At 43.2% G+C, this 144,179-nt stretch overlaps 1 long non-coding RNA gene across 1 annotated transcript; it reads left to right on the top strand.

Annotated features, from left to right (window-relative positions):
* Positions 1–34,355: 34,355 nt before the first annotated feature.
* Positions 34,356–115,701, top strand: LOC143975005 (uncharacterized). Its single transcript, XR_013272313.1, has 3 exons — positions 34,356–34,906; positions 112,252–112,366; positions 112,878–115,701. It is a non-coding gene; the product is annotated as an uncharacterized LOC143975005 (long non-coding RNA).
* The last annotated feature ends 28,478 nt before the right edge of the window (positions 115,702–144,179 follow it).

Below are 144,179 nucleotides of genomic sequence, written 5' to 3'. Positions count from 1 at the left end.
AAAAAAGAAAAAAAAAAAAGAAAAAAAAAAATTCCCCCCAAAAAAAACAAAAAAAAACAAACAATTAAAAAAAAAAAAAAAAACACCAAAAAAATATCTAAAACAGAGGCACTAGTTGGCATGTGCACTATTAAAAAATCAAAAAAAAAGATGTGTGTGTGTGTGTGTCTACTTCTTTCAATACTCAATACCAGTTTGGGAAGTCATTTTGTGTTTTCTGTCACAAAGGGCCTTATTTCCTATTGTCAAAAACCACTTTGCAATACAAATGCACTAGGACAGGAATATGCAATTAGTGGAAATCCAGCTGTTGCAGAACTACAAGTCCCATGAAGCATAGCAAGACTGACAGCCACAAGCATGAGACCCAGAGGCATGATTGACTTGTAGTTTTGCACCAGCTGGAGGTTGGCCAATTGCATATCCCTGAATTAGGACAATGTAGGAGACAAGCAACGTGAAAAGCAAACAAGAACCAAACTTAAAAATTTGAACAGACAAGACATATTTCAAGAAAAATACATTTTTATTGCTCAGCTGGCATTGGAATAGCCCCCCTACCATTAAAATAGCTGACATAGCGGTCACACACCTCACGTGCTGTTTGGGGGGCTAAGCCAGGAAGGGCATGATCCAGCCCTGTCAGTTCTGGAAATATGAGTCCGGCCTCAGGCCCAATAGGCTGCAGGTACTGGTTACCTGAAAATTTACGTAGAAAATTGTGCAGAATGCAGCAGCACAGAATCACATAGTTCAGTTTATATTCTGCAAGGTTGATCGCTGTCAGTAACAGACGGAACCGGCTGGCCATAATGCCAAAGGCACTCTCCACAACCCTTCTTGCTCTGGCCAGCCGGTAATTAAAAACCCTCCTCTCCGGGGTGAGGGTCCTTTGGGGGAAGGGTTTCATAAGATGTTCACTCAGACCGAGCGCTTCATCAGCCAGAAACACAAACGGTAGACCCTCCACATTCTCGGCATCTGGTGGCAAGTCCAGCCCACCAGTGATGAGACGGTGGCAGAACTCGGTCTGCCTAAAGACTCCTCCGTCAGACATCCGGCCGTTCTTCCCCACATCCACATAAAGAAAGTCACATTGTGCCGACACCACCGCCATTAGCACCACACTATGGAACCCCTTATAATTCCAATAGTAGGACCCTGAATGTGGTGGGGGCACAATCCTCACGTTTCCCGCCGATCGCCCCTCCGCAGTTGGGGAAGTCCCAACGGGCAGCGAATTGGGAAGCCACAGTCTGCCATTCCTGTGGCGTGGAAGGACACTGGGGAGTCAAACACAGGGGAAAAAAAAAAAATAGTCATTAAATAAAAACAATTCATAACAACTAAAACACCAAGCCCCAATATAGCACGAACTCGTTCCCGAGTACGTCCACTCTCCATGGCTTTGAAACGGTCGGCTGGACAGACAAGCTCAACTGAATGCACTGAAGAACAGCCAGACCTATGAAGAACGACCTGAAACACAGAAACGAGCGGACCAGAAGCGCCTAATAACAGGTACAACTGATCCACGCGTACCGAAAGGCAGATATAAACCTCACAGGTAGACTGCGCCGCAGTGAACGGACAAATTAAGCTGAAGTCTAAAAATCGCGAATCGTCTCTAACCAAACTTCTACTAACGCAAAGTCAGCAGAAGGAGCCCAAAGGGTGCTTTGCTGTGTCTTGTACTTCCTGTTTCTAGTCCCGTCGTACGTGACGTACGTCATCGCGCACGGTTTCAGCGGACTGTTTGTTCGTCGTGTGTGGCCATGTCCGTCCATGCTAATTTTGAGCGGACTGTTTGCCGAAACTGTTTGACGGACAAAGTTGGGCGAACAGTCCCCGCGTGTGTACGCGGCCTGAGACTTTTACACAGCGTGGCCACATACAGAGGCCCAACATGCAGGGAGCGCCATCAGGCGTTCTGGAGCACCCAGGCCAATTCTGACATTTCTCTCCTACATGTAAAAATCATCATTTATTTGCTAGAAAATTACAGAGAACCCCAAAACATTATATATATATATTTTTTTTTAGCAAAGACCCTGGAGAATACAATGGTGGTCGTTGCAAATTTTTATCTCACACGGTATTTGCACAGCAATTTTTCAAACGCGTTTTTTGGGGGGAAAAAACAGTTTTGTGCTTAAAAAACAAACAAAAAAAACAGTAAAGTTAGCCCAATGTTTGCATAAAGTGAAAGATGAAGTTATGCTGAGTAAATAGATATCAAACATGTCACTCTTCAAAATTGCACATGGCCGTGGAATGGCGCCAAACGTCGCTACTTAAAAAATCCCCATAGGCGACGCTTTAAATTTTTTTTTTCTGGTTACATGTTTTGAGTTGCAGAGGAGGTCTAGGACTAGAATTATTGCTCTCGCTCTAACATTCTCGGCGATACCTCACATGTGTGGCACATGCGAGCACATGGGGACATGGGCGCTTTAATTTTTATTTTATTTTTTTATTGTTCATTTTACTTTATTTATTTTAGTTTGACATTTTTTTCCCCAAAAATATATTTTTGATCACTTTTATTCCTATTACAAGAAATGTAAACATCCCTTGTAATAGGAATATGGGGTGACAGGTCCTCTTTACAGTGAAATCTGGGGGGTCAATATGACCCCACATCTCACCTCTAGGCTGGGAAGCCTGAAATAAAAAATAAAAAAAAGATTCTGGCTTTGATCGTACTGGCGAGTTGGTAGAAGCACCGGAGGGCGGTGAGGGGTGGGGGGCGTCTATGGCTGGGTATTTCAGGGTATCACCGAGTATGGCTGGGTATCTCTGAGTATGGCTGGGTATGGCAATTTATGGCAGGGTATTACAGAGTATTGGTGGGGTATTGGCGGGGTACTACAGAGTAATAGCAGGGTACTGCAGAGTATTGGGGGGTACTACAGAGTAATGGCAGGGTACTGCAGAGTATTGGGGGTACTGCAGAGTAATGGCGGGTACTGCAGAGTAATGGCGGGTACTGCAGAGTATTGGGGGGTACTGCAGAGTAATGGGGGTTACTGCAGAGTAATGGGGGTTACTGCAGAGTAATGGGGGGTACTGCAGAGTAATGGCAGGGTACTGCAGAGTAATGGGGGGTACTGCACTGCAGAGTAATGGCAGGGTACTGCAGAGTAATGGCGGGGTACTGCACTGCAGTGTAATGGCGGGGTACTGCAGAGTAATGGCGGGGTACTGCAGAGTAATGGCAGGGTACTGCAGAGTATGCACTGGTATTGCAGAGTATTGGCAGGGAATTGAGGGGTTAAATTCGGTGAGCAGCGATGTGGGCACTGCAGATGCAGCCCACATCGCTGCTGACACCGATCTCTTTCCCCTCCGCTGTACCGATCGGTACAGAGAGGGGAGGGAGGAACCGGCGTCATAACATGACGCCAGTTTGTTTCCAAGTGATCACTCCGTCATTTGACGGAGCAATCACGTGGTAAACGGCCGCTATGAGCGGCCGTTTACCGTGATCCGTGATGCGCCGGGTCCTGTGGACCCGGCGGTCACGGATGGTCTCGAGTGCGCGCACCTTGGGGCACGCGAGTGCAGAATTCTGGGAGGCCGTTAATTAACGGCCTCTCAGAGTTAAACAACCGCCCTGAAGCCGTTAATCGGCAATGGGCAGTTGTTAAGTGGTTAAAGCTAGATACTAGAAAACTAGCTATATAGGTGAGGTGAATATAGTGGTGTATACTGCAGTCAGGGCACAGACAACAACCACTACACAGCAGCAAGATAGGAAATCAGCCAAAAACGATCGGTGTGTACTGTGTTGAAGGTACACAGAACACCCACTGCTTCAGATGCTAAGTAACACACTACACGAGGCCGCCTCAAAGGCGGCCTTATATAGTGTGGGGCGTGCACTACACAGCCTGAGCTATGATTGCCGGCGCTGCGATTGGCGCTGCGATTGGCCAAGCATGCGGGGTCACAGTGCATGCTTGGCCAATCATGGGGCAGCAATGCACTGCGCCACCGCAGTGCATTGTGGTCCGCGCGCGCGTCACTCGAATTTTGACGCGAACGGCCCAAACGTTCGGAATTCGCCGAACGGCCGAACAGCCAATGTTCGAGTCGAACGTACGTTCGACTCGAACACGAAGCTCATCCCTATTAGTGGATATTATTTAGTCTCTGTGAGAGTCTACAAGCTATGGTGCAAATCATTGAAAATTGATCACACCTGACTACACCTGATGCACTGATGGCCTATCTCATTTCGCTCTGAAATGTCAGGAAAGTACAAATAGACAGTCAAAGGTATTTAGTAAGAGGCATGGTGAGTTTTTTGATGTTGACATTTTTTTATTGTCATAATAACAAGTTATTTCTCACACATAGCATAGGCATACTTCCAATTACACCCCAAAATACATTCTGCTACTTCTGCCGAGTATGGCAATACCACATGTATGTGACTTTTACACAGCCTGGCCACACGGAGTGGTCCAACATGCAGGGAGCACCATCAGGGGTTCTAGGAGCATAAATGACACCTCTAAACAACCTATTAGGCCTCTTTCACACCGACGTCCCGTTCAGGCCCGCCTGTCAGTTTTTTAGGCGGACCTGAACGGGTGCTCCATAGAGGTCTATGGAGCGTCGGATGTCAGCGGTGACATGTCCGCTGACATCCGACCCGCTCCGATCCGAAAAAGTGTAACGGAGGAAAAAGCTATTTTTCCATCCGTCTGCGGATCGGATCGGATGACGACGGGCACTGCGGTCCGTCGTCATCCGATCTCCCATAGGGGAGAGCAGCGCTGTGACAGGTCCGTCCCTGCGCAGTGTGCAGAGACGGAGCTGTCATCTCCCTGCTCAGCGGGGATCGGCGGAGTGATCCCCGCTGAGCAAACGGACATCCACGGGTGTGAAAGGACCCTTACATTTGTGAAGGCCCTGGAGCACCAGGACAATGGAATTATCCACAAAATTACACAATTTTGGAAAGCAAACACCCCAACGTCTATTCTATGAGGCATAATGAATCTTTTAAACTGTTCATTTTTGTTCACAAGTCTTCAGAATAAAAGTTGTCAATTTATAAGATATTTCTAACACATATCATGTACATAGCAAACATTACACCCCAAAACAAATTCTGCTAGTCCTCCTGAGTATGGCAATATCACATGTGTGAGACTTTTACACAGCTTGGAGTCAGTTCAAGTCAGGTGCGCTGATGGGCTGGAGACAGGTACTCGGTTACTCTGATGGGCTGGTGACTGGTACTCAGCTACTCTGATGACCTGATGACAGGTACTCTGATTGGCTACAGATAGATACTCGGGCACTCTGATGGGCTGGTGACTGATACTTAGGTACTCAGATAGGATGTAACAGGTACTCGGGTACTGTCCTTAAATGAGAAGCTGACTACAAACCAACAACCCGTTTGGACGCCAGAGCTGTTTGAAACAGCCCAGCAATAGCGTGCACCACGGCGCACACCCGTGTGCCATCGCTCACAGCTGTGGCCATTGCGTACCCCGTGCGCTATTGCCCACACTCGTGAGCCACTGCGCGCACATGCGTGCTATTGTGTGCACACGCGCACCACACCATCAGGCCATGAATGTGTGTGTGCCAGAGCGCCAATCCGCCGTGCATGCGTGCAGGAACATGGCGAGCATGGGTGGAAAAAGTCCTTCTCTGACAGGTACTCGGGTACTCTGATGGGCTGTGCAGGTAATCAGGTACTTAGGTGAACTGTGACAGATACTGAATTGAACTGTGATAGGTTCTCAGATACTCAGATGGACTGTGACAGGTACTCGGGTACTCAGATGAACTGTGACAGGTGCTCAGGTACTCAGCTGGGTTGTGACAGGTACTCAAGTACTCGGGTACTCAGATGGGCTGTGACAGGTACTTAGGTACTCAGGTACTCAGATGGACTGTGACAGGTACTCAGGTACTCAGATGAACTGTGACAGGTACTCAAGTACTCGGGTACTCAGATGGGCTGTGTCACGTACCTTACAGTGGAGTCAGACTGTTGAGGGTGGCCTCTTGCACGGTTCCGGTCTCCACACCCCTGGAGGTGGTAACAGGGAGCGTGAAGACAGCGAAAGGGTGCAGGTGCCTGCAGGTGGAAGTTGAAGACCTGGAGACGCTGGGACCTCACGGAGGAAGAGGTGTTGGTTGATCACGGAGGTAGACAGCGGAGGTTCAGCAGGTATACAGGAAACACTGCGCGTCTGGAACAAGCAAGGTCGGCAACTGGCAGGCAATGCGGTACAGGAACAAGAGGCAGGTGCGTAGTCAAGGACGAGCAAGGGTCTGGTAACGTGATAGCAATGAGGTACAAAATCAGGAAGCAAGCCAAAGTCAAAAGTCCAAGCCGAGGTCAGAGGTAGTCCAGGAGATCAAAACAAGGAGTATCCAAAGGAATGGGTATCAGGAACAAGGTCACAGGAACAAGAGCACAGGAACAATGGTCAGGGTGTCTCAGGAGTAGCTGAAGACGATCCAGCACTGGTATCACGTCAGGATCCTGTTTATATAGGGTGAGATGTGCCCGGATTGGTGGACGTGGCCGTGCGTGCGTAATTACGTACACACGTTCGGTTGGCGCGAGTGCGTCCACGTGTTCGTATTGGCGTGCGTCCGTTCGTACCGGAACTCGTACGCCTCCGACGGGGACACCGCGCATAATCCTTGGGTCGGAAGTGAGCTGCTGCTACACGGGGACGGATCTTCGCATGGTGAGTTCTCTGACAGGCTGTGACAGGTACTCGGGTACTCAGATGGACTGTGACAGGTACTCAGGTACACAGATGACCTGTGACAGGTACTTGGGTACTCAGATGAACTGTGACAGGTACTCAAGTACTCGGGTACTCAGATGGGCTGTGACAGGTACTCGGGTACTCAGATGGACTGTGACAGGTACTCCGGTACTCAGATGGACTGTGAGGTACTCGGGTACTCAGATAGACTGTGACAGGTACTCCGGTACACAGATGGACTGTGACAGGTACTCAGGTACACAGATGAACTGTGACAGGTACTTGGGTACCCAGATGGACTGTGACAGGTACTCCGGTACTCAGATGGACTGTGACAGGTACTCGGGGACCCAGATGGACTGTGACAGGTACTCCGGTACTCAGATGGACTGTGACAGGTACTCGGGTACCCAGATGGACTGTGACAGGTACTCCGGTACTCAGATGGGCTGTGACAGGTACTCAGGTATTCAGATGGGCTGTGACAGGTACTCGAGTACCCAGATGGACTGTGACAGGTACTCCGGTACTCAGATGGACTGTGACAGGTACTCAGGTAAACAGATGAACTGTAACAGGTACTTCGGTACTGAGATTAACTGTGACAGGCAGGTATTTGGGTACTCAGATGGACTGTGAGGTACTCAGGTACTTGGGTACTCAGATATACTGTGACAGGTACTCGGGTACTCAGATGGACTGTGGCAGGTACTCGGGGTACTCAGATGGACTGTGACAGGTACTCAGGTACTCAGATGGGCTGTGACAGGTACTCGGGTACTCAGATATTCAGATATACTGTGACGGGTACTCAGGTACTCGGGTACTCAGATGGACTGTGACAGGTACTCAGGTATTCCGGTATTCAGATGGGCTGTGACAGGTACTCAGATGGACTGCGACAGGTACTCAGTTACTCAGCTGGGCTGTGACAGGTACTTAGGTACTCAGATGGGCTATGACAGGTACTCAGGTACTCGGATACTCAGATGGACTGTGACAGGTACTCGGGTACTTGATATACTGTGACAGGTACTCAGGTACTCAGATATACTGTGACAGGTATCGGGTACTCAAATGGGCTGTGACAGGTACTCAGGTACTCAGATGGGCTGTGACAGGTACTTTGATGGGTGGTGATAGGTCCTCTTTTTTCGGGAGCAATCAGTGTGGTTGGTGAACGCTGTAAGCGGTAACAAGATATTACTGCAATCTCCTTCTCACACATGATCGGTGTGTCAGGAGGAGAACCCGGTAATATCTCATTACTATGGTTTGTTGACATTCTGTGACTGGCTGTGATTAGACACAGCCAGTCACATGGTAAAAAACCAATTTCATTGGCTTTTTACTGCGATCGAGGTTGGGCTGTGTCAGGGTCACAAGCCTCATCCCCGATCGCTGCTCTGTGCACGCCCTAGGGGCATGCACGAGCGCCGTTCACGTTGACAGTACATGTGACCTGCTGTGATATTGGACACAGCCGGTCATGTGGTAAAGAGCCATTATATATATATATATATATATATATATATATATATATATATATATATATACATGAGTCAGCACCTAGGTAGGGGGTGCGTTTGTTTCTGATGCGATTACACACAGCTGATTGGCGGGTGTCATGTTCTCGATGTCCACCAACACCCACCAATCATCAGGAAAACATGCCAGCTTGCCATTCTAACAGGGGGGAAGGGATGGAGTTTGTGTCTCTGCAAAACAGAGAATTAATTTCAACTCTTAACATGAGTAAAAGCATCTCACACAGTTCACATGAACACTGGTTAGGCACACAGTTAACCTTTTGCTCACCCCTGGTGTTAACCCCTTACCAGTCAGTGTCATTAGTACAGTGACAGTGCATATTTTAGCACTGATCACTGTACTGGTGTTACTGGTTCCCAAAAAATGTTAAAAGTGTCAAAATTTCCACCACAATATCTCAGTCTCACTATAAGTTGCTGATCCCCATCATTGCTAGCAAAAAAAAATATTCCATAGTTTGTAGACATTATAACTTTTGTGCAAACCAATCAATATACACTCATTGTGATTTTTTTAACAACAATATGTAGCAGAATACATATTGGCCTACTTTTATGAAGCATTTTTTTTTTTTTTTATTGGATATGTTTTATAGAAGAAAGTATAAATACCACCTCTAGTTAAAAAAAAAAAAAAAGCATAGTTTGTTAGACATTATAACTTTTGTGTAAACCAATCAATATATGCTTATTGGGTTTTGTTTTATCAAAAAATGTAGCAGAATACTTATTGGCCTGCATTTATGAAGAAAATCTATTTTTTTCAATTTCAAAAAAGTAAAAAATATTAATATTTTCAAAATTGTTGGTCTTTGTTTGTTTATAGTGCTTAATAGAAAATCCCATGACCGCTGGTACCCAGCTGCTGTGAGCAGCTTGAGTATCATGTGATTGTTGTTACCAATTATAGAAATCACATGATTACCAAGTAAGTATATCTGTCATGAATGACTTCCATTCATGACAGCGTGCTTACTGTCATGATGCTGTGATTGGAAAAACAAAATTGAATACAAAATGATTAAATTTTTTTTTTTAACATACTGTCACCATTTAATATACCTGATCACCACCACACCAGTCATATGATGATGCTGTGCTGCACTGGTTACAGTATGTAAAAAAAAAGTGAAAACCATATATTTAATTTCTTAATTTTTCAAAAAATTTTAACAAAAAAGACAACATCAAAAAACTCGCCAGGCCTCCTACTAAATACCTTGGACAGTCTACTTCCCAAAAATGGCTCATTTGGGGGGTATTTGTACTGTCCTGATATTTTAGGGCTTCAAGAAATAGGATAGAGATAGGCCATCAGTACATCAGGATTGATCAACTTCCAAATATATACATACACCATAATTTGTAGACTCTAAAACAAGGGTAGGCAATCTCGGGATTCCAGCTGTGGTGAAACTACAAATCCCATCAAACCTCTGCCCCTAGGAGTCATGCCTGTGATTGTCAGGGTCTTGCAATGTCTCTCCACAACTGGAGGGGGTGAGGTTGCCTAACCCTGTTCTATAACGTTTACACAGAGTATTAATATACTAATTTGGTTAATTTTACAAAAGGAATGTAGCAGACTACATTTTGGCCTAAATTTATTAAGAAAGATTATTAGCTTGCAACATTTAATAACAGAAACTAAGAAAAGGTATTTATTTTTTTCAAATTGTTTGATATTTTTTTAAATTATATAACAAAAGATAAAACATCCCATGGTGATTAAATACTCCAAAAGAAAGCTATTTTGGTATTTAAACCAATGATATAAATGTAACTTTGTGTACAGTGTTGCATGACCGAGCAATTGCCAGTTAAAATAGCACAGTGCTAAATAGCAAGAAAAATGCTCGGAACATGAAGGGGTTAAAACCTTCTGGAGGTCAAGTGGTTAAACTTAAAACAGGTACATTCTGCTCATCCCTAATCATCCACCATGCAGGACCTCTGGTGGTTTTATGGCGCGTACACGACCGGACTTTCCGGCAGACTAGGTCTGACGGTCTTCCCTACAGACTTTTGGCAGAGTTCCGATGGACTTCTGAACGAACGGACTTAGCCACACACGAACTGACTAAGTCTCTTCAAAAGTCCATTCGTTTTGAATGTGATGACATAAGACGTGACTAAAAAAGGAATTTCAAATAGTTTCCCTTGCGTCGTATTTAGTCCATTGGACCAGCATACAGAGGAACGGTTTTCCCGATGGGGATCAAGTCCGTCAGACAGATTTGAAACATGTTCTATTTCTAGGTCCGTCAAATTTTTTTAATAAAAAATGATCGGATTAGTCCACACACGATTGGATTGTCAGACGGACTGATTCAGTCGGACCTAGTCTGCCGGAAAGTGCGGTCGTGTGTATGCGGCATTAGAGTAGCGAAGGATGTGTAAACAGATTTACTATGGGTTATCATTTTTTATAATTTAAGGGTCTTTTATGATAAAGTCTTAAGTGTAACTTTTAAATGCCATATAGGCTGCAATCTGTCAGTAGCATTCATAAGGCAGTGCTTGCTTCTCTTCCTCCCCCCACCATAACACTCTCCATAATTACCTGTAGCATTCCTGGTATTACTGTAACAGCCTAAGTTACAGTAGGACCCATTATCAGCTGCCTAATGGCCAAAGCAGCTGCCAAACAACCAGCAGGGGACATTGACTGCAGAGGATTGTATAAAAGCACAGCTTCCCGTAGTTCACAAAAGAGGGTGACCGTGCCCTTGCAGCATAGGTAAATGGTCATTACTTTATTAAAGTAGACCTCTGAGACAGCAGAGTCTAACAGGATCAACAGTTGCTTATTAAACATTTACTCATACCGATGTATAAAAAAAACACAATTTCATTTACAAGGTAAAAAAGGACAATTTACATAACTTTATCTTGTGAGTTTACATAAACTTTAAAGTGGTGCTCCACACACACAAAAAAATGCTTAAAATTCCTAAAAAAAAAAAAAAAAATATGGAAACTTTTTTTTCACTCACCTCTAAATGTCTGTTGCTAGGGAGTCCCTCGTAGTCTGCCTCCTTCAGTGTCTGGGCTGGTGACATCACTTCCCCTCCACACAGGAAGGGCTCAGCTCTGCCCCCTCCCTCCTGTCAGTTATCTGGGACATGTCACAGGTCTCAGATGACTGCGCGGCCAATCACTGCGTGCGGCACCACTTGCGCATGCGCAGTGGGTGCGTGGTTGTGAAGCCACAGCCGGGTACCCACAGTTGCAATGCCGGTGCCGCCAAGAGGAGGGGGGGACGAACGGGGCTTCGCTCCACCACATCGCTGGACCCTGGGACAGGTAATTGTCCAGTTATTAAAAGTCAGCAGCTGCAATATTTGTAGCTCCTGACTTTTAATTTTTTTTACAGAAAAATATTAACATAATTTTAAATCTTAACCACTTAAGGACCGAGCCTCTTTCTGAGATTTGTTGTTTACAAGTTAAAAACATTTTTTTGCTAGAAAATTACTTAGAACCACGAACTTTATATATATATATATATATATATATATATATATATATATATATATATATATATATATATATATATCCTCTAACACCCTAGAGAATAAAATGGCGGTTGTTGCATGCAATACTTTCTGTCACGCTTTGTTTGCGCAGCGGTCTTACAAGTGCACTTTTTTGGGGAAAAAATACACTTTTTTGAATTAAAAAATAAGACAATAGTAAAGTTAGCCCAATTTTTTTTTATACTAAAAAAAGATAATGTTACGCTGAGTAAATTGATACCCAGCATGTCATGCTTCAAAATTGTGCCTGCTCATGGAATGCCGACAAACTTTTACCCTTAAAATCTCCATAGGCGGCGTTTAAAAAATTCTACAGGTTGCATGTTTTGAGTTACAGAGGAGGCATAGGGCTAGAATTACTGTTCTCACTCTACCGATCATGACGATATCTCACAAGTGTGGTTTGAACACAGTTTTCATATGCGGGCGCTACTCATGTATGCGTTAGCTACTTCACGTGAGGTCATCGGGATGGGGCATGTTTAAAAAAAAAAATCGTATTTATTTTACCTTTTTTTCTTTTTTACACTGTTCTTTAAAAAAAGTGTCACTTTTATTGCTATTACAAGGAATGTAAACATCCCTTGTAATAGAAAAAAGTATGACAGGACCTCTTAAATATGAGATCTGGGGTCAAAAAGTCCTCAGAACTCATATTTATGCTAAAATGAAATAAAAAAAAAAATGAAAATGAAAAAATTGAGAAATTAAAAAAATGAAAAAAAAAAAAATAGAGCTATGGGTGGAAGTGACACTTTGACGTCGCTTCTGCCCTGCAATGATATGGAGACAGGTGGGGACCATCTTCCCCCCACTTGTCTCCATGTCAAGCCAGGAAAAGGATCCGTAAGCGTTGGAGGGCACCAGAGTGCGGCGGGGGAGGGGAGAGCTCCCTCCGCCGATAAAAGTGATCGTGCCGATAAAAGTGATCTCGCAGCAAATGCGCCACAGAGACCATTTTTATGTGAAAGCAGACCGCCCACTAAAGAAGAGGATACTGGGGTTATGGTAGCTAGCTGCTGCCATAACAACGATATCCCTCTTCAAAATACGGATGTTCATAAGTGGTTAAAAGAAGTATCAAAACATTTTACCAAACATAAAATGTTTTAACCACATAATTGATTACTCCTTTAAAAGAACTTTTGAGCAATGTCAAATTATTAAATTACATCAATTGCATCTAAAAGCATATGATCCAACCATTTAGTCATGCTAGTATGACTCATCACTTTATCTCACCACATTATCCTTTAAATATAATAAAGGCTCTGTGTTCTTCAGCTAAATTATTTTTTGCTTTTTCCAGATGGTTTCTGTAACGGATAAGAGAACTTACAGTGACCAGTATGAGAGAGTGAGAGCGATAACACCAAATTTAACACACCTACTCCCCATTGACATGTGAGATCTTATAACACTAACGAGTCGCATGACACCGGGGAGGGAAAATGGCTAATTGGGCCCAATTTGGGCATTTTCACTTAGGGGTGTACTCACTTTTGTTGCCAGCGGTTTAGACATTATTGGCTTTGTGTTGAGTTATTTTGAGGGGACAGCAAATTTACACTGTTATACAAGCTGTGCACTTACTACTTTACATTGCAGCAAAGTGTCATTTCTTCAGTTTTGTCACATGAAAAGTTATAATAAAATATTTACAAAACTGTGAGGGGTGTACTCACTTTTGTGAGATACTTTAAGATGGGGTAGTTATCAAACAATCATAAAAAATAATGTATACATATGTATATCAAATACACTGCCACTAACTGAATAACCTGCCTGCTTAATCTAACTCAAGCTATCTCTCTGTCCACACCAACAACACTACACATGCCTGTGCCGTGTAAGAAGCCTTATATATTGTGGGGCATGGACTTAGTCCCCCTGAACCATGATTGGCCAAAGGCACCCTGGTTCTCTCAGCAGAGCATGCAGTGATTGGCCAAAGCATGCGGGTCAGATGCATTCTTTGGCCAATCATCATACAGCAATGTCCTGCAATCTTGCAGTGCATTAAGGGGCGCTTCATGACGCTCAAGTTTTCTGTGAACGCCCCATATGTTCGGTTCGTTTTAGAACAACCGATGTTTGAGTCGAACTTACATTCCATTAGAACTTATGTTCAACTCAAACTGTTGGCTCATCCTATTTATAACCTTTTGATGAGTGAAAGTCTTCCTCACACTTTGCTGCCAAGTGAGAATTGGGGACTGCTACAGGGGTCTTTGACTGGAAAAAAGGCATTTTTCCCCATTAAATGTCAATCTCTTTAAAAGCCCAAGAACTTGTCCAGTTGGTATAGCCCATCCATTTTTCATAAAATGGACTCCCTTCCCAATACCTGCTGGCGTTGTTCTTTTCCCAAAGGTACAATGTCACATATTTGGGGGACCTGTCCCCTCATTATACCCTTCTGGGAACAGATTCTCTAATTACATAACAATCTAACAGAAGATGTTATAACTAACAGTCCCCAAATTACTGTACTGAGCATGACAACGGGATCTTTTAAGCAAATTAAGCTGGGACTATTTCATTGTTTCTTTTTTTTTTCTTTTTTTTTTTTTTTTTTTACCAAAGCCCATATCATCATTATTAGGCATTGTCAGGATTCAAGTATTCTTTTTGAAACGGGTTCCATTTACCAGATGGATCAAATGCAATATAGAGACTTTACTGAAAGTACATATGCGATTACTTGGTCTACCTGGGTGGATTGTGTAAGTACCAAAAGGACAACTCAACTTGGTATGAGCCATGGCTGACAAGCGTTCATCTTTCATTCATGACTACTCCCACATGACATATGGAAGATGCAATTCTCTATTACTGACTCTTTCCCTATGTGGGTCCTATTTCTTCTGTCCTGTCTCCCCCCCTGCAACCACACTTTTTGTCCTTTATTTTTTTTTGCTTTAATACAATTGCATTCATATGCAAAAGAGCTGGGGACCTTTGATTCCCTATAGATCAGCACTATATCCTAAGTCTGATAGACTTTGGCTTCATGCAGTCATATACAGTACTGTGCCAATGTTTTAGGTAGACATGAACACATGCTGTAAAGTAAGAGTACTTTAAAAATATATATATATATATATATATATATTTTAATTGTTTATTTTTTGCAATTTACAAAATGCAGGGAGTTAACAGAAGAAAAATCTAAATCTAAATCTAAAGGGTAGTCACACCAAATCAATATTTGGTGTGACTACCCTTTGTCTTCAAAGCAGCATTGATTCTTCTAGGTACACAAAGTGCTTGTACACAGTTTTTGAAGGAATTCAGAAGGTAGGTTGTTCCAAACATCTTGGGGAACTAACCACAGATCATTTGTGGTTGTAGGCTGTCTCAAATTCTTTTGTCTCTTCATGTAATCCCAGACTCAATGATGTTGAGACTAAAGCTCTGTGGGGGCCAAACCATTACTTCCAGGACTCCTTGTTCTTCTTTATGCTGAAGTTAGTTCTTAATTACATTAGCTATATGTTTATTGTCCTTGTCCTGCTGCAGAATAAATTTGGGCAATCACACGCCTCCCTGATGCTATAGAATGATGGATAAGTATCTGCCTTTATTTCTCAGTATTGAGGACACCATTAATCCTGATCAAATCTCCATTTGCAGAAATGCAGCCCCAAACTTGCAAGTAACCTCCACCATGCTTTGCTGTTGCCTGCAGACAATCATTATTGTACCTCTTTTCAGCCTTTCAGTGAACAAACTCCTGATACAATCAAATATTTATAAATACTAATAATAATAGAAATAACATTACATTTTAGATTGTAAGCTCTAACGAGCAGGGCTCTCTGATTCCTCCTACCTCATACCAAATTGTAATGTAAATGTAATGTCTGCCCTCATGTTGGAAAGCGCTGAGCAACCTTTTGGCGCTATATAAAACCTACATAATAATAATAATAACCTATTAACACTTTTATCTCTGAATGCATTCTTAATTTATAGCTTTATTTCACACCTGCCTAAAATGTTTTCACAGTAATGTAGATTCTTTGACATGTATTCAAACAGTGTCAAAAATATACGCACAACTTAAATATGACTCGCATCTATTATTATGTCTATTCAAATATTATTCTGTTTATTAAAATGTTCATGTTCAGTTGTTCATAAAGACACATATATTTAGCATTTCTGTTTTATTGACTTGAAGCTTTGCTATGAATACAGTGCAATCTCTTTGATATTTGCCCCTATACAACCTTGGATGTGATCTACTTATAAATATCTCTTTTTATGCATGCCCTGCAATTTTCCTCTGCAAAAATTATTAAAAAGGGATTCAACATAAAAATGATAAAATATTAGATACAAGTATTCTGTAACAATCTAGATTAAGAGGCCAATTCTACTGGATCTTGCAGATGGTTAATCTTGTCTATAAGAATTTCTAGTGGTTAAATAGTAGGATGCCTCAGAAGTGAATAAAAAATAAAAAAAACTCATCCTTTTCCAGATGTTAAGTCAATCTACTGATTTATGTGTAATGGGTGGCATTTTAGTATGTAAGTGAGCCATTTAACAATGTACTATTATCTGTCATCTGTAAGTATCCTTTCCGTCCTACTTATTAACTGGATTGATAATAAGATTCTAAATTAATTTATGTAAAGGGATGTGGGTGTTCTTGTTTTAATTTAGTGGATAATCCAGTACTTTTGCTGTCACCCTTTTATGGAAGTCTTGCAAATGTACAGATTTTACTTTTAAAAGTACAACCAGTAAAGAGCTCAGTTTTTTTTTCATATAAATATCAAAAATAATTATTTCTTTATACAGAACAGTGTTTTATCATTGCTATTTCCATTTTCTAGGTTTCCTTTTTAACTTTCTTTCCTATACGCTTCTTATTTAATCTGGAAAGCAAAAAGATTTTTCCATTTTCAAGCTTTCAGGCTCGTTACCTCACAAGCATATTTCCACAGATTGCCCGCCAACCCTGTGATCCAGGAAAAACTGCAAGAGAAATGCTAGATTTAATATGGAAGGGCACTTATTTAACTAGTCTGGCTTCTGCAGTGACTTGTTAAATGAGCAGTTCTGTTTAAACCAGCTGCCACCATGATGAAGCTTTAAATAGGAAGATTGAAATAATCAAGACGAATGGCATGCTTATTATGTGCTGTGATACATTTCTGGGGCTGATACCAAGCCAGCTACTTGTGTGTTTTGGAATGGCTGTTTTTCTACCCATACCTATTGACATTTGAGCATATATTTCTTGGCAAAAGTGTTTCCAGTTCAGTGCAAGTGATTAATTATAACCGTGTTTCCTGATTTCTAATACGTAACATTTAATTTACAATGAATTGAATCGCACTGACCCTCATTTTAACACGTTGAACATGGCCAAGTACTCTTTTGGTAGCAGAGAATGGAGAACACAAAAATAAAGCAAACAAAATTAACAAAAAAAGAGAGTTGAACCAAAGAATTCAGTAGCGTGTAAGAGAATTATTGCATGCTCAAGGTCATGCTGGTAATTCCAGCGTAACTTATCATCAGTAATGTGGTTTTAGGAATCTTACTTGACAGGGTATGTTTTAAAAGCAAACGGTGGAATCGCCACCATGACATTAGGTTAACTTCTTTGTTGCTGGATGACCCTGACAATAATCGTGCAGTGTTCAGGAAGCAATAATTCATACCTTTTATAAAGTTAATTTCTGCTGCTCTCATTTTTAAGGACTGATTTATTTCAAAGGGCTTTGTGTGTTCATCATTCTAATAATGTTCTTCCACTCTATTTCATCTGAGCTATACGGACATGGCTGATTTCACCCAACAGGATTATAGCCTCTTTTTCCGATTCAGCCACTTTCTGTTATGTAGAGCTTAAGGTGTAATTGTGTTGGGTGTGAAAGTAATTAAAGGCTGTGGGTGATTATCTAAATAAAAAAAATATTCCAGTTAATTGCTAGTGTAATATTTGAAGGTATGCCATCACAGTTTTTATTTGCATTCTATTTTGGGGCAAATTACCTATTTAATAAAATAGGATATGTGGGAAGGTCAACCCTATGTAACACTAACCCCCGAAGGAGCTGCTGGTTAGATTGGGCTTACCGCTACCTTCTTTTTCTTCACTTCGCGTCTAGGGGTGTCCCGTGGTAGATTGCCCAGTAACTTGAGAGACTGACGACAGATCCACTTAAAGGGATTTTATTTGCAAAAACGTAGACAATGAACAGTCTCTTAAAATGGGATCAGAGGGCTGGAAAGGAAGGTACTCTTAGTGTGAAAGTCAATATTGAAGAACTTGCTTACTTTGACTGCATCCAGAGAATAGCAATTCACAACTGGACGTTCACTCAGGTTGGATAGTCCCTCTCTTACAAGGCCTAGCAGCCAACAAGGTGCTTACTCAGGAAAAAGTCTAAAACTAAACTTGTAGAACACTCATGTGATACCTGGATCTTTCAGCCAGCTTGGTGATAGCCACGAGACTGGATTATCTTGGGTACTTCAGCTCCTCCAGGCTCTTGCTAAGAAACCAACCCACAGGGGGCCTTCTTCTGAAGAGTGCTCTCCCGGATAGCGTGAAGTCACTGGGTCTCTCCTAAACCAGAGACGGCACCCACCTCAGAATCCTCCTTTAGTTTCCTTGCCTCGGGCCAGCCAGCCCCGAGACAACAAGACCGGGTGGATCTTGCCTTCTTGGGGCTGGTCAGGAGGACCAAGACCCCAAAGTCAGTACATCCTTCTGGACCGGAACCCCAAACCACGTGACATCCGCATCTTAAATACCTTCTCCCAGAAAGCACAGCAAGAGCGCCATTCCTACTAGGCAGACTCTGAGAGAGAGTAACTTAAGCACCCAACCAGACCATAGTTCCATGCCTGCCAGAGGAGACAGTGCCCCCTGTGACCAGACTGAACATCTCATAGTCCAGTCAGACTGATGCTGAGGTCCAAATTCAGACAATTGTACCCAAACCAAACTGCAGTTCAGGTGTAACCTTAAATTTGAAAAACACAGAGTGCGTGCTCTTCAGGAGCCGGCACTACACCTAAAAAGTGGATTTTCCTTTCATAGCAGAACATTATCATCATAATGTTCTTTAGTTGATTATATAAATGGAATACAAACATATACTCTTCCAAAAGTTTGATGCCCTACACTGGCAAAGCCATGAATGCTTACTCTGAGAGAGGTGGGTCTAACAGAATTAGATTGGGTCTTGGCGTGTCGCTACAGATGTGTTACTTGCCTATCAAAAAGAAACAATGTGACCACCAGCAGAGGAAGTATGACATGAGCAGATGATGCTGTATTTTTCATACAGAGGTTAAAAATGAAAATAAATAGCTTAAAGAGGTGAATCTGTGACAAACAGTATATTCTACAAAAATGTGATATGAGTTTTGCCCAATCTTTCTATTTGAACCTATATTACATGAAATCATTATCTTCAACAAAATGTTATGTTGTGTCTACAACCTACTTATCATTTTACAACCAGTCTTGCAGTAAGAAAGTAAACTTCAGCCCAGAAGAACTCTGGCAGCTTTGCAGAAGAGATTAACTAATAGTAGATACAATAGTGCTTTTAACATATTAGTTTGCAATTAGCATACAGCAGGCCAATAAGCCTTTTGTGGAAGAAATAATCTCAAACTCTCAAGCTCTATTGTCACTTGATTTGGGAATATACATCATGGTCATTCTACTTTAACCCTGAGCAGATAATACTGATAAGATCAACCTTTATGATTTGAAAGTCGAGTTAATGGATGTTTTTTAACACTTTTTTTTTCAATTTTGACTCACTTAACAAAGAAGTTTCCAATCTATGAGCTTCAAAACCTTTTATTTATGTGATATGGCAACACAATTGATGTGTGCATGAAAACCAGTCTGTTAGGATCAATTCAGAGAAGACTAGCTCTGGATACCTGCTCCTAATTCCCCACCCCCGACGGAAGAAGATATTTAGAGATTAAACAACTTTTAGGAAAGGTACATGGAGTCAAGGCAGGGCAATGTTAAGTCCTGTTAATATGGGGGGATTATATTTCGGTAGAATGGGACAGAGTTAAACATTCTCTCAGGTTTTATTTCTGTGACCCCATCAAATGTCTCTGTGATGCCTGTAGAAACATTTGGGGGTGTGATTATCACCCTAGATGACAGAATATTTGATCAAAGCCATATTTATGGTCTTTAATTGTGTGATCCAAGGGCCAGAATCATCCCTTCTGGGGGGGGGGCAAAAGGAGGCCACAAGATAAAATATGATGTGCCTCACATCACCATCCATGGAGTATGCTTTTCAACCACTTATTACCCTAATGATTGAGTGTACATTTTTTTCTTTTCCTGTTCAGAATTTCACTGAATTGAGTAAGAAATCTATGGAATTGTTCCCTTAATCAGCATACTGTATACAACGGAAACCATGGTGCTGTTAATTCGTAAAGTATAACTAAAGGAAAATCTTTTTTTTTGTTTTGGATATAGTGGAGAGGGATTAGAACATGTCAGTTTTTTTTATGTCAGTGTCCCTCTTAGGGAAAATCACCCTCTCTATTTTGTCCTGTTTACTATAGTCATTGAAAGTGAACGTAAAAGAAAATCCCAAATTTTGGGTTATCCACAGAAAAGTAATAGGGGGGAATCTTCCAATGGGGACACTAGTTCTGGTGACCTGGGGGACCCCAACAGATTCCCTTAATTTTCAGGGATTTCCTTTCACTTCCTGTTTGGCTATGGGACAGGAAGTGAAGGTAAATCTCCCTAATAGGACAAAGATGGCAAAAATAAAGCTTACAGGGGTTTAAAACTTTCCTAACTCTATCGATAAGAGTTAGGGAAGTTTTACCCATAGTTCAACATCCAAGGACATTCCCTTACAAAATCCTTCATATGTCACACCCCAGGTACTGAGGAGTATATGTGTATCTCAGAGATGTCTCTCAAATTGGTATTTCCCTATATGTGTCTTCCACACTCCTTAGAGTGTTGTACACACATGCCAGAGAATATGGCAGACACATACAGGGAAATACATCATGTTCTTTTTAGAAGACCTATTGTATAATAAAAAAAAATGAAATTTTTAATATAAACGTTGTCAGTTGGTGTCTGGCACCTTGAAAGTACCATACTATATGTTTGAATTTATTGTAATCATATAGAAATGCGGTGCCCTGAACACCCACCAGTCCAACCATTACAGTATACAGTATATGTTTACTTTTTAGATATTCATTTTAGTTGAACAAACGTAGTTATATAATTTCTTATAATTTATTTTATCACATTTGTATTTTCTTTTTAAATCTTTGAAGACGTGTACTAATAGTTATTTCTTGTTCAGAACAATTTTTGGAAGAAATCAACTTAGATGTGATCTGGTACTGACTATTGTTTAACACATTTGTGTATTATAAACCAAAGGTAGGATTGAAGGATATTTACTTTATCTCATTAGTCAAATGGCCACTAAGCTAGGAGGCAAAACCAAACTACTACTTTATACTTTATACATGATATGTGCAGTTTATTATTCTACTAATAATAAATATCCCAGTTTTGCAAACAGATAATAGTGCTGTTTATTTAAAACTACAAAAAGCTTTTTGTTTTCCAACAGGCAAAATTAAGTTTATGAAATAAGTTTTACATGCTCTAATTTATGTCGCTTGTAAACATATTTTGTATTTGCACTGCATTTATCAATTCATTTTATAGTTGACTGAAATTAGTCTGTACTCTAATTGCATTGTGCATCAATATTATAGCTAATAGACTTATACTGAAGCCTAGTGGAGGAAGCTTGGTTAGGAATCTTTAGTTAACTATACTTAAAGTAGAAGTATAGCCAACTGCTATTTTGGCTATAGTTCTGCTATGGATCGCAGGAATGCAGTTTGTTCTGCACTCCTGTGATCCATCTTCAGCCAACAGCGGGCTGATGTCACAGAGCTGATCCAGACTCTGAAAAGATCCTGACTGATCTGCCATGACCCTGAGCCGGCTGATGCCACTTAATATTTGGCCCAAGTGTACGTCTCTTAACCACTTTCAGACCGGACCATTTTGCTGGTAAATGACCAGATGTCTTTTTACAATTTGGCACTGCGCTGCTTTAACTGGTAATTGCGCGGTCATGCAATGTTGTACCCAAACAAAATTTGCGTCCTTTTCTTCCCACAAATAGAGCTTTCTTTTTATGGTATTTGATTGCCTCTGCGATTTTTATTTTTTGCGATATAAATGGAAAAAGACCGCAAATTTTGAAAAAAAATGACATTTTCTACTTTTTGTTATTAGAAAAATCCAATAAACTCAATTTTAGACATACATTTAGGCCAAAATGTATTCAGCCACATGTCTTTGGTAAAAAAAAAGTCAATAACTGTATATTTATTGGTTTGCGCAAAAGTTGTCACATCTACAAACTAAGGTACGTTTTCTGGAATTTACGCAGCTTTTAGTTTACGACTGCCTATCTCATTTCTTGAGGTGCTAAAATGGCAGGGCAGTACAAAACCCCCCAAATGACCCCATTTTGGAAAGTAGACCCCCTAAGGAAATTGATAAGTGGCATGTTGAGCCCATTGAATATTTTATTTTTTTGCCTCAAGCGATTGAATAATGACAAAAAAAAAATTTTTTATTTTTTTTTACACAAAGTTGTCACTAAATGATATATTGCTCACACATGCTATGGGCATATGTAAAATGACACCCCAAAATAAATTCTGCTGCTTCTCCTGAGTACGGGGATACCACATGTGTGGGATTTTTTGGGAGCCTAGCCGCGTACGGGGCCCCGAAAGCCAAGAACCGCCTTCAGGTTTTCTAAGGGCGTAAATATTTGACTTCACTCCTCACTACCTATTACAGTTTTGAAGGCCATAAAATGCCAAGATGGCACAAAACCCCCACAAATGACCCCATTTTAGAAATTAGACACCCCAAGCTATTTGCTGAGAGGTATGTTGAGTCCATGGAATATTTTATATTTTGCCACAAGTTGCGGGAAAATTACAAACTTAAATTTTTTTTTTTTTCACAAAGTTGTCACTAAATGATATATTGCTCACACATGCCATGGGCATATGTGAAATGACACCCCAAAATAAATTCTGCTGCTTCTCCTGAGTACGGGGATACCACATATGTGGGACTTTTTGGGAGCCTAGCCGCGTACGGGGCCCCGAAAACTAAGCACCGCCTTCAGGCTTTCTAAGGGCGTTACAGTTTTGAAGGCCATAAAATGCCAAGATGGCACAAACCCCCCCAAGTGACCCCATTTTGGAAAGTAGACACCCCTAAATTTAGGGGTACACTAGTGAGACTAGGTAATAAATGGCGGGTGCCCTGAAACTATAAAAAAATAACTAACCAACCAGCGTCACCTGTAACCGTTATATGGTGATCACTGGTGAAAGGGTTAACTAGGGGGCAATCAGGGGGCTTTATGCGGTAGTATATGGGGGTCCCTGGCGCTATAAAAATCTGCGGCGAACCTAAATACCTACCTGCCGAACTAGCGTCACCTGTGACACTAATACAGCGATCAGAAAAACGATCGCTTATTAGGCTGGGTTCACACTGGAGCGATGCAGGAACGCCACAAATCCGCGGCGGGTTCCCGCATCGCATGCCTCCCGGCGGCAGTTCACACTGCCCTATGCGAACTGCTGGGAGTGTCAGTGAAATGTTAATGACACCCCCAGATCAGTTCGCATATCGCAGTGCGATCTGCAAACTCGGATCGCATGGTGTGAACACCCATGCGATCCGATTCTGCTGCGGACCAAAAAAAGGGTCCCGTGCGAATTTGCGGCGGGTGCGGCGTGAATTCAGCCATACTATCTGTATGGCTAAACTCGAATCGCACAGAGATCGGATGTGATTTGCACTGCAGTGCGGTGCGAATCACATTCGTTCTCATAAACCGCTGCAATGTGAACCCAGCCTTAGTGACACTGGCGACGGGGGGTGATCACGGGGTTAAACCTTTATTGGGGGAGTTAGGGGGGCACATTAGAACTAAAGGGGGCTAACCCTAACTGCCCTAACAGTTATTACAGTCACAAATGACACCAATGCAAACAAAAAAAAATGCATTGGTGTCACTGTGACTGGGGGGGGGCAGGGGTAATTGGGGGGGTGATCGGGGGGTAAAGGAGGGGTGTGAGTGTGCCTGGCATGTTCTACTGTACGTGTGGTGTGTTGGTGCAACTCACCGATCCTCTCTCCTTGGTGCCGGAACGAAAAATTCCGACATGGAGGAGAGATTACATCACTTCCTCTCCTGTGAGGAGAGGAAGTGATGTCAGGGAGCATTTCTATTCGTCGGGAGCGATCGCGAGGGGGTGGCCATGAATGAATGGCTGCCCCCTCATCCCGGATCGCTCCCGAACGAATGCCGACCGCCGCAGGCATCGGGGGGGGGGGCCCGATCGGGCCCCCCACCCGCGGGAAGGCAGGGACTTATATATACGCCCATATGCCTGCCCGTGCCATTCTGCCGACGTATATCGTCGTGCGGCGGTCGGCAAGTGGTTAACACATCTTCAGCTAACAAAACTATTGTGATCATTGTTGAGCTTTAACCTAAATTAATTTAACCCTTACAACAAGCTTTAATTTCATAAACTTCATATTAAACCTAAACCTAGCTCATAACCGTTTTATGACCAGAGAAATCTGAAGCCATGACACCCACAAAAATGTTACAACAAAAATTTGGACCAGTTTGCATGACATAACCTATATGACTAATTTTCCAACCTAAATAATGTTTACATTGTTTTAAAAGTAAAGTTTACTCTGCTGATATTTTGCCTTCCATGGCTCCCCCACCCATCAACATACTTTAAAGTGATTGTAAAGTCTTTTTTTTTATATAACAATAACAAACATCTAATACTTACCTCCTCTTCTCGGGTGCCTCTTCTAGGCTCCTGGCCCCTCCCACCTGTTGAGTGCCCCCACAGTAAGCAGCTTGCTATGGGGAGCACCTAAGCCAAGTAACAGTTCTCCATGTCCTTTCAGACACAGAGCTGTGGTTCAGCCTCGACCCCTCTCTCTCCTGATTGGCTAAATGAGTGTAGCGGGAGCCAATGGCGCTGCTGCTGTGTCTCAGCCAATCAGGAGGGAGAGTCCCAGATAGCCAAGAGCCTTGTGGACAATGCTGGACAGAGAGGGGGCTCAGGTAAGTATTACGGGGTTCTGAAGCGGCTGCTGCACACAGAATGCTTTTTATCATAATGCATAGAATGCATTAAGATAAAAAACCTTCTGACTTTACAACCCCTTTAACCAGTTCCCGACCGACGCACGCCAATGTACGTTGGCAGAATGGCACGGGCAGGCATATTGGCGTACAGGTACGTCCAATCTCCAATGCCGCCCTGCCATCACGAGCGCGCCGCCGATGGCTCGATCGTCTCATGGGGCGGCTGAATGGAGGAAATGCCGTGTAAACAGCATTTCCCCATTCCGCCTAGCAACTAGTGACGCTGATCTCTGCTCCATGTGATTGGAGCAGAGATCAGTGTTCACTAAATGAAAGCCCAGCCCCCACACAGTTAGTAACACACCCCTAGGAACACTTAACCCCTACACTGCCACCCACTGGTTAACCCCTTCACTCCTTCACTGCCAGTGCCATTTACACAGGAATCACTGCATTTATATAGCAGTGATTACTGTATAAATGACAATGGTCCCAAAAATTTGTCAAAAATGTCCGATGTGTCTGCCGCAATGTCGCAGTCACAATAAAAATTGCTGATCGCCGCTATTACTAGTAAAAAAATAAAATAATAAAAAATTATTAATAAAAATGCCATAAAACTATCCCTATTTTGTAAACGCTATAACTTTTGCGCAAACCAATCAATAATCGCTTATGGCATTTTTTTTTACCAAAAATATGTAGAAGAATACATATCGGCCTAAACTGAGGGAAAAAAAAGTTTTTTTATATATTTTTGGGGGATATTTATTATGACAAAAGTAAAAAATAATGTGTTTTTTTTTCAAAATTGTCGCTCTATTTTTGTTTATAGCGCAAAAAATAAAAACCGCAGGGGTGATCAAACAAAGAAATCTCTATTTGTGGGAAAAAAAGAACGTTAATTTTGCTTGGGAGCCACGTCGCACGACCGCGCAATTGTCAGTTAAAGCGACGCAGTGCCGAATCGCAAAAAGTGGTCTGGTCTTTGACCAGCAAAATGGCCCGGTCTGTAAGTGGTTAAATAACCTTTTTATTATTATGACATGCCTTTTCTTCGACCCAGTGACAGACATCATCACTCTTTGTGTTTCTCTATGCAATGTAGACAAATATTGGCTGATGGGGCGGAGGGGGGCAGCAGGGTGTTGTGCTTATCTTTCGGAAAACATCACTGCATACTGCCATAGTTCTCTCAAGAGCCCACAGCCCAGATGGGTTGCCTCTTCAGAGAAGTTAAGGAAATATCACAATGCCTTGATAGGTGGATGCCAGTCTTGAGATGTTGAACCTTCATGCTTGAAAGAACTGAAATCCAATGAGTGAAATTTGTGGGCCAGGGATAGTCAGGATGGGGAGGAAAGGATGATGATGCTGCACATCCTCCAGCCTAGAAATTACTCGTTGCAGCTTCTAATGAGAAGCTAAACAGCAAAAACAGAGTAGGCAACTATCAGACTGCTACCGGAGTAAAGCCTGTACAGTTGTGCAAGGCTGAAGGTAAGGCTTGAGTTCACCTGTAAAGTACATTTAAAGGCAATTTTTTCTTCTTTTATTTTGGATATATTAGGGGAAGTTTAAACTGCTGTCAATTTTTGTGCCATTCATACTGTATACTCAGTACTCAGTAGGAAGATTTTCCTTCACTTTCTGTCTTTTAAGCTCAACAGGAAGTGACACGATATATTTTCAATGTGAGGAAAATTGTCACAGGAACAAGTGTCCCCGTTAGAAAATTTTCCTTCTATTCCTGTTCTGGTGGCAACTCAAAGTTTTTTACTTACTTTCACATTAATTCCTGTTTTTAATTGTGATCAGGAAACTTAGAGTGAATCTCCCTAATTGGGACACAGACACCAAAACCTGCCAGTGGCTCTACAGTTTAACCACTTGCCGCCCTGCCACAGTAAAATTAAAAAAATTTAAATAAAATCCCTTTGTGCACCATTTCAAATCATTTGGCAGAGGGGGGATTCTGGTGTGGAGTTGGGCTTGGCTACTTAGTTTCAGTAAAGAGAACTCTTAAGGTATCAGCATACCAAGACATTTTGGAAAATTGAATGCCCCCAATTTTGTGGGAACAGTTTGGAGATAGTCTCTTCATGTTCCAACATGACTGTGCACCATTTCACAAAGCAAGGTGCATAAAGACATGGATGAATGAGTTTGGGGAGGAGGAACTTGACTCACCTGCACAGAGTCCTGACCTCAGCCTTATAGAACACCTTTGGGATGAAGTAGAGTGAAGACTGTGAGCCAGGTCATCCTATCCACATCATTACCTGACCTCACAAATGTGCTTCTGGAAGAATGGTCAAACATTCCTATAGACAATTTTAAAGGGAAAAACACTGCACTATAATAAGGAAAATGCTAAAGGTAACTAAAAAACAGCTGCTGACACTCAAACAAACAAAGTTCAGTGAATATAAAGTAACAAATAGTGTAGCGCTGGATATGTGGGAAAGTGACAGTATACCACACATAAGTAATAAAATATGCAGTTACGAGGAATAATCAAAATATAAATTCACTAGAAATACAACATAAATAAAAAATGTGTGGATACTGAAAAGTATCAATAACTAAAGTGTGAGTCCCAGTGAAAATAGTCCACATATATTAAATAGTGAACAAATATTGTGGTTAATCTTCCCCACGAGGGAATCAGAAAATCCACGGATCAGGTAGAACCAGAGATAACAGCTTGTCTGAAGTGGTTTCAAAAAATAGATTAAATACTCTTACCAGAGAGGGTGGACTCATCTGTCATACGACGGTTGAGTCAACAGCGCTTGAGGTCCAAACATGGAACCAATAATGGATTGATAGTAGTCCAAGTGGATGGCTCAGTGGACTCCAGTTTGGGAGGACTTCCGATGTTGAAAGGCTGTGATATACGTCTCTCAGGCCCTTGTTGAAGACATATGCTGTTGAAACGCGTCAGTTAGCATTTGGCACCCCACATTGCTTTTTTCTTTTAAATATATACTTTTTGTGATCACATGTCATAATTTTGTTATAGTTTTTATGACTTTTTTTTTAAATAAAACCCAATGGTTACCATCTGATCTGCACCATTTGGAGCCTCTTTTTCCTTTTTCTTTCTTTTTTGCGGACCATCCCCCGTATTTGGGGTTGGCACCCCAACGCGACTAATTAGATCCTGTCGCCTTGAGAGACGTATATCACAGCCTTTCAACATCGGAAGTCCTCCCAAACTGGAGTCCACTGAGCCATCCACTTGGACTACTATCAATCCATTTTTGGTTCCATGTTTGGACCTCAAGCGCTGTTGACTCAACCGTCGTATGACAGATGAGTCCACCCTCTCTGGTAAGAGTATTTAATCTATTTTTTTAAACCACTTCAGACAAGCTGTTATCTCTGGTTCTACCTGATCCGTGGATTTCCTGATTCCCTCGTGGGGAAGATTAACCACAATATTTGTGCCCCATTTAATATATGTGGACTATTTTCACTGGGACTCACACTTTAGTTATTGATACTTTTCAGTATCCACACATTTTTTATTTATGTTGTATTTCTAGTGAATTTATATTTTGATTCTTCCTCGTAACTGCATATTTTATTACTTATGTGCGGTATACTGTCACTTTCTCACATTCCTATAGACACACTCCTAAGCCTTGTGGACAGCCTTGCCAGAACAGTTGAAGCTGTTACAGCTGCAAAGGTGGGCTGACTCAATATTGAACACTACGGACTAAGACTGGGATGTTATTAAAGTTCATGTGCATGTATCAGTAATAGAATACTGTAATCACAGTTATTACTACATTTTTCCTTTGTTTTATTAACATCTGTTCAACCTTTCTCATGGCAGCTGTGGCCATATTGTCACTAACATTGTATGTTATTTGAAAACCAAATACACACATTGAAAAAAAATTTTTTTAATTCATGTGCGTGTAAAGGCAGTTGTCCCAACACTTTTGGGAATATAGTGTATATACATGCATGTGTGTTTGAACTTTGGGGTGCACATCCTAATGCAATAAGCTGTTTACACCTATGGCAGGGACTCTCTGCTATCAGAATATGCTGATATAGGCTGCAGCTGCTAATTGAGAAAACATTTCCAACATTCCCAATCGTCAGATCGTTAGATAGACTTTTGTCAAGTGAGCGTGGCGACACATGGATCATAATTAATCCAATCTCTGCTGAACGGGGCAAATTCCGATCAGCCTTTGGCCAGCTTTAGCACAAGATCTACAGCTGTCAGTGACAGTACAACCTCAGAACTAGGTCTGCATTTAGGTGTGTGCTTCTGCAGATGAGGCATGGATGTGACATGGATGAAGCATGGATGAGCACTTATGTGGCATGGATGAGGCATGAATGAGGCATGGGTGAGACACATATGGACATAATTGAGGCACATATGGGCATTAAAAAGGCATGAATGGGCAAAAAGAGTCACAAATGAGGTAGGAATGAGGTACAGATGGTCTAGAATGAGGTACAAATAGGCTGGAATGAGGCACATATGGGCATGAATGAGGCACATATGGGCATGAATGAAGTACAGATGGGGCATGAATGAGGCACATATGGGCATGAATGAGGTACATATGAGGCATGAATGAGGCACAGATTAGGCATGAATAAGGCACATATAGACATTAATGAGGCACATATGGGCATGAATGTGGCACAAATGAGGCATGAATGAGGCACATATGGGCATAAATGAGGCATGGCTGAGGGAAAAATATGAGCATGAATGAGGCACAGATGGGCTAGAATGAGGCAGGGATGAGGCAGGGGTGAGTGCTGTATGTACAGCATGCGAGCAGAGGAGAGCGCTGAACCGGACATGTGCTGGTTTGTTGACAAGTGATTGCTCTGTCAGTGGCAAAGGGCCTCTGTCATTGGCCCTTTACCATGGTCTGGTGAACCCGGCGGGCATTGACATTTCTGTGTGCTCCCCAGAGGGCACGCGGGAAGCGCAAGTCTGGGAGGATGCCATTGTACGCCCTCCCAGAATTAGCCAACCGTGCTGTAGCCATCATTCGGCTATGGCTCGGTCGGCAAGTGGTTAATAGTACTGTATAAGGACTTCAACACGTGATTAGATATATCAAAACAAATATTACAACAATTTTAAAAGCATGTATGAAAAACAAACTGTGCCACAAAAGGGCACTCAAATGCTCTCTTATAACTGGACAATAATATAGATTCTTCTCGACATGTTTAGTGGAGAGGTTCTGCTTCCTCTGGAGTTTTTGAGAGCGAGCAACAAAAAATGTATTTCTACAGAAAAAGGAATAGTGATTATAACAACTGCATAATAAAAAAAGAACAATATTTGTTTGGTCACTAGGGATGAGATTTATGTTCGGGTCGAACATGAGTTCGACTCGAACATTGGTTGTTCGATCGTTCGTTGAAATACGAACATTATGGGGCATCTGCGCCAAATTCAAGCAGCGCATCACGCCCCATAATGCAGTGCATTGCTGTCTGATGATTGGCCAAGCATGCACTCTGACCCACATGCTTTGGCCAATCACAGCGCTGTCAGCAAAGAGAGCCATATATATATATATATATATATATATATATATATATATATATATATACACTGTATCCAGTTTAGCTAGATCTGACAGCAGGCCCTTCCTCATGTACTGTTTCTAATATACTTGAGGCAGACAGGTAATTCAGTTAGCTGCAGTGTATTTAATATATATATACATATAAACGGTCAGTCACATATATAGCTCCACTGCATACAGTTTAGCTATATCTCACTGCAGGCTGTTCCTGGTGTACTGTTTCTAATATACTTCTGGCAGGCAGGTGATTCAGTGATCTGTAGTGCATAAAATATATATACAGTATCCTACATATATATCCACTGCATTCCAGTCTAGCCAAGCCTATATCTGACTGCAGGCCATTCCTGGTGTACGTTTTCAGATATACTTTCAGGCAGGCAGGTGATTAAGTGATCTGCAGCGCATTAAATATATATATACAGTCTCCTACATATATATATCCACTGTATTCCAGTCTAGCCAAGCCTATATCTGACTGCAGGCCATTCCTGGTGTAAGTTTTCAATACACCTTCAAGCAGGCAGGCAAGTGATTCAGTGATCTGCAGTGCATAAAATATATATACAGTCTCCTACATATATATATATATATATATATATATATATATATATATATATATATATATATATATATATATATATATACATATCCACTGCATTTCAATCTAGCCAAGCCTATATCTGATGGCAGGCCATTCCCGGTGTACTTATTCTAGTAAACTTCAGGCAGTGTTTTGCTAATAACATTTTACAGCATGTCTGGAAGGCCACCAAGGAGAGGCAGATGCTCACAGGCCACCAAAAGAGATCCAACAGGTTCTGTGTCTACAGCCAACAGTGCTGCTCGTGGACACAGTGCATCCTCAGCACGTGGCCGTGGGGCACACTTTTTACCTGCAGCTGGCTGTGTTATTGAGCCATAACATGCAGAAGAGTTGGTGGAATGGATAACAAAGCCCTCCTCATCCTCTGTCACCCAGGCTCAGAGTAGTTTGCCTGCCAATGCAGCTGCCAAAGGGACCTATTCCATTGGCTCAATGTTATCAGTCACTCCTTCCCTAGCCCCACCATCATGCACAGAGGAGTCCCCTGAGCTGTTCGAGCACAGTGTCAGGTACATGCTGCAGGAGGATGCACAGCGTTTTTAAGGCTTCAATGATGGTACCCAGGTTGAGAAAGGGAGTAACGTGAGCCCAGAGAGAGGGGGTGCCCAGTGACGAGGAGGGAGGGGATGATGAAGTCACTGACTCTACGTGGGTTCCTGATAGGAGAGAGGAGGAGGAGGGGGATGAGGAGCAGGCACATCTCCAATGAGGGCCAGCTTAAGGGCAGCCAACCGACTACATCACACCACAGAGCTCCGCATGTGCAGGGCGCTGCTGACTCCGTGCGTTTTTCCAAAAGTTCTTTGGTGCTAGCCTTTTTTGAGACGTGTGTAGCAGATCGCGCCATTGTGGTTTGCAACATATGTCTGAAGCGCATCAAGCGTAGCCAAAACAGCAGCTGCTTGGGCACCACATGCTTGACCAGACATATGTCAAACTCCCATGCAGTCCGTTGGCAAGCATACTTAAAAAACCCACACCAAAGACCTCTCCTTGCTCCTCATCAGCTGGGATCTCCAACCTCACTATACCTTCAGTTCTCTCAGAAACCTGCACTGAGAGGAATGAAGGTTATTAGGTGTTCCAAGTACTTGCGGCAATCTGCTATCGCTACACCTACATCCGATTGTAGTAGGCAAATTTCCCTAGCCCAGTTGCTAAACCGGCAAAAGAAATGCAGTCCCAGCCAACCACATGCCCAGCTGCTGAATGCTAGCTTGGCTAAATTGCAAGCACTCCAACTGCTGCCTTTTCAGCTGGTACACTTTGCCCCTTTTGTGAATTTGTGGAATGTGTAGTACCTCAGTGGCAGGTTCCCAAACGCCATTTCTTTTCATGGAAGCCATTCCGGCTCTCTACCGACATGTGGAAGGCAATGTCTCGGCCTCGTTGGACAGATCAGTCAGTGTTAAGGTGCAAAGTGCAGTTTGTCGCAATAATTTTCATCCATATTGCTGGGACCCGACATTACAATACAGCCGCAAGCAGTTTTAAATGACTATTATTTCTTTAGAAATGTCATTTTGTGCAGGGACTGTTCTAAACATGGGAAAGACACACCACTTTACAGGCATACTACAGTCACCCCCAGGTACGATATTTAAAGAAATATTTCACTTTTATTTTTTCATTTTAAGCATTATTAAAATCACTGCTTTCGAAAAAACTTCAGTTCTAAAACTTTTTTTTGCATTGATACATGTCCCCTGGGGCAGGACCTGGGTCCCCAAACACTTTTTAGGACAATAACTTGCATATTAGCCTTTAAAATTTGCACTTTTGATTTTTCACGTTCGGGTCCCATAGACTTTAACGGTTTTCAATTGTTTGCGCAAACTTCCGTCCGTTCGCATGTTCTGCTGTGAGCCAAACTGAGGGGTGTTCGGCTCATCCTAATTGGTCACAGAGGCTGTGTAAGATCTTACCCAAAGTGTGGCTACAGGCGTAGTGCCACAGTATATGTCTGTCAAATCATAGCAAAGATATGAAACGATGTAACAGTTAAAATGTGGAGCTCAGAATACATTGTTTAATAAGCAGTACATTGCAATAGATTTCTGAAAAAAAGCAAAGAATAAATGTCAACTGCAAAGAAAAGTGTATTGGATAATAGCGATGCCTTTTTTCTTTATGGCATTATGGTAACATAGGTATCATATGGCTGGCTAGCATGATGTGACTTGAAAAATGTGCTTCTGACCAGATTGTGTGGGTCTTGACTACTGTTCCTGTGATTGAAAAAAAACACAGTGTCATTTCCTAATGCGATTTTGTAAATAGTGTTGTTAATGTGCATAGGTTTGTGTAAAATAGAATCCCACAGGCAGCATAAATCACCACTGCCGAGATTTTAGAATTTAATTTGCCACCTGTAGTGCAGGGAGATGAGGTGACATGCCCAAGGTCACAGAAAACCTGTCTTGCAGTCAAATTTCTTGTTTCACAGTAAGAAATCTGCAGAATCTGTCATCGTATCCGACCCACACAAATGTAAATACCTAAGCTTCAGGGACATCTTTTCCACAGCAGACTAGTCTAGGATTAGGAAGCAATTGTGTTGCTAAATTGGTAAGAGGAGACCGGCAACAACGGTAATACTGTATGGAATAGCGAGCTACGAGATGCCTCATTATGGGCCTGCAGTCTCATATCGATTACGCTGACCCTGCCTACACAACCCTGTGTACCTCTGAATGAGTTCAGCAATGTGCATCTGAATGATTCAGCCTTTCTTAATGGCAGAGGTAGAATTCCAATAACAGAAAGTCCAGACCCGCAGAATTATAGACCTTGAAAATGAGGAATAGGAGCTGTAAGGGGACCTGGAAATTACTCCGTTAATTATTTTATTTTTAGAGCAGTTACAACTGTGCATATTATTTCCCAATGCAAATATAACCATTCAAAAGACATTAGAAAACAGTGTGAGAGCAAGACTTTGAAAGTGTGCTTGCTAGATTAAGGTAATTGCATGTAATGTAGCCTAATGTCTTGTATTATATCAACTTTCTTTTTTTATTATTTTAGAGATAGGTGTGCTTCTCGAGAGGAAGCCTAACTTGAGATACAGTTAAAATTTTGTTTGTAAACAGATAATTATGGCAATTAAATTGTTGCAAGATGGAGACGTTTTATCCATAATTTTCCTACAGAAAAAGTGTATAGTGGAAAAGTTGTTTCTACAGCTTGGCTGATTAACATGCACAGTTTTTAGTAAACAGAGCTATTAAACAGCAAAAAAGGGCCAACGTTTGCCTTTAAAGATTTATATTTTTTTACCTTGGACTTACTGTTACGCATGCTTTCATAAGGCAATAACAGGCACAGGCTGTCCTGTCGATTGAAACCGTTTAGCCCTCATATGACTAGGCCAGTAGAAGGAGCTGGAACCCCCGAGCGGGTAGCCTGTACATTCCTAATTTTTTGTCTGGATGCCCGCCGTGCAATGGTGACGTCACTTCCACTTCCGTGTTCCAGAGTGGTTAGCGTGGAGCATCCCATACAGTGGATACCGCAGAACAGCCTGTGGCCAGGATTATACATCTCTACGGCTGAAGGAATGCCACCGGAGCCTGCAGTACAGCACAATCAAACCCCAGGACATCTCAACCCCTTGTTGGGCATCTCCACCCTGTGAACCGGTAAGTGTATATATTACACTAGCACTTAAAATGGAAGTAAACCCTTCCAAACAACTTTGACCTACAGGTAAGCCTAGATTAAGGCTTACCTGTAGGTCCAAGTAATATCTCCTAAACCTATATGGTTTAGGAGATATTTGCCCGAAAATGGGCACCGCTGTCTACGGCGCATGCGCCGTAGACAGCGGCGCGCAGGCGCACTAAATGCGGCAAGTCCAAGAATGGATTTGCCAAATTTGTCTACTCCCGTGCGCATGCGCGGGAGTGACGTCATCGCGGCTCCGGCGAATGGCAGCGTCGGAGCTCCGAGACGCGACTCCCGTGCGCATGCGCGGGAGTGACGTCATCGCGGCTTCTCCGCTGTCATTCGTCGGAGCTGCGAGAGACGCCACAACCAAGATGGATGCGGCGGACTACAGGTAACAGCGGCGACTTCGCTGGCTCCTGTGTCAGGTAAGTGACACATAATGAGCTACTATGCGATGCATAGTAGTCCATTATGCTTTACCTTTGCAGGGAAAAAAAGAGGAAGTAAACCCATCAGGGTTTACTTCCTCTTTAATGATACAATAGAATCATCAGAGTTGGCGCCTCCACCCCTTTCTTTTAATAGACCTCATATGACACTCATTTTCTGCACATATGTGCATACACTTGCTTAGTTGCCATTTAGCTGGACACAAACTCCTACAGTTTATCAAAATGCACCTCCACCTTTTGTTTGCAAAGGCAGCTGCCTGTTTTGATATTGTTCCTTGCCACACTTCACCAGTCAGTACTAGCTGTGTCTTCATTGGCATCTCTTAAAGGGTAACTCCACTTTCATGGGAAAAAAAAAGCAAATAAAATAAAAAAAATGAATTTGCAATTGCGACACAAGTCATATTGTAATTGAATGTTATTAAAAATTACCTTTCCTTTTCAATCTGCAGCGCTGCAATTTCCTATAAAATACAATGCAAATGTCTACCTGGAGATATCCTGTACACAGAATGTGTACAGGACTCCCCCCAGAAACAGCATTTCCTGCTTGTGTGATTGGCTCACTGATTTTTCCAGAACTCTGCACTAAGATACAAGTCAGATTTCAAGCATCCCCTGCAACAAAAATGTATTTTTTGGTGGGATAATCCCAACAGGAAATCACATCCAAAGGGATGCAGAACCTGCAACTTTCTTCATTAGAGCCCTGCAGGTGCAGCAGCTGATTGATGATTATGAAACCGCTCCCATTAGGTTCACTTTCCCACATGGACACAGGCATTTCTTCAGAATAACAAGAGATAGGATTCTGCAACAATGTTGTTAAAATCCTTGTAATGTACATAGATCACCCAGAGAGGAATGTTTTTTTTCTCAACAAAAGTGGAGTTACTGTGATGCTTTAGAACAACTAAATCCACTTTGGTACCACAGGCCATATCGTTTTTCGGTAAGCATATTTATAAGACCACCACTGAGACATTCTCTATGCTGTTCAGTGTGTACATGTATGCAAAGCTGTTTATTTTGCAATGCAAACAGAGTCACCTGTGGCACAATTATCTATCGTTCGACACAGACCAATTGCTTCCTGCCAGCTTGCCATAAATGGATTACAGACTATCCAAAAAAATGGCTACTACAATTTCAGGCATTGCATCAATCTGCTGCAATATAGTACTACTACATTTTTAGCTATCTGCTCATTCCATCAGGAGCTAGTGTGTAGTGACTTTATTGAATAATCATGGAGAGACTGGTAACTACAGGCATACCCCACTTTTAAGTGCACAATGGGGTTTATTTACTAAAGCTGGAAAGTGCAAAATCAGGCTCACTTCTGCATAGAAACCAATGAGCTTCTAACCTCAGCTTGTTCAATTAAGCTTTGGTAATAAAACCTGGAAGCTCATTGGTTTCTATGCAGAAGTGAGTCTGATTTTGCACTTTCCAGCTTCAGTAAATAAACCCCATTGCGTACTTAAAAGTGGGGTATGCCTGTACATACAGAGTGTGTGTTGGATAAGTAAACTAGTTGAGAAAAGTTATTTTACAAAATAATCCCTATTAAACAATTAATAAATCTGCTAACAAAAATCAGAGTTAGCTCATCTGCTGTAATATTAGCCTCCTGTAACCTTCTGTTTAGCAGCATTTTTTTTCTGAGAGGGTGTGCCAACCCCCAGAACCAATGAAAATGTTATTACCTTAGAGTTTGTCAGTTAGAGTGGAGCTAAACTTATCTTTCCAAATATCCCCATCCCTTACCGGAGCCGACATATTCCTCTGGGTGCCAGTCTTCAGCCATCTTCATTGACCAGCACGGGATGACGCCATGCATATGCAGCTCAGTTTACAAGCCAGAGAATGCTGCAAGCAGGAGGGAAGGTGTATTTTATTGCAGATAGGACATTGCAGGTCTCTTCTGCCATAAAGAGTCTGCCTGCTTGCAGTTTGTGAATTTTAGTTCCGCTTTAACAGTTTAAGCAGGTGGAGAGAGCAATCAGAGTTCTATTTTTCCCTTATTGTCAATTTATAGACTGGGAACTGGTTGGTGACCAAGATATATTGCTTAACTGCAATAGAGAAAAGTGAGGTCACAGACCTGGTTATGTTGTTTTGCCTAGATCACAAAGCTCCTTGAGCACATCTACAAATCCTTTGAAAGGTAAAATAGCTTTCGTACACATACTTCAATTTTGTATTTTGTTTTAAAAAAAATCACGATATGTTCATTATTATTAATACATTATTGCTGTTTTGCAAAAGCTGTTGTTAAAGCATCTACGACTTTTACGGAATTTCTTTACATAATCCTAGTTGAAGGAGCATTTATGAAATATAACATTTAACGTTTGGGCAGTTACCTTTTCCTGTCAAATTCAGAACATTCCCACTGACCTTGAAAAGAAAATGCAGAGCTATTAGGTATTTTTTACAAGCAGTACTGAGAGAAGGTCCAAAAGATCACAAGTTTTAAGAGACTTTAAGACTAATCCCACATAACAGGATTTATGCTCATTCCAGCCATTAAACGGAATGCACCGTACAACAAAAGGATGACTGAGCAATAAAGAGCAAATACGATAAGTGTTCTACTTTCACCTGTCAATTTTAGAAACATTCTTTAGTTCTTAAACATCAGACTTTTATTAAATGTTTGATCTTGAAAAGTTCCTCGGTTGTTTACTTCTGACACTTTCGCAATACAGGCATGGTGCTCTGAGTCGTCGGTCTATTTTATTAGTTGGTGACCTGATGATTAAATCCAGATTGCTTCCACCTGTCTTGCCCTGTCTTTGGCCAGATCCCCAAAAGTGACACAGTCATTTATAAAGAAATTACAAAAGCACAGCAACTATGTGATGCACAGCCTCCTTTAGGATATGACAGCTTTCTGCTGAGGGATTGGATGCATGCAACATTAGCATTCCTTCCGCTATCCCACTGCTGAATGGTATCAGTGTTTTCTGTGTGAAGCACCTTGAAAGGCAAATGAAAATACACGCGCAAGACAGGTAGAAGATTTCAAATGAATATTTCAAAGGTATACCAGATGGCTGCAGAAAGAACATATGAGTTTAGATGGAGAAAAAAAAAAAAATGAGATGAAAGTTTTAACAGCAACTAGGAGGAGGCAAGCCTAAAACATATGGATATCTCATCATGCAGGCTTTCTGGGAAAGATCAAGAGTTACAGTTTTAAATCTGGTCAGCCAACAACCAGCTTCAGGAGATATGTGAACCTCATATGACAAGCAACAGAAAAATTAGCATTAATCAACAAAAGTAAAAAAAAAAAGAAGAAATTAAAGTGAACCTACTGGGAGAAGCTACCAAAAATATATGATTTTATATTTCTCTGTCTATATTCCTTGTGCAGATTTCTAATTTAATCGTATTTTGTTACTTTTTGAACCCCAGTCCTTCTGTGTGACATTTATGATTATTTGATATCTTTCTCTGCATGATACAGTGCCTTGAAAAAGTATTCATACCTCTTGAAATTTTCCACATTTTGTCATGTTACAACACAAAAACGTAAATGTACTTTATTGGGCGCCCTGGTTGAAAAAGACTGGACTCAATTTTCCTCCTTTAAATACACCAGCCAGTATTTTTCTTGACCTCTACCTGATTTTATATGTGCTCATTTTTGAACAAGCAGTTTTGAAGGGCTTTCAGCTCTTCTCAATCTGCATTTTGAAAAGCCTGCCAGCACCTGCTGGAAGAGTACATGCTGCAGTGGCAACATTTTTAAGCTCTGTAAGCTTAGAGTTATTAAGGTGTTCATAAACACTACATGTATGCAGATCTATATATCAAAACACCTCAGACAACAGAGGTGAGAATAGGGACATAGGGACTTGTATAGATAGTAAAGACGCCCCCCCCCCCTAAAATAGGGATAGCTGGAAGGTAAACCAGAGGTGTCATTTCGACAGAGGTATCCTGATGCCAGAGTTGGCATACAGACAAAACGGTCTTGATGCCAGAGATGGCATTCAGACAGAAATGTCCAGTTGTGGGAAGTTTTATGTAGAAAGAAGTGTTCTAATGTCAGCGGTACAGTGCCTTGAAAAAAGTATTCACACCCCTTGAAATGTTCCACATTTTGTCATGTTACAACCAAAACGTGAATGTATATAAAATATATATAAAATGTATATAAAAATGTGAATATAGGGATTTTATGTGACAGACCAACACAAAGTGGCACATCACTGTGAAGTAGAAGGAAAATGATAAATGGTTTTCCAAATTTTTTACAAATAAATATCTGAAAAGTGTGAAGTGCATTTGTATTCAACCCCCTTTACTCTGATATCCCTAACTAAAATCTAGTGGAACCAATTGCCTTCAGAAGTCACCTAATTAGTAAATAGAGTCCACCTGTGTGTAATTTAAACACAGTCTAAATACAGCTGTTCTGTGAAGTCCTCAGAGGTTTGTTAGAGAACCTTGGTGAACAAACAGCATCGGGAAGGCAAAGAAACACACCAGACAGGTCAGGGATAAAGTTGTGGAGAAGTTTAAAGCAGGGTTAGGCTATAAAAATAAATATCCCAAGCTTTGAACATCTCACGAGCTTTGATCAGCCCATCATCCGAAAATGGAAAGAGTATGGTACAATCGCAAACCTACCAAGACATGGCCATCCACCTAAACTAACAGGCCAGGCAAAGAGACAATTAACCACTTAAGGACCGCTACATGACAATGTACGTCGGCAGAATGGCACCGATAGGCACAAGCATGTACATGTACGTGCTTGCCTTCCAGCGGGTGGGGGTCCGATTGGACCCCCTCCCGCTGGCTGCGGCAGTCCGTTTCGCTTCAGGAGTGATTTGGGATGAGGGGATGGCCGTTGGCCATTCCTCTCGATCGCTCCTGGCAAATGAGAAGCTTCCCCCGCCTGTGTAGTGTAAACACAGGCAGGGAGGAAGTGATGGCATTCTCCTCGGGGCGGTCTTTTTGACCGGACTGCGTGGAGAACAGAGAAAGGAAGTGCACCAACACTACACTGACATGTAGGTACACATAGGCACACAAATCAGTGTCACTAATGCCGCGTACACATGTAGCCGACCATCCGGTGGACTTAGCCCGGCGGACTTCCCGCTGGATTGTCTGTCCGACTTTCCGAACGGGCTACTTGCCCACACACGGCACTTTTTCAGCGGACTAATACGGCGTACTAAGTCCGCCATACTATCCGCCCTACTTTTGAAATGAACGGACTCGCACACACACGCGGAGGAAAGTCTGCTCATTTCGAGCGCGTCTCCAGGTAGGCGGGGCCCACTAAGGAGACGTCGCTGGCCCCGCCACCTGGTATGGACTTAAAGGGGAACCCCAACGCAGAAAAAAATCGACGTGGGGGTCCCCCCAGGTCCACATCAGACCCTTGTCCGAGCACGCTACCCGGCCAGCCAGGAAAGGGGGGGGACGAGCGAGTGCCCCCCCTCCTGAGCCATACCAGGCCGCGTGCCCTCAACATGGGGGGTGCCTTGGGGAAGGGGGGGCGCGCGGCCCCCCCACCCCAAAGCACCTTGTCCCCATGTTGATGAGGACAAGGGCCTCTTCCCGACAACCCTGGCCGTTGGTTGTCGGGGTCTGCGGGCGAGGGGCTTATCGGAATCCGGGAGCCTCCTTTAATAAGGGGGCCCCTGGATACCGGCCCCCCACCCTATGTGAATGAGTATGGGGTACAATGTACCCCTACCCATTCACCTGTGAAAAAAGTACAAAAAAAACACAACACAGGGTAAAAATTGTTTATTGCACAGCTCCGGGGGTCTTCCATCTTCGGGGGTCTTCTCGCCGGACTCCTCCGCTATCTTCTTCTAGCTCTTTTAATAGTGGAGGAGCCCGGCTTTCTTCCTCGCTGCCGGCCTCTTCTTCCGACTTCGGGGGTCTTGTCCCCCTCTTTGGTTCTTCTGCCGGGCCACCACGCCTTCTTATAGCTCTTTTACAGGCGGTGGCCCGGTCTTCTGTCGCTGCTGTCGTTGCCTTCTGTTCTTCTGTTCTTCTCCTCTTCTTCTCTTCAGATGTTGACTTGTCGCTCCCTCCGCTCACAATGGCTCCGACGCGACGTGCGGCGATCGTTTTGCGGGGTGTCAGTCTGACGGAGACTCTTTACCATGTGATCAGCCATGTCCAATCACGGCTGATCACAGTGTAAATAGGAAGAGCCGGTGATCGGCTTTTTCTCACTCGCGTCTGTCAGACGCGAGTAGAGGAGAGCCGATCGGCTGCTCCTCTGACAGGGGGGGGTCTGTGCTGATAGATCATCAGCGCAGCCCCCCCCCCCCCGAGGATGCCCACATTGGACCACCAGGGGTGCCACCAGACCACCAGGGATGCCCAGGATAAGGTATGCCACCCTAGACCACCAGGGATTCCAGTCAGTGCCACAATGGATGCCAATCAGTGCCCATAATGGATGCCAATCAGTGCCCACAATGGGCATCACTGATTGGCATGCATTATTGTTTGGCACTGATTGACATCCATTAGTACAGTATATTATAATACAATGCCGTCTATCAGTTCCCATCTGTGCCGCCTATCAGTGCCCATCCGTGCCACCTATCAGTGCCCATCCGTGCCACCTATCATTGCCCATCCATGCCCATCTGTGCCGCCTACCCATGCCCATCTGTGCCGCCTACCCATGCCCATCTGTGCCACCTACCCATGTCCATCCGTGCTGCCCATCCATGCCAATCCGTGCCAGCTATCAGTGCCAATGTGTGCCACCTATCAGTGCCAATCCGTATCGCCCATCAGTGCCACCCATCAGTGCTGCCTATCAGTGCCCATCAGTGCCGCCTATCAGTGCCACATATTAGTGTCCATCAATGCCACCTCATCAGTGCCACTTCATTGGTGCCACCTCATCGGTGCCCATCAGTGCCGCCTTATCATTGCCCATCAGTGTAACCCCATCAGTGCCCATCAGTGAAGGAGAAAACTTACCTATTTACAAAGTTTTGAAACTGAAACAAAAAAAAACATTTTTTTTTTCAAAATTTTCGGTATTTTTTTATTTGTTTAGCAAAAAATAAAAACCGCAGAGGTGATCAAATACCACCAAAAGAAAGCTCTATTTGTAGGAAAAAAATTATAAAAATTTCATTTGGGTACAGTGTAGCAAGGCTGCGCAATTGTCACTCAAAGTGCAACAGCTCTGAAAGCTCAAAATTGGTTTGGGCAGGAAGGTGTTTAAGTGCCATGTATTGAAGTGGTTAAACCTCATCCTCTGCCACTAGTTATTTCCCAGTCACTTTAAATGGCCTGCTGACAGGTATTTCTGCATCTACACTAACAGACATCTGACATTGTGTGCCTCCCCGGCTGACAAACACCCCTCCCTAGTCATCACCACCCAATGACAGACATTTACCCTGTCCACCTATCCTCTATGATAAAAACCCCTCTGCAGCTGCCCCCATCTGACAGAAATCCCTCCCAATCTACTTCACACCTCCACTGACAGGCATCCCTGTGTAGCTACCTCCCCTGATGACAGACATCCCTTCCCATCCACCTCATCCTTCCATCGACAGATATCTCCTTCCAGCTGCCTCACCTATAGATACACGAACACACACATCTCTCCCTGGTCTTCTCATTTCCCCACTGACACATATCCATTTCCATTCCACCTACATACTAACTCACCCACCTCACCTCCCTCCCCACTGACAGATATCCCTCCTTGCCCACAGCAACCCCCTTTCTTTGTGCTTTTATTCTCCTTTCCCGCCATGCCACCAACTGTCATATGCTTCATACTTCTGCCCTACACATACTATCTGCTGCCATATGCTCTACATTTCTCTCCTGCACATACTGACTGATGTCATACCAACTATACTCCTCTCCTGTACATAATATCTGCTGTCATATGCTCAGCACTACTCTTCTGAACATACTGCTTGGTGTCTTATGTGCAGCACACCTGTCCTGAACATACTACCCATCGCCATATACTTTGCAGTCCTGTACATACATCTAATCCCCCCATCATACCCTCTGCACTTCTTTCCTGCACATAACGCCATCTATCATGAAGTAAATCTATAAAGTCCATCTATAATGTCCTCTCTCTGCACTCCTCTCCTGCACAAAATGCCAGACATCACGACCTACACGCTCCTCTCCTGTACAAAATGCAAGCCATCATGTCTTCAAACCATTTCTTCACTACATATTGCCTGTTGCTGTATCCTTCGCAATCCTCTCCTGCACATACCACGTGCTGCTGTGTCCTTCACACTCCTCTCATGCACATACTTATTGCTGTTGCACCCTTTGCACTCCTCCTGCACCCACTGTCCACCGATTTAGCCTTCCATACTGCTTTTGCACCCTTTGCACTTCTCCTGCACATACTGCCTGCACCCACTGCCCACTGATTTAACCTTCCATACTTTTCCCCTGCATACACTGCCCACTGTCATAACTGTCACTGTCCATATGACCCATGGTGGCACTAGTCACTTCCTTTCTTTCTTTCTATTTTTTTTCTCCCTACATTTAAAATATGTGTTATAGAATGTTCTGCATGTTAAACTAGTAATATAAATTCTGCAAAATGTATTTGAAGGAAGAATAGGTCAAATGAAGTTTAAGTTGCTTTTTAAAGTATATGATGGAAGTGGAACCAAAAGCTGCAAGGCTCCTTCACATCCAACATCACAAATTCATGGTTCAATCCATGTATCACTTGTTTTTTATTTATATTTTTAAAATAAAAAATGCTATAGTTTATTAATTTACCATATGTGTAAAAAGAACTAATGAAAGAAGACAATGGATAATAAAAAGCAAAATGAAATGTGAATAAAAGATGCTGCTGTATGTTGTACAGAATATAGCGTGAGCGCACTTCTCTAAAAAAAAGAATGTGTTGCTTATACTCGTGCTTATGGTCTTGAGCCCTGGAGTAGGGCCTTCAAAGGAGACATCATGATACATTGCAGTTTTAATATTATTATTTCTTTAATATTATTATAATATTATTATATAATATTATTAAGGAAATAAAATAATACTAAATCAACTATCTCCTACTCTGTCTACTCTTCAGTTATTACCTCTTGTTTCAGTTGACCCCCCACCTTCTGCCCACACTTTTGATTGTGAACTTTCAAGAGCAGGGCTCTCGCATTCCTCCTGTATTGAATTGTATTGTGACTGTACTGTTTGCCCTCATAGTGTAAAGCGCTGTGCAAACTGTTGGCACTATATAAATCCGTATTAATAATAATACAAATAATTTGATGGGATTTTAATATATCAGAATAATTGTAAAGATGTCCATACTGGGTCAAGATGAGTCCCTTTATGATACAGAATGTAATCTTAGGTGCTGTCATTTTAAGCCTTTCAAGAGCTAATATCAAGGCTTCCGAGTTGCATGCTCACGTCAGCCTGGTTGCCAGAAATTACACATCATACTGTACCTTGGAAAGCATTCTTAATATGCTTATTGGAACTGTAGTGAGTGGTAATGGCTTTTATCACTTTCATACAGCAGCTACAAAAAGCAATGCAGATAACCTTCTACAAACTCTTTATAGCAGCTTTTAACAACCTTTTTAAGTCAGAGGAACCCTTGAAATTAATTATAGGCCTCAAAGGACCCCTGTTAATAAGTTTTATTTATTCACAGCTTAACATAAACAGTAAACTGTAGATATAAGATTTAATAAAAAAATAAGAAATCTGATGTACTTAGTACTGTATATCTGACACTGAGAGCTTCACTATACCACAAATGTATTTTCAGTAATAGTAATAATAAAATGAAACAAGTAATAATAATTATAATAATAATAATAGCTATACAATTAATGCAGACTGAAAAATATAATATTCCCTTATATGGTAATCAGTAAAGAAATGCAGACTTCTTTTGATGATCAATGGAAAAGTGCCCGCTTACATTGGTAATCATTGAGGGGTCTCCTTACACTGGTGATCAGAGAAGAAGGGACTTTTGTGATTGATGCTCAATGAAATGTTCTAGGACATTGCTGGCCACTGCAGAAGGACCTCCTTATTAGTGATGGGCTGAACACCCCCCCCCCCCCCCCGGTTCAGTTCGCACCAGAACTCCCGAACATGGAAAAAGTTCACACCCGACCCACGAACCCTAATAAAGTGGGACTTGAGAAATCAAAAGTCTCCATTTTAAAGGCTTATATGCAAGTTATTGGCCATAAAAAGGGTATGGGGGCGCGGGTACTGCCCAGAGGGACATGTATTAAGGCAAAACAGTGATTTTAATGATGCTTAAAGTGAAACAATATAAATGAAAAAAAATCCTTTAAATATAGTGACTGGGGTGTCCCCTTAGTCTGCCTATAACGTAGCGCATCTGTACTTAGTGAAGAACCTTGCTTAGAGCTATAAAAGAATACAATTTTTAAGGCAATGCAAATCATTGTTGTGGGGCCCAAAGCAGCTGCCTCACACTTGCCATCTATCCCAGTTTAAATTCCCTTATCCCTTGAAGTTTAGTCCCGTGCTATGTCCAGATATCTCAGTGTAACGTTCAGGGGCTGCTGCCAAGCTCTGCCCTATTGACATGTACAGATGACTCACCTGCAGACCCTGTGTTTACATGTAAATAGCATCAGCATTAATATGTAAATAGTCAAGGACCATGACATTTATATGTAAATAGAGGTAGCATTCATATGTATATCATGTCCCCCTGAGGTCATATCTATCATCACTTCTGCTGAATGCTGCCCACTAGGGAAGTAAAGGAGCATGCGTGCAAGTCCTACCTACAACTATAGTCATTAAGTCTAACATCAGCCTATTCTGCAATGGTAAGAAATTTGGAGGTGGAATCATTCTTCAAAAGAACATGGTGCCACAGCACCCTGAATTTTTGGTGCATGTGAATATGCACATCTCAGCCGATGCATGAGGGTGTCATTAACAATTAATGGCACTTCTGTGTATTTGCTAAAGAACAGCACCTTTCTGTGGTGTTAGGACAGAAATTTTGCATGTTTTCCCAACACACAAATGTAAACGCAGGCTAAATTGGTGGTTGGTGGGAGTTATGTTGGTGGTCAGTGTAAATCTTCTCATTACATTGGGGCTTGGTGTACAATCCTTTCATTCACACTAGTGACCAGTGTGAAAGTCTCTCTTACATTGGTGGTTAGTGTAAATACCTCTTTACATTGGTGGTTACTGTGAAGGCTTCTATTACATTAGTGGTCAGTGTAAATCCCCATTGCATTGGTGGCCAGTGTAGAAACCTCTTTATATTGGTAATCGTTAAAAAAAATATTTAATTTGTGGTCAGTTTTGAATCCTCCCTTACATTGGTGGTTCATGTAGAAGCCCCCTTTAAATTGGTGGTGAGTGTAAATCCCCCTACATTGGTGGCCAGCGTAGAAATCCCCATTTATTGGCTGTTGATGTAAAATCCCCCATTAAATTGGTTGTCAGTGTAAATTCTTCATTTTTTTTTTTTTTTTTATATATTCTTTATTTTTCATTTTTTTGAAACAGTATGTATTAAATACAGATATCTTTTATATCATTAAATCATTATCACACTTTACAATTGTATTTCACATCCGATTGCTTAACCTTACCCCCCCCCCCAAAAAAAAAGAAAAGAAAAAAAAAAAAAAGGCAAAACCCCCCCTTGCCTCTCCCTTCTATTCTTCTCCCCCTCCCTCCCCATTCCCTTCACACCTCTTAAGGCCATCCTCCTTCAAGAAAGTTCTCCATTGTTGCCATTTCCCTTGGTATTTTTGCCCTGTTTCCTCCAGTTTCTGTATAGACTCCTCTAATACCCTTTTGTATTCTACTTTCCGCACCCATTCTGATATTGTCGGGACCTGTATGGTTTTCCAGTGAGTTGGGATCAGGGATTTTGCTGCATTCAACAGATCTGGGACCAGTGTGTTTCTATATTGTGTGATCCCTTTCTCTGTATCGTGGAACAGACATTTCCATGGGGATTTTTCAATCCTTTCCCCTGTGACTCCAAATATCATTTCTATTATCTTCTCCCAGAAAGGGACTATTTTGGGGCAGTCCCACCATATATGCTTAAAAGTCCCTGGTGCCTTGCATTCCCTCCAGCAAAAAACCCGGATGTCTTCTCCAAACCTCTGTACTCTTTGGGGGGTCCAGTACCACCTCGCTAATAATTTGAAGGACATTTCAGCCGTTTGGACGTCTCTTGGAAGTGAGTGGGTCATTTTAATTATTTTTCCCCTGTGCTCGTCATTTCTTAATGGGCCAATCTCCTCCTCCCATTTCCCTAAATATGCTGGGAACTCAGAGTCTGCCTCATGCCTTAATATTTTATAAACTTTAGAAACCCTTTTCTCTAAACATTGTGCTTCTTTAAATAATTTTTCTAATGGTCTAAGTAGTGTATTTCCTCTCAACGGCTGTGGAAGCCCTTGGATAAAGTGTGCGATTTGCGTGTATCTCCATCTATCTAATGGCTTCTGTCCCCATTCTTGTATAATTTCACTAAAAGTGCTTATCCTATTTCTTTTCATCACTTCCGCTATTGTTATTTCCTCTCTCTTTGCCCACCTACTAAAATATAAACGCTCCTCTTTCCCTGGAAGAAAATAATTTGTGTCTAAAAGTGACATTAAAGGGGAATTATAGTGCCAATTGTGCCTCTTATTGATTTTATCCCAAATTTTTAAAGTGTGTCTTGTTAAAGTGCTCGTGCTAAGCCCTAAGTCCCTATATTGGGGGGTTATCCATATCATCTTTACCAACTCCGTGCTACTTAGTGTTCCCTCCAACTCTACCCAACTCTTCTCTTGCTTATTATGGTTCCAATCAGCTATCCTTGAAATGACTATGGCTTCGTAGTATTGAAATCTGGCAGTGCTACACCTCCTTTATCTTTCTCCTTCACTAGGACGTTATAGGCTATTCGCTGGTTTTTACGTGCCCATATAAAGGCTGTTATCATAGATTTTAATTTTCTGAGGTAACTTGAGGGTAAGGGGACTGGGATCATCTGGAACGTATAGATTACTAAAGGCAAAATTAATATTTTAATTGCGTTTATCCTCCCCATCCAAGTCAGTCTTTTATATCTCATTTTATTTAAATTATTTTTAATTTTATTCAGCAGGGGTATGTAATTAGCAGCATATAGATTGGATACTTGTGCCGTCAATTTTATGCCTAAGTAAGACAGTTCTCCTTTGCACCACTTAAATGGGAGGTGGGTGGCTAGTGCTGTCTGATTTTCCTCTGATAGATTCAGGTTTAAAATCTCCGACTTGGTCATATTTATTTTAAAGTTGGACAATCGCCCATACTGTTTGAACTCTTTTAGGAGGGTTGGAATTGTTACTCTTGGGTTGACTGTATATAGCAAGACGTCATCTGCAAATGCAGAGACTTTGTACTCCTTCTTGCCCACTCGGATACCTCTGACATCCTGGTTCCTCCGGATTGCCGCCAGGAGAAGTTCTAAGGCAATCACAAATAGAATCGGCGAGAGGGGGCACCCCTGCCTCGTCCCATTAAACAATTCCAGGGGGCGAGACAGGGACCCATTCACTCGTACTCTAGCTGTCGGATGTGAATATAACGCTTTGAGCCATCTCATCATCTTCTCTCCTAGTCCCATATATTTTAACGTCTCATATATAAACTCCCAATCCACTCTATCGAAAGCCTTTTCGGCATCTACCGATATCAGTACTGTGGGGGTCTCTCTCCTGATGACTTCCTGGATCAAGGCTATGGACTTCAAAGAGTTATCCCTCCCCTTTTGCCCCTGAACAAACCCTACCTGATCTGAATGGATCCATCTCGGGAGGAGGGTTTTTAATCTATCCGCGATTATTTTCGCGAAGATCTTTATGTCCGTATTTAAGAGAGAGATCGGACGGTAGCTCTCTAGAGCTGCTGGATCCTTATCCTCTTTTAAAATCAGTGTTATGTGGGCACAGAGGGCCTCCTCCCGAAACTTCTCCTCTGCTCCTACTGCATTAAAGTAATCGCAAAGTTTCGGCGCTAATTGTCTCTGAAATTTTTTGTAATATAGAATAGAGTATCCATCGGGGCCCGGGCTTCCTCCGAGGGGGGTATTTTTAATTGTTCTCTCCACTTCCTCTATTGTTATGGGGGCCTCTAAGGCCTCCATTTCCTCCAACTCCCCTCTTGGGAACTCCAAGCCTCGCAGATACTCCTCTACTGCTCCTTTCCTTTTCCCCTTATCGCCCCCTTTCCCCCTTATATTATACAACTCACTATAAAAGGCATGAAAGTTCTCTGCGATTTTTGGGGTGGAGAACTGCTTCTCCCCCCCTCTATCTTTAATCATTGGGATGTGGGTCCTATTTTTGTATTCTTTCACTCTATTTGAGATCCATTTGCCTGACCTGTTTCCCCATTGGTATCTTTCTTTATTTATTTTATGAAATGCTGACTCTCTTTCTTGTTCTAGGGTATCTTCCAGTTCTCTCTTTTTCTCTATTAACTCCTGCCTATCCCGTACGCCCATTGGTCTAGTTTTCTGCTCTAATTCCTTAATCTCTCTATATAGTTGGACTTTTTGTTTCTCCCTCTCCTTCTTTTTCCCCGATCCGATACTGATCAGGAGCCCTCTTGTGACTACCTTATGTGTTTCCCATAGTGTGGCTCGAGAAATGTCTGGTGTGTCGTTTAACTCGAAGAAGCACGACAGTTCCTGTTCAATCTTGCAGATAACGTCCTGGTCCTGTATTAGTGAATCATTTAGTTTCCATATTCTCTCTGCCCCCCTCTCTCCCTGTACCTCGAGTTGTACTGCTACTGGGGTGTGATCTGATAGTGTGATTGGTTTTATTTCTGCTTTTTTGAGGTTCGTCACTAGTTTATGCTCTACTAAAATATAGTCCAATCTTGCAAAAGAGTTATGGGGTGCTGAAAAGTGAGTGTAATCCCTCTCTTTTAAATGGCATATTCTCCATGTATCCATTAACTGCATATTGACCAAAGTTTTCCTCAGAGCTCTATATCTCCGCTCTGGCGCCCGGGTACAGCCCCCCGAATTATCCAGTTTAGGGTTTAGGGTCCAGTTCAAGTCCCCTGCTATAATCAATTTTCCTGCTCTGAATCCCTCTACCTTCTCTAGTACCTTCTTTAGGAACTCATCCGGGTTTCTATTGGGGGCATATATATTCACTATTGTACATTTCATGCCAAGCAGTTTACCCTTTAAAAATAGGTACCTACCTTCCGGGTCAGCCAAACGCTCCTCTATTTCGAATCTAGTAGATCTATCAAACCCTGTGGCCACCCCTCTTGAGTGGGCTGATGGCGTGTACCCGTAAAACCAAAGTGGGAATTGCAATGATGTCAATTTTGCCATTGATACGTTAGTGATGTGTGTCTCCTGGAGGCAGACCACATTACCACGCAAGAATTGGAGTTCTTTATTTATGTTATACCTTTTTTCTTTCATGTTTAATCCCCTTACATTGTACGATATTACGTTAACTACCACCATCGATCACTGTTACCGGGGATCGGAGCTTCACGTAGGCTGACCCAGAGGCACGCACCTTTGGGGGTTGAGAGGGAGGGAGAGAGCGGCAAGGAAAAAAAAAAAAAAGGAAAGAAAAACCCCCCCCGATCCCCCCCGCCCTTGTAGCCCCAGCCCTTCGACCCTTTCCCACCCCCACTCCGCAACAATACCCCTAAAAAGGTTGGTCGGAGTCCTCCCTTTTCCTTGTTGCTCTTATGGGTTTGACACATATCTCGCTGGTGTCCTCTCGTCCCCATATTTACCCGGGGTCTCACACCGGTGGCTCTCCAAGGATCTCCTCCCTCCCCCCCTCCTCCCTCCCCCCGCGTCTCCCTTCTCTTTAACAATCCTCTTCCCCATGTCTCTTTCCTTCCTCCTTTCATTTCTCTGGGTCTATCTTTACGTTATCTTAGGGTATCCCCCTCTGGATTGGACTCTGCTCCTCTCCTTCTCCTCCATCTTAGATCCCTTTGTATGGGCCTAGTGTCCTTCTCTTCTTCCTCCCACCCTGGTAACTGGCGGGGTGCTATGTCCAACCTTTCACAAAACCCATTCAAATCCTCGGGGAATCGCAGAATTGCAGAGCGGCCTTCTTTTTTCCCTTTCAGGCAGGCTGGGAAACCCCATTGGTAGGATACTCCTTCTGCCAACATCCGTTGTGTAAGGGGTTTTAATAATCTCCTTCTCTTCAACGTTTCTGTTGCAAGGTCGGGAAACACCTGCAATTCTGCGCCTTCAAAGGTCACCCCTGCCCTTGTCCTCAGTTTTTCCATTATTAACCCTCTCTCTTCCATGTAGTGGAACCTGACTATCACATCTCTAGGGGATTCCTCCCTTACTACCCTCTGCCTAGTAATTCTGTGGACTCTATCTTTAAGGTGTCAGTGAGCTCTCTCTCCAATAACGGGTTAAATATCTGCTGTACTATACCCCCTAGTTCCCCAGTCCTATATTTCTCTGGGAGGCCTTTAATGCGCACGTTCTTCCTTCTGCCTCGGTTCTCTTGGTCCTCTAATTTATACTGGAGGTTTCTGTTCGCTATCTGAAGAGAGGAAATTTGTTCTGTTATCTCATTCAACCTTTGCTCCTGATTGTCTAATCTTACCTCTATTTCCTCCACCCTCACGAGGACCTGACCTATGTCTGCCCTTACTCCTGCTATTTCTGCTTTTAATGACTCCTCCATTTTGGCAAACATCTCCGCTAGCATTACCTTTATTGGGGGTACCTCCTCCCCCTGGGGTATAAGTTGCAGAGTCCCTTCCCCTCTATTGTCCTCTTCTGCTGCTCTTATCTCTTCCCTTTCCTGATGGGGTCTGGCATTATTATGGCTGGGGGTACATACTTCCTTCAAGCCCCCCATCTTGGCTCCATTTACCTTACCCCCTTTACTTTCTTCTGATATCTTCTGCCTATTGAGTCCTGATCTCCGCGCTGTTCCTGACTTGGGGCTGCTCGGGCCTTCCTCTAATATGCTGGAATTGCTTGCCATATACCGCTGGATACCCCCTGGGCTGGGCACCGGCGGCATATTTTTACTTGATTTCGTTTTCCCTCTCATTCTTCCCTTTAGGTCTACCCAGTTCTATTCTACCTCTCCTGCTCCCCTTCTCGCCCTCTGTCTCCTCCTATCTATCTTATCTTTATGACCGAGGCCTACCACTTGTTACTTCCCCTCTCCCCTCTAATCTATCTGGGGGTCTACGGAGGTGTCAGGTCGGGAGTAAGGGTAGTGAAGTCAGGATAAACATGCCCCCTTCAATCAACCAACTAGACCAGAGTGTCCTTCCCCGTAAACCTATTAGCCTGATCTCCCTCCTTCCTATCCCTCTTACCCAGCGAGGGTAGGGATACAGCCGTGGATACCCGAAGTTTTGGGGGACACCGACACTCTGATCAGTTTCTGCCTTGGTCTAACTTCCACTATCCACGTCTCCACTTCCTACTACCGGACCTCGAACCCCCTTACTTCAATGGATTACATAGGCCCTTTGAACAATTTCCAAAGATGTCCCGATTCAAATACAAATACAAAATATATATGTAGGGAAAACAAGGTAAAACAAGGTAGGTAAAACAGAAACCAAACAAAAAGGAGGGCAGAAAAATCGGGAAGACCACTTTGAGTGATGGTAATTGTCTGCCCAGTCTTTGTCCCTTTGTCTATCTACACAGGTGGGCACAAGCGGAGTATCTACAAAGTATATATATTCCAACTTAAAACTGCAAGAATGGCAGTAATACTAGTTGTCTACAGTGTCTTTATCCATTTAACCATCTCCTGCCACCAGAGTGTCCTGTCCCCTTCTCCTTCCTTCAGAGCGACACTTCTCCGCCTGTTACCACGGTACCTGCTTGGCTTCTCTATTCCAGGTTTGCTACCCTCCTTCCAGGCACAATCCAGGTGGTAAAAATCTGGGCTCAAATACTGCAGAGTCAAGTTGGGGGGTGTGCTGTTAACCGGGGGCTATTTGCGAGCCCCTATTTACACTAATTAAAGTTCTTCATCCTTTGACGTTCCCCTGCAATAGAGTCAAACTTTAGGGTACTTTAGGGTACTCGTTGTCAAAGTGGGGTGCTTCCAGAGCTCTACTCCTCCCCTCTCAGTACGTCGGGGGGCCAGAATGTAATGATGTCTCCGTTTATACCCCTACCCTAATGTTTGTCACAGATACTAACGCAGGTATTTATGTTAAAACTATAGACAGCACCACATGAGACACAAGCCACCGCTCCAAATGCTCACAAATGCTCACGCATCTCCGCCGGTCCTCTACACAGACCCAGTCTCCTCTGTCCGAACATTAACTCAGGGGGTTGGTGTTGCGTACAACTTGGTTCGCTGTTCGGAGGGCATACGCACCTCTACGCCTTTTCTGACTGAGCGAATCTCCAGGGCTTTTGGCTTTGGCTTTATAAAGACAGACCCCCCTCTAATAATACTACTATGCGCTCTCTTAACGCATACAGAGCCTTTAAATACGGGCGGGTTTATAGCGATCTTTTTAAAGTCTTTCCAGGGCTACTTTCATGCCTTCCCTCAAGTAAGCTCCTCATGCATGCCCAAAAGAAGAAAGAAAGAGAGTCTATATTATTGCGTCTCTTATAGTTACTGAGCACCTCTCCGTGTGTCGCAATTCACTGTTCACAGAGTTCACACAGGTCTGCTGTACTTCTCCCGGGTCAAGCACCCCTCACTCCCAAGCTTAACTCACGTTTTGTTGGTTTGCAGCGATCCGATCCAGGGGCCGGCCTCTTCCAGTGTCAGACCTTACCATCCCTTACCATAAGGATGTGTCTCTCGCTTTGCTGTGAAGGGCCGGTACGTTGTTCATCTTTGTCTCGGGGAATACGTCTGACCTGCGACCTGGTGTGTCTTCTGTGTGTGCTGCGTGTGACGGGGGCCCGCTGTGCTACACGCCTCTTCGTCTCCTGGGGCCCTGGGCCGGCATCTGGCATCCGGCGTCTGGATTCAGAGGCGCAGCGTGATCTCCTTCTGACGGGGGGACGAGTCGCCTCACTCCCAGGCTAAACGGTAGGCTGTGGAGGGGTTGGCGCGAATTGCGAGCGCAGTCCGGCTCCCCTCCGCATGGATTGGAGGGGGGTGACCGGTCCGTTCGCCGCTCAGCTGTCACCGCGTGGCGGGGGAGGGAGCAATGGTACGCGGGGATTCCATAGGGCGGGGAGGGATGGAGAGCGAGCCTACCTCCTGGTGCTCCGCCCCATAAATTCTTCATAACATTGGTGATCAGTGTACATTTGCCTTCACATTGGCGGTAAGTGCAGAATTGCCCTTACACTGGTGGTCAGTGTAAATCCCCCTTTACATTGGTGGTGAGTGTAAACACCCCTTACATTGGTGGTCGGTGTAGAAGTGTCACTTTACATTGGTGGTCAGTACAAATCTCCTCAACAGTGGTTGTCAGTGTAAATTCCCCCTTACATGGAGGTCATTGTGTATTCCCCCTCTTACACTGGTGGTCGGTGTAAATACTCTTATTACATTGATTTCAGGTTGGTGAAGAAATCCCTCTTTTCTATTGGTGGGTGGCGTAAAAAATCCCCTGTTACATGGTGGTCATTGCAAATTCCCCTTCACATTGATGGTCAGTGTAAATCTCGCCTCCCATTGTAAGTCATTGTAAATTCCCCATTACATTGGTAGAATCCCCAACTATATCATTTCCAAATATTTCTAGCTTTGCTCCATATGATTCAAAATTTGTCACAGTGTATTGCCTCCTAACTAATCCCATCCCCCTCTTACAACCAATCATTGAGCGGTAAGGGTATGCATTAACCTCTAGGAACCAATCAGTGAGCAGTAATAATGTACAGTAACCTCTAGCAACCAATTAGTGAGTGGTATAGATGTCCAGTAACCTCTAGCAATCAATCAGTGAGCAGTATTGATGTACAGAAATCTCTAGCAACCATTCAACAATCAGAAACCATGTGCTGTAACCTGTACAAAATAAACAGTGAGCCATAATGTGTGCTGTAACCTCTAGCAGCCAATGATACACTGTAATTTCTGGCACCCAATCGCAATCGCTGCCTGATCTGATTCAGTAAACAGATTTTGAGTCTAGCTGCTATTTATTGTATGTCTCAAAGCATGTGGAGAGCGATATTGCATGGAAGAGGGGGCCCAAGAAAATGTTTCCCAGGGTCCAGTCAATATTAACGATGGCCCTGATCAGGGAACAGTAGACTCCTTTTCCCTTGGGGCCTGTATGCCCTCCACACACTGCATACTTGAGGTGCTTCAGAACTACAATCGTGGGCTTGCTGTACTACAAGCAAGAGTCTCACAGACACATATAAACCTCACCCCAATCACTAAAAAAAGAAGAAGCTTCCATTGCATGTCTATGTAACACACAGAAAGCAGGGGACATGATGTGTAATGCACAGAATGCAGGGGACAGGGATGTAACACACAGTTTGCCGGGTACAGGGGTATGTAATGCACAGAATGCAGGGGACAGGATGTGTAATGCATAGTAGGAGTCAGGAGTAAAAAACAGAAAGAATACAGGGGACAGGAGTGTGCAATGTGCAGAATGCAGAGCCCAGGGGTTTGGCATACACAGAATGCAGGGAGACACAGGAGTGTGTAATGCACAGAATCCAGGACCCGCTGGGGGCAGGATGTGTAATGCATAGTAGGAGTCAGGAGTACAAAACAAAAAGAATGAAGTGGACAGGGGTGAAATGCACAGAATGCAGGGAACAGGGGCGTAATGCACAGAATGCAGGGGACAGGGTTGTAACCCACAGAATGCAGGGAACAGGGTGTGTAATGCACAGAATGCATGGGACAGAAGTGTAATGCAGGGGATAGGGGTGTAACACACAGAATGCAGGAGACAGGATGTGTAATGCACATAATGTAGGGGACAGCAGTGTAATGCACAGGATGCAGGGGACATGGGTGTAACGCTCAGAATGCAGGGGACAGGGGTGTAACACACAGAATGCAGGGGACATGATGTGTAATGCACTGAATGCATGGGACAGAACTGTATTGCAGGGGACAGGGGTGTGATGCACAGAATTCAAGGGACAGGGGTGTAACGCACAGAATGCTGGGGACAGGGGTGTAATACACATAATGCAGGGGACAGGGGTGTAACACACAGAATGCAGGGGATAGGGGTGTAACACACAGAATACAGGGGACAGGATGTGAAATGCGCAGAATGCAGGGGACAGGGGTGTAATGCACAGAATGCAGGGGCCAGGGGTGTAACACACAGAATGCAGGGGACAGGGGTGTAATGCACAGAATGCAGGGGGCAGGGGAGTAACACACAGAATGCAGGGGATAGGGGTGTAACACACAGAATACAGGGGACAGGATGTGTAATGCGCAGAATGCAGGGGACAGGGGTGTAATGCACAGAATGCAGGGGACAGGGGTGTAATGCACAGAATGCAGGGGACAGGGGTGTAACGCACAGAATGCAGGGAACAGGATGTGTAATGCACAGAATACATGGGACAGAAGTGTAATGCAGGGGATAGGGGTGTAACGCACAGAATGCAGGAGACAGGATGTGTAACGCACATAATGCAGGGGACAGGAGTGTAAGCCACAGGATGCAGGGGACATGGGTGTAATGCTCAGAATGCAGGGGACAGGGGTGTAACGCACAGAATGCAGGGGACAGAATGTGTAATGCGCAGAATACAGGGGACAGGAGTGTAATGCAGGGGACAGGGGTGTAACGCACAGAATTCAGGGGACAGGGGTGTGAGCGAGGGGTTAACCTAGAAGAGATAGAGTGGAATTTTCCAGATGGGACGGTGTCAGACATCACTATTTTATTACTCTGTGATTGAAAGGTAGTATCACTAATGCTGCGTATACATGACCGGACTTTCCGGCAGACTAGGTCAGACGTAATCAGTCCATCGCACAATCCGATCACGTGTGGGCTAATCCGATCGTTTTTCATAAAAAAAAAAAAAATCAGACGAAACTAGAAATAGAACATGTTTAAAATCTATCTGACAGACTCAATTCCTGTCGGGAAAACCATTTGTCTGTATGCTGGTCCGATGGACCAAATACGACGCAAGGGAAGCTATTGGCTACTGGCTATTGAACTTCCTTTTTTAGTCCCGTCTTATGTCATCATGTTCAAAACAAACAGACTTTCAAATGGACTTAGTCCATACGTGTGTGGCCAAGTCCGTTCGTTCGGAAGTCCGTAAGAACTCCGCTGAAAAGTCAGTCGGGAAGACCATCGGACCTAGTCTGCTGGAGAGTCCTGTCGTGTGTATGCGGCATCAGATGTTGTTTCCCCTGAATGGGGATGGGGGTTGTGACCCGATCTCCAAAATGACATCAACTGGCTCTGGGTCTCCTCTCCTCCAGCTGATTCTGAGTGTCTCTGTTACAAGTGCTGAACTTCGCCAACTCCCAGCACCTACAGTTCTGCCCAACCACGTCACTGGGACTCAGCTCAGGCCAGCCCAAGAAGATCAGATGTCTGCAGTCCTGCCAATCATCTCTGTTACCGCGGGACTCTGCCCACCCCCAGAATGTCAGCATATGGAGGGAACCGAGAGATAAAGGACGTGCCCACAATAAAGTACCCCTGCCTGTCACAATAATGGAGCCAAATGTTGGCAAATTCAGGTTGGGTTATGCTGATGGGCAGGGTGATTAGGGTGTGCCCAGGCACACCCACCACACCCTGTGCGCACACCTCTGTGCTGCACACTGCATCAAATTGGTCTGCATGACTGTCGCCCCAGAAGGAAGCCTCTTCTAAAGATGATGCACAAGAAAGCTTGCAAACAGTTTGCTGAAGACAAGCAGACTAAGCATATGGATTGCTGGAACCATGTCATGTGGTCTGATGAGACCAAGATAAAATTATTTGGTTCAGAGGTGTCAAGCATATGTAGCAGAAACCAGTTGAGGAATACAAAGACAAGTGTGTCTGGCCTACAGTCAACCATGGTGGTGGGAGTGTCATGGTCTGCCTGAACTGGGGAACTACAGTTCATTGAGGGAACCATGAACGCCAACATGTACTGTGACATACTGAAGCAGGGCATGATCCCCTGCCTTTGGAGACTGGACCACAGGGCAGTATTCCAACATGATAATGACCCCAAACACACCTAAAAGGTGACCACTGCCTTGCTAAAGAAGCTGAGGATAAAGGTGATGGACTGGCCAAGCATGTCTTCAGACCTTAACCTTATTGAGCATCTGTGGGGCATCCTCAAACGGAAGGTGGAGGAGCTCAAAGTCTCTAACATTCACCAGCTCCGTGATGTCATCATGGAGGAGTGAAAGAAGACTCCAGAGGCAACCTGCGAAGGTCTGATGAACTCCATGTCCAAGAGGGTTAAGGCAGTGCTGGAAAATAATGGTGGCCACACAAAATATTAACACTTTGGGCCCAATTTGGACATTTTCACTTAGAGGTGTACTCACTTTTGTTGCCAGCAGTTTAGACATTAATGGCTGTGTGTTGAGTTTTTTTTAAGGGACGGCAAATTTACATTGTTATATAAGCTGTACACTCACTACTTTACATTGTAGCAAAGTGTAATTTCTTCAGTGTGGTCACATGAAAAGATATAATAAAATATTTACAAAAATTTGAGGGGTGTACTCACTTTTGTGAGATACTGTGTGTATATATATATATATATATATATATATATATATATATATATATATATATATATATATATATATATATGAGATTTACACAGCTCCGCAATAAGGATGCCAGTTCTGTCATTGTTGGGGTTATCACAATGGTATCATCTCCCTTCCTTCCTCCAGCCTTCTAAGCCCTTGTAGACACGGTCGGAGATTCCGACAAATAAATCCGTCGGCTTTTGTCCGACGGATTTTGTCCGAAACTGTTGCATACACACGGTCGGACAAAGTTGTCGGAAAATCCGACGTGATTACGTTATTTCATTAGGACGGGACTACGTTCACGCTAGTAGCCAATAGCTTTGGTGTAGGAATTTGATCTGAGCATACGTGGCACTTTGTCCGATCGGAATTCTCTACACATGATCGGAGTATGTCCGATCGGAGCATTTTGCCGGAAAATTTTACCAATAAGTTGGAAAACTTGGTCCGTCAGATACTCCAACGGAAACAATCCAAAGTAGACCACACACAGTCGGAATATCCAACAAAATGTTCCGATCCGACACATTCCGTCGGAATGTACAAAGGCAATCTGGGCAGTTAAAGAGCAGTGGAAGACTGATAAGAACATCTCTCTGCACATTCTGCTCCCTCCTTCTGTCATGTTCCTTGACAGCTCATTTACATACAGCATACCCTATTTTCTCTTATTGCTGCTCTCTCAGTCTAATTGCTGCTATACAGAGGAATTCAAGCGTTAAAAGCCACGTCAAAGTCAAATACTTACATTCAATGCATTTAAAAGAATATATTTGTTACTGTTAGGTAGTCAGACAACCCTTATTACCAGAGAATAGTTTTGAGTGTTTTTCTTTTTACATCAATACAGTTATTCAACTACCTACCTATTGCTCGACATCTTTAAATGCCGAAGTGATGAATCTTATGTCTGCATCCCTATTTATAAATGCCACTGCAGAAATAAACAAAAGGTGCCCAATAATGCCATAAATGTAGCTGTCTGAGGATGTATTGGGTCATAAACACTGTATACAGAGTTGATCTGAGTGGCTCTGTGAGCACTTTTTACAACAGTCCTCTTCTTGTCACAACAGAAAAAGGGGAGTTCAGAGGAATTAATAAATTAATGACTCATTCATTAGTTCCCAATCACTGTACGGATCGCAGCAGCACTAAATGTAGGTACTTTAACCCTTTCACCCCCCCCCCCCCCATTCATCTGATTGCCATACTTCCTTGTCCATAAGCAGAATTAATACACTTCACCTTTCCTTAAGCACATCCTTAAGCACAGTAACGTCCTCCATACTCCCACTGTACGTAACCTGTACATGAATCCCTCTATATATGACCTATATGTGCTATATTTACGACATCATTACCAAACTCATTGTTTTAATCCCCTCTATATCAGCATGTTTATCAATTGACAAGAGATTTAAAAGTAAGGGAAACATTAGTTTTTTTCATAAACTTCTTTATCTTTTTCTATGTATAGTAAAACATAAAACGTGGTTAGAAATGTCACTAAATACACTTTATTTGTGCAAAAGAAATGTAAAATTCATTTTGGTATAATGTTGCATAACAGAACAATTGTCAGTCATGTATCACAGCACTGGAAACTGAATAATGGCCTGGCAATGGAAGGGTAATACAGGCTGGTAAACATGTAGTTATGGAACTACTAGGCACAAATGCCCAATTGTCCAAGCAGTATTTCAAGTTTTATACGTTAGTGGTTGAAATAACACAATACAGTTTACTTCCTTGGACGAGAGTTTTACTTTTATTTATAAATAATAAGAACATACGAGAGCAAAAATCTAAAAATAAATTACACAGCCTACAATTATTATTAGTAGTAAATGATGTCCCTTCTTCTAAAACAATTGTGCTGAGGGCATAGTCACCTGATTTGATGGAAGGTGTCCTCACTGCTCTAACATAAATCACTTCAATAACCTTTACAGACTCTTGCCAAGAAGTCTGGGAGGATGCCAATACGATACATCATCTTAAAGTCTGTTTGGCGTGGATGGATTGTCACTGATAAGTGTTGTATGCATTGATCTTATCTCTATATCTTGAACATTATTGCCCTGACCTGAAATTTGATTATAACTGGAATTTATTTTTTAAAGAGTATTTCAGGGAAATGAAAATCACATACAACTGATATTTAACCACTTCAATACAGGACATTTATACACCCTTCCTTCCCAGAATAATTTTTAGCTTTCAGCGCTCTCACACTTTGAATGCCAATTACTCAGTCATGCAGCACTGTAACCAAACAAAATTGTTATAATTTTTTCCATACAAATAGAGCTTTCTTTCTTTTGGTGGTATTTGATCAAAAAAAAAGCGTTAAAAAAAAAACAACACTTTTTTTAGTTTCTATGATACAATTTTGCAAATAAGTAATTTTTGTTCATAAATCTGGGCCAAAATCTATACTGCTACATCTCTTTGGTAAAAATAACCCAAATTAGTGAATATTATTTAGTCTCTGTGAAAGTTATAGAGTCTACAAACTATGGCGCAAATCATTGAAAATTGATCACACCTAATCACACCTGATGTACTGACGGCCTATGTAATTTCTTGAGGCCCCAAAATGTCAGAAAAGTACAAATACCACCCAAATGACCCCCTTTTGAAAAGTAGACAGTCAAAGGTATGTAGTATGAGACATGATGAGTTTTTTGAAGTTGTAATTTTTTCCCACAATTCTTGGGAAAATTAAGATTTTTTTTTCACAAAATTGTCATAATAGCAAGTTATTTCTTATCCACAGCATAGGTATACATTACTTCCAATTACACCCCACAATACATTCTGCTACTCCTCTCGAGTATGGCGATACCACGTGTGGGACTTTTACACAGCCTGGTCACACAGAGAGGTCCAACATGCAGGGAGCACCATCAGGGGTTCTAGGAGCATAAATTACACCTCTAATTTCCTAACACCCTATTACATTTGTGAAGGCCCTGGAGCACCAGGGCAGTGGAATTATTCACAAAATGACCCCATTTTGAAAAGCAAACACCCCAACATCTATTCTATGAGGCATAATGAGTCTTTTGAGTTGTTTATTTTTTTTCACAAGTCTTCAGAAAACGTGGAAAGAAAATTAAAACATATATATATTTTTTTTTTACACAAAGTGGTCAGTTTATATGATATTTCTAACTCAAATATAGCAAAAATGACACCCCCAAAACACATTCAGCTACTTCTCCTGAGTATGGTGATACCACATGTGTGAGACTTTTACACCTGACCACATACAGAGGCCCAACATGCAGGCAGCAGCGTCAGGCATTCTTGGAGCATAAATTACACTCTAATTTCCTAACAACCTATTACAATTTGAAGTTCCTGGAGCACCAGGACAGTGGAATTACCAACAAAATGACCCCATTTTGGAAAGAAAATACCCCAACATATATTCTATGGGGCATGGGCTGCAGATAGGTACTCAGGTACTCTGATGGGCTACAGATAGGTACTTGGGTACTCTGACGGGTTGGTGACTGGTACTCGGGTTTTCTGATGGGTGCTGACAGGTACTCAGATGGGCTGTGGCAGATACTCAAGTATTCGGGTACTGAGATGGACTGTGACAGTTACTCAGATACTTGGGTACTCAGGTAAACTGTGACAGGTACGTGGGTACTCAGGTGAATTGTGACAGGTACTCGGGTACTCAGATGGGCTGTGACAGGTACTCAGGGACTTGGGTACTCAGATGAACTGTGACAGGTACTCAGATATACTATGACAGGTACTCAAGTACTCAGATATACTGTGGCAGGTACCCGGGTACTCATATGGGCTGTGACAGGTACTCGGGTACTCAGATTGGCTGTGACAGGTACTCGGGTACTCAGATTGGCTGTGACAGGTACTCAGGTACTCGGGTACTCAGATATACTGTGACAGGCACTTGGGTACTCAAATGGCCTGTGACAGGTACTCAGGTAGTCAGATTGGCTGTGACAGGTACTCAGGTACTTGGGTACTCAGATATACTGTGACAGGTACTTGGGTACTCAAATGGGCTGTGATAGGTACTCAGGTTTTCTGATGGGTGTTGACAGGTACTCAGATGGGCTGTGGCAGATACTCAAGTATTCGGGTACTGAGATGGACTGTGACAGTTACTCAGATACTTGGGTACTCAGGTAAACTGTGACAGGTACGTGGGTACTCAGGTGAATTGTGACAGGTACTCGGGTACTCAGATGGGCTGTGACAGGTACTCAGGGACTTGGGTACTCAGATGAACTGTGACAGGTACTCAGATATACTGTGACAGGTACTCAAGTACTCAGATATACTGTGGGTACTCAGGTAGGTACTCAGATTGGCTGTGACAGGTACTCAGGTACTTGGGTACTCAGATATACTGTGACAGGTACTTGGGTACTCAAATGGGCTGTGACAGGTACTTAGGTACTCGGGTACTCAGATATAATGTGACAGGCACTCAGGTACTCGGATACTCAGAGGGGCTGTGACAAGTACTCAGATACTCAGATATACTGTGGTAGGTACCCAGGTACTCATATGGGCTTTGATAGGTACTCGAGTACTTAGATCTGCTGTGACAGGTACTCAGGTACTCAGATATACTGTGATGGGTACTTGGGTACTCAAATTGGCTGTGACAGGTACTCAGGTACTCAAGTATTCAGATATACTGTGACAGGTACTCAGGTATTCGGGTACTCAGATGGGCTGTGACAGGTACTCGGGTACTCAGATGGACTTTGACAGGTACTCGGGTACTCAGATGGGCTGTGATAGAACTCGGATACTCAGATGGGCTGTGACAGGTACTTTTATGGGTGGTGATATGTACTCTGATGGCTGGTGACAGGTACTTTGATGGATGGTGACAGGTACTCTGATGGGTGATGAAAGGTCCTCTTTATTGTGGGGGGCAGTCAGTGTGGTTGGTGTGTACTGTAAGCGGTAACGAGCGGTAGCAGTAATGAGACGTTACCGCAATCTCCTTCTCACACGCGATCGGTGTGTGATAAGGAGGACCCGGTATATTTTCTTATATGCATGTTTTATAGAAAAACTGCTACCGTCTGCAGATACAGAGTTTAAGCCAACTAGTAAATTAACCCAAGTTAATTTTATGTGAACTTATAAAGATGGAGTCACTCTGGTTCAGCCATATCACAATAATTGACATTCTGTGACTGGCTGTGATTGAACACAGTCGGTCCTGTGGTAAAGAGCCAATTTCATCGGGGTTGAGCTGCGTCAGGGTGACAAGCCTCATCCCCGATCGTACATGCCCTAGGGCACGTGGGCAATACATGTGAACGGCTGCGATTGGACACAGCCAGTCACGTGGTAAAGAGACATTTTTTATCGGCTCTTTACACGGATCTGGGATGGGCTGTGTCCAAGGGACACAGCTCATCCCCGATTGCCATGTTGCGGGCCCCCAACGGCCCGTAGGAGCGGCGAGAAACCAAAAACATCATATGACACCCACCCAGGATGGGAGATCCCATCTGCAGGACGTCATATGACTGTAGCCCAGTAATGAAGTGGTTAAAATACATTTTCTAAAGAACAGGAATTGGAAACAGAAACAGTATTATTCTCTTAATGTCATCTTTTACTATCACATAGCTCCCAACTGTCCCTGATTTTGAGGGACAGTCCCTGATTTGGAGCAATGTCTCTCCGTCCCTCTTTCCTCCTCATGTGTCCCTCATTTTGGTCTGATCTATATAATTATATATAAAATGCACTTTTTATCTATCACAAAGTGTTTTCCAGTGCTAAACCTTTCATATTATTTCTGAATTGCTGCATTTGTAAATTCCAAAAGCCAATATAAAGGAAAAGAAGTGGTAAAAAAAAGCAATTGTGGGTTTAACCAATCTTTTTTTTTTGTACAATTCTCCTTTAACCACTTTCCACCCGGCCAATGCACATATACGGCCGGGTGGGAGCCGTCTACTTCTGATAGGACGTTCAGGAACGTCCTTCAGAAGGAGCGGGATCGCGCAGCGGCGCAATCCCGATGTGCTCGTTTCACCCGGACACGGTGCATCTCAGATCGGCAGGAGGGCTCTGTGATTGGCCCTCCTGATCACATGACGGCCGTGTCCAATCACGGCCGTCATGTGATGTAAACAAACAGCCGGTTGCTCGGTAATCGGCTCCTCCTCTCCTCACACAGAAGTCATCATTGAGGAGAAAAGAGCAGATCGCTGCAGCCAACTGATGATCAGTGAGTATGAGCTGTTTTTTACAGCTTTTTACTCACTGATCATCAGTCTAGTGTAAACACACAACACACCTCACAGTATAAACACAATGCCCCCAAAACATACATGTCCCCAAATAATAAAAACACATGTCCCAAATAATAAAAACATGTCCCCCACATATGTCCCATTAAAATCACATGTCCCAATGATTATCTGCACACATATGTACGTGATCACCTGCACACATATGTGCATGATCATTTGCGTACATATGTCCGTGATCACACAAACCAATTATTATACACTTAATGGAATTTTTTTACCAAAAACATGTAGCAGAATACATTTTGGCTTAAATTTATGACAAAATTTGATTTTATTGGATTCTTTTAAAATAGAAAAAAGAAAATATTGTTTTTTTTCCAAATTTCTGCTTTTTTTGCGCTTATATCGCAAAAAATAAAAAAACGGAGTCGTGAATAAATAACACCAAAATAAAGCTCTATTTGTGCGAACAAAATGATAAAAATTTAATTTGGGTACAGTGTAGCATGACCGCGCAATTGTCACTGAAAGCGCTAGAGCGATGAAAGCTGAAAATTGGGCTGGGAAGGAAGGGGGCGAGAGTGCCCTGTATTGAAGTGGTTAAGGAGCGTGTCAATGGGTGTGTCCAATGCCTGCATACTTTTGCTTATAGGTGTCCCTCATTTCCATCTCAAAAAGTTGGGAGGTATGCTGTCACTGGAAACAATTCAGAAACTTGTGAGTCTTCATTCACACTCCACTCTTTTCCTTATTGCAATATTTACATATTCTAGTTATGTCATACTCTCAATGACTTCATTCCCCATCTGCAGTGCTATTACACGTGCCTTTTGCCCCTTATATTTGGTCTCCACAAGTTTTTGTATATGGGAGAATATTATAGCAAAAATGATAGTTTATATCTAGAAGGGGATTAAAAGATTTTGGTTAGAAAATCTAAAACAAAGAAAATTCATTAAATGCCAAACTAAATTCAGACTTACTGATCAAATGGAAATCAGTAATCCCAAAAATGAAAAAAAAAAAACACCTCTAAACATATAATAAATATCTTGTACCATACAAATTAAATTTGCCAAATGAATAACATGAGTTTGTTCCCTGATATATTTTTTTTTTTTAAGTAATTTTGTTTTATAATGGTTTATTGTACCATAGATATACTGTATGTGGACAAGGTTAATTTGCATATAGAGTTTGTGCACATTTTGCATTCTGATAAATGATTCTGCTGTGATCATTTTAATTTACTAATCTGTTTATCAAATAATCACAGAGTAAACTACAGATGAAGCAAACAAATCTAGATCAGTACTGCAATTGGAAAAATATTATACTCATTTAAAATTTGCAGAGCAATAGTAAACACGCCCTAGGGCTTTTGTTTACAGTGGCAAATTAAAATGGTTAAATAGCTATGAGATATTCTTTGGAGTTGTCAATCAATGGCAGTAAGTAAATAGAAAAATAGGTTTTGCTTTGAGAATACCAATTCAGAGTGTATACAGTATGTCTTCTAGAGATCAACTACTGCAGTAATATGAAACCACTTTTTATGCATATGCACAGCACAGAACCAAAATATGTATCTTAGGGTGTCTGCAGTAAGGCAGATATTTTGATTATAGGCAGAAGAGCGACCAATCATATATAAAACTGTGTGTGATCCTCACAAATTTGCTTCCTTTCTGCTTATCCTTCCTTTGCTTAATTATTGTAAAATGAAAAGAACTATCTTGTGCATGGCTACACGTGTGAGGCCATGGTACCAGCTTCAGTGGATCTATGTTACCAGGCTACTGCCATGCTTTACAGTAGATTAATTAGGGTGCCAGTATCTGAGGAACATCTGGCCCCTTCTTTCGTGTGATTCGAAAAAATTCTCTAATGTCGCGTACACACGACCGTTTTTTCCGTCAAAATAAACTCTGACGGTTGAAAATTAAAATTATACCAAAATTTATGTATTTATTAAGACAATCTCTTCAGTGGCTTCCTATGTCCTTTTTTACAAAAATAAATCAACTTTTTCATCTTTTTTATGGGGTTCAAAGAACCCCAGATATAAATTAATCACCTTAATGCACCCTTGTGACCAGGGAGCATTAGCTTTTCCGGACTTATATAAATATTTTTTAGCCACTCAGTTGGTTATGGCTACATGATGGCTGAATCCTGATATATACAGTATAACTCTTCAACCCGGCTGGCATTAGTAGGCTCTATAGATGCTCTTAAGGCCCTTTTATTTAGGGACCGTAAGGCACCATATCAGTTGACTCCTTCAATGCTCACTACTATCCGTGCTTGGGAGGGCGGTCTTAGATGTGAGCATTATATCAAGGGTGCGTTCTCTCCAAGTGCTCAGTTATGGCTTAATCCTACCCTTCCTCAATTATTTAAAGCACCAGAGCCCATCACATGGCCCAAATATAATATTAAATTACTCTCCCAAGTGATCACCCATCAGAAATTATCCACCTTTTCTGCACTTTCCTCGACCTTTAATATTCCAGGCTCCCATCTATTTAGATATTTTCAGCTTCTCCATACTTTTCAAGCCCAATTTCCACAGAATAGTTTAGCGATATGTTAGAATCAGTGCTTAGATTTGAGTGCCTGGATAAGTCTACTTCAAGATTATACTCACATCTTACATTGATTTCTATCCTGCCACTAGAGGATCTTAGAGCTAAATGGTTGCAAAATATACCAGATTTAGATGTGGAGAATTGGAGGGGGGTGTGCGGTGTTCCTTTCCGATCTTTGATATCCTTGAGAAATCGTATGATCCAATACAAACTGGTACATAGAGAGTACCGTATATACTCAAGTATAAGCCGAGATTTTCAGCCCTTTTTTTTAGGCTGAAAGTGCCCCCCTTGGCTTATACTCGAGTCACCGCCGTCTGCCTACCTGATCAGGCATGTCATGTAGACAGACGGTGGCCAGCGTGTCATAAAAACATACAGCGGCCATTCCAGTATTTAAAAGCCGCGCCTCCTCCTCGTCTGATAGGCAGAACACTCAATTTCCCAGCAGTCAGTTTTCAGCCTATCACGGACATCCCCTCATCCTCATACCTCAGACGAGGATGAGGGGATGTCCGTGATAGACTGAAAACTGACTGCTGGGAAATTGAGTGTTCTGCCTATCACAGACGAAGAGGAGGAGCGGCTTTTGAATACTGGAATGGCCGCCGTATGTTTTTATGACACGCTGATCGGTGGCTGCAGATGGGCACACGGAGGCATGCACAGGACACAAAGGATGAAGATTAGCACAGGTAGGCTGCAATGGACACAGGGAGGTATACACAGGACACAGTGAGGTAGACAGATCTGCACAGGACACAGGGAGGCATACACAGGACACAGTGAGGTAGGCAGATCTGCACAGGACACAGGGAGGCATACACAGGACACAGTGAGGTAGGCAGATCTGCACAGGACACAGGGAGGTATACACAGGACACAGTGAGGTAGGCAGATCTGCACAGGACACAGGGAGGCATGCAATAGACACAGTGAGACATGCAGCTGCAGATGGGCATTGTTGACCCTCTTTGCCACTTACAGTAGCTGCTGCATTTCCCACCCCTGGCTTATACTCGAGTCAATACGTTTTCCCAGTTTTTTGTGGTAAATTAGGGGCCTCGGCTTATATTCGGATCGACCTATACTCGAATATATACGGTATATTACGCCATACAGACATAAAAATATAAATCCTCTTTACTCTCTTTATGCTGTTGGCATTGTAGAGCAATGCAGGGGAATTTTACACATATCTTTTGGACTTGCCCATATATAGCTATTTTTTGGGCGGAAGTGGTGGATTTATTGAACTCTATCACTTCCGCTCCTCTACCAGTTTCGATGCCTGTTTGTCTATTGGGTCTGGTAGAGACTATTTTTCCAATAGTGTCTGAGTGAGTGTTTGCTAATATAGCACTATTTTATGCAAGAAAAGCTATTGCATTGCATTGGAAGAAACCTCGTCCCCCCACGCTCCCATATTGGAAGTAATTGGTAAATAATAATCTTACACTGTATGGAGATACCTGCATGAATAGGGGTTGCCCTAGCAAGTATGATAAAGTGTGGGCAAAGTGGCTGGATAAGCCGTATACAGTATAGAACGTCAATGGGGGGTATATAATAGGGTGCATAATAGGCATGCTCTTACGTGAGAAATGTTTGAGGCTATTAGTGAGAGAATTATTGTCTATTGTAATTTGTTTATTCTTTATTTTTTATTTTCTTCTCCCGTTTGGATTAACAATTCATATATCAGATTTCGGAAAGTGTATCATTATATATATATATATATATTTTTTTTTTTTTTATCAAAGTGTATGATGGTTTGTTGTGTCTTTGTATGTTTTGTCTGTAATTAAAAAATTTAATAAAAAGATTTATAAAAAAAAAACATAGACAGTTTTTCCGTCAGAGTTCAGACGGAGTTCCGCTGAAACGGTCTTGCCTACATGCGATCACACAAAAGTCCGACCGTCTAGAACGTGGGGACGTACAACACATACGACAGGATTAGAAAAAGGAATAGTGATGGCCGAACGGTTCGCCCGGCGGTCGTTTCGCGGCGAATTTCCGACTTTCGCCGTCCGCGGGTTCGAACGCCTTTTTCCGTCGTTCGCCCCGGCGGACTTACGTGTTTAATGTATACAAGAACTTTAACCTTTCGTGACACGTTTATCATGTGTTACAGGACAACCAATTGAGACATGACAGCTCATGGACACTTGGACATTCCCCCTAACCTATAAATACACCCGATCCGGTGGCCATTTTACATTCTTTCTTCTGTCACTGTAGGGAAAGGATCCTGTGTGGAGTAGGGACAGAGAAAACGCTAGCTATTTGGTACACAAAAGTTCTTTTCAGGACTGGTATAGGTGTTAGGTCAGCAGCCTGAGTTTCTTTTGTCAGTTTAGATAAAGGGACAGAGCGCTGTATGCTGCTATTTTAGGGACAGCTCAGCCAGATTAGTCTTTCTTCATCATCATCATCATCATCATCATTAGCTGTTACTATCAGGTCCACAAAAGAGCTGTTCCAGCTAATCGTTCCAGCCTACTCTTTTTTGCCAATTTGTATAGGGACAGGCAGGAAGCAGTGTGTCAGGCAGTGAGGATAATTTTAAAGACTTGCTGTTACTATTAGTTCCACAAAGGTTCTTTTCAGGACTGGTATCAGTGGTACGGTAATAGGCTTGTACACGTATAATATTCTTTCTTCCAAATATAGAAAGAATATTATACTTGACTGCTGCCCTTCTGCTGCAGTCTGCTAATCATTCACAACTCACTTGTTCCACAAAGCTCTTTATCAGGACTGGTAACTTGGTCTGTCTAGGGTGCTACGGTACATAGGCTTGGGTGCGGTACAGTCTGCTGTTCTGTAAGGACCGCTATCGGTCCACAATACATAGGGTTGCCGTGCACTACTGCTGACCGCTGCCCTATACTGCAGCAGTCCTTCATTGGTATAGGGACTGACGTACAGTCTGCTAATCACTAACACACAACCTGCTTGGTCCACAAAAGTTCTTATAAGGACTGGTAACTTGGTATAGGGTGCTACGGTACATAGGCCTGAGTGCGTTACAGTCTGCTGTTCTGTAAGGACCGCTATCGGTCCACAATACATAGGGTTGCCGTGCACTACTGCTGACCGCTGCCCTATACTGCAGCAGTCCTTCAGCGGTATAGGGACTGACGCACAGTCTGCTAAACACTAACACACAACCTGCTTGGTCCACAAAAGTTTTTATAAGGACTGGTAACTTGGTATAGGGTGCTACGGTACATAGGCCTGAGTGCAGTACAGTCTGCTGTTCTGTAAGGACCGCTATCGGTCCACAATACATAGGGTTGCCGTGCACTACTGCTGACCGCTGCCCTATACTGCAGCAGTCCTTCATTGGTATAGGGACTGACGTACAGTCTGCTAATCACTAACACACAACCTGCTTGGTCCACAAAAGTTCTTATAAGGACTGGTAACTTGGTATAGGGTGCTACGGTACATAGGCCTGAGTGCGTTACAGTCTGCTGTTCTGTAAGGACCGCTATCGGTCCACAATACATAGGGTTGCCGTGCACTACTGCTGACCGCTGCCCTATACTGCAGCAGTCCTTCATTGGTATAGGGACTGACGTACAGTCTGCTAATCACTAACACACAACCTGCTTGTTCCACAAAAGTTCTTATAAGGACTGGTAACTTGGTATAGGGTGCTACGGTACATAGGCCTGAGTGCGTTACAGTCTGCTGTTCTGTAAGGACCGCTATCGGTCCACAATACATAGGGTTGCCGTGCACTACTGCTGACCGCTGCCCTATACTGCAGCAGTCCTTCATTGGTATAGGGACTGACGTACAGTCTGCTAATCACTAACACACAACCTGCTTGGTCCACAAAAGTTCTTATAAGGACTGGTAACTTGGTATAGGGTGCTACGGTACATAGGCCTGAGTGCGTTACAGTCTGCTGTTCTGTAAGGACCGCTATCGGTCCACAATACATAGGGTTGCCGTGCACTACTGCTGACCGCTGCCCTATACTGCAGCAGTCCTTCAGCGGTATAGGGACTGACGCACAGTCTGCTAAACACTAACACACAACCTGCTTGGTCCACAAAAGTTTTTATAAGGACTGGTAACTTGGTATAGGGTGCTACGGTACATAGGCCTGAGTGCGTTACAGTCTGCTGTTCTGTAAGGACCGCTATCGGTCCACAATACATAGGGTTGCCGTGCACTACTGCTGACCGCTGCCCTATACTGCAGCAGTCCTTCATTGGTATAGGGACTGACGTACAGTCTGCTAATCACTAACACACAACCTGCTTGGTCCACAAAAGTTCTTATAAGGACTGGTAACTTGGTATAGGGTGCTACGGTACATAGGCCTGAGTGCAGTACAGTCTGCTGTTCTGTAAGGACCGCTATCGGTCCACAATACATAGGGTTGCCGTGCACTACTGCTGACCGCTGCCCTATACTGCAGCAGTCCTTCAGCGGTATAGGGACTGACGCACAGTCTGCTAAACACTAACACACAACCTGCTTGGTCCACAAAAGTTTTTATAAGGACTGGTAACTTGGTATAGGGTGCTACGGTACATAGGCCTGAGTGCAGTACAGTCTGCTGTTCTGTAAGGACCGCTATCGGTCCACAATACATAGGGTTGCCGTGCACTACTGCTGACCGCTGCCCTATACTGCAGCAGTCCTTCATTGGTATAGGGACTGACGTACAGTCTGCTAATCACTAACACACAACCTGCTTGTTCCACAAAAGTTCTTATAAGGACTGGTAACTTGGTATAGGGTGCTACGGTACATAGGCTTGAGTGCGGTACAGTCTGCTGTTCTGTAAGGACCGCTATCGGTCCACAATAGATAGGGTTGACGTGCACCACTGCTGACCGCTGCCCTATACTGCAGCAGTCCTTCAGCGGTATAGGGACTGACGCACAGTCTGCTAAACACTAACACACAACCTGCTTGGTCCACAAAAGTTTTTATAAGGACTGGTAACTTGGTATAGGGTGCTACGGTACATAGGCCTGAGTGCAGTACAGTCTGCTGTTCTGTAAGGACCGCTATCGGTCCACAATACATAGGGTTGCCGTGCACTACTGCTGACCGCTGCCCTATACTGCAGCAGTCCTTCATTGGTATAGGGACTGACGTACAGTCTGCTAATCACTAACACACAACCTGCTTGTTCCACAAAAGTTCTTATAAGGACTGGTAACTTGGTATAGGGTGCTACGGTACATAGGCTTGAGTGCGGTACAGTCTGCTGTTCTGTAAGGACCGCTATCGGTCCACAATAGATAGGGTTGACGTGCACCACTGCTGACCGCTGCCCTATACTGCAGCAGTCCTTCAGCGGTATAGGGACTGACGCACAGTCTGCTAAACACTAACACACAACCTGCTTGGTCCACAAAAGTTTTTATAAGGACTGGTAACTTGGTATAGGGTGCTACGGTACATAGGCCTGAGTGCGTTACAGTCTGCTGTTCTGTAAGGACCGCTATCGGTCCACAATACATAGGGTTGCCGTGCACTACTGCTGACCGCTGCCCTATACTGCAGCAGTCCTTCATTGGTATAGGGACTGACGTACAGTCTGCTAATCACTAACACACAACCTGCTTGGTCCACAAAAGTTCTTATAAGGACTGGTAACTTGGTATAGGGTGCTACGGTACATAGGCCTGAGTGCGTTACAGTCTGCTGTTCTGTAAGGACCGCTATCGGTCCACAATACATAGGGTTGCCGTGCACTACTGCTGACCGCTGCCCTATACTGCAGCAGTCCTTCAGCGGTATAGGGACTGACGCACAGTCTGCTAAACACTAACACACAACCTGCTTGGTCCACAAAAGTTCTTATAAGGACTGGTAACTTGGTATAGGGTGCTACGGTACATAGGCTTGAGTGCGGTACAGTCTGCTGTTCTGTAAGGACCGCTATCGGTCCACAATAGATAGGGTTGACGTGCACCACTGCTGACCGCTGCCCTATACTGCAGCAGTCCTTCAGCGGTATAGGGACTGACATACAGTCTGCTAAACACTAATACACAACCTGCTTGGTCCACAAAAGTTCTTATAAGGACTGGTAACTTGGTATAGGGTGCTACGGTACATAGGCTTGAGTGCGGTACAGTCTGCTGTTCTGTAAGGACCGCTATAGGTCCACAATAGATAGGGTTGACGTGCACCACTGCTGACCGCTCACCTATACTGCAGCAGTCCTTCAGCGGTATAGGGACTAAGAGTTTTGTCACAGGGTCATTTAAAAAATGACATGCAGAGGAAGAGGCAGGCCCTTCCGCAGGGGTGGTAGGGGTAGGGCAGGAGCAACAGGCTTGAGCCAAAGTGGGAAGTTGCAGAAGGTGCGTTCAATTACTTTAAAGGATGCACCAGACTTGGTTGAGTGGCTCGCTCAGCCTTACTCTTCTGCACCCTCCTCATCCTCTCGATCTGCACCCTCTTCTTCACTCTCTGCTATGTGCACCCCCAAAGACACTACCACCAACAACACGACCACCACCACCACCACCACATACCTTCCGCTTGAGTCACTGGAATTATTTTCCGATCCATATCAAGAGGACATTTCTGATGCGCAGCCACTCTTGGTATTGGATCAGGAAGAGGAGGTAGCAACAAGCGCTACTCAGCAGTCTGACGCCAGTACCCAGATCAGCCCAAGGAGGAGGTTGGTCCCCGGTGTTGCTGCCTACTCTACTTATAGCGGTGGGGAAGGTGACGTTGATGATGACGTGTCTAGTGATGTCACGTGGGTGCCCACAAGAGAGGAAGAGGAGGGGAGTTCAGAGGGAGATATGGACCAGCAGATAGGGAGGAGAAGCAGCAATGACTTACATTGCACAGCAGGGACAAAGCAGACTGCAAATGTATCAGGAGCGAGTCATCGACCATGTACGGTCACATCTGGCGCTCCCAGGACACCGGCACATGGCTCCGCAGTGTGGGCTTTTTTTAACGTGTCCGCTGCTGACAATAGCGTTGCCATCTGCAATCTTTGCAGTCAACGCGTTAGTCGCGGTAAGCCCAATACTCACCTAGGGACGACCGCCTTAAGAAGGCACATGAGCAGCCATCACCGAGCCCAGTGGGAGCAACGGAACACACAAAGCCACACTGCAGGCTCTCACCGTCCAGCCTCGTCTTCTACTTCTCCTTCTCCTCTCTCCTCACAATTGTCCTCCACTCCACCTTCCATCACGCCAAGCTCACATTTTTCTGCAAAAAGGCAGGCTTCCGTGGGCCTAATGTTTGAGCGTAAAAAAATGATGACGCCGGATAACCCTCTTGCCCAACGGTTGGCGGCTGGCTTGTCAGAACTCATAGCCCGCCAACTACTGCCATATAAACTGGTGGACTCGGAGGCCTTTCGCAAATTTGTGGCCATTGGAACACCACAATGGAAGGTCCCAGGAAGGAAGTATTTCTCAGAGAAGGGCATCCCAGAGCTATATGGCCATGTTCAGCGGCAAGTGAATGTATCTCTGGCACACAGTGTCGGTGCCAAGATACATCTGACCACAGACACGTGGTCTAGCAAACACGGGCAGGGAAGGTATATCAGTTTTACTGCCCACTGGGTGAACCTTCTGACGGCCGTCAAGCATGTAACCCGTGGCACCCGTGTAGATTTGGTTTTACCGCCACGGATTGCATGCAGGCCTGACTCTTCTTCTCCTCCTCCTACTCCATCCTCCTCCCTCTCCTCCTCAGCTGCCTCCTCCTTTTCCGCTGCTAGCGTCTCTTCCACTGCACCGCCCAAGCTCCCCAGAACCTATTCCACATGCCAGGTGAGACGTTGCCATGCCGTGCTGCGTCTGTTGTGCCTGGAAGCAAAGAGCCACACTGGCCCGGCACTCCTTTCAGCTTTGCGTTCACAGGCAGATGAGTGGCTAACACCGCTCAATTTGACAGTTGGTAAAGTGGTGTGTGACAACGGTGCCAATCTGCTTAGCGCATTGAAACAGGGCAAAATCACGCACGTGCCGTGCATGGCACACGTCTTAAACTTGGTCGTGCAGCGATTCCTTGTCAAATACCCTGGGGTCCAGGACATCTTGCGGCAGGCAAGGAAAATCTCGGCCCATTTCAGAAGATCTTACACGGCCATGGCTCGCCTTGCTGACATTCAGCGGCGACACCATCTGCCGGTCAGACGTCTTATTTGCGATTGCCCGACGCGATGGAACTCAACCTTCTATATGCTTGATAGGCTGCTCCAGCAGAAACGTGCAGTTAACGTCTACCTGTATGAACTCTGCGAAAGAAACGGTTCTGGGGAGCTGGGTTTTTTTTCACCGCGCCAGTGGCTGCTCATGCGCGACACATGCAGACTTCTGCGGCCATTTGAGGAGATCACCAAACTGGTCAGTCGCAGCCATGGCGCCATCAGTGACATGGTACCTTATGCCTTCTTTCTGGAGCGTGCATTGCGTCGTGTCATTGATCAGGCTGTGGAGGAGCAGGAGCGGGAAGATGAGGAAGTCGCAATGCTGGATGAATTCCCAGGGGGGGCTACTCTATCTGAGACAAGTCAACAACAGGAGTCTGATGAGGAGTCAGAGGAGGATGGTGCCGGGGCGGATGAGCAGGAGCAAGAAGAGCATGCTTTAAACCTTTCTGGGATCCCTGTTGTGCGAGGATGGGGAGAGGAGAATGAAGAGGACGACATTATCCTGGATGATGAGCAGGAGCCAGGCCACCACACCGCTTCCACTTTAGTGCAAATGGGGGCCTTCATGCTCCAGTGTTTTAATAGGGACCCCCGTATAAAAAGCATGAGGGTCAAGGACCAGTACTGGGTGGCAACGTACTTAGACCCCCGGTACAAACACAAAATGGCGGAAATGTTACCGCCGTCGCAGAGGGCTGTCAGAATGCAGCACTTCCAGGCCTTGCTTCGAGAAATGCTGCATTCTGCTTTTGCGTGCGCTGGCAGAGGAGCAATTCCCACTCCCAGAGAAGGATTTGCGGGTACCAATCCAACAGCGCCTGCAAGAAGAGGCCGGTTTGAAGATGTGTTGGTGACTTCGGATATGAGGTCATTCTTTCAGCCGACCCATCGACAGGTGTCATCCGGATCCAGCATCAGGGAACGCCTAGACCGTCAGGTGTCCGACTACATTGGGTTAACGGCCGATGTGGACGCTCTGAGGAGTGATGAACCCCTAGACTACTGGGTGGGCAGGCTTGACCTCTGGCCAGAGCTTGCCCAATTTGCAATCGAACTGTTGGCTTGCCCCTCATCCAGTGTCCTGTCCGAAAGGACGTTCAGCGCAGCAGGGGGGATTGTGACCGATAAGCGTACTCGCCTAGCTCACCACAGTGTTAACTACCTCACATTTCTAAAAATGAATGAGGCATGGATCTCGGAGGAATTCAACACATGTGATCAGTAGACCATGTATATGTCTATAAACAATTTTTGGAATCAAGCACACAGACCTTCTTAATTCATTTGGCTCACTTCCCTGACCCAAAAAAGCACACCGTACTATATGCCCCTACCCTCCTCTTTGAAGAGGTTGAGCGGTGTCATATTTCTACTGGGGCTGCTTATTATGAGGGGTTCCCACCATCCCTGTGCTGTGCTGACTTCCTCCTGGGTGTTCTTATTATGAGGGGCTCCCACCATCCCTGTGCTGTGCTGACTTCCTCCTGGGGGTTCTTATTATGAGGGGATCACACCATCCCTGTGCTGTGCTGACTTCCTCCTGGGGCTGCTTACGGTGCTGCTGTCAGCGCTGTATGTCACGGAGCTGCTGTCAGCGCTGTATGTCACGGAGCTGCTGTCAGCGCTGTATGTCACGGAGCTGCTGTCAGCGCTGTATGTCACGGAGCTGCTGTCAGCGCTGTATGTCACGGAGCTGCTGTCAGCGCTGTATGTCACGGAGCTGCTGTCAGCGCTGTATGTCACGGAGCTGCTGTCAGCGCTGTATGTCACGGAGCTGCTGTCAGCGCTGTATGTCACGGAGCTGCTGTCAGCGCTGTATGTCACGGTGCTGCTGTCAGCGCTGTATGTCACGGAGCTGCTGTCAGCGCTGTATGTCACGGAGCTGCTGTCAGTGCTGTATGTCACGGAGCTGCTGTCAGCGCTGTATGTCACGGAGCTGCTGTCAGCGCTGTATGTCACGGAGCTGCTGTCAGCGCTGTATGTCACGGAGCTGCTGTCAGCGCTGTATGTCACGGAGCTGCTGTCAGCGCTGTATGTCACGGTGCTGCTGTCAGCGCTGTATGTCACGGAGCTGCTGTCAGCGCTGTATGTCACGGAGCTGCTGTCAGTGCTGTATGTCACGGAGCTGCTGTCAGCGCTGTATGTCACGGAGCTGCTGTCAGCGCTGTATGTCACGGAGCTGCTGTCAGCGCTGTATGTCACGGTGCTGCTGTCAGCGCTGTATGTCACGGAGCTGCTGTCAGCGCTGTATGTCACGGAGCTGCTGTCAGCGCTGTATGTCACGGAGCTGCTGTCAGCGCTGTATGTCACGGAGCTGCTGTCAGCGCTGTATGTCACGGAGCTGCTGTCAGCGCTGTATGTCACGGTGCTGATGTCAGTGCTCTGTATTACGGTGCTGCTGTCAGTGCTCTGTATCTCCTGCACCCTCTTGTTTGCCTACCCTGGTCCCTGACCTTCCCTCTCCTCCATTGCCTTCATTAGCTCCATAGTCCTGAATTGTCAGAACAATTTCCCAAATAAAAAAAAAATGCTTGTAGTTATCGATCCCAAATTCACCTCATACATGTATTATGCTATTGTCCAGGTGGTGGGACTACGTGCTACCCCCTAATAATTACCCCGTGGCCGCAAATTCGACCTAAAGGTTTGCGAAATTCGCCTCCCATTGAAGTCAATGGAGCCCGCGGCGAACGGTCGTTTTCGCGAACGTTTGTGTCCGTTCGCGTTTCGCGTTCGCGAAACGTCCCGTCGGAAGTTCGTCCATCACTAAAAAGGAAGTTCAATAGCTAGTAGCCAATAGCTAGACTTGTGCACAACAGAAAATTTCGTTTAGTTTCGGTTCGTTGTCATTCGTAAAATACATCATTTCGTTCTGTTATATTCGTTATGTTACGTTAATGCGTTTTCGGATAATTCGTTATTATTCGTAGAGTGTCGAATTCATTCGTTCGTATTCGTTGAAATTCGCTGTTTATGTATGTATAGACATTCGTGATAATGATTCGTAGTTTGGAAAGTCGTTTGTTTATTGAATCTTTTAACACACACAATGACAACGTCTCTTCTCCTCGGCTCAAATACAATACAACACCCTTCTTACTCAGTTCTCAGGAATGCACTTTGCCAGTAATCCATCCTCCAGCACAAAATTAATTAGCTGATTGGACTATAAGATTTACTTTGAGCTGACCTTTTGTTTCATTAGCTCTTTAAAGAATTATCGAATCATGTTGAATTAATTCAAATTCATTCGTTATATTTCTTTCCTATTCGTTGTAATTTGTTATTTTTTTATTCGGGCATTCGGATGCATCCGAATGTCCAAAAGATGCAAAATTCGGCCAAATTTAATTTCGTTATGAAATGAATTGCACAAGCCTACCAATAGCTGCCGTCTCCTACATGCTTCAGAGCATGCGTCGTTTTTGGTTCGTCGGAACAGCATACAGACGAATGGTTTTCCAGATAGGAAATGGTTCCGTCTGAAAGATTTAAAACATGTTCTATTTCTAGATCTTACAGAATTTCCGTAAAAAAAGTCAGATGAGGCCCACACATGATCAGAATATCTGATGAAAAGATTTTGTCTTACTTTTTCTGCTTGAAAGTCCGACCGTGTGAACGCGGCATAATTCTTATTCCAGCGTGACCTCCTAACACAATGATGAAAATTTTCCAAAAGTGGAGCAGACAGAATCTAGGGAACCCGTTCAGTTAAACTTAAAAAATGAAAGCTAAATGCTGATTAGTTGCAATGCACACCTGCTCTATCTATCTATATTTTTTTCTTTCAATTATGTTTAAATTATAAGAGAAATAAATTGGTCCACACTATCCCAGAGACACATTACTGTTAAAGGTATCTCATCCCCTAATAATTCTATAAATATTGTATCCAAGAATAGGAAAAAGGGGGGGGCAGGGGATTTTTTTACGGTACACTATATAAAGAGACAGAGATTTCTTAAAAAAGAATTCATAGCTTTAATGTTGGAAATATGTTAAAATTATTTTGGAAAAACCAAAATAGCAAAAATATAATAGCAAATACACTTTTTATACAAAAAAATTACATGACACAAAGTATAGGGGATCCTGAAAATGTTAGTTGCTGAGAATGATTATGTATCCTCCCGACATGTTTCGCGTTTTTGCTTCTTCAGGGGAGTATGCAACTAACATGAACATAAACACAAAAAAGGTTTAAGAATACAGAAAATACATTTATGCCATACAATTAGATACACATAAATTTCAGAACATTAAGTATGAAATTGGTCTCAATTTGCTCAGTCCAAGGAGGTACAATGCTTACCCAGGTATAATCATTCCCGGCATCGCAACCCACAAGCCAATAGATGGTGAAATAGATGGCAAGAATTAGGTGACAGGATCAAATGCTAAAAACAGCCCAGCCCCATGCAGGGCATAGATGGAGGTAGACAAGCGCTACAAAGATCAAAAACAAAATCCAGAGATAAGTACCAAGTTTACAAATCCAGCACAGGTATTAAAAAATGTTAGTTTGTAACAAAAAGGGTAAATGATATCAATCCCTAAATTATAAGAGGGAATTGGGGCTGAAAAACATGCCTCCATAGTAGAACATGAGATACTCATTATCAAAGGAATGAAACAATTGATTTTAATTACGCCTAATTAGTATAAGAGTTGTAAGAAGTGGCTACTGGGGGTATACTACCAATATACTGTTAAAGAGAGTAAAAGGAATAAAAATTATTTTTACCTGCAGTTAGAGTCAAGGATGAAAGAATTAATTCCATATGATAATATTGGTGCAATACAAATGCAACAGATTACAAAAAAAGAATCAATTGATTCATTGTGGTGTTTTATAAATTACAGAGTGCAGCGGTATGCTGCCACTGCCAGGCTTGCTGAACCTACAAGCAAATAAAAAGAAGGATGAATAGATATAGGTATAGAAAGATGAGAAACGGTGTTGTAACAGTATGAAGTTCAACTAAAAAAGTATATTTACCAAAAGGAAGAGTCAGCGTGGCGGTAGTATCTGTGCTGAACCTGCACTACAGATGAGGTGACAGCGCTGCCTATTTGTATCCCCCATCCATCGAGCCGGCGTCTGACGTCACCGGCTCAATGCGGACAGCCATAGGTGGAAGCAGTGAGCATGTGCAAAGCCTTCCAAGTCGGCATTTGAACTACCAACCCCATAATGCCTCAGTGCTGACACGAGGTTCATTTGGATAAATGCTGATGGAGATAGGGCTATGCTAGCTCTCCGCCCTTAAAGGGGCGGGAAGACACAAGCCTGCATAGAGGGCAGATGAAACGACGATTGTCATGGCTTTTAACCCTAGAGGGGATTACATGCTCCCTTCCACCTCAAATCGGGAGCCGCCTGGGGATATGACCCAGCGGCGCCCTTGGGTGTCCATATGCCCTTGCATACTTGGAGCAAGGGAAGATAAAAAACAGAGGATCCAGTCCCAAATCACAAAATAGTATGGCTTAGGAATGCGGTGTAGGGAAGGAGGGAAAAGGCAAAGCTCCTCAATGTAGGTGGGACTCATAGAGAGCAACAGAGATCCCCAAGTGTGCAAACCATGAAACCCACCTTGGGCCAAGCAAAGCGAGACATTAAACGGTATATATTACCTGTACAGCGTTAATAGTAATTAGAAATGACATTTTTTGATATACAGAGATATTTTTAAATATAACATAAACATATAAATAAAGAAAATAAAATAAAAATAAAATAAAAAATAGAAAACAAAAAGAAAACCAAATAAATTGGGGAGGGGGTAGGAGGAAAAGAGGGAAGGGGAAAAGATAAACAAAAAGGGGGAAAAAAGGGATATCACTTCTCTCTCTTCATACTATTTTGTGATTTGGGACTGGATCCTCTGTTTTTTATCTTCCCTTGCTCCAAGTATGCAAGGGCATATGGACACCCAAGGGCGCCGCTGGGTCATATCCCCAGGCGGCTCCCGATTTGAGGTGGAAGGGAGCATGTAATCCCCTCTAGGGTTAAAAGCCATGACAATCGTCGTTTCATCTGCCCTCTATGCAGGCTTGTGTCTTCCCGCCCCTTTAAGGGCGGAGAGCTAGCATAGCCCTATCTCCATCAGCATTTATCCAAATGAACCTCGTGTCAGCACTGAGGCATTATGGGGTTGGTAGTTCAAATGCCGACTTGGAAGGCTTTGCACATGCTCACTGCTTCCACCTATGGCTGTCCGCATTGAGCCGGTGACGTCAGACGCCGGCTCGATGGATGGGGGATACAAATAGGCAGCGCTGTCACCTCATCTGTAGTGCAGGTTCAGCACAGATACTACCGCCACGCTGACTCTTCCTTTTGGTAAATATACTTTTTTAGTTGAACTTCATACTGTTACAACACCGTTTCTCATCTTTCTATACCTATATCTATTCATCCTTCTTTTTATTTGCTTGTAGGTTCAGCAAGCCTGGCAGTGGCAGCATACCGCTGCACTCTGTAATTTATAAAACACCACAATGAATCAATTGATTCTTTTTTTGTAATCTGTTGCATTTGTATTGCACCAATATTATCATATGGAATTAATTCTTTCATCCTTGACTCTAACTGCAGGTAAAAATAATTTTTATTCCTTTTACTCTCTTTAACAGTATATTGGTAGTATACCCCCAGTAGCCACTTCTTACAACTCTTATACTAATTAGGCGTAATTAAAATCAATTGTTTCATTCCTTTGATAATGAGTATCTCATGTTCTACTATGGAGGCATGTTTTTCAGCCCCAATTCCCTCTTATAATTTAGGGATTGATATAATTTACCCTTTTTGTTACAAACTAACATTTTTTAATACCTGTGCTGGATTTGTAAACTTGGTACTTATCTCTGGATTTTGTTTTTGATCTTTGTAGCGCTTGTCTACCTCCATCTATGCCCTGCATGGGGCTGGGCTGTTTTTAGCATTTGATCCTGTCACCTAATTCTTGCCATCTATTTCACCATCTATTGGCTTGTGGGTTGCGATGCCGGGAATGATTATACCTGGGTAAGCATTGTACCTCCTTGGACTGAGCAAATTGAGACCAATTTCATACTTAATGTTCTGAAATTTATGTGTATCTAATTGTATGGCATAAATGTATTTTCTGTATTCTTAAACCTTTTTTGTGTTTATGTTCATGTTAGTTGCATACTCCCCTGAAGAAGCAAAAACGCGAAACATGTCGGGAGGATACATAATCATTCTCAGCAACTAACATTTTCAGGATCCCCTATACTTTGTGTCATGTAATTTTTTTGTATAAAAAGTGTATTTGCTATTATATTTTTGCTATTTTGGTTTTTCCAAAATAATTTTAACATATTTCCAACATTAAAGCTATGAATTCTTTTTTAAGAAATCTCTGTCTCTTTATATAGTGTACCGTAAAAAAATCCCCTGCCCCCCCCTTTTTCCTATTCTTGGATACAATATTTATATGTTTAAATTATGTTTTATTAAAATGACAGGACAGTGCACACAGGGCATCTATCTATGGCACAAAATGCAATTTAATGTTATTCAGATACTTGAAATAGGCTTGTCAGAGTATAGATGACCATACAAGGTCAGTGACTTTCAAAATTAACATAAAGCATATGCTTGCTGAAGCATCCTTTGCTGCAAATAATGGCAATTCATATAGGTACAAAGAGAGTGTTTACGATCCTTAGTATAACAGAAGTGATTGGTAGTGGCATTGGCAATTATCACACAGAAGATACAGGAAACAGCGTGGATGGCAATGTTTGTCCTTTCTTATTTACATACTTCGGAATAATTCAACCCATAAAAGACATTGGTTTCTGTCAGGTTTTCAAAAAATTACTTTTATTTTTAATGGATTTGTTAGCACCTGGTCCAAACTTTAAGCTGGGGGTCTAGATTACCCCATTTTGTGTGTCACCGCAGGAGGCTTCACATTCTAGTCCATCATATGGACAGCTATACTACCACTGGTATCGCTCTATAGATTATTAACCATACATTAATTTCTAGATGAAGATGCTTTCAGAGGTATGGATTATTTTCCCCTAATGATACCAATGTGTTTGTCAGGCAAGCTGGGATTTGGGTTATGATTTATTTACATAAAAATATTACTTTGACACATGGTTTATGGATTTATATGGATTGAGAGAAGGGTAAAATAAAAAAGGGATAGACAACCACAGACAATGTAGCCCATTTATTCTCTCTCCCATTCCCTAGGATGGAATTTCCAGTGACAAATGTGTGATTCCCTCAGTCTTGGCAGTCACATTCTGTAGTTATTATATAAAACCTTTAAGATGTTGAATATACATTTTCTAAGTATATTTCTGTTTCAATATTTTTTAGCAAGTTTTTAGTTAGAATATAAGAACATATGCAGGAACAGATGTTTATCAATATAGCCTTTGGTACAGTGATATTGGGTACTAAATGTTTGACCTGAGTAGAAATAATTGAAAGGTAAAAGTAAGAACCTTGTATTAGGCACATCATTTTTGACCAAACTAAAACAGTTGTACTATGGTCATCTTTCATGAAGAGTAAAAAATAGAACAAAAACAAGCCAGAAAATTAGTTGATGTGCCCATAAATACAATGCAAATTTTAAAGTAATAGAAGAGTGGTATCAATACCAAATCATCACAGTAACATAAACACATTTTATCAATCTCACCTAGACATAATGTCAATTAAGCCCAAGAGAGAGGTGGACTTAGAAACAGGGGAAGGGGAAAAAGGGAAAGGGAAGGAAGGGAAATGCATAGAGAAAAAAGTGGTAGAGGGGAAAAAAAGGAAGGGAGAAGGGAGGTGGGAAAGAAGAGTAAGGTAGAAAAGACCCGACTCCCACAGCCTCCATGTTGCCCCATTTTAAATAGGTTATTTATTCTCTGAGCGTGGAAAACCCTAGTGATAAACAATGCTACCACTAAAAGTAAAATACCTTAGATAATGCAGGTGTAGAATACTACTTAGTTTTACATAGAGCATTATCCAAGGTATTTTACTTTTAGTAGTAGCATTGTTTATCACCAGGGTTTTCCACGCTCAGAGAATAAATATTTTACCAGCCAGAAGGATAAAGGAAATTAGAGTTTGAGTGTTTATGTATTTCATTCGAAAGTTCACTGAAAAGTACTATCTTGGCATTTTTGGCAATATTGACATTAGTCAAAGAGTATGAGTAAATACAGTAAGTGTGCACTCTCATCACTCTCCTGCCCACAACACTTTTAATATAGGGTCTAGGTGTCCAGATAGTTTCCTAATGAGACTAAGTATCAACGAGAGGAAAGAACAAAATTGCCTCCTTTATTCCAGGACACCTCGTGCATTTATTCTTGAAAAAAATATCATAGAGATCTCATCTGTTATTCACTTTAGGGAGTTCAGAAAGTTAGTTACTTTGCATAAGTGGGTAGCATCTCCAGAGTTTGGAGGAAATGCTCAGTGGATTTACCTATCTTGTCGTTTAAACACTTGCCGACCATGTCAGGCAGATATACTACGGCACAATGGCAGTCCTGGGCGAAATCCCGTACGAGTCAGTCCTACTTGTTTTCACCCACCAGAGGGTGCGCTTGCGCCACTGCACGGCGGGGGACTCGATGCATGTGGCTGGTGGGCATGATCGCCACTGGCCAGGCGTGATCGCGCGCACAAGCACCAGCATAGGGATTTGTGTGTGTAAACACACAAATCCCTGTGCTGTCAGAGGAGAGGAGACATATTGTTTCTTCCTACTACTAATCTGTCCGTCACAATGTCGCAGTACCTCTAAAAATCGCAGAGCACTGCCATTACTACCAAAAAAATAAATAAATAATGAAAACAACATAAAAATGCCATAAATCTTTCCCATATTTTGCAGACGCTATAACTTTTTGTGCAAATCAATCAATATACGCTTATTGCGATTTTTTATGTATATGTAGAATATTATATATTGGCCTAAACTGATGAAGAGACTTGTTTTTTTTTAAAACTTTTGAGGATATTTATTATAGCAAAAAGTAAAAAATATTGTTTTTTTTTTCAAAATTCTCGCTCTTTTTTTTTTCTTCTTGTATCTTCTGGGGCTGAAGCGGTAAATAAATGTCCTATCTTATATAGGCCCTTATTGATCCACCAGCAAAACTGATGGAAAAATTTACCCCAGGGGAAGAGTTGGCTGTTAAAAATGGCAGGCACAGGCATTTAAGGGGATAGGTTTTGCAAGCTGTGTTCAAGACACAATGGCGGAGGGAGTGCAATAATGTGGGGCTCAGAATTGTCCTAAGGTCTTTAGGGGGAACACACAAAGGATATCAATCGGATGTGGAACACCCACTTGACCCTTGAGTTTGATCCAGTCTGGTCTGTAGGATTTGGGAAAAATCGAATTTAGGTGGATCGGTAGGACTCCCAAGCCCTCAACTATACAGAGTTGAGCCACTGACTTGACAGCCTCCAGAGCTACAAAAAATCAATGATTGAAAATTGAAGGGGGTGTACCCATAATGTCAGTGAGCAGAAGTAGTTTAATATTCTGGGGGGTATAGTCATTGTTGTTGCAGCTATCCTACCCATCCAGAAAAGAGTGCATGTGTTGGAAGTTTTCAGTTTCTAAGTATATTTTTCCTTTATAAGGCTTATTTTTGTTTAGTAAAAATGTAACACATTTGATAGGAATTAATTTTGATAATTAAATTTAGTAATTTATTAAAATCAATAGGATGCTTTTAGATGGAAAGAAAGCCTTTTCTTGCACAAATACATCCATTTGAAACAATAATTATGGCCTTCCACTTCACCCAATAATTATGTCCCTTCCGTATGCTGCTGGTGAACCTGGCCAGAACCTGTTATTTCCAGAACTGCTGCATAATTTTGCATAACAGGAAGCTCTGTGGGGCAGTCCCTCTTATTACTGATGTAGAATATAATGAAAAGCAGTAACCGCCTACTATCACAAAAATACAGTACTTTCAGAATTTCTAGATCAAAACATTAATGTACAACTCATAAAATAGGTTTATCCACTGAATTATTTCTTAGTCTACTTAGTATTTTATGAAAAAGTACACAATGGCAATACCATCATCAAGAGGTAGATCCAGTTGAATTACTTAGCACTAGGGATGAGCCGAACACCCCCCGGTTCGGTTCGCACCAGAACTTTCGAACGGACCCCACGTTCGTTACAAACGTTAGAACCCCATTGAAGTCTATGGGACTCGAACGTTCGAAATGGAAAGTGCTAATTTTAACGGCTAATATGCAAGATATTGTCCTAAAAAGGGTTTGGGGACCTGACTCCTGCCTCAGGGGACATGGGTCAATGCAAAATAAAGTTTTAAAAACGTCCGTTTTGGTGGGAGCACCGATTTTAATGACGATTAAAGTGAAAAAAAAAAGTGAAATATTCCTTTAAATATGGTGCCTGGGGGGTGTCTGTAGTATGCCTGTGAAGTGCCACGTGTTTACCGTGTTTAGAACAGTCCCTGCACAAAATGACATTAAACGGAAATAACACCATTTAAAACTGCTTGCGGTTTTAATGTTATATCTGGTTCCTGCAATATGGTTGAAAATCATTGAGAAAAATGGCATGGGTAGCCCTCCCTGCCCATTACCAGCCTATTTGGGTCTTGTACGCATATTAAGGGGAACCCTGTACCCATATTAAAAAAAGGAAATGCGTGTGGCCCCCAGGCCCTATATACTCAGAACAGTAGTATACAGGCGGTGCAAACAAGACAGGGACTGTGTAGGTTTGTTGTGTTAAGTTGAATCTGTTTGTAATTTTCAACTGGTACATTTTTAAAGTGTAGCTCCAGTCAAAAAAACTATTTTTAAGCTTTTTGGAAAACATAGGGAAGGGTTATCACCCCTGTATAATTTGTTTTGTCGTCCATCTTTTTTCATCTCACTTTCTGCTGTCTCCTTGCGTTTGCAAGTAGGAGATGTTTGTAAGTTGGATGTTTGAAAGTAGGGGCTATATGCTCTGCAGAAATGGCGGAACAAGGTGTTGGTTTTGCCACAACATTGTAAGCCCTCAAAGTGACTCTTGGTGGGCGCTGGAGCGCCCTGCTGTGAACGATTATATCAAGAATTGTAATTACATGCCATTGTTGAACAGTGGTAGAAAAATTGACCTTTGGTGGTTGTGGTGCTGGTGCCACAACACTATAAGTCCTCACCGTTACTCTGGGCACAGGAAGGGGCCCTCCTGTGAAATATTATATCAAGAATTGTAATTACATGTCCCTGTTAAACAGGGGCAGAAAAATTGGGCCTTAGGCACTGGTGCCATCACACTGCAACCTCTGCCATATACTCTAGTTTTATTGAAGGAATTAGCCCTGCTGCAAAGCATTGCATCAAAAATTGTACATAAACGCCCCTGTTAAACAGGGGCAGAAAAATTGGGCTGCTGGCATCACCCAGAACCAAAAATGTTCTTCCAACATATCAGCGGAGGAGGAAGAGGATAGACAATCAACATAACAGGACAGTCACTCAGCATCAGCATAGGCAGTCTTGAAGGGATGTGATATTTTAAAAAAAATTATTCGGTTACATCAGCTTCAGGTGCTTGGTAGCTGTGGGTGATCCAAGACTGATTCATCTTGATGAAGGTCAGTCGATCAACTGATTCGGTGGACAGGCGCACCCTGTGATCGGTAACAAAGCCACCAGCAGCACTGAAGGTGCGTTTCCCGAAAGAACGCTGGATGCAGGACAGGCCAGTAGCTCAATTGCATACTGTGCAAGCTCTGGCCAGTGATCCATCCTCAAGACCCAGTAAGCCAGAGGATTTTCGGTGGGAAAGGTGTCCAAGTCTGACCTTGCCCCTAGGTATTCCTGCACCATGTAAATTAGACGCTGGCGATGGGTGCTGGAACCAATCATACCTTGGGGCTGCGGACTAAAAAATTGTCTGAAAGCATCAGTCAGACGGCCACCTTCTCCACCGCTCCTTCTGACTGATGCCTCAGCAACACGTTGTCCAGGACCAGGAGTTTGTGACCTCCCAGTCTCTGGGAACGCGTTGCACAGAGCTTTCTGCAAGGCCTCCCGGAGATGTCTCATCCTCTGCTCCCTCTGCGATGGCAAGATAAGGTCGGCAACCTTACCGTTGTAGCGTGGATCAAGGAGAGTGGCCAGCCAGTAATGGTCCCTCTCCTTGATCCGAAGAATACCAGGATCCATCCGCAGGCTTTGCAGGATCAGGGAGGCCATGCAGCATAGGTTAGCTGAGGCATTCGGTCCGGAGTCCTCTGGGTCACTAAGGACAACATGATCCGCAGCTACCTCCTCCCAGCCACGTACAAGTCCACGTGTTTCTTGGGACTGTAAATCATCCCTATAAGGCTGCTGCTGCTGATGCTGAGTGCCAGCCTCCACCTCCATGCTGACACAATCATCCTCCTCCTCCTCTTCCTCCTCCTCACCCTCTTCCTGTGTGATGGGTGGCACAGCAGGAACACTGTCTGGATAAAGGGGGCCTTGAGAGGCAAGGAAGTCCTCCTCTTCCTGCCTCTGTTCTGCCTCAAGTGCCCTGTCCATTATTCCACGCAGCGTATGCTCCAAGAGGTGGACAAGAGGTACAGTGTCACTGATGCATGCACTGTCACTGCTCACCATCCTTGTAGCCTCCTCAAACGGTGACAGGACAGTGCATGCATCCCTGATCATGCCCCACTGGCGTGGTGAGAAAAAACCAAGCTCCCCTGACCCTGTCCTGGTGCCGTAGTCGCACAGGTACTCATTGATGGCCCTCTGCTGCGTGTGCAGCCGCTGCAGCATGGCCAATGTTGAGTTCCATCTGGTGGGCATGTCACATATAAGGCGGTTCTTGGGCAGGTTCAACTCCTTTTGGAGCTCAGCCAGCCGAGCACAGACATTAAATGATCAGCGGAAATGCACACAGACTTTCCTGGCCTGCTTCAGGACATCATGTAAGCCGGGGTACCTGCCCAAGAACCGCTGCACCACCAGGTTAAGGACGTGAGCTACACAGGGCACATGGGTCAGTTGTCCCTGTCGGAGGGCGGAGAGGAGGTTGGTGCCATTGTCGCAAACCACCATTCCTGGCTTAAGCTGGCGTGGCGTCAACCACCTCTCGGCCTGCCCCTGCAGAGCTGACAAAACATCCGCCCCAGTGTGGCTCCTGTCCCCCAAACAAACCAGCGCAAGCACGGCATGGCATCGTTTTGCCTGCGTACTTGCGTAGCCCCTGCAACGCCTACGGAGCACCGCTGGTTCTGAGGACAGAGCACTGGAAGAGGCCATGGAGGAAGAAGAAGAGGAGGGGGTGGAGGAGAGAGGTGTGTCACAACCAATAGTAGCATTTTGGAGGCGTGGTGGCGGAACAACCTCCAACACTACTGCACCTTGTCCTGCATCCTTCCCAGCAGCCAGAAGAGTGTCCCAATGGGCCGTGAAAGACAGGTAACGTCCCTGTCCATGCCTGCTGGACCATGAGTCAGCGGTAATATGCACCTTACCGCTGACCGCCCTGTCCAGCGAGGCAAGGACATTGCCTTCCACATGCCGGTAGAGAGCCGGAATCGCCTTCCGTGAGAAAAAGTGGCGTTTGGGGACCTGCCACTGAGGAACCACACATTGTACAAACTCACGGAAGGGGGCCGAGTCTACCAACTGAAAAGGCAGCAGTTGAGTGCTAGCAATTTAGCCAAGCTAGCATTCAACCGCTGGGCATGTGGATGGCTGGGAGTAAACTTCTTCCGCCGGTCCAGCAGCTGGGGCAGGGACATTTGCCTGCTATAATCGGATGTGGATGTACCACTAGCAGAGTTCCCGGAAGCACTTGGCTGTGACACACCTAATTCTACACCTTCATTCCTCTCAGAGCAGGTTTCAGAGAGGACTGAAGGTCTAGTGGGGTTGGAGATGCCAGCTGATGAGGGGCAAGGAGAGGTCCGCTTTGTTCTTTGGTGTGGGTCTTTGAGGTATGCTTGCCAACGAGCTGCATGGCAGGTCAACATATGTCTGGTCAAGCATGTGGTGCCCAAGCGGCTGATGTTTTGGCCACGTGAGATACGCTTGAGACATATGTTGCAAATAGCAGCGGTGCGATCTGATGCACTCGTCTCAAAAAAGGCCCACACCAAAGAACTTTTAGAATAACGTGCAGAGGAAGCGCTCAGTCGGTGTGCTGCCCCTAAGCTGGCCCCCGGAGGGCATCCTGCCTCGTTGGACATGTGCCTCCTCCTCCTCCTCCTCCTCCTCCCTCCTTCCAGGCACCCACGTGGAGTCAGTGCCCTCATCATCCCCTCCCTCTTCATCGCTGTAGCAAACCTGGCAGTATGCTGCAGCTTGTGGAACATGACTGCCAGATTGCTGTCCTTCTTGAGCATCCCCTCTCTCTGCGCTCACGCTACTGCCTTCCTCTAGCTGAGTGTCATCATCAGAGCCCACCAAACACTGGGCATCCTCCTGGAGCATGTACCCAACACTGTGCTCAAAGAGTTCAGGAGACTCCTCAGGAGGACGTGGTGGGTCTAGGGAAGGAGTCACTGATGATGACATTGAGAGGAGGGAAGACGATGTGTTGGCAGCTGCTTTGCTACTACCCTGAGACTGGGTGAGAGAGGATGAGGAGGATGAAGAGGGCTTGGTCATCCACTCTACCAAGTCGTTGGCATGTTGCGGTTCAACATGTCCAGCTGCAGAAAAGAAGGACAAGCATGTCCCATGGCCACGTGCTGATGACAATGCACCGCGTCCACGACCAGCACTGTTGTCTCTAGACACAGAGCCTGCTTGCCCTCTTTTATCGGCTCGCGCCTGTCTGCCTCTCCTTGCTGGCCTTCCAGACATGGTAATGGCCTGAAGGGAGTTGGGTAAAACAGTAGTTGGGTAGTTTATATTGTGCTGGAGGCACACAACACCCACTAACTCCTGCAGATGCCTTTTTTATAGAACAGCAGAGATAAACGGGTATATACAGATGTATACTGTGCTGTGCTGGAAGCACACACAACTTCCAATAACTCCTGCAGATGGCAATTGGGCCCAAATAGAGAACAGCTATGTAGGTGGATTATAGCGGTATGTACTGGGTACAGAGCACGCAGACAGCACGCACTATCTCCTGACACTACTGACTGCAAGCTCTATTATTAAAGCTAGATCACTAGCTATATAGGTGAGGTGAATATCACGGTGTATACTGCGGTCAGGGCACGCAGACAACAACCAGAAAACAGCAGAGATAAAGGGGTATATACAGATGTATACTGTGCATGATACTGTGTATCATGGCTCTCCTCGCTGCTGGCGCTGCGATTGGCCAAGCATGCGGGGTCACAGTGCATGCTTGGCCAATCATGAGCCAGCAATGCACTGCGCCATCGCAGTGCATTGTGGTCCGCGCACGCCATACGAATTTTGACGCGAACGGACCAAGAGTTCGGATTTCGCCGAACGCCCGAACAGCCAATGTTCGAGTCGAACGTACGTTCGACTCGAACACGAAGCTCATCCCTACTTAGCACCACATCCTGGAAATGTATAGGAAAATGAATCAAAACACTGACTTGCGCTGAAATAGAGAAAAGATATACCTGTGCTAAAATACATATACCATATTTATCGGCGTATAACACGCACTGGCGTATAACACGCACCCCAAGTTTAGGAGGGGATTTTAAGGAAAAAAGTTTTAGGAGGGAAGTTTAAGGAAAAAAAACTTACATTTAAATGCCCATTCATGCAGCCTTATCAGTGTGCATCTGCAGCCTTGTCTATCATTGCAGAATGATCAGTGTCATTTGCAGCTTGCCCAGCATCATTTGCACCTTGCCCAGCATGGTTTACAGCCTTGCCCAGTGTCATTTTCAGCTTGCCAGTGTCATTTTCAGCTTGCACAGCGCCATTTGCAGCCTTGCCCATGTTTAAATTTCCCTCCGCCGAGACAGACCGAGCGAGCGCCGCCGAAAAATACCGAGCGCCGCCGAAAAAGACCGAGCCGACTGCTCGGCTTCACTCGCAGTCCTGCCTCCCTTCTGTTTCTGGAGCAAGCGCTGCCGAAAAAGACAGAGCCGACTGTACTGTGTACTCAGCTCGGCTCGGCTCGTCCAGACTAAGCGGACTGCTAGCAGAGCCGAGCCGAGTACACAGTACAGTCGGCTCAGTCTTTTTCGGCAGCGCTCACTCCAGAAACAGCATGGAGGCAGGACTGCGAGCGAAGCCGAGCAGTTGGCTCGGTTTTTTTGGCGGCACTCAGTATTTTTCGGCAGCGCTCTGTATTTTTTGGCGGCGCTCTGTATTTTTTGGCGGCGCTCGCTATTTTCAGCTCACAGACAGTGGGGATCGACTTTCCCCCAATTTTAAAGGGGGAAAAAGTGCGTGTTATACACTGATAAATATGGTAGCCACAAGTGTGTTCACTTGTGGAGTGCATTGTTTTTAGTGAGCTGGCCAACATAAAGAATAACTTCATGCTTTATCTGTTTTCTGAATGAATACAAAGCTCCCTCTGATTGACTGAAGAGGACATCTTGGTGGATGACATCATGATCCCCATCTCAGCCAATCAGAGGAGGCTTTGTATTCATTCATAACTTACAAAAATTCCTGTGAATGGCTGAGCAGCACTCATTCTGACTTGATTTTGTTCCAGGAGTGGAATGAAGTTTCTTAGCTGAGGCTACATACAGTTCATACGGCGTTGAAATCTGCTGCATGTGCTATTGAAGTAAATAATTCTTTAGATCAGCTTGGTCCAAATGAACTATGGTTGAAAAAAACATGGAGTTAGGCTTTACAGCTTTGTTGTTAGAAGGATCAGTTAATTAAAACCATTGTTTTCTGCTACAAAGCAGTAAGCAGATCGTGCATTTGTAATGAACAAATATGGCTGTCCTCATGTAAATATTGTATTTCAAACTATACATAAATTTTTTTTTCTTTTTTTACTAATATAATTATATTTAAAAGTTTATTTACATTAATATGATCTATTTTACATATACTATATATCTAAAAAATCATTGAAATTATACATTCCTTTTAAGCGTGAATGCAGGTGGATGCTTACTGTATCTTTAGCTTCCCAGAAAGACTGTATGTATAACATTTATACTTTGGGCACATGCCACAGGACAGTTCTTAGCTTTAACCACTTGCTTACTGGGCACTTAAACCCCCCTCAGTCCCAGACCAATTTTCAGCTTTCAGCGCTGATGCACTTTGAATGACAATTGCGCGGGCATACAACACTGTACCCAAATGAAATTTTTATCATTTTTTTCCCACAAATAGAGCTTTCTTTTGGTGGTATTTAGTTACAGCTCGGAGTTTTATTTTTTGCTAAACAAACAAAAAAAGATGCAAAAAAATAAAAAAATAAAATCATGTTTTAATAGTTTGTTATAAAATTTTGCAAACGGGTCATTTTTCTCCTTCATTGAAGTGCGCTGATTAGGCGGCACTGATAGGCTGCATTGGTGGGCACTGATGGGCTGCATTGGTGGGCACTGATGGGCTGCATTGGTGGGCACTGATAGGCTGCACTGGTGGGCACTGATAGGCATAGTTAAGGCGGCACTAATAGGCACAGATAAGGCGGCACCGATGGGCACAGATAAGACGGCACTGATGGGCAAAGATGGGCACAGATAAGATGGCACGGATGGGTGGCACGGATAAGTGGCACGGATGGGTGGCACGGATGGGCACTGATAGGTACCACAGATAGATGGGACTGATGGGCACTGATAGGTGGCACTGATAGGTGGCTCTGATAGGTGGCACTGCTGGGCACTGATGGGCGGCACTGCTGGGCACTGATGGGCGGCACTGCTGGGCACTGATGGGCGGCACTGGGGTGCAGCACCTTTGAGGCAGATTTTGGTGGCACTGTGGGTGGCACTGCTGGGTGGCACTGTGGGTGGCACTGTGGGCACTGCTGGGTGGCACTGTGGGCACTGCTGGGTGGCACTGTGGGCACTATGGGCACTGCTGGGTGGCACTGACAGGGGGGCACTTACTTTATTTCAGGATGGCACTGCGGGTGGCAGGTGGGCACTGGCAGGGGGCAGGTGTCCGTTTAAATTTCTGGCCGTGATCGGGACTGATGTCCCGAACACGGCCGCCGGCGATCGGCTTTTTTTTTTTCTCCTCGCGCTGTCAGCGCGAGGAGGAATACTAGCCGATTACCGGCTCCGTTTTATCACATGATCAGCTGTCATTGGCTGACAGCTGATCACGTGATAAGGGGTCGGGATCGACCCCTTACACGGATCGGTGATCAGGCGAGTCTCACGGACTCGCCGATCACAGAGCGCGCCGCGCGCGCCCCTCAGGGGGCGCGCAGGCCGCTCGTAACCGGGACTACGTCAATAGACGTAGTCCCGAAAATGTGGGTCCGCGCTATTGCCGTCATTTTGCAATAGCGCGGTACCCAAGTGGTTAAATAAAATGCCACTCAAATAGATGCACCCAATTTGTCAGAAAAGAAATGAAATTGTGCAGAACTAGATTTCTCCTTTAAATGTTCAAACGAAATTAGGAAATTGTTATACATCATTCTTTTTCAAGCAGTTTATTTCTAATTCTGTGCAGACCATTCATCACAGAAATGTCTTATACCTCACATGTGCACGCACAATACTTTTCATTGTGTGGTTATGGATTGCATCTGTCTTGGCTGTTTTCAACTGAGATGTTATTAGATCATTACCTGACTTATCATTATTGACTATTCCCTTTGGTGTTCCTCACTGTTTTCGTCTTTGATTATATCATTACCCGGCTGCCATTTGTGTTTGTCCTTCAGTTTGACTGAAGGCCTGTCAGTTTGTTTTAGCTGTACATTTTCATGTATATGTTTCATAACTTCTGGAAGGTTCTTTTTTGAATAAAAGCCACAAGAATGTAAAGATGTGAAGTTTTGCGTGTGTTTATGTACTTACATTTTTAGGTCCCTAGACCTTTTATCTCCTATGTTTGCCAAGTACGGTTTTTAACCACTAAGGGACACATTTATAACAAAGAGCAGATATTACTATCCACTATCTTTTTCACCACATGCCAACCAGTGCACAACGATATACGTCGGCACAATGGCACCTCTGGGCAAATGGGCGTACAGGCACAACACCTTTAAATTGCGGCATTGTGGGCACACGCGGCCTCATACTTCGTGACCGCGCCCACGGGTCCCACAGACTCGATGTCCGCTGGGGGCCCGCAATCATGTCACGGATTGGCAGAACAGGGAGATGTAAACAAAGCATTTCCCTGTTTTGCCTAGCAACAAGACAGAGATCTACTGCTCCCTGTCATTGGAAGTAGTGATTTCTGTCATCTTCTAGTGAGGCAATCTCCCACTCAGTTAGAATCACTCCCTAGGACACACTTAACCCCTTGATCGCCACCTTGTGTTTAACCCCTTCCCTGCCAGTGTCATTTACACAGTAATCAGTGCATTTTTATAGCACTGATCCCTGTATAAATGACAATGGTCCCAAAATAGGGTCAAAAGTGTCCGATGTGTCCGCCATAATATCGCAGCCATGATAAAAATCACAGATTGATGCCATTACTAATAACAAAAAAATGAATAATAAAAATGCCATTAATATATCCCCATTTTGTAGACGCTATAACTTTTGTACAAACCAATCAATATATGCTTATTAAATTTTTTTTTTACCAAAAATATGTAGAAGAATACATATCAGCCTAAAATGAGAAAGAAATTAGTTTTTTTTTAAATATTTTTGGGGGATATTTATTATAGCAAAAAGTAAAAAAAATATTTTTTTTTTTTTTTTAAATTGTCGCTTTTTTTTGTTTATAGGGCAAAAAATGAAAACCACAGAGGTTATCAAATACCACCAAAAGAAAGCTCTATTTGTGATAAAAAAAGATGTCAATTTTGTTTGGGTGCAACGTTGCACGAGCGCACAATTGTCAGTTAAAGCGACGCAGTTCCCCATCGCAAAAAGTGCTCTGGTCAGGAGGAGGTAAATCCTTCCTGGGATGAAGTGGTTAATAGTAGTTTATACCATTCATAAAAATCTGGCCATGGTGCGTAGGCAGTGGAGCCCCATGAACATCTGTCTTCATAACGGAACAGAAAGAGCTCCATAATTGGAGGACATCTGGTCATATGACTTTGAGGTCACTGTTGGACTCTGACAGCTGCAGTCCTAAAGGCAGGGGAGAGCAGAGTACATTTGTGTGTACTTTATGTGCTGCTTTTTAATTAGGCCCTGAGACTGTTTATTAAAGTTAACATACACTATATTATCACAAGTGTTAGGATGCTTGCCTTTACACACACATGAGTTTAATGGCATCCCAGTCTTAGCCCTTGTACACACGATCGGAGATTCCGACGGAATGTGTCCGATCGGAGAGTTTTGTCGGATATTCCGACTGTGTGTGGTCTGCATCGGACTGTTTCCGTCGGAATATCCGTCGGACCAAATTTTCCAACTTGCCGGAAATATTTTCCGACAAAATGCTCCAATAGGACATACTCCGATCATGTGTAGAGAATTCCGATCGGACAAAGTGCCACGCATGCTCAGATCAAATTCCTACATCAAAGCTATTGGCTACTAGCCTGAACGTAGTCCCATAGTAACGAAATTACGTCATCACGTTCTGAAAGATTGGATTTTCCGACAACTTTGTCCGACCGTGTGTATGCAACAATTTCGGACAAGATCGAACCAGTTGGTCGGGAAATATTTCCAACAAGTTGGAAATTTGGGTCCGACGGAGATTCCGACGGAATCAGTCCGATGCATACCACACACAGCCGGATTATCCGACAACACAGTCCGATAGGACACATTCCGACGGATTCTCCAATCGTGTGTACAAGGCTTTAGACTGATGAGTTGAGAGATAGCTGTAATGTTAGCAATAAAATGGATGTTAGACAGTCACTTAGAATTACAGCAGGTGTTTTATTTAAGAAAAGGAAAGGGAAAATTTAAAAAAAAAAAGCATGATGCAAAGTTTATGAATTTTAGGGGGAACCTTTAAAAAAGCATGTGGTCCTCCTCAAATTCTATACCAGTCCCTTTGAGTCTGGTATGGATTTTAAAGGGGAGCTCCACACATAAATTAAGGAACAAAAATCCACTCCAGACCCTGCATGCAGCCTGGTAGGACAGAATAAGGGGATGGCACCACCCACCTCCTGAAAAATATACCCCATAACATAGAAGGTAGCTTGTTCCCATGTTGATGAGGACAATTGATCTTCCCGACAACCCTGGCTCAGTAGTTGTGGAACTCTGAGGGCAGGATTCTGAAAATCCCCTTTAACAATAATTGGGCACCCAGATACCTGCCTCTCCTATATGAATAAGTAAGGGGGCATATTACCACTACTCATTCATAAAAAGATGCTCAGTGCATGCTACATAAACAAACTCATTGTCCTGGACACATGCTTGGTCCCATAATTAAAAAAAAAGTTATGGGATCCCCCAGGTGAATTTATTGAATATTTATAGGATGCAGTTCCGTGCGCTTTTTTTCTGCACAAAATGCATGCAGAGTTTTACATGTATTCTGATGGCTCTAGTTCACACCATGCAGTCAGTTTTTGGTCAGTTTCTGCACCGGAAACTGACCAGAAACAGACTGCATGGTGTAAACTAGAGCCATTGAAATACATGGAAAACACCGTGCATCCATTTTAATACAGAAAAAAAGCGGACGGAACTGCACATAACTGCATGTGGTGTGAACAGTTCATACCACTTGCAGTCCAGTGCGTTTTTTTTTCTGCATCAAAAATGCATAGAAAGTAGGTTATATGGTTTTCAATGGCATAGTTCACACCAATGCTTGCAGTTCCAGCACGTTCAAGTTCCAGAAAACAAAATAGAACATGCTGCATTTTTCTTGCACTGGACTGTACTGGAATGCTGTAAAAAGCATCATAAACTCACGGGAACGCACCAGAAATAGGGATGAGCTTCGTGTTCGAGTCGAACATACGTTCGACTCGAACATTGGCTGTTTGCCCGTTCGGCGAATTCCGAACATTATGGGCCGTTCGCGCCAAATTCGTGTGGCGCTCACGGCCCACAATGCACTGCGATGGCGCAGTGCATTGCTGGTTCATGATTGGCCAAGCATGCACTGTGACCCCGCATGCTTGGCCAATCACAGCGCCGGCAGCGAGGAGAGCCATGATTGGCCACAGGCAGGATGTGGCATGATCAGGGATGCATGCATTGTCCTGTCACCGTTTGAGGAGGCCACAAGGTAAATGGAAACAGGTTAGCTAGCTCAAAGGTTAGCTGTCCCAATTGCCCTTCATGACTCAATTGTTCGAAACGTTGGTTCAATCTCATTTACTGGAAATGTTTAGCCATAGCTAAACTGAATGAAGGGAAAGGTATATGTGTACTTCTAGAAAATGCGTGGCCATATATTTACAGTGGTTTCAGCAGAATAGCCGGAGGAGAACTGGCAACATTGCCAATACTCGGCATGGGTGCTCCTGTGCGAATTGGCACAGGTGTGTGTGTGTGTGGCAGCATCGAAGGCACACACAGGACGTAATAGATTCTGCTGACCTCTGGCCTGTAAAAGTACAGCTGATCTGTTAACTAGTTGCTGGTTGATTGTCAGCCCCCTGTGTTCCTGTACTTCTGTATATTCTTATATTGGATTTCCCATTACCGAACCACCTTGCCTTTGACCTGTCTTGTCTCCTTCCCTGGCTCTGACCCCGGCTTATGCTACTGACTCCGCTGCTGCCTGATTACCTGTACAGGACCATTGGCCTGGCTCCTGATCCTGCTTCCTGTCCCGCCCTGCTGCCAAGTGTGCCTGGAACTTCTGAGGGACACCTGCATCCTACTTGTTCCTGCTAATATCTGGTAATCATCTCCTACCACAGCTGGTACCGCGTGCTTCTTCTCCTATTATAACCTTCAGGGGTGCTGTGCACTTAGCCACAAGGGGAGCCCTTTCAGCACTCTGGCTTCTGACCAGGTACATGACAGGTGGCCATACTTCAATACTCATTTTTTACCCTATTGGTTAAAAAGAAACATAGGTGATCTTAAGCAAACAGTGATAACCCATCAACAGTATATGATGGTTAGAGGACAGACAATTTCTAGATGTTTCAAAATCACAAATGTTAATATATCGCACTTGCTATTAAAGTAACACTTTGTATAGTTTGGTAGTTATCTCTAAAGGGGAAGTCAAGCCTGAGCTTTTTAGGCTGGTGTTTCGCCTCTGCACTCCTGTGACCTGTTAGCAGAGAGCGGTCTGAAGTCCGCTCTCCGCTGAAGTCACCAAGTTCAGTCGAAGAAGTCTGACTCCGCCAGCTGCCTTGACTGATGGGAGTCTCAGGGAGCCACTGAGATGGCTGATCCCCGCCCCTCCACAGCTTAGCCCTTCAAAGAGCATGGAGGAACTAAGCAGGAGAGATGTTGACTGACAGAAAGTATCTCTTTGCTCCGGGAGGGAAAGAACTGAGCCATCGGCAGACTTCGGTGGCTCGGTTCTCAGTGAAGAGGCAGCAGAGGACAGCTGCAGCATCAGTCTAATGCTCCATCCACGTAGGTAAGTATGAATATGTAGCGCCGGCTCCTGAAGAGTGTGTTTTTTAAATTTAATGTTACCTTTAAACTGAAGTTTGGTTTGGGTTTGATTACTCTAAATTTTGACCTCAGCATCAGTCTGACTGGACTGAATGGTGTTCTGCCTGGCCATAGGGGGCGCTGTCACTTCTGGCAGGTATGGAAACACAGTATAGTTGGGTGCTTTAAGGTTACGTTCTCTCAAGACCAGTCCAGTGGAAGTGTCACTCTTGCTGTGCTTTTTGGGAGGGAGTACTTAAGATGCGGATGTCATGTGTTTCAGGGTTTCCGGTCCATAAGTATGTTCTGACTGCATGGTCCTGGTACTCCTGACCAGCCCCCAGGACTTTCATGGCCTGGGATGCGGATCCACTCGACTTTACATCTCAGGGCTGGCTAGCCCGAGGTGAGGAAACTGAAAGAATGATTTGGAGGTGGTCCGGTGCCGTCTCGGTTAGTGGAGAAGCCCAGCAACTGTGAAGTTATCCAGGGGAGGGCTCTTCGGGAGAAGGCCACGCAAGGGTTGGCTTCTCAACAAGAGCCTGGACAAGCTGAAGGACCCAAGTGAATCCAATCTCGTGTGGTATCACCAGCCCGGCTGCAAGATACTGGTACCACACGAGTGTGCTACACGTTTCAAGTTTCCTTTACATGTTCTATAACAAAGTTGGTGGCAGAGACTTGTTCCTGACTCAAACACCCTGTTGCCTGCTAGGTCTGGTGAGAGAAGGACTATCCAATTAGGGTGAGGATCCAGCTGTGAATGGCTATTCTCTGGATTTATTCAAAGTAAGAGAGTTATTCTTCATTCTAACTTTGATGCTAAGAGTACCTGGACTTTTCACCTAAACCCTCTGATCCTGTACTGAGAGACTGTTTGTTTAACTACTTTTTGCAAATAAAAATCCCTTTAAGTGGATCTGTCGTCAGTCTCTGCAGTTTTTGGGCCATCTACCTCGGGAAACCCCTAGACGCATACGAGGTGAAGAGGATAACGGTAAGTCCAATAAAATCATCTGCTCCTTCGGGGGTCAGTGCTACAAATATAAAAAATAAATAAAAAATACTTCTCTTTTAAATGCAATATACAGTAGGTGCAAAATGTAATCTACTAGAGAGATTGGATATTCTGAGAAAGTTTGTGTTTACTTGTACACCTGACATTGAGCAGAAGATTGTGACTACAAGTGAGACAACACCTATGGTAATTTCAATATTAGTGTGTAAGTGTTTTCACCCCAAAAAAAGGAAGTGACGACTGACCAGCAGGATCAACAGATGTGTTATGCCCTGTACACATGGTCGGACTTTCCGACGGAAAATGTGTGATCGGATGGTGTTGTCTGAAAATCTGATCGTGTGTGGGCTCCATATGACTTTTTCTGTTGGAATTTCCGACACACAAAGTTTGAGAGCTGGGTCTAAAATTTTCCGACAACAAAATCTGATCGTTTAAATTAGGATCGTGTATAGACAATTCCGACAGACAAAGTGCCACGCATGCTCAGAATAAATTACGAGATAAAAGCTATTGGCTACTGGCCTGGTTATAGTCCCATCGTACGTGTTTTACGTCACCGCATTCAGAACGATCGGATTTTACGACAACTTTGTGAGACTGTGTGTATGCTAGACAAGTTTGAGCCAAAATCCGTTGGAAAAAATCTGATGGATTTTGTTGTCAGAAAGTCCGACCGTGTGTACAGGGCACCTTAAAAACTAAGTTATGGAAGAATGCATTTTAGTTTCAAAGATAAGCTATTCAAAAATATTACTATAAACTGGTGTTTGTATGTGAATACCGATTGTGTTGGCATCACATGTAGTAATTACGGCAGCTCACACTTTGCATATAGGCTACTGTACATCATGGTATACACAAACTGAAAATCGGCTAGTTCAGCAGGAACTGGACAACTTTCTGTTTGTGTGTACAGTGTCTGTTTAACCACTTAACCACTGGGCACTTAAACACCCTTAATAACCAGACCAATTTTCAGCTTTCGATGCTCTCACATTTTGAATGACAATTACTCAGTCATGCAACACTGTACCCATATGAAATTTTTGTCCTTTTTTCACATAAATAGAGCTTTCTTTTGGTGGTATTTAAACACTGCTGTTTTTTTTTGTGCTATAAAAGAAAAAAGACCGAAAATTCTGTAAAAAAATGAATTTTTCTTTGTTTCTGTTATAAAATTTTGCAGATTAGTATTTTTTCTTCATAAATTTTGGCCAAAATTTATACTACTACATATCTTTGGTAAAAATAAGTACAAATTGGTGGATATTATTTCGTCTTTGTGAAAGTTATAGAGTCCACAAGCTATGGTGCCAATATCTGAAAATTGATCACACCTGAAGGACTGATGACCTATCTCAATTCTTGAGACCCTAACATGCCAGAAATGTACAAATACCCCCCAAATGACCCCTTTTTGGAAAGAAGACATTCCAAGGTAAATAGTAAGAGGCATGATGAGTTTTTTGAAGTTGTCCTTTTTTTCCCACAATTCTTTGCACAATCAAGATTTTTTTTTGCTTTTTATTTTTATTTTTTTCACAAAATTGTCATATTATCAGGTTATTTCTCACACAAAGCATATGCATACCACAAATTACACCCCAAAACACATTCTGTTATTACTCCTGAGTATGGTGATACCGCATGTGTGAGACTTTTACACAGCGTGGCCACATACAGAGGCCCAACATGCAGGGAGCACCATCAGGCGTTCTGGAGCACCCAGGCCAATTCTAACATTTCTCTCCTACATGTAAAAATCATCATTTATTTGATAGAAAATGACATATAACTCCATTATATATGTTTTTTTAGCAAAGACCCTAGAGAATACAATGGTGGTCATTGCAACTTTTTATCTCGCACAGTATTTGCACAGACATTTTTTGAACGCTTTTTCTTGGAAAAAAAACAGTTTTGTGCTTAAAAAAAAAAACAGTAAAGTTAGCACAATGTTTTTGCATACTGTGAAAGATGAAGTTACGCTGAGTAAATAGATACCTAACATGTCACCCTTCAAAATTGCACGCTCGTGGAATGGTGCCAAACGTCACTACTAGGGATGAGCCGAACACCCCCCGGTTCGGTTCACACCAGAACTTTCGAACGGACCCCAAATTCGAACGAACGTTAGAACCCCATTGAAGTCTATGGGACTCGAACGTTCGAAATGAAAAGTGCTAATTTTAACGGCTAATATGCAAGATACTGTCCTAAAAAGGGTTTGGGGACCTGACTCCTGCCCCAGGGGACATGGGTCAATGCAAAAAAAAGTTTTAAAAACGGCCGGGTCTGTAGTATGCCTGTGAAGTGCCACGTCTTTCCCGTGTTTAGAACAGTCCCTGCACAAAATGACATTAAACGGAAATAACACCATTTAAAACTGCTTGCGGTTTTAATGTTATATCTGGTTCCTGCAATATGGTTGAAAATCATTGAGAAAAATGGCATGGGTAGCCCTCCCTGCCCATTACCAGCCTATTTGGGTCTTGTACGCATATTAAGGGGAACCCTGTACCCATATTAAAAAAAGGAAATGCGTGTGGCCCCCAGGCCCTATATACTCAGAACAGCAGTATACAGGCGGTGCAAACAAGACAGGGACTGTGTAGGTTTGTTGTGTTAAGTTGAATCTGTTTGTAATTTTCAACTGGTACATTTTTAAAGTGTAGCTCCAGTCCAAAAAACGATTTTTAAGCTTTTTGGAAAACATAGGGAAGGGTTATCACCCCTGTATAATTTGTTTTGTCGTCCATCTTTTTTCATCTCACTTGCTGTTGTCTCCTTCCGTTTGCAAGTAGGAGATGTTTGTAAGTTGGATGTTTGAAAGTAGGGGCCTGCCCTATATGCTCTGCAGAAATGGCAGAACAAGGTGTTGGTTTTGCCACAACATTGTAAGCCCTCAAAGTGACTCTTGGTGGGTGCTGGAGCGCCCTGCTGTGAACGATTATATCAAGAATTGTAATTACATGCCATTGTTGAACAGTGGTAGAAAAATTGACCTTTGGTGGTTGTGGTCCTCACCGTTACTCTGGGTGGGCACAGGAAGGGGCCCTCCTGTGAAATATTATATCAAGAATTGTAATTACATGTCCCTGTTAAACAGGGGCAGAAAAATTTGGCCTTAGGCACTGCTGCTGGTGCCACCACACTGCAACCTCTTCCATATACTCTAGTTTTATTGCAGGAATTAGCCCTGCTGCAAAGCATTGCATCAAAAATTGTACTTAAACTCCCCTGTTAAACAGATGCAGAAAAATTGGGCCTTAGGCACTGGTGCTGGTGCCACCACACTGCAACCTCTGCCATATAATTACAAATGACATTTGTTCTGCCTATGAAGCAATAAAATATTAATTTAAGTGGGAGTTTAATGTAGTGGTACTGGAGAAAAGAAAGAAGAATGCAATAGGAAAATAATTAGAATGCATAATTTGCTGGATCCATTGGGCTCCCAAAATGTTTTCTCTACCTCTTCATTATTTGACTTAAATACCCACTATCTTTTTCTATTAGGCCTTTTCCCCCTTACTGTGTGAAGCCAGATATACCTACGTAAATCCCCAAACTAGATCCCACATCCCCACTGTTAGGAGTACCACCGACCCAGGGGACCACCAGTCTCCTATAATCGTCTCTGCGGACGTCCACCTTTTTTTTACCATAGCCCATCCAATAGGAAGTGGCTACAACAGGCAGGGGTGTGGATTTTATCTCTGAGAGGGGCTTTAAATGAAAAGTATAACATACAGTGGCAGTGCGTCCGTAAAGGGAGCAGGAGCGCTGCCCCCTCTCTTCTGTCACCGCTCTATCACCATAGATAGATTTATGCCTTGCATGAATCTATTTATAGTCCCCGCTGACACCCCCTATTCAGGTGTCTGGCCCCTTTTCTGGCGCTGGGCACCTGAATTATAGTGATGGGTTTTTTTTTTTTTTGGAAGCACCTGATTAGAGCCGTAGACTCTAATAGGCACCCAAAAAGGTGAACAGCGGGTGCAATGCTGTGCGTTTGCTGCTCACTCAATTGTTTGTTAGCAAAGCGAAGGAATTCACTTTGCTAACACTGAACCACCTCTCAGCCAATCAGGTGCTCGGGTCTGTTATCTGTCACCTGATTGGCTGAAACATCAGACGCTGTGATTGGACGCCTGATAGAGAGGACGGAAGAAGACATCAAGGAGCACGCAGGACACCGCCACTGACCCGCTGCGAGACAGGCAAGTGCCGGGGTGATACACACTGCCAGCATTTGATGGGGCACAGTTGCAGCGGCAAATGATGGGCACACTGGCAGCATTTGATGGGGCACAGGAGCGGCAATTGATGGGTACACTGGCAGAAATTGATGGGCATACTGGCAGCAATTGATAGGTATGGTAGTTGGCACAATGGCTGCTCTTGATGGGCACAGTAGCTGCCTTTGATGGGCACAGTGGCTGCGTTTCATGGGCATAATGGCAGCATTTGATGGGCACAGTGGCTTGCGTTTGATGGCACAGTGGCTGCATTTGATGGGCACAGTGGCGGCGTTTGATGGGCACAGTGGTTGCATTTGATGGGCACAGTGGCTGCGTTTGATGAGCACAGTGGCTGCGTTTGATAGACACAGTGGTTGCATTTGATGGGCACGGTGGTGGCAATTGATGGGCACAGTGGCTGTGGTTGATGGGCACAGTGGTTGCATTTGATGGGCAGGATGGTGACAATTGATGGGCACAGTGGCTGTGGTTGATGGGCACAGTGGTTGCATTTGATGGGCACAGTGGCTGAACTTGCTGGGCACAGGGGCTACGCTTGATGGGCACAGTGGCTGCGTTTGATAGACACAGTGGTCGGGCTTGATGGGCACAGTGGCTTAGTTTGATGGCACAATGGCCGCAATTGATTTTCTTTTTTCAGTTTGTTTGCGCCTCCTCAAAAATTTTGAGCACCAAAGTGGCACCAGTAGCTGCGTTTAATGAGCACAGTACTTGCGTTTGATGGGCACAGTGGCTGCGCTTGATAGGCACAGTGGCTGCACTTGATGGTCGCAGTGGCTGCGCATAAAGATCAAGTAGGCTTTGTCCATTTAAGGGGTACATGAGACAGCATTTGTAGAGCGATCCAATTGATTGATATTGCAAAATCCTACTCTAACTCAGCACGCACTATCTCCTAACACTACTGACTGCAAGCTCTATTATAAAAGATAGATCACTAGCTATATAGGTGAGGTGAATATAGCGGTGTATACTGCGGTCAGGGCACACAGACAATAACCACTACACAACAGCAAGATAGAAAATCGGCCGAAAACGATCGGTGTGTACTGTGTTGAAGGTACACAGAACACCCACTGCTTCAGACGCCAACACACTACACGAGGCCGCCGCGATGGCGGCCTTATATAGTGTGGGGCGTGCACTACACAGCCTGAGCTATGATTGGCCACAGGCATCCTGCCTGTGGCCAATCATGGCTCTCCTCGCTGCTGGCGCTGCGATTGGCCAAGCATGCGGGGTCACAGTGCATGCTTGGCCAATCATGAGCCAGCAATGCACTGCGCCATCGCACACGAATTTGACACGAACGGACCAAAATGTTCAGATTTCGCCGAACGGACGAACAGCCAATGTTCGAGTCCAACATACGTTCGACTCGAACACGAAGCTCATCCCTAGTTACTACTTAAAAATCCCCATAGGTGATGCTTTACATTTTTTTACTGGTTACATGTTTTGAGTTACAGAGGAGGTCTAGGGCCAAAATTATTTCTCTAACGTTCACAGTGATACCTCACTTGTGTTGTTTGAACACCGTTTTCATATGTGGGTGGGACTTACATATGCGTTCGCTTCTGCATGTAAGCACATGGGGACAGGGGAGCTTTACTTTTTTTTATGGTTATTTATTTTAGTTTGACATTTTTTTCCCCAAAATAAATTTTTTGATCATGTTTATTCCTATTACAAGGAATGTAAACAACCCTTGTAATAGGAATATGGCATGACAGGTCCTCTTTACAGTGAGATATGGGGTCAATAAGACCCCACATCTCACCTCTAGGCTGGGAAGCCTAAAATAAAAAAAAAAAACAATTCTGACTTTGATCGTATTGGCGAGTCGGTAGAAGCACTGGAGGGCGGCAGGAGGGGGGGCGTCCCTTCTCGCCTCCTGTAAGAACGATCAAGCAGAGGAACAGCCGCTATGATCATTCTTATGGTGTAGGGAATCGGCGGTATCGCCGGCTAAAAAAGCTGATATCTGAATGATTTTGCATTCCCGTTGGTAAACGGGCGCGATGAGCGGTCGTTTACGTGATCCTGTGTACCCGACGGTCACGGATGCTCTCGAGTGCACGCCCCTGGGGGTGCGCGAGAGCGGAATTCTGGGAGGACCTTATAGTATGTCCTCCCAGAGTTAAGCAACCGCCCTGTCGTCGTCATTCGGCTATGGGCCGGTTGTTAAATGGTTAACAAAAGTTAGTCTAAAACTGGCTTCTGCCAAATAGTCCTGCTGGAAAACCAGCAATCGATCAGCACATGCAGTCAATGGCTGCAAGCTCTGATCTGTGTATTTTGGTAGAGGGGAGTCTCTACCAAATATAGTTTTCATTTCATTCAACCCGCTGATTGAACTAAAAAGAAAAAACTACATGTGTATGCCCAGCTTTTCTCTTATACTAAATTTAGTTTTATGCATTAACTATTTTATAATACAATTACAGATCATTATTGAATAAAACATTTCTCTTAACAAAGAACTGCAACCAAGAATAAAAAAAATAAAAAAAATTGCAACTCAAAGACCATGATTTAGTAAAAATTGCCTACAGCCAGATGAATTGCATATCCTATTGTTCCTCTAAAACAGTAACAGCATGTCTTTCATACTAGCATATGTATAAGCTATAGTTATGCGATTTTTACTGTTACAATAATATTACAACTGTTATTAGTCTCAGCTCTCAACAGTATTCCTGCTACCACTTCGCCAACTGATATTATTCTCTTTGAATTTTTCCGTATATTTGCAAAGCTTTTACAATTTTTATGTTTAGCATCACTCACAATTACAATATGGGGTTCTGTGAGAAAAATGATGTGGCTTTTTATTAGAAACCTAGGCCATGGAGTTATTTATATGATGCCAACGAAATAAGGCTCTTTATGTGTAAATTACTTACTGCTGCACGGTATGCATGGCGATAAAGTTATACTTGTTATTGCTGTAGGAACACCTGAATAAATTCTTTATTGGTGACTTTTTGGTTCACTGTTAGGACACATCTATACAAACAAAGTCTCAGCTTCCAAACAGAGCACATCTTGGGAAAGCTTTTGTAAAAACAACACAGTCTGGAGAACAATCAATTAGAAATTATACAGATTTTGAGTCTTTCTGCAACTAAAAACTGCATTTTTGTGTTCGCTGAATATTTAGATGATGTGATAGATACAGACAAACAAACTGATTAAAATTCACATATCAGAGCACCCTATGGATTCAGTTGCAGGCGGAAGTGCTTGCAATATCATATCAGTAAGGCCCCTTTTACACGTGCGAACCATATGTCCGGATTTCATCCATCCATTTTCGGATGAAATATGGACATACATGCATCCCTAAGGGGATGCATGTATATCCGCTGACACTCGATATCATCCGTCTCCGCTATGGTCTGATTCTGCAGACGGAGGAAAATCCTCCATAGAGGAGAGCAGAGATCTGACAGGACAGTCCCTGCACAGTGTGCAGGGACCGCCCTATCATCCACCGGATCAGTGGGGATAAGTAAGCAGATGTTCACGGGGCGGATCATCAAGGAACCGTTCCGTGTGAAAGGGGCCTAAAGCTTTATCATATGCACACTGGTATACTTTAAGTACTTACAAAATCACATTTTGCAAATATGAAAACAATTGTTTTTTAGAATAATTCTAGATTTCTAATGATTAATGATGTCAATGATCAATAATATAAGTAGAAATGTAGAGTTTTCATCTGCTCCTTTTTTGATTGTGTGTTTTCAGAGTTCTCCTAAAGTGGTATTAAAACCAAAAGCTAAAATATATTATATTGCAGCTCATCGATTCTTAGATGCATTTGTTTATTTTTATAGGCTTTTTATTATTTTATTTTCAACCTGTGATCCTGCCAGTAAGTCTGTTATTGTTTAACTTACTTTAGCAGACCAAGCTGCCCAGACAAAGTAGCAGCTAGAGGGTTGAGACAAACCATCTACCGCTGGCAGGGGTGCTTAAAATGGTCATTCATGGTATTAATTTCTATATCTCAGAGAAAATTGATTACTGTCTGTGAGACTGCTTGGACCTTGAAGAAGGGGACACACCCTGAAAGCTCATCCATGAGAAATGATATGTTAGTGCAAATAAAAAAAAGTATCATGGACAGTACTCAATTTTCTCTGTCACATCTGCTTAAAAAGTATGAGCTGGAGTTCAGCTTCAGTTTGTTACTCAGGTCCTTGTAAATCTTCTAATCTTAATGCCTTGTACACACGATCAGATTTTCATCCGGGAATTGTGTGATGACAGACTATTTGCCTAAAATCCAACTGTTAGTATGCTTTATCAGACAACTGTTGGTCAACTTTCCGCCAACAAATGTTGGATGGCAGGCTAGTAAATTTTCGGTGGACAACGGTCTGTCGTCAGATTTTTATCTCGTGTGTGCACAAGTTTGTCACACAAAAGTCCAAAGTACAAACATGCATGCTCAGAAGCAAGGACAAGCCAGAAGTGGTCGGTCTTGTAAACTAGCATTTGTAATGGAGAATTAACATTTTTGACACGACAAATTATGAAATCTTGAAACACAGCGCACATTCTCTTCTTCTTTAATGAGATAAAAATGAAGCTGCTTTGCTGGTGATACTGATGTAGTTCTGCCATACGTATTTTAAAAGACTTTCATTTTCTATCAAGAATAATATTATTATACTTAATAAAATAAAAATAAAATTAGAGATGCTATCTGCCATCCAAATATAAAGAACTTAAACAAAAAGTGCATTCTATGCATACAAAAATATAGAAAATACAACAAATAAAATCATTATTCAACAAAACCATTAAAAAAAAAAGAAAAAAGTAGTAAAGAGGGTAGGGGTGCAAATCCCCAGACCAACAGCCTCGTTGGTGGTCTTGTGGCTGGTATTACCACTGACCGCCATGATGCACATATGTTTAACAATGCTATACCTGGGCAAGCTGGGCTCCACCACTTCTTCATCCTGTGCAGCAGGACCTGGGTGTATCTCTGGAGCTGTGGCCTCATCAGATGTGGAAGGGAGTGTAGACAGTGATGGCCTGGGTTCTGTCTGGTCAGACAAAAACCGCAGGCTGTGGTAATACCACAGCCTGGGGACATATAGGTAATCCGCTGCTGCTCCTGACCTCTCAGATTCTAGGACCTTGTTCAGCTCCCTTTTAAATGTACTCCTCAGGTTAGCAATTTTTTTCTTTACATAGTTGATGTCTGCCCTGGGGTACACTGGTTTGATCAACTCCCCTTTTTCTCCAAAGCTGCTTTTCTCAAGATTTTATTGAAGTAGTCTCTACTCTTGACCTTCCAGAGACAGGGCAGCTCCTGGTACAGGTCAATGAATTGGGGTAGGAAAATCAGGGGAAGTCAATTTATACGTCATGATGAATGATATGATGCCTGCAAGACAGAACACAAGACAAACCATAATGTCTGGCTTAACCCATAAGCTTGTCTCAATAGAGGCCTTAATCCAAACAGTATATGCCACTAACCATCTATGCCTCAATTTCCAATTGCCCCTTGGTTTTCTGGCTCCTTTCGTCTGTTGGCGATGGCGATCATTCGTCCTCCACCCCAAGATCGTTCCTATGACCGTTTCATCGACTGTGAATTATGGCTTTATATACACTCTGCTCTCAGTGCTTCATGACGCTGGGGCATGACCATCTATCTTCTGCATGCAACACACACAGCGGAACATTAGGGAGGGACAACATGGAGGATTTGGGTATTCCAGGCAGCCAGTGGTGGTGTAGCTCATAGGAGGCACAAAGCAACCCCCTTGAGCAATGATGAGATGGTGGAGATGGTGCGCATCGTAGAGAAGCATGATTATGACTGCAAGCTGCGCAATTACGAAAGGCCCAACAGCCGAAAAGGACAGCATTTTGGAGAGGGTCAACACCCTTTTGCAGGGCGATTTTTCGGTGCAACGAACAAAGGACCAAATCAGAAAACAATGGTCTGATCTCAAACATTGTGAGCAAGACCAGACGGAGTCCATACATAAGATTATCAAAAAAATGTTGCAAGATTTGTATCTATCCAATATGGATATGTGTAAATTAGCTGTCTGTATATGTGCTTTCTCCAAGTAGCTTGAGAGAATTATATATAATGTTTTCTATAATCTTTGTGTGAATTATTTTTGGGCATTTCTTTATTTTTGTACCAAATGTTTTTCTCTTCTTTCAACAGGGAGGCACCAAAAAATGAGGCAACAGCCAAGCCACTAGAAGGGGCAAAGGGAGGCTACCCTCGCTCGGGCCGCAACAGGGCTGGCAACAAGGCCATCTTCTATCCAAAAACATAGGTGACAACTTCAAACACACTCATTTAGCCACCGACAGGGGTGATTCTAGGTGGGCCAAAGGCCATGAGCTAAGGGCATAACTTAATGGGTAGAGAACACTTTCTGGTTGCTGCCTGGCTCATCAGTGCCCATTAATGCAGCCTTGCCACTGTAGACATGGCTAGAGGAGAGGCCCCAGAGATCACAGTCACACAGAGTCACACCTGCTAGAATGATCATCATATATCCCCTATCCAATTGGAGAGAAGAGGGGTGGGAGCAACTGCAGGACTTTTTCAATGTTGGCACTTGTTCAGTGTTTGCCCTCAGGAAAATTACATCACCTTCCCTTTTCTATGCATTTTTCCCTGTAAAAAAACAAAACACAGTGCAGCATGGTGGAGTCCATTAGTCAGGAGCAAACATTGTCATCAGACCAAGTGCAAGGTTGTTCAACTAATGTAGCAAAGTGGATGCTAGAAACAGATGGGACAAGGGGCGGCTTAATGAATGGTATATTGTTTCTTTTTAGAAGAAAGTGAGTGTGGTCATCTCAGCCAGGATGTGGGTTTGGAGGCATGGGATCTGACTCCTGGACCCAGCACAGACCTGTTCGTTGTGATGTCAAATCCCCTGATACAAGTTGCAATTTTGGGCCAAAGCAACCCCGAAGAGGAAGAAAGTATTCGGGAGCCTCTTGTTTTTGCACATAAGTATTCTTGGAATCTTGTTTCAAATGTGTTTATATGTCGAGTGTTTAGCTGAACAAACAAAACGCCCACTCCACACATTAGCAAAGTATATAGTGCCTTAACATTAGCATGGAGAAGGAAGAGGTGGCAGGAGCTTATTTTTTGCTAGGTACTCGAGTTTTGGAGGCCCAGGCACCAGGGCCAAGATTACTGAGTGGTAGTGTAGGTGTCTGAAGGGCAAGCAGGTTGCCAGCAACAATAGACTGGGTAGGTATTTCCTGAATTTGACTAGTAACTTGACTATAACTCACTATGTAGGGCCTCAGCCACTTGACCATTATTCCCTTAATCCTTTTTTGTCTACTTACTAGGTCATGATCTTTCAAGATCCACAATTGTCAGAATGAGTGCAGATATGGTGCATTGTTTGAAGGATCTGAAGCAAATAAAGGAGGCTGCCACTGTTTTACAGCGAATAATCAAAGATTTTGTAGACATGCTTGCCAAATTCTAATTTCCTCTTGCCTGCTCGGAAGTTTCTTGTTCCACTTGTTGGCTCCTGTTTGCACTTTGAATATTTACCATGTTTTTCTGACTTTTAAATGAGAAAGTTTAGTGTCCGAACTCAGTATTTCTCCACTCCACTCCACTCCTATAGGTCCTGTTTTGGACATTGAAATTGATAACATCACCTGTGCCAAATTCAAGTATAGAAAACAGGACCTGGGTTTGCATCTTGAGGAGGAGAGTTGGGAAAAACTGCCCCAACTAATATGAATTGTAATGTTTCTGTGCTTTTAAGAATTTAAACCCCAAATTTGAATGTGCTCCCAAATTGTGCCTTAATATTCTTATTTCCCTCATGATCCAATGCCTAAAATGTGTGTATTTCCATACATCTAGTTTGCCAAAGCTTACAAAACACAAATGTGGGGGTTATTTACAAAAGGTAAATTTACTTTGCACTGCAAGTGCACTTGAAAGTGCAGTTGCTCTAAATCTAAGATTTGAAATGAGTGGAAGCTCACCCCATATGAGGAAAGCAACATCCACACAATCTTGGGATACTAATGTCTCATTTGGCCTTCACTTTACCAAAATGGAACTTTGTAAGTTCCTAAGTTTGGGATGTGTATCTAATGTTTTTGAACATGCCTGTTTAGCCCCCAAAAAGGGGAAATAATGAAAAACATACATGTTATACACCAAGATGTTGGTTTGTTTTAAAACCTTAAAACACACATGTGAATGTGCTTTGAGTAAATCGTTTTTTACTTAACCTATGTGTGGGTTATTATTTCAAAGCTCAATACCAGTGTATTTGTTAAGCAGCTGTAGTTACAGTGACAATGTGCTCTTAAAATGTGGCCAACTTCTGCAATTTTTAATAGTCCAAAAAGTTAAAAGTTGAATTGAAAAGGCATCATGTTTTTGAACTATATGCATTAGATACATTAAGAACAAAAATACCCACAGCACACCATAATAATTAGCTGAAGAAGATATTGTCACCTCATATAGTAAATAATGTACATTTACACTATTGGAGCAAGTGGCCAAAATAAAGCCCATTTGTGAACCTATTAGACAGATAAGAAACACAGACAACAGTAGTTCAAATTAAATAGGAGTTTATGATCAAAGAAATATATTTTTCCTGATCAGTTTCAATTTGCTGCCAAGCCCCTGCCTCTCTACCCACAAAATAATCCAGGTATTTTTGCCATATATCTCTGGCATTTTGGGAGGGTAATCCAGCACAGGCAATTTCGAATGATGTCATCACGCCCACATATGGCCGAGTTGCAGCCTCTTCAGCTGGGCCTGTCACTGCAGGGTTCGCATCAGTTGGCACTGAGGCAAGGTAGCTTCTAGCATTCCTCTGTAAAAAATGATGGAGGATACAGCAGCACAATACCACATGGTTTAATTTGTATAGCACCTGGTTAATTGGTGTTAAAAATAGCCTGAACCGATTGGAGAGGATGCCAAAGGCATTTTCAACCACCCTTCTGGCACGCAAGAGCCTGTAATTAAATATTCCCTGCTCTGGGGTGAGGTTCCTCATAGGAAACTGCTTCATAAGATGTTCCCCCCAGAGCAAAGGCCTCATCTGCAACAAAAACAAAATCAACATTCTCCTCAGCAGGTGGCAAGTTTAAGGTGCCATTCTGAAACTGTTTGTAGAACTCTGTCTGCATAATGACTCTTTCCTCAGAGCTGTGGCCATTCTTTCCAACATCCAGATACAAAAATGCATATGTAGCAGACACTACAGCTAGCAGGACTATGCTGCAAAAGCCCTTATAATTAAAATAATGAGCCTGAGTTGGGTGGTGGGACAATCCGGACATGTTTTCCATTAATAGCTCCACCACAGTTGGGAAAATCCCACTGATAGTGGAAATGGGCTGCAATGCCCTGCCATTGCTGTGGGTTCAAGTAAATTGTGGATTAACCACTTCAATACCAGGCACTGAGACATAGTCCTGCCCAAGGCAATTTTCAGCTTTCAGCACTGTAGCAATTTGAATGACAATTGCGCAGTCATACAACACTGCACCCAAACAATTTTTTTATCATTTTGTTCCCACAAATAGAGCTTTCTTTTTATGGTATTTGATCACCTCTGCGATTTTTATTTTTTGCGTAACAAATAAAAGAAATACCAAAAATCTTTACAAACAACTTTTATCTTTGTTTCTGTTATAATTTTTTGAAAATAATTACTTTTTCTTCTTCAATGACAGGCACTGATATGGCTGCACTGACGGTCACTGAACAGGCGGCACTGATGGGCACCGATGAGGTGGCACCAATGAGGTGGCACTGATGGGCACTGATGATGGGCACTGATAGGCGGCACTGGGCACTGATAGGTGGCACTGATGGGCACTGATAGGTGGCACTGGTATGCGGCACTCATAGGCGGCACTGATAGGCATTCGTAGGTGACACTGATAGGTACTTATGAGTGCCACTGATAGGTACATATGGGTGGCACTGATAGGTGGCACAGATGGGCACTGATAGGTAAGCACAGATGGGCACTGATAGGTGGCACTCATGGACACTGATGGGTGGTACTCATGGACACTGATGGGTGGCATTGCTGGGCATCACTGATGTAATTTGTTACATAATGGTGCCAGTCAGTTCCCCTTTGTGGGCACTGATTGGCACAGATTGGGCATTCATTTGCACATGTGGATGGGCAAGGGGTACATACCTGACCATCCACATGTTGCTCCCTTCCCTTGTGATCCTGGCGGCTTCCCTGGTGGTCCAGTGTGGGCATCCGAGGGGAGGCTGTGCTGATAAACAATCAGGGCAGACCCCCCTGTCAGGAGAGCCACTGATTGGCTCTCCTCTACTAGCATCTGTCAGACACGAGTGAGAAAAAGCCGATCAATGGCTTATCCTGTTTACATCTTGATCATCCGTGATTGGACATGGCTGATCACGTGGTAAAGAGCCTCTGTCAGTGTATCAGTCTGACACACAGCACCACTGATCGCCACGATGCGCCCCCCCCCCCTCCGCTATCCTGAAAGATGTCATATGATGCCCAGTCAGGATAACTGAACCACCGCCCGGCTGTCATTTTGCTATCGGCCGGATGGGAAGTGGTTAAAAAAAAAAGAATTACTATTTCTGCACATAACATTGCAAGCACAAACATGCTTAGCCAACGTAAGGAGAAAACTTAAATGAGTATTTAAAGACAAAATTGTAAGGTCAACTTAAGTGATTCATCTCCCCCTCTGGTGGCTCATTAGCAAAATTTTAGGGTGGGGTGAGGAAATGGGTAGATGTTTTGGACAGATAACCCTCTCCACTTCCATGAAAGCTGTTTGCATAAATAATCTGGGCCACTTTAGCCAGCCCTTTTTTACTTATACTATTGCCAGCCCAGTGGACAGGTAAGAAGTGTCATAATCTAAAAATATTTATACACACTGTCCAAATTGAATCCAAAAAATATATATCAATATAATAATGTTACAATTTGTAGGTAATCAGGCAGGCCCTTGCACTACATGGTTGGGTGACTTTGAGGGATAGTGTGTATAGGTTTTGCAAAGTCAACAGATAGAGTATTTGTATCTGTTGACTTAGCATTTTGGGGGGTGGGAGGGTTACAAATGAGTTTGAGCCTCAAAAATGGCCTCTTGCACTCTGCCTGAGTAGGAGGACAACAATAATATTTGGACACATTTTAGGGGGTGTTTAGGGTAAGCCCAAAAATGTAGCTGACAAAATACATTGTTAAGTTGCTAGGCTAGGTGTGTATGGGCCCAGGATAGCATGCCGGGGAGGTTGGTGAAGGAAAATATGCATGTAGTCCAAAAAAGGAGCAGAAAAAGCTTACAGCATGCATGAGGACAAAGAGGATATTCACAGCATATTACAATAATGTTAATTATGGAATCAAGAAAGGAATGCAATACATTAGCAAACATTAAATTCATAGAATGTGATGTTAAAGGCAAAAACGTACCTGAATATAGTCCTTCTGCAGGACTTGAATAATGGCTGAGAAGGTGTCTAGAAAAATGAGTCCCAGAGCCTGGCGGGAGATCCCAGTGGTAAATTTGAGGTCCTGGAGACTTCTCCCCATTGCCAAGTAACACAAGGTGAATATGAGCCTTTGTTTAGGAGTGATGGCAAGCCACATGCATGTATCCTGCTTCTTAATATAGGGGTCACCAATGCCAAGAGTTGGTGAAAGCAGGGGGCCGTCACCTGGAGATAATTCCGAAAAGCATCCAGATTATTCTCCTGAAGCTCCTGCAGCAAAGGCATATGACAAAATTGGTCACGGTTAAGCAAGCAATTTTTGGTCCAAAAATCCTCCTCTTCCTGTTCCTGGACTGGACTTGGGTCAAAGCAATAGCTCCAAGGCCAATAATAGCATGTTCTCTCCTCTGATTCCGCAACATGGCTGGTTGATGAATGGCTGTTCAGAAATGAACTGATGAGCACGAACTGAAAAGCACAAATCAACAATCATGAAATTTCTACTAACACGAAATTAGCAGAAGGAGCCCAATGGGTGTCGCATGACAATTGAACTTCCTCTTTATCAGCTCATAGTACATCTAGTACTTCACTATGTTCATGTTTGTTGGCCGACAACTGTGTACTGTTTGTATGCAAGACAAATTCCTGGCACTTGCCCTTCGGACAAAAGTCTGATGCTTTGTCTGCCGAAAAACCGATCATGTGTATGAGGCTTAACCCTACCTTCTCTGACAATGCTGCTGTCTAAGAGTGTATGCTTTGCTACTTCATCCAAAATGCAGACACCATAAGAAAGAAATGTGTTAATTGCTGGATCACCAGGGGAAAATATTAATAAAAAAAAAAAATACGAATGGAGCCACCACATCTAAGGATCGGTAAGCAGCAATATAATACATTTTTGTTTTTGGGTTTAATACTAGACATGTGCAGAGTAAAATATTTCGTTTCGGAATTTCGTTTTCGTCTGAAAACTTAATTTATTTAGTTACTCCCGAAATTCGTTTTTATTTATTTCGTTTTTCGTTCAAAAATTGCATTCGTCCGAAAATCCACATGAATTACGGTCGAATCTGTCTTGGAAGGCTTATGGTGTCTGTCGAATGTATAAAGAAGATTCGACGGAGCTAACTATATAGCATACTTTAGAACCCTATTAAAGTCTATGGGACTCCAACGTTCAAAATCTAAAGTGCTAATTTTAAAGGCTAATTTGCAAGTTACTGTCCTAAAAAGTGTTTGGGGACCCGGGTCCTGCCCCAGGGGACATGTATCAATGCAAAAAAAAGTTTTAAAAACGGCCGTTTTTTCGGGAGCAGTGATTTTAATAATGATTAAAGTGAAACAATAAAAGTGTAATATTCCTTTAAATTTCGTAGGGGGGGGGGGGTTGTCTATAGTATGCCTGTGAAGGGGCGCATGTTTCCCGTGCTTAGAATTGTCCCTGCACAAAGTGTCATTTATGCAGGAAAAAAAGTCCTTTAAAATCACTCGCAGCTATAATGAATTGTCGGCTCCCGTAATACAGAGAACACTCATTGAAAGTCATTGATAAAAAAATAAATAAATAAATAAATTAAAAAAAAAGCGTGGGGGTCCCCCAAATTCAATTACCAGGCCCTTCAGGTCTGGTATGGATATTAAGGAGAACCCTGCCTCAAATTTAAGAAAAAATTTGACGTGGGGTTCCCCCTAAATATCCATAACCAGACCCTTCAGGTCTGGTATGGATATTAAGGGGAACCCCGCGTCAAATTAAAAAAAAAATTGACGTGGGGTTCCCCCTAAAAATCCCTACCAGACCCTTTATCCGAGCACGCAACCTGGCAGGGCGCAGGAAAAGAGGGGGGGACGAGAGAGCGGCCCCCCCTCCCTCCTGAACCGTACCAGGCCACATGCCCTCAACATTGGGAGGATGCTTTGGGGGTCTGTGACCCCTCAAAGCACCTTGTCCCCATGTTGATGAGGACAAGGGCCTCATCCCCACAACCCTGGCCGGTGGTTGTGGAGGTCTGCGGGCGGGGGGCTTATCAGAATCTGGAAGCCCCCTTTAACAAGGGGACCCCCAGATCCCGCCCCCCCCCCTGTTTGAAATGGTAAGGGGGTACAAAAGTACCCCTACCATTTCACAAAGAAAGTGTAAAAAATGTTTAAATAAAACAAACACACTTTTTAAAAATTCCTTTATTAAAAATAAAAAAAAGATTCCAGCGGCGGTAATCCACTCTTGCTATCCAGCGACGGACGGTCAGCTCTCCATCGATGTCTAATGTCATCCAGCGCAGCGCAGCATCCTTCTTCTGTCTCCTCCACGGAGACACTGGAGGCATTCCGGCGCTGACATTTCTTATATACGGAGGGCGGGGCCACCCGTCACCTGACCCCGCCCCCCTCTGACGCAAGGGGAAACCCGGGGTTCCCCGTGACGTATGGGTGACCCCGCCCCCCTCTGATGTAACGGAAACCTGCCTGTGTTACATCAGAGGGGTGCGGGTCACCCCTACGTCACAGGGAACCCCGGGTTTCCCCTTGCGTCAGAGGGGGGCGGGGTCAGGTGACGGGTGGCCCCGCCCACCCTATATAAGAGACGTCAAGCCGCCGGAATGTCTGTAGTGTCTCCTCCACGGAGACAGAAGAAGGATGCTGCGCTGCGCTGGATGACATTAGACATCGATGGAGAGCTGACCGTCCGTCGCTGGATAGCAAGAGTGGATTACCGCCGCTGGAATCTTTTTTTTATTTTTAATAAAGGAATTTTTCAAAAGTGTGTTTGTTTTATTTAACCATTTTTTACACTTTCTTTGTGAAATGGTAGGGGTACTTTTGTACCCCCCTTACCATTTCAAACAGGGGGGGGGGCCGGGATCTGGGGGTCCCCTTGTTAAAGGGGGCTTCCAGATTCTGATAAGCCCCCCGCCCGCAGACCTCCACAACCACCGGCCAGGGTTGTGGGGATGAGGCCCTTGTCCTCATCAACATGGGGACAAGGTGCTTTGAGGGGTCACGGACCCCCAAAGCATCCTCCCAATGTTGAGGGCATGTGGCCTGGTACGGTTCAGGAGGGAGGGGGGGCCGCTCTCTCGTCCCCCCCTCTTTTCCTGCGGCCTGCCAGGTTGCGTGCTCGGATAAAGGGTCTGGTATGGATTTTTAGGGGGAACCCCATGTCAAATTTTTTTTAAATTTGATGCGGGGTTCCCCTTAATATCCATACCAGACCTGAAGGGTCTGGTTATGGATATTTAGGGGGAACCCCACGTCAAATTTTTTCTTAAATTTGAGGCAGGGTTCCCCTTAATATCCATACCAGATCTGAAGGGCCTGGAAATTGAATTTGGGGGACCCCCACGCTTTTTTTTTTATTTTTTTATTTATTTTTTTATCAATGACTTTCAATGAGTGTTCTCTGTATTACGGGAGCCGACAATTCATAATAGCTGCGAGTGATTTTAAAGGACTTTTTTTCCTGCATAAATGACACTTTGTGCAGGGACAATTCTAAGCACGGGAAACATGCGCCCCTTCACAGGCATACTATAGACAACCCCCCCCTACGAAATTTAAAGGAATATTACACTTTTATTGTTTCACTTTAATCATTATTAAAATCACTGCTCCCGAAAAAACGGCCGTTTTTAAAACTTTTTTTTGCATTGATACATCTCCCCTGGGGCAGGACCCGGGTCCCCAAACACTTTTTAGGACAGTAACTTGCAGAATCTTTTCTCTCTGTCAAATCTTTTTTCTCTGTCGAATATTTTCTCTATATAATCTTGGACTAATAGAGGTAAGGTTAAGCACATTCGACCACAGGTTCTATAGACAGATTGTTATCGTCAGAGTCATGTCGAATCTCCTATTCTATATCGAACTGTTGTAACAATGAAAACGAAAATAAAGCATTTATTTATGTCGGATCTTTCGTTTTTCGGATTTTGTGCTTTCGTTATCGTTTGTCAAAACGAAAACGAAAATAGCTGAAATTCGGACGAAAATGCATTCGGACGAAAACGAATGCACATGTCTATTTAATACCACTTTATACATTGCCGCCATTGCTATCACTAACTATGGACATTTCTGTCCTGCTTTGTAGTGATAATATAAAAGTGCTGATTCTTTAAAATTGTTAATAGGAAAAAGACCACAAAAGTGGTTTTGTTGCAGTAGCAAACAATTAGATATAATCTTTTCTTTATAGAAAAACAAAACAAAAATTCTGAGTGGTCACCATGTTGATTGGCTGCATGCCATGCCAATGCCCTCATTCAGGGAAGAAGACATGGGGCTTGAGCATGGAACACTCCAGTGTGATGATAATACATGCATTTCACCATCTTATAAAGGTTTTGCCTTTAAGAGTTCAGATAGAGCTACCAATATTGGTAGAGATTAATTGATGCAAATAGGGATGAGCCCGATGTTCGAGTCAAATGTAAGTTCAAATCGAACATCGGGTGTTCCCCAAATAGCGAACAATTTGGGATGCTCGTGGCAAATACGAAAGCCGCGGAACACTCTTTAAAAGTCTATGGGAGAAATCAAAAGATCGAATTTTAAAGGCTTATATGCATGGTATTGTCATAAAAAGTGTTTGGGGACCTAAAAAAAAGTTTTTAAAATGGCAGTTTTTTCGGGAGCAGTGATTTTAATAATGCTTAAAGTGAAACAATAAAAGTGTAATATTCCTTTAAATTTTGTACCTGGGGGTGTCTATAGTATGCCTGTAAAGTGGCACATGTTTCCCGTGTTTACAACAGTCCCTGCTCAAAATGACATTTCTAAAGGAAAAAAAAGTCATTTAAAACTACTCGCAGCTGTAATGAATGGTCGGTCCCGGCAATACACATAAAAGTCATTGAATAAAACAGCATGGGATTCCCCCAAAGTCCATTACCAGGCCCTTTGGGTCTGGTATGAATATTAAGGGGAACCCCAAACCAAAATGAAAAAAAAAATGCGTGGGAGTCCCCCTCAAAATCCATACCAGACCCTTCAGGTCTGGTATGGATTTTAAGGGGAATCCCATGCTAAATTTTTTTAAAAAAATGGCGTGGGGGTCCCCCCAAAAATCCCTACCAGACCCTTATCTGAACACGCAACCTGGCAGGCCACAGGAAAAGAGGGGGGATGAGTGAGCCCAAAGCACCCTTCCCATGTTGAGGGCATGTGGCCTGGTACGCTTCAGGAGGGGGCCACTCTCTAATCCCCCCTCTTTTCCTGCGGTGTGCCAGGTTGCATGCTTGGATAAGAGTCTGGTATGGATTTTTGAGGGGACCCCCACACCATTTTTTTTTAAAATGTTGGCGCGGGGTTCCCCTTAAAATCCATACCAGACCTGAAGGGTCTGGTATGGATTTTTAGGGGGACCCTCACACCATTTTTTTTTTTATTTTGGCGTGGGGTTTCCCTTAACCTCCCTGGCGGTATGATTATTTCAGATTTTAGGTGCTAAAAGCAGTACAATTATTTTGCATTAAAATTTGGCTTTTTATATTGTAGTCTTGTAATTCTTAGGAATAACTCACTTAAATCTGTCCAAACCAGAGTCTAGCAGACATCCCGGGTATCATAAAGTTTGAAAAATGAAATCATAAATTATAATATAATAAATAACTAATTATACCAAATAATAATATAATAATAATAAAAATGATTCAATAATGTAATCAAATCAAAAACACAGACATTTGCTCAGTTGCAGAATTGTCACTGTCATTACTTTTCAGTATTTGATGACAGATCTCCCCACAAATCGCTATCGCTCAATTCTGTGAGTGATTCCAATTTATTATCACTGTTTTCTAGCTGGTCTAAAACCATTTTTGATGTAAAGGGACAGTTTTGGTTGCTATGGACAATCTCCAGTTTCCAGGCATAAAGAACAGTTTTTATAATATAAAACTGCATGCAGGACACTGGACAGAACACTAGAGACAAAGGGGATGTGAAATAATTACATACAGCAATGTAATCTGTAAGATTACATTATACTGTATGTATACTGTGTGTTTCACTTTTTGAATTTAGCGCCGTTCTCCGTCCCCGTGCATCGCAACGCTTGCAGGGAACGGAGCTCGGCGATGTGATAGATTGAGCGGAGGATGGTTTGCTCGTACAGCGGGGGGACATTGCTGGATCCAGGGGACAAGGTAAGTAAGCTCTCCCTGGATTCAGCGATGCGGTCCCGAGTCTGGCTCGGGGTTACCGCTAATGGTACAAAATTTTCACCCCGAGCCAGACTCGGGAATACTGCCAGGGGGGTTAATATCCATACCAGATCTGAAGGGCCTGGTATGGAATTTGGGGGGACCCACGCAATTTTTTTTTAACTTTGGTTCCCCTTAATATTCATACCAGACTCAAAGGGCCTGGTAATGGGCTGTGGGGGAATCCCATGCTGTTTTTTTCAATGACTTTTATGTGTATTTCCGGGACTGACATGGCATGGGAAACATATGCCACTTTATAGGCATACTATAGACACCAGAGCCCCCCCCCCCCCCCGTACAAAATTTAAAGGAATATTTCACTTTTATTGTTTCACTTTAAGCATTATTAAAATCACTGCTCCCGAAAAAAACTCAGTTTTTAAAACTTTTATTTGCATTGATACATGTCCCCTGGGGCAGGACCCAGGTCCCCAAACACTTTTTATGACAATAACTTGCATATAAGCCTTTAAAAACGTTTGATTATTCATGTTCGTGTCCCATAGACTTTAGCGGTGTTCGCGTGTTTGAACAAATTTTTTGCCTGTTCGCATGATCTGCTGAGAACCAAAGCCGGTGTTTGGCTCATCCCTAGATACAAATATCAACCAATTTTAGACCAAATATATGGTTCCCTATATGTTTACAAGAAGCATACAGTAAGCCCTTGTACATACGGTCGACATTCCGACAACAAAATCCGTCTGATTTTTTCCGACGGATCTTGTCTAAAATTGGTATTGCATACACACGGTCGGACAAAGTTGTCGTAAAATCCGATCGTTCGTAACATGATGACGTTATTTAGTTACGACTGGACTACGTTCAGGCTAGTAGCCAATAGCTTTGGTCTAGGAATTTGATCTGAGCATGCGTGGCACTTTGTCCGATCGGAATTCTCTACAAACAATCAGACAAAGTCCGATCGGATCATGTTGTCGGAAAATTTTTATATCCAGCTCTCAAACTTTGTTGGTCGGACATTCCGACGGAAAAAGTCAGATGAAGCCCACACATGGTCGGATTATCCGACAACACGGTCCGATCGGACATTTTCCGCTGGAAAGTCCAACTGTGTGTACAAGGGCTAACATGCAATATCAACCCACAAAAATGTTTAGTGGTTACCCATTAACTGTAGTGTTCAATCATTAAATAAATGGACCAAATGGCTTATTATGGCATAATCTTCACAAATGGCATATAGTAAAAGGCAGTATGAAACTACTAAGATCTATAGTTTTTATTTAACAAATGTAATGCTCAGTCCCTAAACATATACATGGAACAAATTGTTCCTTGTAGGGTAAGCTACAGAAGTAATGGGTAGTAGCAGGTAGTATTAATTAATCACACACAATTAAATCATTGGTCAGTGGTTTCACTTTACTTGCTGTTTGTGTAGTTTATACAAAAGAAGGCCAAGTGTTCCACCTGGTTAAAAATTGATTGCTATGCTTAGTAACTAATTGGCAGTAATTTTTAGCTCAATAATTCTACTAAACATTGCCCATGTAGCTGTAACTTGCAACTGGGGGAAGCAGCATTATGCAATTTGTCCAGCATTCTGTGCGCTACTTTGCCTGCCTTTCACTGTTATGTTTTATATGCACATCTTTTCCAATGTTATGCATACATATGGTTGCCACCTCATCCCTTTAAATGCGAACACATATGAATTACAGATTCTGAGGCCAATTTAATGCAGATAAGGCACCAAGTGAGTTTACCATATTTTCCAGACTATAAGACACACTTTTTTCCCCCAGAAATATGGAGAAAAATGTCCCTGCGTCTTATGGTGTGAATAAACGATAGGCACAGCCCCCCGTCGCCGCTGGCACCACCCCCCACCACTGCTGGCACTGCCCCCTGCCATCACTCACATCGCCTCCTGTAGCCACCACCGGAAGAGAGGCAGTATAGCGGGGACAGAATTAAAAACCCTGTGGGCACCTGGAGACACAGAAAACAGGCCACTATGGGCCTGATGGAGGAGGGAGAAGTGCCAGCTGTCCCTCGGGGAGCCCAGCACCATAGCGGCAGAGAATTGCAGGGCCGGTGACTCTGACAGGGGCGGCCGGAGGAAGAGGTGAAGGCAGGAATCGGCTCCCAGGAACGATGGCCGAGGAACAGGAAGAATAGGCAGGCCGCTGGAAAAACATCAGGTAAGGCAATGGTCACTCTGCATTTCTATGGCATGGCCATTCTGCATTTCTATGGCATGGTCACTCTGCACTTTCTATGGTATTGGGCACTCTGCATTTTCTATGGTATTGGGGACTCTGCATTTTCCATGGTAATGGTCACTCTACATTTTCTATGGTAATGGTCACTCTACATTTTCTATGGCATGGTCACTCTACATTTTCTATGGCATGGTCACTCTACACTTTCTATGGTAATGGTCACTCTGGATTTTCTATGGCATGCTCACTCTGCATTTTCTATGGTAATGGTCACTATGCATTTCATGGGCACTGGAAAATATTTTAGTACACCATTTGGTTCAGAATATTTTTTTTTCTTGTTTCAACCTCTAAAACCTAGGTGCGTCTTATGGTGAGGTGCGTCTTATGGAGCGACAAATATGGTAATTACCTCCTTAATCAGCCACAGAACCTGTGTAATTCATATGTGTTCAGTTTTAAAGGAATGAGGTGGCAACCCTATGCATACAATGCAGCAGACAACAAAAAAAAGATTAGGAATGCTGCACAATAATGGACTCTTCATAGCAATGTCTCAATCAGAGTAACATGGCTGGCTGCATAGCGTAGTCTGTATAAGACTCTATAGCAACAGAGGGTATGGCTGAGAATCACTACTTCAGTAAATGAGTTCTGAACAAAAACAGCTACTTGTAGCTATCCTTACAAACATCATCCCTCTCAATGAAGTCTAGATAGCTCAGGCAACACAGACAAACAGATGAATGGATCTAAGGCATGTGGATGCAGGGCCACCCACTGAAACCAGAGGGTAATTATTATAAGTATGATTTGTTGCCTATATTTCTTTGAAGTAGTACTACCGAAGTAGTACTACTAGCCGAGTGCCAATTTTGTGCCACTCAGCAGATTGCATTTTAATACGTAGGTGCATAGCTAGAATGATTAGCATAACACAAGATTATGGCAAGAAGCATGCATACAATGTAGAAGAATGCAAAATATGTATGAAAGCTGCATAAACATGGACTCTTTACAGATGTATCTGTGGTTCAATCAGCATAACATGGGCTGCATAGCATCGTCTGTATAAGACTCTATAGCTACAGAGTGTCCGGCTGAAAATCACAAATTCAGTAAAAGAGTTCTGAGCACAAACAGTTATGTGTGCTTGTCCTCATAAACAGCATCCTTCTCAGTGAATCCCAGGTCTGTGGATGCAATGTCACCCCACTATAAGTGGAGCAATCTGGTGGCAATTGAGGAGGTGTTAGTAATTGTTTCCAGACATTGCTTGCTATTTTGTTCATGCCAGACTGTCCACATGCAGGTTATCCAATGAAAAAAAAAAAAGATATCCAAGAGGCGCAGGGATTTTAAGTTTATACAAGGTAGTGAGAAGGCAAAAAACATTTGAAGAGCCCAATGGCTCAGGTTAGGCTGCTCACAACAAACAAGGCTACCGTACAGTGGGTACACCAGCAGGTTACCAGAAAAAAACAGTGCATATATGGACCAAAAGATAAAAGAGTCCAAATCAATTTACTGATGTACTAAAAGGCAGCCAAAAATGTTTTGGGGCCAAAGGAATTCCCCTTTCATCAGAGCTTCAGTTAAAAATCAGAACTGAGTAGACTCAGATTAAGGCTTTCCTGTTTGAATCTGTGCAGAGAAACTGATTGCTGGATTAGAATTCCTGGCCAGCAGTATCAGTATCTGAATTAGCATTTTGACTGCTGATGCAGATACTGCTGGCCAGGAATCGTAATCCAGCAATCATCTTCCATGCCCAGATTTGAACAGGCAAGCCTTACTTTGAGTCCACTCAAGGATCTCTTTTTTAACTAAACACCTAATGAAGATGGAGTTCCTTTGGCCCCTGAAATGTGTTGGCTGTCTTTTAGCACACTATAGCCGCGTACACACGGGCGGATTGTATGACCTACTTAGTCCATCATACAATCTGACGGACAGTCCATCATACTTTCGAATGAACGGACTTGACAACACACGGATGCACAAACAGTCCGTCGAAAGCTTGCGCGATGACGTGTACAGCACGTACGACGGGACTAGAAATAGGAAGTCCAATACACAGCAATGCAACCTTCCGCCGTGTAAATCCTTTCTGAGCATGCGCCATTCTTAGTCCGTCGAACTAGCCTACTCACGAGCGGATTGTCTGCTGAAACCAAAGTATGATGGACAGAATTACGGAAATTCCGAAATACTTAGTACGCCAGACTGCACGCTGAAAAAGTCCGCTGAAGCCCACACACGAGCGGACTGTCCGCTGAAATGTGTTTCGGCGGACTAAGTAGGCCATACAGTCCGCCCGTGTGTACGCGGCCTACCAGTAAATTAATCTGGACTTTTTTATTTGTTGGTCTGGGGCTCCTTCTATATATGCACATGCAGGTTCTGACAGTGGAGGGTCTAACTCCTGGCTGCAGATTACTTGCCTAGATTGTTCTGCCTCAACCGGTGTGACCTCTTTGAGCTGCTGAGGAAGGGAAAGCAGAGAAGATTATCTTCTCTTGGTCTGTCTAGGAAACCAGTGTGTTGTGGAAAAGTAAAAGTGGCCTGTGTCTGCATCTGAGCATGGTAAGTAAATGGGCATGCTGCTCCAAAACTTTTATAAATTTGCAAAAAATCATGAAAAAAATAAGGTAAAATGAACAGCAGTTAATTTTCTATTCCTATATACAGTATACACTCACTGAATTAACCAGAGACAAAGAGGTTGAGCTGATTTTGAACTTCGGTCTGTGTTTGCAACAGACAAGGATGGATCTCAGTCTATAATAGAGGGGTCATTTCAAGGACATCTGACAGTGTGTGACTTCTTATCAGACTTTCACCATTCATGAATAACCAAGCAAAAACTTTTTCATCAGAGCCTCGGAGAGGACAGATCCCACATACATTCATCTAAATGCTAATTGTCAACTTACATGCAATAACAACACTAACAAATAATCAATAGACAATACAAAGAAAAGTGTAATGTAATATTAATTGATTATCAACTACTCCTTTTTAAACATAAGTGAAGTCTATTTTAGATAATAGCCACAATATGTGTTTTCAAAGAGAAAATAAAGACAATATTGTCAAATTGCAAGTAGTCTGCTGATGAAGCCTTCTTTTACTTACACCCTATAGTCAGCTATCTGGATATGTAACAAAATAGGTGCTGTAAGGATGCTGAAGGTTGAATGAATATGCATGCCGTTGATCTCAGGCATCATGAATGTTAAACAGGTTCCCTGCAGGAAAAGATGATGCATGCTCTACAGAGCCAACAGCTGCTCTGTAAGTGCAAAGTGCTGAACCACTTGATCAGTGCAGTCCTGTAACCAAGAGAATATTGCACAAATTCTGTAAGAATAATGAATGTTCATGGGCATGTCTAAACAGGGGTCCAAATCACATTTTATTAAGACTTCAAATGTTTAATAAAGGTCCTATAGCTTTCAAAATGTCAATCTACATAAAATCTAGTGCTATTTTGACTATTTCTACTATTTTCATTTTTATCATCTGAGCTATAATATTTAGTAACAATTGCTCTCTCTAATTTAACCTATGCAATAACTTGGATCATTTGTTTACTTATTTATATATTTGAAATAATACAAAATCAGTCTGTAACAAACATTTCTGAATGGAACATGGACAGATAATTTAACACTGATAATATGGCATAGGCCTTAGATAGCAGCTGGACATACAGGTATAAGTGTAGCGCCTACCCCGATTTCCCGGGAGCCTGATGGTGATTACCAAAAGTAGGGAAGGCTGACAAAAATCCTCAGGGTGCAGGTTACTAGGCATGGTGGGTGATCAACAAAAAAGAAAGTTGGGCACCAGTCACATTTAGGGCCAATTCACACCAGATGCAGTTCCGCGTAGTTTTGTGTGCTTTTTTTTCTGCACAAAATGCATGCACAGTGTTTTCCATGTATTCCAATGGCTCTAGTTCACAACATGCAGTCAGTTTATGGTCAGTTTCCAGTTAGTTTCTGCACTGGAACTCATTCACATAGGGTGGGGGGCCGGGATCTGGGGGCCCCCTTATTAAAAGGCGCTCCCAGATACTGATAACCCCCCCACCTGCAGACCCTGACAACCAATGGCCATGATTGTTGGGAAGAGACCCTTGTCCCCATCAACATGGGGACAAGGTGCTTTGAGGTGGGGGGCCCGCAGGGCGCCCCCCTTCCCCAAAGCACCCACCCCCCCATGTTGAGGGCATGCGGCCCAGTACGGATCAGGAGGGGGCGCTGGCTCGTCCCCACCCCCTTTCCTGACTGGCCAGGCTGCGTGCTTGGATAAGGGTCTGGTATGGATTTTGGGGGGACCCCCACGCCATTTTTTCGGCATAGGGGGTCACCCTTAAAATCCATGCCAGATCTAAGGGCCTGGTGTACAGTACCCTGTAGCCAAGAACCAGCGTGCTAGGATCGTGCTGGAAACATTCTCGCGGGCGGGTGCTATAGTTGCCGTTGCATCGTAGTTGGTTCGTTGGACCAGCATACAGACCAGCGGACTTCCCGACAGGAACTGGGTCCTTTTGGCGGAATGACTTTGGGGAAGGAAAAGTCCGCTGGAGCCCACACACGATTGAATTGTCCGACAGACTCTGGTCCGATCGTGTGTACACGGGATAAGAATATGGTCTGAGTATGCACATTATATAACCAGTCTATTCAAAAATGCTTTTGTTGAACTCTCAAAGCTGTTGCACTATGCTGTTTGCCGAGAACTAGCATGAGCTGGGTTAGAGGGATCATCTGGATATTGGGATTTCTGACTTTCTTACTTGACTTTATTTTTTGATACTTTATGTCATTGCCCAAGAAAGATAAGGACTTTTCTCTAACATATTAGATTGTATACATGTACCAAATCATGTACCAAATCAATGACTCAGGAAGTATTGAAGCCATTGGGTCAGCATAAAAAACATGTAGCTAGCATTTCTAGCATTTTTTAGAAAAAGGCTAGCAATAGCAGAAGCAGACCACCCCAACCCCCCCCCCCCTCCCTCAAATGGAAAAAAATATAGGCTTACAGTGGTGTGAAAAAGTGTTTGCCCCCTTCCTCATTTCCTGTTCCTTTGCATGTTTGTCACACTTAAGTGTTTCGGAACATCAAACCAATTTAAACAATAGTCAAGGACAACACAAGTAAACACAAAATGCAATTTGTAAATGAAGGTGTTTATTATTAAAGGTGAAAAAAAATCCAAACCATCATGGCCCTGTGTGAAAAAGTGATTGCCCCCCTTGTTAAAACATACTATAACTGTGTTGTCCACACCTGAGTTCAATTTCTCTAGCCACACCCAGGCCTGATTATTGCCACACCTGTTCACAATCAAGGCATCACTTAAATAGGAGCTGCTTGACACAGTAAGGTCCACCAGAAGATCCTTAAAAGCTACACATCATGCCGAGACCCAAAGAAATTCAGGAACAATTGAGAAAGAAAGTAATTGAGATCTATCAGTCTGGAAAGGGTTATAAAGCCATTTCCAAAGCTTTGGGAATCCAGCGAACCACAGTGAGAGCCATTATCCACAAATGGCGAAGACATGGAACAGTGGTGAACCTTCCCAGGAGTGGCCGGCCGCCCAAAATTACCCCAAGAGCGCAGCAACGACTCATCCAAGAGGTCACAAAAGACCCCACAACAACGTCCAAGGAACTGCAGGCCTCACTTGCCTCAGTTAAGGTCAGCGTTCATGCCTCCACCATCAGGAAAAGACTGGGCAAAAATGGCCTGCATGGCAGAGTTCCAAGGAGAAAACCACTGCTGAGCAAAAAGAACATCAAAGCTCGTCTCAATTTCTCCACAACACATCTTGATGATCCCCAAGACTTTTGGGACAACATTCTGTGGACCGATGAGACAAAAGTGGAACTCTTTGGAAGGTGTGTGTCCAAGTATATCTGGCGTAGAAGGAACACTGCATTTCATAAAAAGAACATTATACCAACAGTAAAATATGGTGGTGGTAGTGTGATGGTCTGGGGCTGTTTTGCTGCTTCAGGACCTGGAAGACTTGCCGTGATAAAAGGAACTATGAATTCTGCTGTCTACCAAGAGATCCTGAAGGAGAATGAAACGAACTTGGGTTCTGCAGCAGGACAATGATCCTAAACACACCAGCAAGTCCACCACCGAATGGCTGAAGAAAAACAAAATGAAGACTTTGGAGTGGCCTAGCCAAAGTCCTGACCTGAATCCTATTGAGATGTTGTGGTATGACCTTAAAAAGGCCGTTCATGCTCGAAAACCCTCTAATGTAACTGAATTAGGACAATTCTGCAAATATGAGTGGGCCAAAATTCCTCCAGGACGCTGTAAAAGCCTCATTGCACGTTATCGCAAACGCTTGGTTGCAGTTGTTGCTGCTAAGGGTGGCCCAACCAGTTATTAGGTTTAGGGGGCAATCACTTTTTCACACAGGGCCATGATGGTTTGGATTTTTTTTCACCTTTATTAATAAACACCTTCATTTACAAATTGCATTTTGTGTTTACTTGTGTTGTCCTTGACTATTGTTTAGATTGGTTTGATGTTCGGAAACACTTAAGTGTGACAAACATGCAAAGGAACAGGAAATGAGGAAGGGGGCAAACACTTTTTCACACCACTGTATATATGGGGATTCCTTTTATTCTATGATTTGCAAATTATTTAATCTGCTTTAAAAGCTGTTCCACTTATTGATAAAAATATAAATAAATATAATCAATTGTAATACAAATAACTTCATGTATCTGTCTATAAAAAGTTTCTATATTACATTTACAAAATCCACTTTTAAAGTGGTGCCAGTCCATAACAGTTTCTTTGGGTCCAAATGAAAGAAGAGGATTTTATATGTAAATTTAGATTTTCGAAATGGAATGTCCTTCCATGCACCACAAGCTGCCCTGTTAGCCAGAAGGGGCCAAGCCCAACTCCTGAAAAACAACCCTACACCATCCCATTACATTAAAAATGAATGGCCACTCGGAAAGAATGCGGTTCCAGGACACTTGTTAACCTGACAAAGGTATTTATCCTCCACTTCACAAAAAACTCAGAGTGATGAAAAATGTCATTAAATCAATGAACAAGGAAGGTGAAAGTCATCTGAGACACATTTCTAAGAATAACTGATGCCAAGATTAGGGAGGCATTTTTGTTGATTCATAGATCAAATACAAGTATTCCGAAGATCTGTTATTGGGGCCATAGAAAATTGCCTAGAAACCATTCAATGATGTTGTTAAGATTTTTTGGGGCAACTACAGAGCACCAAACAAGGTTCAGCTGGTTGGCAAACTTATAACAGCATACAAGACCAGGAAGTGCAACATGTTACTGAAGATTCACTTTTTGCATTCACACTTGGTCTTCTTTCATGAAACTCTAGGAGCAGTCAATGACAAACATAGTCAAAGGTTTCACCAGGACAGTGGAAACTTGGTATCAGGGCAACTGGAACCCATCAGTGCTGGATGACTATTATTGGACAGTGCAGCGAGATGCAGCAGACACTGAGTAGAAACAAAAATCAGCAACAAAACACGTTTAGAACTCATGCAGCACGTCAAAAACATTATGCAATTAAATATATTGCCATTAAAAGTAAATTTCATATTTCTCAAGTTTCCTATATGATGCATTTATTCTGGTAATATAATTGTACTCAGTTTGAAGGGGTCTATCACCAAAGGTTTTTCTGTGTCTAGTGTAAGCGCTGAAAACTGCCTTTCGACCATCCAATGAGACCACTGGGGAGAGAGGTCAGACTGCCCTTCTTCCTGTCTCATATCACATGACCTGACATGGGAAGAAGGAGAAACTACCTTGATTCCTAGTGGGCACCATGCTGGGAGGTCTGAACTGTAAATACACACTGGGTGGTGGGACAACACAACCCTAGGCAGCCTTCTCTTCCTCGGAATCCCATCAAGAGCCTTTTAGCCTCCTCACTCCCTTAGGACTGATTTATACTTGTGGTAGCCCTCTGAAGTGTTATCCATGCAGAATTGCTTTTCAGAGGGCAAGTGACAGGTGGTGAGGAGGCATTATGTTGCCTCCTCACCCCCTTTTTTACCCCCTAATGTCCCACACAACTGTATTGCAATAGCAGGCATTCAATTGAAAGAGTTGCATTCAGCTTCCCCCAACTCCCCACCTGAACAAGGAGATGCAGTGGCTCAAGGCTGTACAAATGCCATGGCTGCAATGCTTTGTTTCACGGCACACAAAAAAATGTAGTGAATGATGTCAAAAATTGAATTTAAATAAAAAATAAAGTAAAAGAAACTCACGGTTGCAGCAAAGTGGGTCAGCATTTTCAGGAATAAAGCAAGTGGTAAAGAGGCCTCCTCCCCACCTGTCAAACGCCCTCTGAAAAGTTATCCGTGTCTAGCCTTTTAAGTTCCCCTTCCTCCCTCAGAGCCCCCCTAGATCCTTTTAGTTCTTAGCATCTCTCAGAGCCCACCTTCCAGCACCTCCTTCATCCCACAGATATAGATGTCAATCAGTCTTTCTCAGACTGATACCACTGATGCAGTGCCATTTCTTCTCTTAGCAACACCAATGATGCAGGAGCATTTGTTCCTTCCAGTGATACCACCAGAACAGGGACAATTTTTCGTTTCAGTAACATCAAGGACACAGGGGCATTTGGTTACACCACCAATGCTGGGACATTTTTTCTTATAGTGATACCACGATGCAGGGACATTTTTTCTTCCAGGGATACCACTAATGCTGAGACCCTTTTTGCTTTCACTAACACCACTGACACAGGGACATTTCTTTCCCCACTGTTAGCCTCATATCTGTGCACCAGAGTTAAACTCTTTAATCCACTGTGGTGTTCAACAGCTATTGGTACTATTCTAGCACATGTTACATACATTACATACATTTCCCCGCACGTGCCACTAGTAGGCCCATCCTGTCCACCATCTGGAGAAAGAGGGGTGGAGGGGGCGGGAATGGGCACTTGTTCTGGTACTGTTTGCAGGCATCTTGTTTTGAAGAGACAACCACATGTATATTAGCAGGTTTTTATCATCATATGACTGTTGAAGCAGAGGTACTTGAATTGCTGCACTGCAGTGTGGCATAGTCATGAGTAACCATATAAGAAAAAACAAACATGCTTTCCATGGATCTCCAGTCAATCAAGCAATAAAGTGGGGGGAATGTAGAAACTCTTTCAGCTTGTTGCAGTCCTTGTTCTTCTTGGAAAGATTCCTCTACCTTCACCAGAGCAGGAAATTATTTTCCCAACAGGAACACAGCAAACAATTGTCAGGGCTGGGCTCAGCCCTTCCTTTTCAGAGCTGGCTGCTCAGCAGTTGGCTAATTGCCAGTTCCTATCTCTCCACAATGACTCACCTGCTGATGATATCCTGCTCGTTAGTCCTGCCTACTTAAGCCATCCTGCCCAGATGATCTCTGCCTTCAGCTTGGTCACATCTCTAGAGACGTTCTCCTGTGCTCCTGTTAAAGACTTGCTTGGCTGACATTCCTTCTGCCTCCAGATCCTGTTTGCTGTTCTACTACGCTCCTCTCTGGATGCCTGATGTTTTGGCTTGTCTGACTATCTGTTCTGGTTCTCAAACTCTGACTATGTTTTGACTATGTTTACTCTGTTTACTTTTTTTTTAATTATTATTATTAAACAAGTGAGATTTAACTCTACTTCTGTCTCAGTCTGATTAATGGTTTCTAACACAAATACAATCTATTTAAGACATTTGGCAAGAATCTTCTTAGCTTTCACCTGCTGACCTCTATATCTCCTGTAATTGTTGTCAATATTTGCAAATATACTTCCCATTATAAGAATATCTCATAACTTACCACAGTAATAACATGGAGGTCAGCAGGATAAACCAAAGAGAGATGTGAGGGGACTCAGTAGGTCAACACTTCTGAATGTTTCAGTTTACCTATGGGGGACCATTCTACTTATGTAAGGCTGAGCATGTCTGTCAATGTAGGTGGATGGGGGAAGCACAAAAAAGACACCTTACATAAAATTGTCAGGATCAATCATACAATCAGCCAAGGGAATATGAGCAAATACGCAATCTTGTTTTTATTGGGTTTACTTTGTTACTCTCAGCCCAACATCACAGCCATTTAGTAAACTAAATAGAGCTAGCCAAACATTGATCTACATCTTTGAAAATGTTTCTCTCCAACTTATCTTATTTTCAGTTGTTAATATCCTCCTAAAAACTGTAATGTCTTTCTGCAGTAAATGTTGTGCATGCTGTTTATTCAATATTTCAATAAGCATGACCAGACATGAAAAAAGTTAAATGAAGTGTCTTTCTGTTCTGTGCTTTTGACAGCTTTGCTATCAGTACAGGATATATAAAATGAAAAAAAGCTTTGTGTCTGGAATTAGGTCAATATCTGTGTGTTCTTGGTCTTTTGTATAGTTTTCAAGCACAGGGTTGCTGACTGGAGATCAAATAATAATTAATTAGATATAGTACAAAAATAAAACTGCAGATAGGATATTAATGATATCATTACATCGCACATATAATTACAGATGTATTTTTCCCTTCACGTTAGCATTGAACAGCACACAATGTTATCTGCTTGCGTATTCCAAGTTATTAGTTTTATTATCTGATGCAAAGTCAGTTTATATAAATAAGTATAATGAATATGTCCTGTCTTTTGTGTTACCCAGTCTGCTCAGAACTATTTTATAATGAACACGCCAAGATATATGTTAATAAACACGATGATGAACGAGGAAGGAGCTGAAACAAGCAAATATATTCCACAAACTCGCCATCATGCCTCTCACGCAGACAAGAAGTGACTGCCAATTAGTCAACCTATAAAGAGGATTAATAGTACCTCAAGGAGAAACACTTGTGTTGAAGGTCTTTCTAGCAAGCGATGAGTTAAATGCTTTCCCAGAATTAATAAGGAGGGCAATTCGAGAGTAACATGGAATACATTAACAATGATTTTAGACTCTCTAAGAGCATGATTTAACTCTCAATAGATTTGGTCTAATGTCTTAAAGATAAGTATTTCTATTATGAACTAAAGAGCTTGTTGAAAGGTTTGTGAAAGTCAGGAGAACAGCTGTGCAACTGATCTTGACAAGGGGGGCTAGGGAACAGGCCTAATATAATATAATATGGCCATTCTGGCAATTGCCAGATTGGATAGAGATTCGGAAAATCAGTGGAAGCTTGTAAATTTTGCTCATCTTCACATGAAAGTTGAGCTCCAGGCAAACCGATACACTATATTGTCAAAAGTATTTGTACACCTGCCTTTACGCACGCATGAACTTTAATGGCATCCCAGTCTTAGTCCATAGGGTTCAATATTGAGTTGGCCCACCCTTTGCAGCTGTAACAGCTTCAACTCTTCTGGGAAGACTGTCCACAAGGTTTAGGAGTTTGTCTATGGAAATATTTGACGATTCTTCAAGAAGCAAATTTGTGAGGCTAGGAACTGATGTTTAACTAGAAGGCCTGGCTCACAGTCTCCACTCTAATTCATCTCAAAGGTGTTCTATCAGGTTGAGGTCAGGACTCTGTGCAGACTAGTCATGTTCGTCCACCACAAAACTTGCCAATTCATGTCTTTATGGACATTGCTTTGTGCACTGGTGCACGGTCATGTTGGAACAGGAAGGGACCATCCCCAAACTGTTCCCACAAAGTTGGGAGCATGAAATTGCCCAAAATGTCTTGGTATGCTGATGCCTTAAGAATTCCCTTCACTGGAACTAAGGGGCCAAGCCCAACCTCTGAAAAACAAACCCACACCATAATCCCCCCTTCCCACCAAATGATTTGGACTTGTGCACCACGCAAGGTTCATGGCACAAAGCATAGGCATGGCTGAGCAAGTTTTGGGTGGAGGAAATTGACCGGCCTGAACAGTCCTGACCTCAACCCAATAGAACACCTTTAAGATGAATTAGAGCGGAGACTGTGAGCCAGGCCTTCTCGTCCAACATCAGTGCCTGACCTTATAAATGTGCTTCTGGAAGAATGATCAAAGATTCCCATAGACACACTCCTAAACCTTGTGGACAGCTTTCCCCTGTTTTTAATTTTACTGTTTTAATTATGAATTTTTGCTGTTTTATAATTTTTTTAAGACTTGCAAACTTTTTACTTTTTTTTTTCCTAATTAGCTGACTGCTGAGCGGCCAGCTCTGAGAAGGAAGGGCTGAGCACAGCCCTGACAAATATAGATGGGTGTGTTACTGAGTTGTGATCGGTATCTACGTGCTAACTGAACACCATTTGGGACTGTTACTAACCACTAATATACAGTAGTTCTTCTTCAGGACTGTTTTATTTTTCAACCATACTTTTTTTTATCTTTATCTTTATTTTGTCATTCACCTTTATGTTCACTTATATGTAAATAACACTGTATATATATATATATATATATATATATATATATATATATATACCTTTGTATCATGTTTTGGGTACACACTGTATCTGGTTTTGCTGTTTGAAGATTTTTTGCAACAGAATGATTGTCTGTAATTTTACAGGTACATACTCTTTATGTGTCACTTTACATTGTATGTTAGCTTTTATTAGCCTAGCAATGTGTAATTAGACAGCACATCTCGTATTTAATCAAATCTTGTGGACAGCCTTCACAGAAGAGCCGAAGCTGTTATAGCTGCAAATGGTGGGCCAACTCAATATTGAAGCCTATGGACTAAAGCTGGCCATACACCTATAGATTATCTGCAGATTTTCTATCGTTAGATGGAAAATGTGCAAAAGATTTCTCCATATTCGCTAAATTGTGTGGATGAAGGAATCATCCACTTTTTCCATCTAACCATAGAAAATCTACAGATAATCTATAGGTCTATGGCCAGCTTAAGACTGGGATGCCATTAAAGCTCATGTGTGTGTAAAGCAGTGTTTCTCAATTCCAGTCCTCATGGCCCACTAACAGGTCATGTTTTCAGGATTTCCCTCAGATGAAACAGCTGGGGTAATTACTAAGGCAGTGAAACTGATAAAATCACCTGTGCAAAATAATAGAAAGCCTGAAAACATGACCTGTTAGTGGGCCATGAGGACTGGAATTGAGAAACACTGGTGTAAAGGCAGGCATCCCATGACAATATAGTGTGGATAGTGGGGAGGATACTGTGGTGTTTTACCCTGTACTGTGGTGACTTACTGTAGCCTTTAAAACCTCTACTATGGTGACCTACTATGGTCTCTATACCCTCCCCTGTGACATATCAGCCACATACCGATGAGGTTGTTTCTCTACTTACTCATCTCCAATATTTATTTGCAAAAAGCTATATTGAACTTTTGCATGCAGCATACTTGATTGGTTTCCAATCCTGCTCCCCCTTCTCCCAGTGCTGCTGTACAGGGACTTACAAGAGGCTAATATCAAGTTAAATGAATGTATTGCATTTAAAAAGAAGTACTAAATGATTTATAAAGGAATACCTAGTTGATTTAATTTGTGTCTATTATATCTGCCTGACATTCCATATAAACCACTTGAGTACCAGCCTGTATTACCCCTACATTTTTCAGTTTACATTTTTCATTTTCCATTTTTCCAATTTTCCGTTTTCTTGCAGCAGACAGAGCTATTTTTATAAGTGGTTATTTATTAACCAATTTATTTATTTATTTATTTTGCAATAATGGGAAAATAGATCAAAAACTTTGGAAAAAAAAAGTCAGGAAAGTACAGCTTCTCAACGATTTTGGGAAGTAGACATCCCAGGGTGATCTCATTATTTCCCATACTGCCAGGATATGTTTAGATCAGGAAATGAATGAGTCATTGATTCATTAGTTCCTGTTTCATCTCCTATTCCATTATAAGAGGAAGGTTAGGCCTGAGATGTCTCTTCTATGACCATTCACAGTGATCAGAAGATGTAGAGCCATTTGAACTGGCTCTGCACACAGTGCCTATGAAGAGAGCCGAAAGAGGACAACTTAGTTCACCGGCATTAAGGGACACACTTACTGCCTGAGGACTGTTTCTGAAGTGACATTTATGTTATGCTCCAAAAATAGAGGTCCACCTCCCCTTTATTATTTTACAATGTAGTGGTAGGGAGGCGGTTAGTACTGATTTCAGTAAAATAATTAAAGGCTCCAAAAATATACAAAATCAACAGATAATGTGCAATGCCACCTCTGAACACAGGTCTATTTAAAAGAAAAAACTGCTGCGCAAAAGTTTAAGCATTCACACAACCGTTGAGAATATTCTCTAGTTCATATTCCCTATGATCTCCAGCTCCATCTAGAGGCCATAATGCAATAATTTTGTGATGCAATGTTTCAGGAAAGTACTACATTATAGCCACTAGATGTAACTAACAATTATAGGAAATAAACACATTACAGGGATTATTTATGATGTCTGTGGGAATGCTTAGACATTTGCACAGTGATTTTTTAAATAAATGGGCTCCTAAGTGTATCGCTATCCCCTTAGGAGCCGCTGAGTATTCTGGGTACCCTGTTCACTACTGAGCCCTGAATAGTATGTTGCCCCTGCTGACACCAGTGAAATACCTTGGCTGGTTGTTACGTAATGGATAAACATGTACACACTGATGAGATAAATGTTTAACTTGAATTAGCGTCACAGAAATAACAGAACAGGCAAAAGAAAACAATTGGCTAAGCCTTTCAAATGGCAAAGCACCAACAGGAAGAGGCAATATAACACAATACAGTACCATTTTAAGCCACTACCACCGTCCTGTAGGACTGAAGATTTAAATGTGAGCTTCCAAATCGAGAAATATTTCCCAAGTGAGCAAATAACATGAGAAAGAACAAACACTGGGCTAGCTTACTTGTGGGAGCTCAGTGAAAAGAGTCTGGGTTTAACCATCAGGAATCTAGGTACCATAAGTACATTTGTAGCAGATACCTCAATCACATGAAGAACTCTTTTGCCAGCTAGTTGGGCCCCTTACGTTAGTTCACAAAAAAGATGTAGTCTCTTTGAAGAAAACTGAATTTCCCCAAGGATAATAAAATGGCAAACAGAGTTTCCCTATATTAAACACTGGTAAGGCGGAGAATCACTTAAGGATGTCAGATTAAGGTGAAGTATCACTTTAAGGTGAAGTATCACTTTAAGGATGTCAGATGGCAACAGAAATTGCTTTGGAAGGAAAAAAGGGAAACAGGTTCTGGCTGGAGTATGCCCCTTCAATGTAAAACATCTAATTTCTTCCTTGGATAGCTCAAGTCTGAAGTGGGGTGTGTGTAGAATTCTTGCCTAGCAGGGAAGAAAAGAGGTGAATTCTGGTATCCTGCAGGCAGTTTTTATCAAAGCAGTATGGTGGCTAGACTGCAGCACTGGATGGGTTAAAGTATCTCTGCCTGAAGATATAGGCCTGCACGGTAACTGTTTTAGCCCTTTTACACACAGCCGGATATTCCGATGGACAATGTCCGATCGGACCGTGTTGTCGGATAATCCGACCGTGTGTGGGCTCCATCGGACTGTTTCCGTCGGAGTATCCGACGGACCAAGTTTTCCAGCTGGGCTATATAATTTTCCGACAACAAGATCCGATCGGACTTTGTCCGATTGTGTGTAGAGAATTCCGATCGGACAAAGTGCCCCGCATGCTCAGATCAAATTCCTAGACCAAAGCTAATGGCTACTAGCCTGAACATAGTCCCATCGTAACGAAATTACGTCATCACGTTCTGAACGATCGGATTTTTTCCGACAACTTTGTCCGACTGTGTGTATGAAACAGTTTTGGACAAAATCCGTCGGACAAAATCCAACGGATTTGGTTGTCAGAATATCCGACCGTGTGTACAAGGGCTTAGACTCTAGCAACTGGACAAAAACAACGAGCTTTAGTGCAATGGCAGCATTGTGTGGGTTATGAACCCCTCACGTGGTTCCACAGCAGAGCAAAGCAAAGCAATGATCGTTTCTGTGGCTAGGGCCCCTTTTGTCCTTTTCTGGGATGACCCAGTCCGTCTGCCCGCAGGTTCTGCTACCTGCCTCCTTAGGATGATCAGCTTCTCTGGGGGCTTTTGCGAATTCCCAGCCTGTAAAGTTCTGGCCGGGTCCCACATGTATCCACTTTGCTTCCTCTCTCATGCCCAGCCACCAAAACCTCTCTCTCATCTACCCAATGTTCCCTTTTTAAATGCTCTCGCCTCTTTGCTAGTCCTCATGGGTGGTGTAGCTCAGCTCCAGCTAATCTGGATGAAAGACTCCTGTTTACAGCATACAAGTCCCAGAGTCCTCAGAGCTTCTCTATGAGTTGTGTGATACCTAAGTTGCAGAACATTGCCATCAAAACTGTTCTGCATAACTGTAACATTGCACAGTTACATAAGAGAAGAACATTGAAAGGTTTGTGGGGATGGGGCACTATGCTAAGGCTGCTTTCACACTGGGGCGGTATTCAGGCGTTACAGCGCTAAAAATAGCGCCTGTGTAACGCCTGAAAAAAAACGGCCCCTTTAACTCCAGTGTGAAAGCCGGAGGGCTTTCACACTGGAGCGATGCGCTGGCAGGACGGTGAAAAAAGTCCTGCTAGCCGCATCTTTGCAGCGGTGAAGGAGCGGTGTATTCACCGCTCCTAAACCGCTCCTACCCATTGAAATCAATGGGACACCGCGGCAATACCGCCGGCAAAGCGCCGCTGCAGCGGCGCTTTGCGGGCGGGTTTAACCCCTTTTTGGGCGCTAGCAGGGGTTAAAACCACCCCGCTAGCGCCCGCACACCACCGCTAAAACGACGGTAAAGCGCCGCTAAAAATAGCGGCGCTTTACCGCCGACGCTGCTCCCGCCCCAGTGTGAAAGCAGCCTTAGGGAGGATTGTACCTAAGCTGCCACTCCACTAAATTTTATGTGTTTTGCCATGATTGTATGCAAATTAATGGCGATTTTGCTGTGATTTTACCGCAATTTTGCCCATATTGTACCATGATTTAGGCTGCATTCATACTTCAGCGTTTTGAATTGCAGGCAGATTTTCCGCAAATCTGCCCACGATTTGAAAGGGCTGATGTGTGAATGGAAAATTGCAAGACTCGCATCTGAGATGCCATTCATTTGAATGACTCCTCAAATCGTGGCGCGGGCCTGCCGCGATTGTCACATGATAAATCACGCTGCAATCGTGGCAACGCGCATAGCGAGAAACATGTTGCCCAAAAATAGCTTCTGCACTTTTTTTGGGCGACATGCTTCCCACGATGTATGTTTCCCCGATTGCAGCACAATTTATTACGTGACAATCGCGGCAGACCAGTGCTGCGATTTGAGGTGTCATTCAAATGAATGGTATCTCAAATGTGAGTCCCGCGATTGCCATTCACACATCAGTGCTTTTTATATCGCGGGCAGATTCATGGCAAATCTATCCGTGATTTAAAACGCTGACGTATGAATGTAGTCTTACTGTGCTTATGGTGTGTTTGTGCATTTTCAATGCATTTGAACTGGGAGGTGCGTTTTTTGTGTTTTTTTTTTTAAACTGACCAAAAATGCAGTAAGCTGGATTTTTAACACCCCAATGGAAGACCAATGGACCTGTTTGCAGACATGCATAAAATTTAAAGGGATACATTTTTCTTCAGATTTTCTTGTGCTAAATGTGCCAATAATTAATAAATTCATATTCATGTAAACTGATGATATTAATTAAAAAGTTGAATAAAATATAATTATATATACAAAAATAAATATTTTTTTCAAAACTGTAATTTTTGGTTTTGGTTTTCGGCCAAGAGCATCCAGCATTTTCAGCAGCAAAATTTCAATTCAGTGCACCTCTAGTAATAAGTATACCGCTTTTCAAACGCCAACACTTTAAGTTAAAACATTTCGTATATTTTGTTTGGTTATATTGTATTTAGGATCCAAATTGATTTCTAACAGGCCCCAATGATTGATCACATTAGTTATCCATGCCAAATAAAACTAATCATATTCCATTATTAATCTGTTCATGAAAAGAGGCTGCAGAGTGTCCATATTATCATGTACATTCATAGTTTATCAAATACAGCGCTCTGCTATGTGTAAAATCCATTGGGCCTAGCTTCCCTACCTAAATGTTATCTGCAGCTCTTGCACATAGGGGCCAGGCTATAAAGGAATCCTTATAAATAATTTGACTTATACTGCTAATAGCAGTTTGAAGGCTTTGCAG

This window comes from Lithobates pipiens, unplaced genomic scaffold (assembly GCF_037356315.1).
Source record: "Lithobates pipiens isolate NorthernLeopardFrog02 unplaced genomic scaffold, aLitPip1_a1.2 Scaffold_13, whole genome shotgun sequence".
Classification (NCBI taxonomy): domain Eukaryota; kingdom Metazoa; phylum Chordata; class Amphibia; order Anura; family Ranidae; genus Lithobates; species Lithobates pipiens.
The sequence above is the reverse complement of the archived record's forward strand: the minus strand, read 5'-3'. Positions and strand labels throughout refer to the sequence as shown.